The sequence below is a fragment of the Neoarius graeffei genome, chromosome 18, assembly GCF_027579695.1.
Source record: "Neoarius graeffei isolate fNeoGra1 chromosome 18, fNeoGra1.pri, whole genome shotgun sequence".
Lineage (NCBI taxonomy): Eukaryota > Metazoa > Chordata > Actinopteri > Siluriformes > Ariidae > Neoarius > Neoarius graeffei.
In genome coordinates this window covers 32,142,742-32,286,920 of record NC_083586.1, presented here as the reverse complement: position 1 = coordinate 32,286,920, position 144,179 = coordinate 32,142,742, and the positions used below count along the sequence as shown (strand labels likewise).

The 144,179-nt window shown below is 42.5% G+C and overlaps 5 protein-coding genes and 1 non-coding gene across 8 annotated transcripts in view; 4 read left to right on the top strand and 2 right to left on the bottom strand.

Moving 5' to 3' along the window:
* Positions 1-4,524: 4,524 nt before the first annotated feature.
* Positions 4,525-30,612, top strand: LOC132866119 (interferon-induced GTP-binding protein Mx1-like). Of its 3 annotated transcripts, XM_060898703.1 has the most exons (14): positions 4,525-4,546; positions 4,659-4,714; positions 4,831-5,027; positions 7,663-7,800; positions 12,294-12,448; positions 12,539-12,677; positions 16,401-16,599; positions 16,680-16,758; positions 17,371-17,493; positions 17,579-17,711; positions 17,977-18,135; positions 26,570-26,646; positions 26,765-26,983; positions 30,100-30,612. In XM_060898703.1, the coding sequence occupies exons 2-14, from the start codon at positions 4,659-4,661 to the stop codon at positions 30,322-30,324; spliced, it is 1,899 nt and encodes a 632-aa protein (XP_060754686.1). In that variant the 5' UTR covers positions 4,525-4,546; the 3' UTR covers positions 30,325-30,612. The 3 variants fall into 3 exon arrangements, with proteins under 3 accessions (XP_060754686.1, XP_060754687.1, XP_060754688.1); XM_060898704.1 differs by lacking the exon at positions 7,663-7,800; XM_060898705.1 differs by lacking the exons at positions 12,294-12,448; positions 12,539-12,677.
* A 16,196-nt stretch (positions 30,613-46,808) lies between these two features.
* On the top strand, positions 46,809-58,758 carry LOC132866118 (interferon-induced GTP-binding protein Mx1-like). Its single transcript, XM_060898702.1, has 14 exons — positions 46,809-46,841; positions 46,999-47,054; positions 47,171-47,367; positions 47,621-47,758; positions 48,114-48,268; positions 48,359-48,497; positions 48,592-48,790; positions 48,873-48,951; positions 49,581-49,703; positions 49,783-49,915; positions 50,166-50,324; positions 55,561-55,637; positions 56,136-56,354; positions 57,795-58,758. Exons 2-14 carry the CDS (start codon positions 46,999-47,001, stop codon positions 58,017-58,019), a joined length of 1,899 nt encoding a protein of 632 aa, XP_060754685.1. The 5' UTR covers positions 46,809-46,841; the 3' UTR covers positions 58,020-58,758.
* A 2,272-nt stretch (positions 58,759-61,030) lies between these two features.
* On the bottom strand, positions 61,031-83,494 carry rpl24 (ribosomal protein L24). The gene is made up of 6 exons (XM_060898701.1): positions 83,455-83,494; positions 83,253-83,328; positions 81,777-81,887; positions 67,657-67,793; positions 61,546-61,609; positions 61,031-61,154 (listed from the first exon to the last, which is right to left on the bottom strand). The coding sequence occupies exons 1-6, from the start codon at positions 83,457-83,459 to the stop codon at positions 61,074-61,076; spliced, it is 474 nt and encodes a 157-aa protein (XP_060754684.1). The 5' UTR covers positions 83,460-83,494; the 3' UTR covers positions 61,031-61,073.
* LOC132866889 (small nucleolar RNA SNORA17) lies at positions 61,293-61,424 on the bottom strand. Its single transcript, XR_009650653.1, has one exon. It is a non-coding gene; the product is annotated as a small nucleolar RNA SNORA17 (small nucleolar RNA).
* A 170-nt stretch (positions 83,495-83,664) lies between the features above and the next one.
* On the top strand, positions 83,665-128,249 carry cep97 (centrosomal protein 97). The gene is made up of 11 exons (XM_060898700.1): positions 83,665-83,742; positions 84,178-84,320; positions 95,586-95,744; positions 95,830-95,931; positions 96,033-96,146; positions 96,247-96,413; positions 107,405-107,569; positions 109,648-109,796; positions 113,906-114,494; positions 121,133-121,208; positions 125,314-128,249. Exons 1-11 carry the CDS (start codon positions 83,682-83,684, stop codon positions 125,770-125,772), a joined length of 2,184 nt encoding a protein of 727 aa, XP_060754683.1. The 5' UTR covers positions 83,665-83,681; the 3' UTR covers positions 125,773-128,249.
* A 9,313-nt stretch (positions 128,250-137,562) lies between these two features.
* Positions 137,563-144,179, top strand: part of nfkbiz (nuclear factor of kappa light polypeptide gene enhancer in B-cells inhibitor, zeta) — an 8,450-nt gene continuing 1,833 nt past the window's right edge. The window contains exons 1-9 of the mRNA XM_060898699.1: positions 137,563-137,845; positions 139,082-139,188; positions 139,312-139,345; positions 139,448-139,545; positions 139,704-140,098; positions 140,488-140,593; positions 140,776-140,922; positions 143,003-143,066; positions 143,975-144,144. Of these exons, the coding sequence (XP_060754682.1) occupies positions 137,626-137,845; positions 139,082-139,188; positions 139,312-139,345; positions 139,448-139,545; positions 139,704-140,098; positions 140,488-140,593; positions 140,776-140,922; positions 143,003-143,066; positions 143,975-144,144 (1,341 nt within the window). The 5' untranslated portion in view covers positions 137,563-137,625. The remainder of the gene's footprint in view (positions 137,846-139,081; positions 139,189-139,311; positions 139,346-139,447; positions 139,546-139,703; positions 140,099-140,487; positions 140,594-140,775; positions 140,923-143,002; positions 143,067-143,974; positions 144,145-144,179) is intronic.

The following is a 144,179-nucleotide window of genomic DNA, read 5'->3' as shown; positions in this document are numbered from 1 at the left end:
GTGGGGAAATGGGTCAAGAAGTGCGCAGTCAATGTCAATGAATGGTCCCAAACAGAGGACCCTAGTGTGTTGTTTTGCCAAAAGCTTGGGGTCTACAAACCAAGTCATGCTATGTGTGTGTATGTTAAGCACAGCGTAATATTAGCCACTGATGACCAGGGTCCTGGGGACCCCAGCCATAGTGGCCTGTTTGTCTCTGTTTCCACAGGCATAACTCCAGCAGAGGTGCACCCCAAATTGGCGGGAGTTCCAAATTCCGTTTGGGCTAAGGGTAAACATGATGTAGGCCTAATAAAGAATGCTAAACCAGTGGTGATCACCCCCAAATCAGATTTCAGGCCTAGACAGACCCAGTACCCACTCAAACCAGAAGCAATCGCAGATATAAGACTGGTCTTTGATTCATTGCTGAAGGCAGATGTAATTGTCCCTTGCCAGGACTCTCCAGTGCGCACTCCTATTTTCCCAGTTAAGAAGGCAAGAAAACCGTCCCAGCCCGATGAGTGGAGGTTTGTTCAAGATCTGCAAGCAGTCAATGCTGCGGCTGTCCCACGTGCACCTGATGTCCCTAAAGAGCACTCTGCAGACCACACCCACTCTGGGACTGCCTGACCCCAATAAACCATTTTGTTCAAAGTGTAGATGAAAGGAAGGGTTTTTATGACCTCTGTTCTTTTGCAGAAACAAGGGGATAGATTGAGAACTGTAGCCTACTTCTCCAGCAGGCTGAATCCAGTGGTGGCTGGACTTCCTGTTTGCCTGCGTGCAGTTGCTGCAGCTGAAAAGGCGGTAACTGCCTCCAGAAATATTGTGGGGTATTCTAACCTCACCCTTTTGGTCCCACATGCTGTCTCCCTGCTTCTGTTGGAGAAAAAGACGTCACATTTGTCAGCATAGAGATGGTTGAAGTATAACACGGTCATACTTGATATGCCTAACATCATTGTGAAACGTTGTACTGTTCTGAATCCTGCCTCTCTTCTCCCTACAGAGGACGATGGAGAGCCACATGACTGTGTTGCTCTCACTAACGATTTTTGTTCCCCCAGGGCAGATTTAAAGAGCGACCCTTTGGAAAATCCAGACATGATCCTCTATGTGGATGGTTCAGCCTCCAGAGACCCAGAGACGGGAAAGAACAAAGTAAGTTTTGCCATAGTCTCAGATCACGAGGTCCTCAAGGCGTCATGTCTGCCCTCAAACCTGTTGGCGCAGGCCGCAGAGCTCTGTGCCCTTATCGAGGCATGCAAATTGGCTGCAGGGCAATCTGTCAATATTTTTACGGACAGCAAGTATGCATTTGGCATTGTGCATGATTTTGGCACCATTTGGAAACACAGAAATTTTCTCACTAGCACAGGATCTCCCATTGCACATCATAAACTGGTCTCTGAGTTGTTGGATGCTATTCTACTCCCTAGAGCCATTGCTGTGTGTATGTGTGCTGCCCATACTAACAATACTGAATCTTGTGTCTCAAGGAAATGCCAGGGCGGATGCGGCAGCTAAGTGTGCAGCTTCAGCTTCCAGTTCACCCTCTAACCTTGCTTTTCCTCAGGTTTCTACCTCCTGTTTACAGCTAGCAGACCTTAGAGCACTGCCACCCAGGACAAGAGATGAGTCTGGAAACAGGCAGGCTGTATCTTTGCAAACTTAGTCTGGGTTTGTCCCTCGGGCCATCCCTGTCTACCAAATACATGTTCCCTTTCTATGCAAAATTGGCACATGGGCTCACCCATGTGTCAAAAGGGGGGATGGTAGCAGAAGTAACAAAGAGATGGTTCACAAAGGGGTTTTCAAATTATGCTGCGAAATTTTGCAAGCAATGCTTGATATGTGCACAACATAATGCAGGTCAAGCTATCAAACTAACTCAAGCAGCACACCCAATACCAGCTGGTGGCGTTGGTTCAGTGGATGGAAGACTCTGATTCTATCCACCATACCGGTCCTGGGCTTAGTGATTGTGATGCTATGTTTGCTCCCTGTTTTCTGTCAATGTTGTATGTCTGTGTTTCGGAGGCAGCTGACAAATATTGGTTACCAGATGGTGAAAATGGACTCAGACGACTTGCCTGACTGGCCTCCAAACCCACACGAAGACCACAACCCACCGTTCAATGACATCAGCACAGTTGACATGAAATTAGCCCTAACTTAAAACATTTTCATTTGTGGTTGTTTCCTGTTCTATTGTTTCCTGATCTATGTATATAGCTTGCTAGCGTTAACTTAAGATGTCTATGTCTTATAAAAACAGCCTTAGCATTATCCCTGTACACTCAATGAATCTCATTCAATTAAGTCGAATCTCTCTGAGAACTCTTATCACTGAAACTGTGTACAGTTCTTTTCTTTCTTTAGCAATTATTATCCTGTAGGATAAAAAGGGGGGAGAATGTGAGGGAAATTTAGTGGATGAACATTCCTATTCTCTGTGTTTCTGTGTGTTGAGCTCAAGTGGCCTAATATACTGAGAAAGATGTTTTTTCCAATGTTGCAATCACCTTTCTGCGGCCTTGGTGATAAGCAGGGTGCCTGAGTTCTCCATAACTATGCATCCGCCTGCACATACCAGAGCACGCCAGATGCACGCTTTAACAAAGCTTCATAGAAAATCTTGAGCCAATCATGTGAAGATGCAAGCAGTAAGCGAATGCCTTTAGAGTATAATAGATAACAGCCACTAAAACACAACTCAGAGTGCGCGTACTCTCGGCATCATCAGAAGTGGTGTCTTCTTCTATTCTTCTCTTTCCTTTCCTATTTTATATATCTGTTTTATATGATCTACTATAATAAATAACTGAAAAGATGACTGCTAAGTGTTCTGAAGTGTTTATTAGAAATTTCCATTACAGTTGTCGAATGAACTTTGGCCAAATGGCACATCGTAAAATCCTCAGTGTTTCAGAAGTCTGTGTATTACACCTAGATAAGATAAGAAGACCTTTATTATCCCACAATGGGGAAATTTCCTGTTTGCAGCAGCACAATGGATAGCAGCAGAAGAGGACATATCAAGCCACACAAGGAAAATATATATGTTTGACTATACATGTTAGACTTCGCCTTCTCAGAGAGCATTTTGAATGACTCCATTTCTTACCTGTTGGGACACAGCAGCCTACTAGAAATAAGTTTAAATTGTTTATGGAAAATGTCACATACATGGGTTTGCATTGCATCTGGTGAGACTGACATTCAACATGCAGCTTGAATCTTACTACACTTTTAAACTATCAACTTTTAGTAGTCCAATCAACAAGATGATTTAGAGGATAAAAACTATGAACAGTTCCTATCTGGTCCTATATCTGCATGCAACACGGTATATGGCCAAATGGGAAGCTTTGGGTGACTGTGGTCACCTGGAAATAGATCAGGAAAATCATTATACTACCCAAGCTAGTCCTATATGAACACTATTAGGACATGTTGTGCTTTTGGTGATAAATGTCTAACATGATCTAATAGGAGCTTAGACATGACATTTTTTGGAGTAGGGCCAATAGTGTGACCAGGGTGATAAGTATATTTTTGGGCTACTTTTGAGGTACAGATTTCCATAACAGTGGCAGGCCTCTGAGTCACAGTAAGGCCACTTTTGGGTGACTATTCCTGGAGGGGTTTTGATATCATGCTGCAGGAGGTGAATCTGCCTGGACTCTGCAGAGAACACATCCCTAAACTGATCTTCCAGTTCCCTCAGCTCTTGTAGCTGGACAGGTGTTAATTCCTTGCCTTTGTGGACCTGCTCTGGCCTGGTGAAACCTGCAGGGGAGACAGAGAAGACTGAAAGTGTGGGTACTGGTTCAATACAGTGTTTCAACAGTTTAATATGACAGTGTTGGCTAAGTGCTCTCTTACTCAGCTGCTGCAGGTGGTAGTTCACAGGACCTACTCACTCCTGGGGAATTTGAGACCACAGGGTCCATGGCCTGGGTGCCAGAGTCTGTCTCCTGCCTGCATTCTCCACCAGTGTAGCGCCCCTAGTGGCAAAAGGAGTGACACACACATCCTGACAACAGGTGTGAAGTGAAAAATGGGTGGGGTTTTACTTTTTCTCTTTTTCCAAACAGCTAAAAATATATATATATATATATATATATATATATATATATATATATATATATATATATATATATATTATAAAGTGTTATTTTAGTTGTTGATCAATTATGAAACAGATACAATTCTTGGTAGTGGGTCCTGTTGTTTGTATGATTGAGTTACTCATAGTTTTTGAATAAAGCTTTAACAAAAGTTGCCTGAGATTTTCCTGATACTGAGAGAGGTCTATTTAAAACTTGGAAAGTCCAAAATGGACACAAGGGAAAACCCAGACATTCAGATGTTTCACCTTTGGTTTCTTATTCCACAAATGGGAACATTTTTATTATAGTCAATTTTTTTTTTTTACAGTTCTCCAAAGGTGTGGCCTATAGTCTGTGTGTGTGTGTGTGTGTGTGCAAATATAGAGTCACATGGGTCACTTCCAGTTTATTCACATCCTTTGTGAAATCAAGTTGCTGTACACAGCCAGGTAAGAAAAATACCTTAATTTCTATGAGGTGATAGTACTCAAGATTAATATTTCTATTCTAAAAAGCATCAGGAAAACTACAATAGCAACACATATGAAATTTGTTTCTTAGATGATGGAGAGTGAACAAGCTAGTTATGAAAACATTGCTTATGCTGGTGAAAACAGGTCAGTATAAATTTAAGGTTATCAAGCAATCATCAGCTTGTGTGACTGTCATATGTAAAACTTACCTTTTACATATTCACAGTACAGTATTCTCAATGCCTTTTACTTATTCACAGTAAGCCAATGGAAGGGGTCTTCCATAGCCATTTAGAGGAGAGAGTTCGTCCTTATATTGATCTGATTGACTCCTTGAGACTGATTGGTATTGATGAAGATTTGGCTTTGCCAACTATAGCTGTAATTGGAGATCAGAGTTCTGGGAAAAGCTCTGTGTTGGAAGCACTATCTGGAGTGGCATTACCCAGAGGGAGTGGTGGGTTGTTTTCCTATTTCTCTTACAGAATAATAAGTATATTATATTTCATATATTACCAGTTGTTGTTTCAGTTGTTCTGAGTTAAACATTTCAGTTAAAAATTCAAGCCATGACATTCTCACTTCTTTCTTTTGTTTTTTTACACAGAGGTACTGAAGATGAATTTTGTCTGTTTGACATTCATGGGGAAGAAGGAAAACAAAAGCTGATATATAATGTGCTTTTAAAAAACACTAGAATTTGGTGCAGAAGTTTTTTAATTTTCTTTGGGTTTTCTGAAATCAACATAGGATCAAAATTATACAAACAGGGTCAGAAATATACATACAGCACACCTAATATTTGGGTAAAATGGCCCTATGCAAGATTACCTTGACCAAACATTTTTGTTTACCATGAACAAGCATCTGGCAGAATTCTGGTTGGATATTTCATGACTCCTCATGGTAGAATTGGTAGGGTTCAATTTTTTTTTTTTCTTGGCATGGACTCGACTTAAAAGCACGGTATATATATTTTCAATAGGGTTGGAGTCAGGATTTGTTTTAAGCTTAATGTTAGCCTGCTTTATCCTCCACAACCAGCTCTGATGTGTGTTTGGGTTCAATGTCCTGTTCTAACTCCCAAGGCCCAAGTTGCGTTCAAGTTTCTGATGGTTTATGCTGAAGAATTCTGAGGTAGTCCTTCTTCATTACTACATCCACTTTGTGCAATGAACCAGTTCCATTGGCAGCAAAACAGCCAGATGCTGCTACCACCACCACCAGCTGGTACAGTGTCCCTCCGTACATGGTGGTCATTGTGGCCAAACAACTCAATCTGTGTCTCATGTGACCATACAGCTATCCTCCAGAAGGCTTTTTTTCTTTGTCTGTTTAGTCAGCTTTAAACTTTAGTTAAGCTTGAAGGTGTCAATTTTGAAGCAGGGGGTTATTTCTTGGATAGCAGCCTCTTAGTCCATGGTGATTTGAACCATAGACAGTGATCCATCAGCTTCCAGTTCATGGCAGGGCTGTGCCATGGTGGTTCCCAGTTTGGTTCTGACCATCCAAACCAATTTCCTTTCAGCCGAGGGTGACAGTTTGGGTTTTCTTGAAGCAAAGTGGCTTGGCAAAGTGACTACACCTCACAATAACTTGGGTACAATTGCTTGAACTGATCTTGGAATTTGCAGTTGTTTAGAAATGGCTCCAAGAGACATTCCAGAGTTGTCTATATCTGCGAGCTTCTTTCTCAGATCTGCACTGAGCTCCTTGGACTTTCCCATTTTACTGTGTGTTGGTCAATCCAATGAGTGCTGTAAACAAACCCTTTCTATGAAGGCACAGAGAAGCTACCAACTGTAGTCAATCATGATCACTAACAGGAAATTAAGAGACCTCGGCCTTAGCAAGATAAGAGACATTTTGGAAGTTTCAGCACCTCTGAATTAATAATCTAAAGGCCCAGTCACACAGCCAAAACTTACGATTTACGCATGAATTGCGCATAAATTTCGAGTCGTGCGCGATTCATCAGTGCTGTGCATAATTCATGTTTTTTTGACATGGAGCATCAGTAGTTGTCAGTGGATGTTCGACGAATCGGGTTTGTGCGCAATTCCAGGTTTTGAGCTGCTCAAAAATATTGATCACGCACAAGTATGCGCGATTGTGCGCCGTTTAACATAATTCGTGCGTCCTTTGCCGTAGTTCTGACGCGGACAATGCGCGACATATGCGTGGACCGTTAGTGGTTGATCGCAAGAAATTTACCGCTACCGTGCACGTCGATGACTTTTCACTGACGAATAACGCACATATCACGCATGTCTCGCTGTAGTAACACGTACATTTCACTGATATCCACTGATCCAGTGATCCATGCGTGATCCATGCGCGCTCTATGCGTCGTTCATCAGTGCTAGTGTGCGGTTCATGCGTGCTTATACGTGGTTCATATGCAGTTTATGCGTGGAGTGTTCGTCAATAAAAACCAGAAATTGTCCCTCTTTTGACCCTATGCGCTGATGTGCGTGATTTGTAAGTGATTGTAAGTGATTTGTACATAGTTCATGCGCAATTAATCAGTGATTTTCGACCACGCACACCCCCAAAAAATGGTCAATTTCTCCACTGACAATCACGCACAAGCCAACTTTATACGTGATTTATACGTGATTTATGCGTGATCGGCTGTGTGACTGGGCCTTAATTGAGCATATGTAAATTTTTGAGCCTGTATGTAAATTTTGACCCTGTGTTGATTTCAGAAAACCCAAAGAAAATTAAAACTTGTGCACCAAATTCTAGTGTTTTGTTTTATTCAAGATGTATGCTGTATAATCATTCTGCCACAGAAAAAGAACAGTCCAAAGAAATTACTGAAAGCCCAAATAGTGCCATGACATTCATATCCAAGATGACATTCTGTATGTAAACTTCTGACCACAACTGTATATTACCAGTTGTTATGTTTCAGTTGTTCTGAGTTAAACATTTGAGTTAAAAATTCAAGCTACAACATTTCTCACTTTTTTATTTATTTATTTTTTTTTTTTACACAGAGGTACTGGAGATGAAACTTGTCTGTTTGACATTTGGAGAAGTAGGAAAACAAAAGCTGATATATAATGTGCTTTTCTCAACTTCAGGTATTGTGACAAGATGTCCACTGGAGCTAAGGCTGAGGAAGATTAAATGTGGTGTTCAATGGCAAGCCGTAATATCTTACAATGAACAGTTCATTGAGTTTGATGACCCATCACTGGTTGAGGGTTACGTTGAGGCAGGTTGGTAAAATTAGTGAGAATAATAGAATAAAAAGATAAAGATATGCAGATAAAATTCCTTTCTTGTGGTTCTAAAAGAAGAACTGTGCTGTCAGGTTCTACTTTAGAATTTCTATCTAGTGATAATGTGTTTCAACAAAAGTTTGCTCATTAGATTAAAAAATTTCCATTTACCAACAATTTTTACCCTATATCAGGAATCCCTTGATATGAGTAGGATTGTCTACAGAGTTAGTAGGACTGGGTTACTTATGCACCCTACGGTGGCTCATAAGGCCAATACAGGAGGCGCAAGGTCGCTGGCACACTGAACAGATGAATAAGGAAGTGGTTGGAGGAGTTGCCCTTTCACACTCTTTACGATTTTGGCACTTCTCCTCTTGCCTGCATCGTCTGGCAAGTTCAAAGGAGGTAACACCCTCATGGGTCGCTCTTCTCCATCACGAGCGATCCGAGGCAAGCTCTTCCCAGTTGTCTACACTGATGTTACAGGCTTTCAGAGAGGCCTTAAGATTGTCTTTAAAACGCTTCCTCTGAGGGCGGCATAGTGGTGTAGTGGTTAGCGCTGTCACCTCACAGCAAGAAGGTCCGGGTTCGATCCCCGTGGCCGGCAAGGGCCTTTCTGTGCGGAGTTTGCATGTTCTCCCCGTGTCCGTGTGGGTTTCCTCCGGGTGCTCCGGTTTCCCCCACAGTCCAAAGACATGCAGGTTAGGTTAACTGGTGACTCTAAATTGACCGTAGGTGTGAATGTGAGTGTGAATGGTTGTCTGTGTCTATGTGTCAGCCCTGTGATGACCTGGTGACTTGTCCAGGGTGTACCCCGCCTTTCGCCCGTAGTCAGCTGGGATAGGCTCCAGCGTGCCTGCGACCCTGTAGAAGGATAAAGTGGCTAGAGATAATGAGATGAGATGAGACGCTTCCTCTGCCCTCCTATCGATCTTGCTCCAGAGCTGAGCTTGCCATAAAGAATTTGCTTGGGGAGGCACGTGTCATCCATTCTGACGACATGCCCTGTCCAGCGGAGTTGGTTTTGAACTACCATGGCCTCTATGCTTCTGCAGTCAACTTCCTCTAGTACAATATTATTCGTTCGGCATTCCATCCAGCTAATGCCTAGAATGCGGCGCAGACAGCGCTGATGGTACTTTTCAAGGGTTTTTAAATGGCGCCTGTAGGTGGTCCAAGTTTCCAAGTCATAGAGGAGGGATGATAGTACCACGGCTTTATAGATCTTCACCTTGGTTTCGGATTGTATGCCTCTCTCCTCAAATACCCTCTCACGCATTCGTCCAAAGGCATAACTGGCAGCACGAAGGCGATGCTGGATCTCATCATTGATATTTGCTTTGACAGAAAGGAAACTTCCCAGATATGGAAAAGATTCAACATTTCCCAAGACAGACTCACTGATCCTAAAGGAAGGGTGCGCATTCGCTTGACCTGGCGCAGGTTGGAAAAGAATTTCGATCTTTTTCACATTGACTGACAGGCCCAGCCATTGGTATGCTTGCCAAAACGCATTCAGAATAGCCTGGAGGTTCTCCTGCGACGTGGCACAAACGCAGTTGTCGTCAGCGTATTGGAGGTTGATAACGGAAGTTGTGCAGGTCTTGGTTTTTGCTTTCAGCCTTCTTAGATTGAATAGGCCCCCGTCTAGTTGGTAGGTGATTGCTACTCCTTCAGGAAGGTCATCTTTCATTATCTGAAGGATTGTTGATATAAAGATTGAGAAAAGTGTAAGTGCAATCACACAGCCTTGTTTAACACCGGTTCGCACTTCAAAGGGTTCACTACTGGAGCAGTTGTCAAGGACTCTTGCAACCATGCCATCATGGAGAAGTTTGAGAATGGTGATAAATTTCTCAGGACAACCATATTTGGCTAAGTTCCTCCACAGGGCATCATGGTTGACAGAGTCAAAAGCCTTAGATAGGTCGATAAAGGCCATAAAAAGAGGTTGGTGCTGCTCGCAGCATTTTTCTTGAAGTTGCCGAGCCATGAAGATCATATCAGTGGTACCTCTGGAGGCATGAAAGCCACACTGCGACTCCGGAAGGAACGTTTCGGCATGTGGTTGGAGACAGTTCGCCAAGACTCGAGAGATTATTTTGCCTACGATGGCCAGCAGCGAGATGCCATGATAATTTCCGCATTCAGATTTGTCTCCTTTCTTAAAGACTTTGACAATATCAGCGTCTCGTAGGTCTGATGGTAGTTCCTCTCTTTTCCAGATGAGAAGGATAAGCTTGTAGATGCAGCGTTCTAACTCAACCCCTCCATGCTTAAATATCTCAGCAGGTATCCCATCGATGCCTGGAGCTTTGCCGTTTTTCACCTGTGTGATACCAGTTCATATCTCAGTGGGCCTGGGTTCACTCCCGAGCTCCTGGTTTATAGGTAGCTGCTGAATCTTGTCATAAATGGTCTCATCGACAGAGGAGTCGCGGTTCAGAAGCTCTCGGAAGTGTTCCATCCAGCGACGGTTAATGCTTTTAGCATCTTTCAGGAGAGACCTGTTACTATCCTTGACTGCTACTGCGCCACACGTGTTAGGGCCATAGATCACCTTAATGGCATTAAATAAGCTGCGGGTGTCTCCTTTGTCAGCAAGGCTTTGAATCTCATTTGCCTTATTTGCCCACCACTCGTCCTTTAAACGACGACTTCGCCTCTGGACTTCAGCTCTAATGGTATGATAGGTTTTTCTTTTGCTCTCATTCGAGGAATCATGCTGCCAATCAGTAAAAGCTTTCCTCTTTTCAGATATTAGCTCTGTGATTGCTCGGTCATTATCATCAAACCAATCCTGTTGTTTCCGAGACCTATACCCAATGGAATTCTCGCAGCTGGAAATTATCGCTGCCTTAAGGTCTTCCCAATATTTTATGGCATCATCATCATTGCCGACAGCAGAAGTAAGGGTTTGGTGAAGTGATAGTTGAAAAACTTCACATTTCTCTGGATCATCGAGCTTCGCAACATCAAACCTTCGGCGCACCAGCTTTGCCATATTGCGCTTTTTTGGCTGTAGCTTGAGGGACATGGCAACTCGAATGAGTCGATGGTCAGTCCAGCAATCGTCAGCACTTACCATCGCCTTTGTAATTTTGACCTCACTCAGGTCACTCGCACGAACTATGGCATAATCAATTAAATGCCAATGTTTAGAACTAGGATGCTGCCAAGTTGCTTTGAACTTGTTCCTCTGGCAGAATATAGTGTTGATAATGACAAGTTGATGCTCGGCGCACAAGGTAAGTAGCAGCAAGCCATTGGAATTACATTTTCCACCCCGTTTCTGCCGATTGTACCCTTCCAAAGCTTGCTATCCCTGCCGACCCTCGCATTAAAGTCACCAAGGAGAACAATTTGGTCATCTTTATGGGTGTTAGTCAGAATTGAGTCTAAGGTTGAATAGAAGACTTCTTTTGCTTCATCTTCAGCATCTAAAGTAGGGGCATAAGCACAGATGATGAAAGCGTACTGGTTATTGGACAGACGTAAGCGTAAGGTCATAATACATTCATTTATGCCCTGAGGGAGCTTGGTAAGGTGCTCAATCACATCATTTTTGATAGCAAAGCTGACACCATGGAGCCTTGGCTGCCCTTCAGGCCTGCCTTGCCAGAAGAAGGTATAGCCTCCACCAACCTCTTTTAGCTGCCCAGATCCAGCTCTTCTTGTTTCCTGAAGAGCAGTGATGTCAATACCAAAACGGCTTAGTTCCCTGGATACAAGAGCAGTTCTTCTCTCTGAACAGTCAGAGTTTCCAATATCATCTAATAGGGTGCGTATGTTCCATGTTCCAAAATTCATCTTATAGGTTTTTCGACCGCAGTAACGGTGATCCTGCTAGGCACGGTATCCCAGCCAGGGGAGGATGGAACGGACTATTTTTAGGGCACCTTTTCTAGCCCCTTCCCCAACCTGGGGTGAGCAGAGTGGATCCTAAAAAGGGCTGCTCAGTCACAGAGGTCGCTGCCGAACCACTCCCCTGTTCCAGTCCAGGAGTGGAGCAACTGAAACAGACCTCTGCCGCCTATTGTGTCAGTTTGAGACTAAGGACTCCCAGATCTCACAATCCTGTCCCCATTGCCTCTTGCCGATCGCCAAAGGACTTTTCAAAAACTCAGCGGACGCCATGTGCGTGAAGTACTTTATCGTGGGACTGCCGGTGCACAACGGTAGGCACACACTGCTTTACGGAGAGAAGTTTCTGATCCGATGGCAAGGGAACCTAGACAATCGGGGAGCTAAACTCTGACGCAGAAACCCTCTAAGGTGAGGGTGCATATGATGGTCCACCAGCATGGTGGGGGTTTTTTTTCGGGGTTTGCTCCCCTAGATTTTTACCCTAACACTACTATTAGACTATGTGTATAATTATTTTTAACTGTGTAAGAAAACATTTAACAGCCCAAATAATGCCTTATAAAGCTTCAATGAAATGATATGTTTCATTTTTTATAACACTTGTTACATATCTGTAACAGCCCAGAATGAGCTGGCTGGAGAAGGTGTTGGAATTTGTGATGAACTCATCACTCTGGAGATCATGGCTCCTGATGTGTGTGACCTCACACTGATTGATCTCCCTGGGATTGCCCGAGTTCCTGTAAAAGGACAACCTGAAGACATTGGACATCAGGTTAGTATAATCTGTGACTTGACTTATTTTGTTAACCATATTAAGGCCTTTTTATTTAATTGTAATTTTGCTTGTCTTATTATTGTCTAGATCAAAAATCTCATACGGAAATATATAGAGAAGGATCAAACTACAAATTTAGTTGTGGTCCCATGTAATGTTGACATAGCAACAACAGAAGCTCTGAAAATGGCACAGGAAGTGGATCCTGAAGGAAAAAGGACATTGGGTAAAGTGTCAACCAAGCTAATTAACAAAACAGCAACATTATTATTATTATTAGTAGTAGTCGTAGTAGTAGTAGTATTACTACTACTACTACTACTACTACTAATAATAATAATAATAATAATAATAATAATAATAATAATAATATAATTATTATACTCCTACATGGTCTCATTGTTAATTTTTTCAATGAAAATTTTGACAATAAGTATTCGTTGACAACATTTTGTTTTATGACTAAATTGTAACAGCAACATAAATGAAAAAAAATATTTGACAAAATATTTACAGTGAAATCTCTGTTCATTATCCTCTGATGAATAAAGACTAGACGAAATAGCTGGTTCAGTTTGGGCAGACAACCTAACTTACTTCTCAAGGACATTCTTAAATCCAGAAGAAATATCCTTTAGCAAAATCTATTACAGTATGTTACCTTCCCTGTTTTGCTTTCCTGACCATTATTGGGAAGCGAGGGACTCCAGCTCATGAGACTTGCTCACTCAACCGCTCGCATGGCTTTCACAATGCTCATGGATTCTAACAGGCTTATGAGTCAGGACACACACAAACATGGCGTTGGTCCGAACAAAGTAATATCTTTATTTGAAAGTTGTTTTTATCACCATCACAGTGTACAAAATGCCATCTTCACTTGATAACGAGAAAAACAGTAACAGGGTCATGGTTAACTCCACATAATGTCCACATAGCAACAACACCAGTTGCATTTCAAAATAAAAGAAAAATAAACATCTGCCAATACCCCTCCCCTAATAGCCCACCTTAAAGCACATTTTTTACAGGGCACCTTTTCCAAGAATCATGAAACTTCCTGTGAAAATTATGAGTAAAACTTTGACGAAAATTATATTTGAGTCCCACTAACTAAATCTTGATGAAAACAAATAGACTAAAATGTGATATATATATATATATATATATATATATATATATATATATATATATATATATATATATACACACACACACTATATTGCCAAAAGTATTTGCTCACCCATCCAAATTATCGGAATCAGGTGTTCCAATCACTTCCATGGCCACAGGTGTATAAAATCAAGCACCTAGGCATGCAGACAGTTTTTGCAGTTTGGAGCTGGCCCCTTCCTCTTCCAACATGACTGTGCACCAGTGCACAAAGCAAGGTCCATAAAGACATGGATGGCAGAGTCTGGTGTGGATGAACTTGACTGGTCTGCACAGAGTCCTGACCTCAACCCGATAGAACACCTTTGGGATGAATTAGAGCAGAGACTGAGAGCCAGGCCTTCTCGTCCAACATCAGTGTGTGACCTCACAAATGCGCTTCTGGAAGAATGGCCATAAACACACTCCTAAACCTTGTGGACAGGCTTCCCAGAAGAGTTGAAGCTGTTCTAGCTGCAAAGGGTGGACCGACGTCATATTGAACCCTATGGATTAGGAATGGGATGCCACTTAAGCTCATATGTGAGTCAAGGCAGGTGAGCAAATACTTTTGGCAATATAGTGTATATACACTACCTAAAAGCAGAGCTCCTGATGAGAGTATGAGCAAAATATTTGCAAGGACACCAAATCAACCTGAATAAAATAATATCAACAAATAAGCTGAAATAATCCAGTTTCTTTACAAGACTTGAAAGTTAAGCTTGAGTAAGCTTAATTCATTCGCAGGCATCGAGAATTCTCACATTGCAATTTCAAAGGATAAAATGTGATAGCTCACCATTTCGTTGCAACTTTTCCTCAAGCAATTCCAAAATGGTTATGGACTTTTTTCTGCGGTATCTTTGTGATTGTAAGAAAGCAAGATAAAAGACGTATTTTAGTACTAAGCTTATAAGTACGAAAACCAAAAGTAGCAAAAACACTCAAAACTAATTTTGTTAGTGAGCTGGATGCAGGGGCGGCACGGTGGTGTAGTGGTTAGCGCTGTCGCCTCACAGCAAGAAGGTCCGGGTTCGAGCCCCGTGGCCGACGAGGGCCTTTCTGTGCGGAGTTTGCATGTTCTCCCCGTGTCCGCGTGGGTTTCCTCCAGGTGCTCTGGTTTCCCCCACAGTCCAAAGACATGCAGGTTAGGTTAACTGGTGACTCTAAATTGACCGTAGGTGTGAATGTGAGTGTGAATGGGTGTCTATGTGTCAGCCCTGTGATGACCTGGTGACTTGTCCAGGGTGTACCCCGCCTTTCGCCCGTAGTCAGCTGGGACAGGCTCCAGCTTAGCCTGGGCCCGCCCATCCTAAGCGTGACGCAACACGAGGGCCTGTTCCGAGCTTAGTCTGGCCAGGCAGGCTATCTACAGCATTTCCAAGCTCCCGAAAAATCGGGAACCAATCAACTTTGAGCATCTCCAACGGCCCTGGGTAGAGGCGTGTTCAAGGCAGTGATGTAGTAGAACTGCGACCGGAAGCCATAGATTGTTTCCAGAATCTATGCCGGAAGCGCTTCATTCACATCACGAACATGGAGCAGCGGCAAGCCTTTAACACAGCGGTAGATGCTGTATTGAAAGCATTCAACGGGAAGTTCTCATTGAAAATGGAGCAAAGAGCAGCCCAGGAGGTATTTATTGAAAGGAAGGACGTTTTTGCCTTGCTCCCGACTGGCTTCGGTAAGAGTTTAATCTACCAGTTAGCCCCGTCGCGTCGCATACGTCAGAGGAAAGAGTGATGTGATTGGTTTAAGCTTCGTCACAGCCTTTTCTGGCTTCGACCAGTAGCAAACTGAGGCATTTCAGGGAGGCGGGTCAACCACGGGTTCTGGGAAACGGTTTGGCTTAATAGCTTGGCCAGACCAAATGCTCGGAGAGCTTTGAAGTCGCGTTAGCCAGGCTAGCTCCAGCTTGCCTGCAACCCTGTAGAACAGGATAAAGCAACTAGAGATAATGAGATGAGATGAGATATCATCTTGAAAGTATGTGAAGAAAAACTGAAACTGTTGTGAATATTTTCTGTAAAATGTGTTAATAAATCATTTCATATTATTTTTTTAAATGGCAATTAAAAATAAGTGGTGGATAAAAATCCGTCTCATCTCATCTCATTATCTCTAGCCGCTTTATCCTGTTCTACAGGGTCGCAGGCAAGCTGGAGCCTATCCCAGCTGACTATGGGCGAAAGGTGGGGTACACCCTGGACAAGTCGCCAGGTCATCACAGGGCTGACACATAGACACAGACAACCATTCACACTCACATTCACACCTACGGTCAATTTAGAGTCACCAGTTAACCTAACCTGCATGTCTCTGGACTGTGGGGGAAACCGGAGCACCCGGAAGAAACCCACACAGACACGGGGAGAACATGCAAACTCCACACAGAAAGGCCCTCGTCAGCCACGGGGCTCGAACCCAGACCTTCTTGCTGTGAGGCGACAGCACTAACCACTACACCAGCGTGCCGCCAAAAAAAAAAAATCCGTCCATGAAATAAATAAATATTCAAATTTCATAGTCCAGTGGTCAAGTGTATATGAGATATTTTGCCTTGCACTTATGATCAGGTACCCTGTGGTGGTACAAGTACATTGTTCGTACGTACATACATATGGACATCATACAGTCACAAAAGCCATCAAAAATCATCAGTGCATTATTATATTCTCTTAAACATGGAGCTTCGCTCTGCGGGAAGCTCTTGCTATAACGCCAATTTTCATTAATCCACTACAACTAAAAATTTATTTATTTATTCATTTATTTTTAATTTATTTTCTAACAGCTATTCTTACAAAGCCAGACCTTATAGACAAGGGAACAGAGAAGAATGTATTGGACATAGTCCGAAATCAAGTCATTCCCTTAAGCAAAGGATATGTCATTGTTAAATGTCGTGGACAAAAGCAAATTGATGATAAGATCTCTCTGTCGGAGGCCACTCAAGTAGAGAGGGAATTCTTCAGACGTCATGAATACTTCAGGTATAAAGATCTACTGTGTTATTTTTGACATTTGACCAACTTGTGATAACTGAGAATTTACTGTAATTTTTTATTGTCAGCTGCCTGTTGTATGAGGAGAAAGCAACTATTCAGTGTCTTGCCACCAAACTGACTCAAGACCTGGTTGATCACATCAAAGTATGTTTCTATTCTTTTACATATTTTATACTATTATTTATTATTATGTTTCAATGTAAGTAAGAACAGTTTGGCATTATATTCAGAAAATCAGAAAAGGCAGTCAATGAAACTGCCACAGAAAGATTGAGTACTCCAGAGGGATGCTATATGACACATGACAGCTGGTCATTATATTAGATGGTAGGGCTAAAATCTAATATCTATAGCTCGGATTATAGAGTAACAAATTTACCTCATTCATGATCATTACACCCGTGACTGTTCACATATACCATTACATCACTGCTGATGCTGTGTTATGGATGTGTAAGTCAAGCTGTGGAATTGTCTTTTACATGAACATGTGACACTGCATAACTCTGAGCTACAATAGAAATCACTTGTGGAATTTTGTGGGAAAATACAGGCCTAGAATCACTAGAGCTACATGTTGAATGTAATGGGCATACTTGCTAAATGCTGTGTGACCAAATATTAGGTAATTAATTATGGTTTTTCCAATATCTATCTATCTATCTATCTATCTATCTATCTATCTATCTATCTATCTATCTATCTATCTATCTATCTATCTATCTATCTATCTATCTATCTATCTATCTATTTTAGAAATCATTACCTCTGATCTCAGAGGAGGTAAAGAAACATCTGTGGAGCTTGAAAAAAGAGCTGAGTCAGTGTGAAGCTGGCCCACCACTGGACCCACAGAAGAGGAAGACCTTTTTTATTGATGTGTGTAACTTTCTTTCTTTCTTTTTTAATTCAGAACACTATTCCAGTCTGCCTAAATCTAGTTCATGTTTGCTTGTTGTTTCAGACCCTGACGAAATTTAATGATAAGATCAACCGCTTGGCCTCTGGAGAAGTGGTCAACAATGACAACTTGTTTGTACTGCTTCGGTCTGAATTCAAAAACTGGAAAGACCATCTTGACAACACAAAAGAATCATGTGAGTACATAGTTCATATGCAGAAGCCATGCCAAATGATTTTAATAATTTTCAAGGGCCAAGGTATATTTTTTTAAAAAAGCACATTGTTCCTATGGAAAGAACTATGACATAGCAGAACTTGTATTAACATTGGCTAGTATTAGTCTAGAGCAGCTAAAATAAGCCTTGTGGAAACTCCAAGTAAAGAAGGCTTATTTACTGGAACTGATAGAGAAGTTGATTTTTGGTCAAATCTTTTTCTATTGTTTTAAATTCAATACAGATCACAAAATCGTCCAGGATGTGGTGAATGAATATGATCTGAAGCACAGAGGACGAGAGCTTCCTGGTTTCAGTGACTACAAAGTTTTTGAAATGGTGATGCAGAAGCTTGTGGTCCAGCTAACAGGACCAGCCATTAACACACTCAGAGTCATCAGAGGTAAATTTTCAACATTTAAACTTCACAACTTTCATTCTTCAAATTTCAAAAAGTGTCACAGACCAATAGTATAAACAACTCTATTTAAAAGTATTTATATAGGCATCCTTCTATCTTCCAAGATAATGGTAGCACCATAGTAGTAGTCAGTCCTGTTGAAAGCAGTGTCTGGAATGACTCAGCAGTCCAATTCTTGCGTGATCTTTTCCACACAAGTTGCAGATGAACTTTGAGTGCAGACTGGGGACCTGAGTTTGCTGTCTTTGCTGTCTCTGCTTCCTGAATTGTCTTCTTTCCTCTGACTTTTGGTCCAGTTTTTCTTCGCTTCTTTTGAGACCTTCATATATAGTGTGCTGCCAGCATCTGCAGTCATCAGCAAGTAGTTCCCAGTTGTCTGGGTCAATTGTAAGTTTGTAAGTTGTAAGTTTCATATCGCGCTTGCAGACATCTTTGAAGCACAGTGCTAGGCGGTCTACTGGGCGGTGTCCTGTGGCCAGCTCTCCGTATATGATGTCCTTTGGAATGCAGCCGTCCTGCATACAGTACACATGCTGACTTTGTCTCAGCATATAATGCCGAGGATCCATCGTAGGCAATGTGAAAGCTTTCCAGGCAGTTCTCCTGTCTGGCATGAGTAGTCCAAGCTTCGCTGCTGTAAAGCAGGGTACTTAGACTGTATGTCTGGTAAACTTTGATTCTGGTGTTTTAAGGTTAGCTGGTTGTTTTCACACACTCTCTTGCTCAGTTTGGCCTACACTCCTGTGGCTTTCACAATGTGTTTGCCAATTTCTCTGGCAAGAGACAGGTTATTGGTGATGATACAGCCCAGATAAGTGAAGTGATTGGTGACTTCAAGCACTTCATTGTCAGTTCTGATTGATGGTGGTGCAGGGACATCCTGGCCCATGACACTGGTATTCTTGATACTAATAGTTAGCCCAAACTCTTTGCAGGTATGGTCAAACTTGTTGATCAGGACTTGTAGACCCTCTTCCATCTGCAAGGTCAGGGCAATGTCATCAGCAAACAACATTTCTCTGATAAGCACTTTTGTCTTGGCCCTCAATCTAGCCAAGTTAAATAGCCTTTGGTCATTTCGAGTGTGTAAATGCACACCCTGTGATAAGTGTTTGAATGAGAAGTCAAACAACAACAAGAAGATGCTGAACAGAGTTGGTGCAAGTATACAACCTTGTTTTACATCACTCTGGATTGTGAAGGGCTCTGAAATCTTCCATCATAGCTGACTACACCCTGCATGTCTTTGTGAAAAGAGGTGATGATGCTGAGTAACTGTGGAGGGCAGCCAATCTTCTTCAGCAGTTGGAACAGGCCTTTCCTACTCACAAGATCAAATGCCTTTGTGAGGTCGATGAAGGTGATGTATAATGGCATCTGTTGTTCTCAACATTTTTCCTGGAGTTGCCGAACAGAGAAAATCATATCTACTGTGGATCTCTTAGCCCTAAAACCGCACTGAGATTCTGGGTAGATGCGTTCAGCGAAGACTTGGAGACATGTCAAGACCACACGAGCAAAGACTTTGCCAACTATGTTCAGCAGGGAGATACCCCGATAGTTGTTACAATCACTGCGGTCACCCTTGTTTTTGTACAGGGTGACTATTTTTGCATTGCGTATGTCCTGAGGTATCTTGCCTTCTCTCCAACAAAGATGCAAGAGTTCATGAAGTGGTTCCAGTAGGGCTGGTTTTCCACATTTGATAATCTCAGGTGGTATACCATCCTTGCCTGGCACTTTGCCACTGAATAGGGCATCAGTGGCTTTGCTAAGCTCTTCCATGGTGGGTTCTGAGTCCAATTGCTCCAAGACAGGAAGGTCCTCAATGTTATCAAGAGCTTCTTGAGAGACTGAGTTTTCTCTGGAGTAGAGGTCCAGGTAATGTTCAACCCAGTGGTTTTCAAAGTGGGGGCCGCGGCCCCCTGGGGGGCCACCAGGGGCCACTAGGGGGGCCTCAGAAAGTTGGAGGGACGATAACAAAAAAATTGCGAAAAAAATATACTTTTTTAAAATAATTATTATTAAATATATTGTAATTAGTTTTTTAATCATTATTATAAAATATAATTATTAATAATAATACATCATATCGAAATGTTGTTTGCCATGCTCATCTCTCCGATTGCCTGTGATGTTGTGGTTTGCGCCATTTATCAAGCTGCTTTGCTCCTCAAGCTAGTGTATCGCTAGCGCAAAATGGACAGGTTTTTGAAGAAGAGACCGAAGGAACAAACCAACAGCCCTGCTGTGCAGGACACTGCTGCAAAAAAAACTAAGAAGTCCTGGCCAACTAAAATCCGAAAATATGAGGCAGCATACATTAAGTATGGCTTTACAGCCATACAGAAAAATGGCCATGATTGCCCGAAATGCGTCATCTGTCTGGAGACCCTGTCAAAGGAGTGCTTAAAACCTTCGAAACTTCAGCGTCACTTGGTACAAAAACATCCGACAGATGCCGAAAAAACAGTAGATTTCTTCAGACGCAAAGAAGAGCATTTGGTCAGACAATCTGCTGCATTCACCCAGCAAGCTAGTGTCCCCAAGCTGGCCCTGAAGGCATCATTTTTTAGCCTCGTACCACATTGCTCATGCTAAAAAACCTCACTCAATTGGAGAAGATTTGATTTTACCAGCCACCAAAGACATTGTCCGAGAATTGCTTGGTGAGGATGCTGCCAAAAAAATCGATGCTGTCCCACTCTCTGATAACACCTTGAGCTGACGGATTGGTGACATGGCTCAAGATGTATCTGCTCAGCTGTTGGAGCAGGTGAGAGCCAGCGAATACTTCGCACTTCAGCTGGATGAGAGCACAGATTTATCCAATGAGGCCCAACTGCTTGTGTACATCAGATTTATTTCACAGGAAAGATTTGTGGAGGAAATATTATTTTGTAAAGCACTTGAAAGAAGAACTACTGGGAAAGACATTTTTCAAGTTTTGGATGATTACATCGAGTCTAACGGATTGGACTGGACCCGTTGTGTGGGGGTGTGTTCGGATGGAGCCGCGGCAATGACCAGGAAGATCAGTGGAGTGACCGCTCTCATTAAGCAGAAGGCCCCACATGTAGTGGCCACACACTGCATGCTCCATCGCAAGGCACTGATCGCAAAAAGGATGGATAACAAGTTGAATCAGGTACTACAGGAGGTTATACAGTTTATTGTTCAGTGCGAAAATATTTGTGTTGAAAACATGTTAGTTAATAATATTCTTATGCTAAACAAATGTAACAATTATTGACTATTGAATAAAAGTAAGAGAAAACTTTCTAAAAGTTGATGTTTCTTTACATATTTTGTAGCATTGTCTGTGGGTTTGCAAAGGGGGTCCCCAGCCAGAAGCTAATGCTGTTTGGGGGGCCTTGGCATGGAAAAGTTTGGGAACCCCTGGTTCAACCCATCAACCCATTTGCATGTTTCTATCAGTAATCACCTCCCCTGTTTTAGCTTTCAGGGGCACAGTCTTCCTAGTTGTTTTGCCTGTTGCTTGCTTGATACCCTCATGCATGCTCCTGGTGTTACCAGAGTCTGAAGCACACTGGATGTTATCTGCAAGATGAAGCCGTAGATATTTACAGTGACGTGCAGTTTGCTAGGCCTTGTTGTGAGCAGCTTTCAGTGCTTGAATGTTTTGATGACTAGGGACACACTTGTAACTGATCAATGTACTATGCTTGGCATCAATGACAGGTTCTAACACAGATGTTAGCTTCAAACCAGTCATGATTCTTATGGTTTATGTTGCCATACATCTTGACTGCAGTGTTATAGATAGTGTCCTGAAGAGACTTCCATCTACCAAGTGATTGGTTGCTGGTCAAAGACTCCTTAAGTCATTCTATGAACTCCAGATTTTTGTCTGGGTAAGCAGTCCTGCTAATGTTAATTTTCAGCTGACATTTCTTCTTGGAATGGTAGAGTTTCTTTAGCATAAGCTTTGCCTTTGAGACAATCAGAGAGTGGTCAGTGTTGCAATCGGCACTGTGGTATGCTCTGGTGTTGCAGACATTGTTTAGAGGCTCGTGTCTGGTAATAATCAAGTCTAGCTGGTGCCACTGGTTCAACCTAGAGTGTCTCCAAGATGCTTTGTGGCATGCCTTGTTCTGGAAGTAGGTGTTCATAACACATAGGTTGTGATAACATAGCTCCAGGAGCCTCTGGCCATTCTCATTCATTTTCCCAATGTCATGAGGATCTAATGCATTTGGCCAATATTCGTGGTCTGCACCCACCCTTGCATTAAAGTCACCCAGAAAAAAGATATGCTCAGTTGCTGAGATTCTTTTGATGGCGCTGTCTAGATGTTTGTAAAACTGGTCTTTGACTTCAGGTGTGGCTATTAGTGTTGATGTGTAAATACAAGCACGGTTTGCGACACTCTCCTGTGTAAAGAGGCATAGGGTGAGGATTCTCTCATTGCCACCCATTGGAGGTTCAATCATGTGGAGCAAGGTGTTTCTAATGTCAAAACCAACACCATGTTCTCTGGTTTCCTCTGCACTTTTCCTTGCAAGAAGAAAGTATAGTTTGTCTCCCTCTGTGATCTGTTGTCTGGGAGTTGGATCTCTTGTAGAGCTGCAATGTCAATGTGCAGTCTGCACGGCTTGCAATCAATCACTGCAGTCTTGTGGGCATCGTCTATTTTTTGGAGGTCATCTGACAGTCCAGTACATATTGTGTGCACATTCCAGCTTGCAATACGAAGAGCTGGAGTCTTTGTTTTCTTTTGATTTTTGCCTGGTGCATTGTTTTAATGATCTGCTTGTTGAACAAGAGGTTCTAAGCTCCAGACACCCACTGACACACGCAGATTGTGAAGGGTCAACACCTTACTGACTGGGGGCTGCCCAGCTTGAGGCAGGCGGCATTTGACCAATGGGATGTGATCATCCCTCCCACCATTGAAGACAACCCATGGCCTCCGGCTCTTATGCCTCCAGCTCTTTTTTTTTTTCGTTTCTGTTTCCAGTTGAGAGTACGTCATGCGCATTCTGGCTGCCGCTTCTCACCAGAGCTTTTTTTAATTTAATTTTTTTTTTCAATTTTCATTTTATTTATTTATTTTTTCTGTGTGTTTGTGTAGTTTGATGTTTGTGTGAGTGTTTTGTCTGCTGGTTGTGGTGTAGCTCCGGACCCAGTTTTGGGCGTTGGTTCCCTCTAGGCATTGGTTCATTGTGGGTGATGCCTGTGCTCCCAGCTATGGACTTCAGCGAGCTCGCTGCTTATTTAACATTCGTGGTTGTCCAGCGCTCTGTGCTTTAACGCTTGGCGTGATAATCCGAGCGATGTTGCTCGGTGGCGTCGCGGCGGCTGTGCAGGCGGTTTGGGACACACCAGCACTCTGCGTGGCGGAGCTTCTGTGCTCGCTTTGTGGATCCACGGCGTGGTGTTTGAGCTATGTGGCTGACGGCGTCACGGCGGCTGTGCTGGAGATGTGGGACTCGTTTTCATGTGCCTTTTGGTGGGACTGTGGCTGCTACACCACTGGAATTACATCCTGACCCCTACTTGGTGGACTTTTTACTTTTATTTTTTATTATTTCTTCATTTATTTATTTATTATTTTTATTATTATTTTTTTCTTTGTCTATAATTGTAAAGCGTCCTTGGGTTTCTTGAAAGGTGCTATATAAGTTGAACTTATTATTATTATTATTATTATTATTATTATTATTATTATTATTATGCCAATTGAGCATAGACTTATAACCCATACTGCTGTCTTCCATGTTGTGCTTTCACTGATCATGAAACTGAAATGACCTCTCCAGGTTGCAGGCCTGGGCAGGATGTATGGAGGTCTAATGTTGCCCAGTCATCAAGGCCCCCCTCTCGTCCACACCAGCAAGGTCCAATGGAATGCAAGGCATTACCATTGGGGCCAGCTAGGCTGTAGGAGTTGCTGGAAGGAAGTCAAAAATGACAACCCACCACCTTTGGGTCTCCACTCTGGATTTTCTTTCTGGACTTATTTCCATAGCCTTTTCCATGTGGGGATATGGCCACAAGGCAGCGGAGGTTTGAAGTAAGGGCTCCTTCCACTAGATAGACTGCCCTCCCAGGCTAAAGAGCTCTATCTGCCTGAAGCAAATGGTTTTAAGGCGCCAGTAACCCACCTTGTATTTATTTGTATTTATTTAAATTTATTTATTTATCAGCATTTATCTGAAAGATACATGGAACATACAACGCATTAACTATAAAAAAAATCACCTGATAATTCATTACCAAGAAATCATTTTCCCAAATTGTGTTTTTATCATGCAGTGGTTTACATAATTAATATACAGTATATTGCAACAAGAGCTTTCAAGTAGAGGTCTGCGCGGGACAGAATTTTCAGTCCCGCTCCCGCATTGTGCAGTCCCGCTCCCGCCTGCTCCCGCAAAGAATTATGATTTTCAGTCCCGCTCCCGCCCGCACCTGCCATATTTTGTCCCGCTCCCACCCGCAAATCCCGCATGATGCAGACGTTCGCGTTATTTCTCTCACACGAAAAAAAATCACCTGATAATTCATTACCAAGAAATCATTTTCCCAAATTGTGTTTTTATCATGCAGTGGTTTACATAACTAATATACAGTATATTGCAACAAGAGCTTTGAAGTAGAGGTCTGCACGGGACAGAATTTTCAGTCCCGCTCCCGCCTGCTCCCGCATTGTGCAGTCCCGCTCCCGCCTGCTCCCGCAAAGAATTATGATTTTCAGTCCCGCTCCCACCCGCGCCTGCCATATTTTGTCCCGCTCCCGCCCGCAAATCCCGCATGATGCAGACGTTCGCGTTATTTCTCTCACACGAGTACACGAATGAGAACGACTTCCAAATGTCTGATTTCAGGACTCTTGACTTTTTAACGGTAAATGTACCTCTTTTTAAAGCAGCACTTACTTCTGAAGCACTGTGAGCTTCACTAGAGGAGCTCTGCTCTTCTGCCATAATCGGAGATGTCAAACACGGAAGAGCGGAAAGGAATCGGAAACGTACGCAAGATTAGACCACATCCGCAAATTTAGGCATCTTAAAATGTTTTTATTAATGCCAAATAAAATATCCAGCAGAAATTATATATGATAGATATAAATTAATAATTTCTCTCTCATTATCTCTAGCCGCTTTATCCTTCTACAGGGTCGCAGGCAAGCTGGAGCCTATCCCAGCTGACTACGGGCGAAAGGCGGGGTACACCCTGGACAAGTCACCAGGTCATCACAGGGCTGACACATAGACACAGACAACCATTCACACTCACATTCACACCTACGGTCAATTTAGAGTCACCAGTTAACCTAACCTGCATGTCTTTGGACTGTGGGGGAAACTGGAGCACCCGGAGGAAACCCACGCGGACACGGGGAGAACATGCAAACTCCGCACAGAAAGGCCCTTGCCGGCCACGGGGCTCGAACCTGGACCTTCTTACTGTGAGGCGACAGTGCTAACCACTACACCACCATGCCGCCCAAATTAATAATTTATAAATTTTATTTTAAACACGTTTTTAGTTAGCGGGACTGCAGCTTATCACCTCTCCCGCCCGCTCCCGCATTGTACACTCCCCCTCCCGCCCGCGCCCGCAATGAGCTTTCAAAATTTGTCCCTCGCCGCACTGCTTTGCGTCGGGTCCCGCGGGTCCCACGGGACTCCCACGGGACTCCCACGGGAGTCCCACGGGAGTGCAGGGCTCTACTTTCAAGCACAAATTTGGGAATGGGAATATCTGATTTAGATCAAATAACATTTAGAATAGTATCTGTACCTTCACTCATAGAACATATGTAGCCATTTTTGGCATGTACAGAAATATTCATTACTTATGCCGTACATGCAGTGTACTTTTGAATGTCTCTAAACACTGTCTGGGAAGATGACATCAGACCAGATAGTTCTATTTGTAGAAATTCACCACAACAGTGTATTTTACATAGGGAATGAAATACTGGGAAATAATCAACATTAGGATGGTGAGATGTGGCCTGGGACAAAGCAGAGTTACTGTTATCACCACTAGTTAAAACTATTCAGTGAGAGCACAACCAAAGTGAGTGAAGCCATGACTTAATGGTTAGAGAAGCAGGTTTGGGACCAAAAAGTTGCTGGTTTGATTCCCTGGACCAGCAGGAATAGCTGAAGTGCCTCTGAGCAAGGCACCTAACCCCCAGGCTGCTCTGGGTATGTTGTACATTGCCCTGCTTAAGAGTGTCTGCTAAAATGGCATTAATGTAAATTTTATTACTATTATAATACAGCAATTTGCCTCAACAGTTTCTCTTTTTTTCTCTCTCTTTAAGTGAATAAGAAAAAAATGCAGTATGTTTCATAATGCCTTTTAAAGGACACAAGAAAACAAGGCATTGGTGAATGTAGTAATTCTGTGATTGCATACTCTTTATTGTATGTTACAGACACCATTCAGAAACAGTTTTCAGATGTGTCCAAAACCTGTTTCCTCAACTACCCTTTCCTCCAGTTTGTTGCAACAGTAAATATTATTTTTATGTTTTAAAGCATTTGTATCCTTAAAGTGTGATATATTTCGGAAACAGTTTAAGCCAATCATTGTGAAGCTCTGTAATCACATAATTATTATAATATCCCAGAACAAGATAGACAACATTCAGTCAAAACAGGAAGAAAAGGTGGAGCAGAGGATCTTGGAGCAGTTTGAGATGGAGCAACTCGTTTACACTCAAGATGGCATCTACTTCAAGACCTTGAATGAGACTCACTCTACTGACGGACAAAAGGCTTCAGAAGAAAACTTTGCTGGGTTTGACAACAGAAAGAAATATCCTGAAATGCTGCGGGCTTATTACGAGGTGTAGTTAAGTGGTTAATGGACTATATACAGTGGGGCAAAAAAGTATTTAGTCAGTCACCAATTGTGCAAGTTCTCCCACTTAAAAAGATGAGAGAGGCCTGTAATTTTCATCATAGGTATACCTCAACTATGAGAGAGAAAATCACATTGTCTGATTTTTAAAGAATTTATTTGCAAATTATGGTGGAAAATAAGTATTTGGTTAATAACAAAAGTTCATCTCAATACTTTGTTATATACCCTTTGTTGGCAATGACAGAGGTCAAATGTTTTCTGTAAGTCTTCACAAGGTTTTCACACACTGTTGCTGGTATTTTGGCCCATTCCTCCATGCAGATCTCCTCTAGAGCAGTGATGTTTTGGGGCTGTCTCTGGGCAACACGGACTTTCAACTCCCTCCAAAGATTTTCTATGGGGTTGAGATCTGGAGACTGGCTAGGCCACTCCAGGACCTTGAAATGCTTCTTACGAAGCCACTCCTTCGTTGCCCGGGCAGTGTGTTTGGGATCATTGTCATGCTGAAAGACCCAGCTACGTTTCATCTTCAATGCCCTTGCTGATGGAAGGAGGTTTTCACTCAAAATCTCACGATACATGGCCCCATTCATTCTTTCCTTTACACGGATCAGTCGTCCTGGTCCCTTTGCAGAAAATCAGCCCCAAAGCATGATGTTTCCACCCCCATGCTTCACAGTAGGTATGGTGTTCTTTGGATGCAACTCAGCATTCTTTCTCCTCCAAAAACGACAAGTTGAGTTTTTACCAAAAAGTTCTATTTTGGTTTCATCTGACCATATGACATTCTCCCAATCCTCTTCTGGATCATCCAAATGCTCTCTAGCAAACTTCAGACGGGCCTGGACATGTACTGGCTTAAGCAGGGGGACACGTCTGGCACTGCAGGATTTGAGTCCCTGGCGGCGTAGTGTGTTACTGATGGTAGCCTTTATTACTTTGGTCCCAGCTCTCTGCAGGTCATTCACTTGGTCCCCCCGTGTGGTTCTGGGATTTTTGCTCACCGTTCTTGTGATCATTTTGACCCCACGGGGTGAGATCTTGCATGGAGCCCCAGATCGAGGGAGATTATCAGTGGTCTTGTATGTCTTCCATTTTCTAATAATTGCTCCCACAGTTGATTTCTTCACACCAAGCTGCTTACCTATTGCAGATTCAGTCTTCCCAGCCTGGTGCAGGTCTACAATTTTGTTTCTGGTGTCCTTTGACAGCTCTTTGGTCTTGGCCATAGTGGAGTTTGGAGTGTGACTGTTTGAGGTTGTGGACAGGTGTCTTTTATACTGATAACGAGTTCAAACAGGTGCCATTAATACAGGTAACGAGTGGAGGACAGAGGAGCCTCTTAAAGAAGTTGTTACAGGTCTATGAGAGCCAGAAATCTTGCTTGTTTGTAGGTGACCAAATACTTATTTTACCGAGGAATTTACCAATTAATTCATAAAAAATCCTACAATGTGATTTCCTGGATTCTTTCCCCCCATTCTGTCTCTCATAGTTGAAGTGTACCTATGATCAAAATTACAGGCCTCTCTCATCTTGTTAAGTGGGAGAACTTGCACAATTGGTGGCTGACTAAATACTTTTTTGCCCCACTGTACAGCAGTCCAAAAGTACATTTTATTTATGCTTCATTATTATTATTATTATTATTATTATAGTTCAAGAGTAGGAAATGTATAATACATTAATCAAATATGTTGTCTAAAAATTCTAATATTAAGACATTTTTAATTATTACGGTGGTGTAGTGGTTAGCGCTGTCACCTCACAGCAAGAAGGTCCAGGTTTGAGCACCGTGGCCGGCGAGGGCCTTTCTGTGCGGAGTTTGCATGTTCTCCCCGTGTCCGCGTGGGTTTCCTCCGGGTGCTCCGGTTTCCCCCACAGTCCAAAGACATGCAGGTTAGGTTAACTGGTGACTCTAAATTGACCGTAGGTGTGAATGTGAGTGTGAATGGTTGTCTGTGTCTATGGTGGGGTTTACATTAGACCGTATCAGCGGATCATCAGATTAACGTTTTTAAAACGATTAGCGTGCACACAGCAACGCCAATACACGATTCGTGTGCACACAGCAATGCCAATACACGGATACGCTCGGCTCCGCAGGCATCCTGCGCTCCAAATCACTCCGCCCTGAACAGCAAGTGCCCTCTGGAGGATGCGCACTCCGGCCCTGCGCAGCTCACAGAGCACGCGAGTGAAGTGCACAAGCAGTGATTCGGGACTGAGCCGCTGTGTGTGTGATCCTAGTGCATATTGGGCATGCGTGTCACTTACCACTTGCAAGTGGAAGGATGGCAAGCCTAAAGACAATCATAACTACACAATGGGCAGTATTTGCATCAGTATTTGCAGTATTTTCATACTTTTATACTCTTTAATGAAAGGTGATACAAGGCGGAAGTCCGCGCCGTTTTTCAGCAGTCGCGTCACATGACCAACGCCAGCGAATCAGGAAGGTGGATGTCACAGTGACGTTGTCCAATGACGATGCCAGCTAGAGCTCAGCACAGCGTATCCGCGTATTCTCAATGTTTACACAGCACCGGACCAGACACGATCTGGATTGAATACGTGGACCCTGGTGGATTCCCGTTTCCCGGCATTTCCAGGCGTTTTAATGTAAACGGACAGTGCATCCGCGAAGAAAACGAGACAGATACGGTCTAATGTAAACTTGGCCTATGTGTCAGCCCTGTGATGACCTGGCGACTTGTCCAGGGTGTACCCCGCCTTTCGCCCGTAGTCAGCTGGGATAGGCTCCAGCTTGCCTGCGACCCTGTAGAACAGGATAAAGCAGCTACAGATAATGAGATGAGATGAGATGAGATGAGATGAGATGAGATGAGATGAGATGAGATGAGATGTTTTCACAAATAGTTCATGTTAACCTGATTTTGTACTATATTGCTTTCTATCTTCAAATGTAGACTTTTGCCTGAATGTGGTGCTGTGCTAGTAGTACATCATTGTGGGCAACCCTGAGCTACTAAATATTTAATATTTTACAAGTACAAGAGATAAGAAAAATACATATCTATTATACATTTACCTTAAAACCTAGAAACTGTGGTAGAGATTTTTTCCCTTTCCTGACAGATCGTGGTGCAGCGCTTGGCTGACCAGGTGCCCATGCTGATCAGATACTTCATGCTTAAGGAATCTGCTCAGCTGCTGTGCAGTGAAATGCTGGGTTTAATGGATGGTACCAACGTGGCCGATGCCTTGCGAGAAGAATCCGATGTCAGCAGACGCCGCGTTGACATACAGATCCGCATTGACCGTCTTACACTTGCTCAAGAGAAACTCAGCAACTTTGTTTGAATCCAGGGGACCACCACATAGCAGAGTTTTACATCCCTTCTAGTTTAGCACCTGATTTAACCTATCAGCTAATTACCTTTTTCTGAATGTGGTGAATGCTAATCTTTATAGGTTTGTGGCCCTTCATGACTGACATCACTGATCTACACAAACAGCTTTTATAGATCACAGAAGAGGCCTTCATATTAAAGGACATTTTGGTCTGCAGTTCTTTGTTTAAATATACTATATTCTGAATTATTTACATATATGAAGACTTCTTAACTAATGTTTTGTTAAAAAGTGTCATTTTGGCAAAACTTTTATTCTGACATTAAAGACCCAGTAACAAATCTCATTATTAGTTTTGTACTGAAATATTTGAAAATCTTTTTTTTATCCCTAAGAGTAGAAAATTAGTCATGTCTTACCAGCTTCCAGATGCATACACGATTGAGATTTTTTTTCAGATATAAGTGGATATAATTTGTGATTTTTATCATTTACTTTACAATAGATATGCCTATATTTGTACTAATAGAACAAATAATTTTGTTTAAAAGTCATTGCTACACTTTTTTCTTCCTTTTTTTTAAAGAAGCCAAGTATCATGGTGGTTCTGAAAATTTCCAGAAAGAACTCGACAAAATGGTTGAGTGTTCATCAATGTTTTCTGGCTTTTCCTCTTATCTATAATGATATATTTATGTGTAATTTAAGAACTCACATAAAGCACAAACTAATTCAAAATGAATATAATTAAAAGTGATGACTTAGCTGCAGTTTTGCCTGACAGGTATCACTTAATTTAAACAAGTTCAAAACAAAATTTGCTGCTGATATATTTTATTATGGATACATTATAGGTAATACAACCCTAATTCCAAAAAAGTTGTGACAATGTGTAAAATGTAAACATAAACAGAATGCAATGATTTTCAAATCCTTTTGACCAATATTCAATTAAATACAATACAAAGACAATATATTTAATGTTCAAACTTATAAACTTCATTGGGTTTTTTTGTAAATATACTCATCTATGAATTTCATGCTTGCAGCATGTTCCAAAAAAGTTGAGACAGGGGCAACAAAGGACTGGGAATTCTCAAAAATCACCTGTTTGGAACATTCTACAGGTAAACAGGATAACTGGTAATTCGAAAGACTCAGTCAAAAAAATATAGATAGATAGATAGATAGATAGATAGATAGATAGATAGATAGATAGATAGATAGATAGATAGATAATATGTAGCCACTTATCCTGTTCGACAGGGTCACAGGCAAGCTGGAGCCTATCCCAGCTGACTACGGGCAAGACACCCTGGACAATTTGCCAGGTTATCACAGGACTGACACAGAGACAAACAACCATTCACACCTACAGACAATAGAGCCACCAATTAGCCTAATCTGCATGTCTTTGGACTGTGGGGGAAACCAGAGCACCCCCATGCAGACACGGGGAAAACAAGCAAACTCCACACAGGAAAGGCCTTTGCTGGCCACTGGGCTCAAACCCAGGACCCTCTTGCTGTAAGGCAACAGTGCTAACCACTACACCACCGTGCCACCCTATATATATATATATATATATATATATATATATATATATATATATATATATATATATGGAGGCATAATAGTGGAGATCAGGTGATTATGCAATTTATATATATATATTCCTCCTGGTGCTCCTGGTCTGACAGAGCTCAATGATTTAGTCACTGAACTCCAGGGTTCTCTGCTCACATAAAATAAGAGATGTTATAATTCTTCATAAGATAAGTGATTTTCTGCTAAATATGTGAAGGACTTATCTTACTCAGACAAGACCCCATCTTGTCTGGCTCTTGTGGAGGCCCTTGACCATAGATCCAGGCTAACAACAGACAGACAAGCAGATTTCAGTCTGCTCTGCCAAGAATGGCAGTGATACCTATGAATAAAGAAGAACATCTGATAAGAGTTGACCCACATTTTCATGTCACAGTGTATAAACATTGTATTGGTGTTTTAAAACTTGCCTGATATACTCAGCCAGATCTGTGCCTGTTAGCAGGGCAGTATGTTGAGACTTTCTGTTTTTCCAAAAGATAGCTAAAGGAGACATAACAATAATACCCATGTGTTATATTACGTGGTGTATGTTTTGTGTGATGGAAATCAGCTACCTGAAGTGACTGTGGGACCTGAGGAATTCCATCTCCAGTCTTGTGCCCTCAGTCAATGTTCTTACTGATCTCACTCTACAATTATGTTCTTTTCAGAGGAACAACTTTTCTTGCAAAATGTCAGCTTCTGCACCTTCACCTAACAAATTTGACTTTGTTAGAACTCCCATAGAAATAAATAAATAAATAAATAAATAAATAATGAGTAATGAAGAAATTTCCCTTAATAATTTTCATTAAAATGAATTTGAATTTTAGTGATTTAAAAACTATGGTAAACCACAGTATGGTAATTTATCATGTTGCAGCGTGACATGAAAGTGACATTACGCTCATTCATTCTTCTTGTGTATCTGCTTTTTTCTTGTCAGGGTTGTAGTGGAGCTGAAGCCTGGGAACACTGGGAAATTTAGCCAATCCACCTCCTGGTCTGTTTTTGGCAGGTGAGAGGAAACTGGAGAACCTGGAGATGATCCTGTGGAATTAATTGATTTTTTCTTTACTTCCTCGAATGCTTAAAACGTGTTTCATACTCTTGATGCTGATTCTTATTATGAGTCTATTCTGTAACAGGGTGTTCTGACTTCCTGTGTCTCACCAGAAGCGGTTGGAATGTATGTAAGGAAATAGATAAGTAGTACACATTGTCATGTGAAGACCTTTTTTTTTATCATACAATGAGCTAAGCTTCTCTGAATCTGTTATCACATACATCGCCTAAAATATTGTTATATATTGGGTTGACTTTCACACATTTAATGAGACAAGAATGTAGACAAGTTGCATGACAAGGCCAAAACAGAACTCTGACTACACTCTCATTTTTCCATATGAAGATATTTAATATTCAACCTGATAAACTTTACTTTTTTATAAATATACACTCATTTTGAATTTGATGCCTGCAACATGTTCCAAAAAAGTTAGGACAGGGGCAACAAAAAACTGGGAAAGTTGTGGAATGTTCAAAAAACGCCTGTTTGGAACATTCTAGAGGTAAACCAAGTTAATTGGCAATTGGAATAACTCAGTTGTTCACAAGCAAGGATGGGGCAGATATTCTGTGACTGGAAAATCATCACCTTCGCAGTGGTAATGTTATACCACCCATCATGAATTATTGTTCCATAACTACACACCATGCTGTGTTTTATTTCTTACATATAAATTTGTCTAATTACAGTGCAATGCAATAATGAGTACACCCCCCCCCCTGAAAAACGACATTTTTCACAGTATTAAAATGAACACAAACAATATGTCCCAAACAGTTCCTTGATGATGTTTATTGCACTATGTTCTTACATTATAACTCAAGCAGAAAGGTGAAAAGATGCCTTAAATTACATATTTTTCTGTTTCCGTGAAAGTGGGGTGGAGCAAAAGTGAGTACACCCCACAACAAACTCAATTACATCCAGTACATTTAGTACTTTGTATGGCCTCCATTATTTGCAATGACAGCCCCAAGTCTCCTTGGCATGGAGTGCACAAGTTGACAACATTTGGCTACATCAATCTTTTTCCATTCTTCAAGGATGACATCTTTCAGAGCCTGGATGTTGGATGGAGAGTGATGCTCAACCTGCCTCTTCAGTATTCCCCAAAGATGCTCTATAGGGTTCAGATCAGGTGACATACTTGGCCATGGAATCACTTTCACCCTGTTCCTCTTCAGAAAGTCAGCAGTGGCCTTAGATGTGTGTTTTGGGTCATTGTCATGTTGAAAAATGGCACGACGACCAACGGCCCGAAGTGATGGAAGCATCTTAGCTTTCAGTATAGAGCAGTACATTTGAGAATTCATGATGCCATCAATGAAATGCAGTTCTCCAACACCCGCAGCACTCATGCAACCCCACATAAGAACACTACCCCCTCCATGTTTCACTGTGGGCACCATGCATTTTATCTTGTACTCCTCACCCTTGCGACGCCAGACTGTTTTGAAGCCATCAGTTCCAAAAAGATTGATTTTGGTCTCATCACTCCAGAGTATAGAGTCCCAGTAGCCTTCATCCTTTTCAGCATGTGCCCTGGCGAACTCTAGACGGGTTTTTTTGTGACTGGGCTTTAGGAGAGGCTTCCTTCGGGGACGACACCCATGCATGCCATTCCGCTGCACTGTACGGCATATTGTGTCACGTGACACATTCACTCCAATTTCGGTCTCTACTTCCTTAGATACCTGTTGTGCACTTGCATGCCGATTTTCCTCAACTTTTCTCATTACAAGCCGCTCCTGCCTGGGTGTTAATTTTCTTGGCCGGCCTGTACGTCTCTGTACTTTAGCTGCAGTTCCATCTGTCTTGAATTTTTGGATCACTTTTGCAACCATGTTCTTACTGATAAGTAAGGCTTTACTGATCTTCTTGTAGCCCTCACCTCTCTTGTGTAAAGCAATAATCCGCTTTCTCAGATCCAGAGACATTTCCTGGCCATGAGGTGCCATTGCTGACAGCAGGAAATGGGAAAGGGTGGTTTGCTTTAGGTAACAGCCTTTTGTAGCCAACTGCCTAATTAACACCTGTGTAATGACTAATTAGACTCACCTGTGATTAATTGTTTGTTCAGGTCCACATTGGCAGCCTAAAAAGTTGCTTTACTCAGAGCCCTTCAGTGGGGTGTTCTCATTTCTGCACCACACAAATTTCACTAAAACTGAAATAAAAATCATTTAAGTTATATTATTAGCCTTTGTTTTGAGTTCAAAAGCTCAACAGAACCTGTGTTTAACTTAGTCTGGGAACATTTTGGAAATATATCTTTGTGTTCCTTGTCATATTGTGTGAAATGTTACTTTTCAAAGAGGGTGTACTCATTATTGCATTGCACTGTATATGTCTTGATCCTGGCCATTCCTCCTGTTTTTTTCTCCTGAGTTCACGTCTCCTCTGTCAGCTCTCTCTCTCTCTCTCTCGTGTGTGTGTGTGTGTGTGTGTGTGTGTGTGTGTGTGTGTTATCAGTGTGGTGGGCATGGTTTCCCTTTTGTTCTCCTAAACTTCTTGATAATGGCACACCTGAATCTCATCCATGTTAGGTATGAAGACCCCAGCTTTCCTTCCACTCATCGCCAGATCATTGTGTCAGCCCATGGGGTAGATTACAGTCTATTAGTATTGTTTATGCTAAATTTTGTTTTCCATTGCTGTGTCCGTGTACTTATCCTATATTTCCGTGTCTGCAAGGACATGCCACACCTCCGACATTCACTTCAGTCTGCTGCCTACTGATCCCATTCCAGCCAAGCCCCCCCCCCATCACTTGCTTCCCTGCTCTGCCTTGCCTCACCCCCTTTCGACACGCTGCTGGCTCAAATGTTGAATACTGTGATCCCACAGTGGCGACCCAGGTTCTTCCCGGTCACCTTGTCCATCTTGGAGTCCCCAGACCTGTCCTCTGTTCCTATTGTGTATCATGATCAGGAAGAGGTTTTCAGTAAAGAACTCTCTCTCTCTACCCATGCTCTGCCCCTGGACTGGCTTTATGATCATGCTATTGAACTACTCCCCAGAGCATCACTGCCCACCAGCTGGCTTTATAACCCATCCTGAGAGGAAGGCCATGGAAGCATACGTTAACAACTCCCTAGCCATGGGCATAATACACCCCTCTCTGTCCATTTTTGGTGCAGGTTTCTTTTTTTGTGATTATGAAAGACTCCCTTGCTGTGGTCTGTCAAGTCCACATTATGAATTGTTTCTGGAAATCATGTATGTTGTGTCCTCCAGGCTAAACAGGAAAAGGACTATCCAAGTTGTTACTAGCACAAAGTTCAAAAACCAGCTTCTGCAAAAAAAGACTGGAAAAGTTGTGTAATCTTAAAAAAAAACTAATTAGGTTAATTGGTACCAGGTCAGTAACATGATTGAGTATAAAAAGAGCATCCCAGAGAAGCTGAGTCTCTCAGAATTAAAGATAGGGAGGGGTTCACCACTCTGTGAAAGACTGCATGGACAAATAATGCAACAATTTAAGAACAGCATTCCTCAATTTAAAATTGCAAAGAATTTCGGGATCACAATATCTACGATACATAATATCATTAAAAGATTCAGAGAATCTGGAGAAATTTCTGCACACAAGGGACAAAGCCAAAAACCAACATTAGATGCCCATGATCTTGGGCCCACAGGCAAAGCTGCATTAAAAACAGATATGATTCTGTAGTGGAAATTGCTGCATGGGTTCAGGAACACTTCCAAAAACCATCATCTACATTTACAACACCCGGGTCACAAAAAGGGCACAGAGCATCATCAGGGACCAAACACACCCACAACACAGACTATTCACGCTCCTACCATCTGGCAGACGCTACAGGAGTGTGAAAGCAAGGACTACTAGACTGACAAACAGTTTTTACCCCCAGGCCATCAGGCTTTTGAACCAAGGATTATAATCACCATCTACCTCTATATTTCCATCAGGCTTTTGAACCACGGATTATAATCACCATCTACCTCTATATTTCCATCAGGCTTTGAGCCACGGATTATATTAGCAATTTTGCACAAGACATTGCACAGTATATCTAACTCTATGTTTGCACATTGTTTGCCTCTCCTTTTTTTTAAAGACATTGCACAGTATATCTATTTCTATGTTTGCACATTGTTTGTTTGCCTCTTTTTTTAAAATGTTATCTTCATTTTTCACTCTACTTTTATATTTTGCATTCCATATGCACTTTATATTTTATATATATATTGGTAAGCGTAGTTTGGTTGGGCAGTTGCAAAATAAGAATTTCATTACCCAATAATAAACCACTGTGTCTGTTATTGTGTATATGACAAATAAAAATCTTGAATCTTGAATCATCTATGAACACAGTTCATCACTGCATCTACAAACGCAAGTTAAAAACATACATAAACAATATCCAGAAACACTGCCGCCTTCTCTGGACCCAAGCTCTTTTACGATGGACTGATGTGAAGTGGAAAATTGTGCTGTGGTCTGACAAATCGAAATTTGAAATTCTTTTTGGAAATCACAGACACTGCATCATTCTGGTTAAAGAGGAGGGGGAACATCCGACTTATTATTAGTGTACAGTTCAAAAGCATGTGTGATGGTATGGAGGGCATTAGTGCACATGGCATGGGTAGCTTGCACATCTGTGAAGGCACCATTAATGCTGAATGACATATACACGTTTTAGAGCAATATGCTGACATCTAGATGATGTCTTTTTCAGGGAAGGCCTTATTTCAGGAACACAATGCCAAACCACATTCTGTACATATTACAACTGCATGGCTCCATAGTAAAGCAGTCTGAGTGCTAAACTGGCCTGCCTGCAGTCTAGACCTGTCTCTCATTTAAATCACTTGGTGCATTATGACACAAAAAATATCACAAAGAAGGCCCTGAACTGTTGAACAACTGAAATTGTATATCAGGCAAGAATGGGACAAAATTTCAAAACGACAGCAATTGGTCTCCTCAGTTCCCAAACGTTTACAATGTTGTTAAAAGTAGAGGTGATGCAGCATAGTGGTAAACATGTCCCTGTCCCAACTTTTTTTGAAACATGTTGCTGGCATCAATTTCAAACTGGGCATATATTTTCAAAAAACAATAAAAATTTCTCATTTTCAACATTTGATATCACTACCGGGCGGCACGGTGGTGTAGTGGTTAGCGCTGTCGCCTCACAGCAAGAAGGTCCAGGTTCGAGCCCCGTGGCCGGCGAGGGCCTTTCTGTGCGGAGTTTGCATGTTCTCCCCGTGTCCGCGTGGGTTTCCTCCGGGTGCTCCGGTTTCCCCCACAGTCCAAAGACATGCAGGTTGGGTTAACTGGTGACTCTAAATTGATCGTAGGTGTGAATGTGAGTGTGAATGGTTGTCTGTGTCTATGTGTCGGCCCTGTGATGACCTGGCGACTTGTCCAGGGTGTACCCCACCTTTCGCCCGTAGTCAGCTGGGATAGGCTCCAGCTTGCCTGCGACCCTGTAGAAGGATAAAGCAGCTAGAGATAATGAGATGAGATATCACTACCCACCAGCTGGCTTTATAACCCATCCTGAGAGGAAGGCCATGGAAGCATACATTAATGACTCCCTAACCATGGGCATAATATAGCCCTCTCTGTCCTCTTTTGGTGCAGGTTTCTTTTTTTGTGATTATGAAAGACTCCCTTGTATCAATTTCCAAAGTCAGAACACTATTGCTGTCAAAAACAAATACCCTCTGTACCTGCTCAGCTCTGCTTTCGAACAGGGCCACAATCTGCACCAAATTGGACTTAAGTAATACTTACCATCTGGTCAGGATATGGAGGGCAATGAGTGGAAGACCACCTTCAATAGCCCCCAAAGCCACTTCTAGTACCTGGTGATGCCTTTTGGCTTGACCAATGCTTCTGCAGTTTTCCAGACCCTATGTAACAACATCCTCAGTGATTTCCTAAATTGTTTTTTTTTCTATGTGTAGTTGAATGACTTTCTTATCTTCTTCCAGAGTCCCCAAGAGCACACCCTCCATGTGTGGCTGGTATTCCAGGGACTTTTGATGAATAAACTGGATTGGGTTTCCCAAAAGCTTCTTAATGCTAAGAGCATCTTAACTAGGAGAGAGAGCATTCATTGTGCTACATGCTCTACCATTTAATGATGATCTGTGTGCTATGATGCTTTTGGGAAACTCAGGCCTGTTCAGTAAGGCTGAAAAGTGTAGGTTTCACAGTCAACTTCCTGGGGTACATGACTGAAAGTGGGCAAGTGGGAGCAGATCCTGAAAAGATCCAGGTGGTCACAGGGGTCAAAACCCACAACTTTGAAGCAACTTTCATGATTCTTGGGCTTCATCAACTTCAAACATCGTTTCGTTAGGGTCTACAGCTGAGTGGCAGCACCCTTCATGAAATTAATCTCTTCCTTGACCCCTTTCACTTGGAGCCCTGAAACAGATCATGCCTTCCCCCACCTGAAGAGACTTTTCACCTCTGCTCCCATTCTGGCTCCTCCTGACTCTATCCATCAGTTCATTGCAGAGGAATGTTCATCTCTGACACAGGAGTGGGAACAATTCTCTCCCAGCACTCCCTGTCAGACCTTAAGCTCCACACTTGTGCCTAGTTTTCTCACTGGCTCCCCCCCCCCCCCCCCCCCCCCCAACACAACTATGATGTGGGAACAGGGAATTGTTCAAAGTGAAACTCACATTAGAGAAGTGAATCACTGGCTTAAGGAAGCTGAGCAACTCTGTTGTCTGGACCAACCATAAAAACTTGGTGTACATCTAGTCAGCTAAATGGCTGAATTCCCATCAAGCTTATTGAGGCCTGTTCTTTGGACATTTCAGGTTCACCAGCCAAATTCCAAGGATGTTAAACCAGATGCTGTCTCTCACCAGTTCACCCAGTTCACCTCTAATGAGGCCCCATCCCATCCTGTCAATATCCTTCCATTGTCCTCTGCTGTGGCTGTGATTACCTGGGAGATCGTAATGGTAGTCAAGGAAGCCTAATGGGTGCAGCCTGACCCTAGTAATGGTCCTCCTAATCACCTGTCTGTGCTGGACTCAGGCCCTGTCCACACAGCAACAGATTCAGGTGAATCCGATACAATTGTTTATCGTTTCGGCCTAGCGTCCACACGGCACCGGTGTTTTGGGTGCCCCAAAACGCAATCTTTTGAGAACGGGTTCCAGAGTGGAAAGATCTGGCAATGTTGCCGTTGCGAAGTCGTCTGGATGAGTAGAATGGATTTGTTTACGATGACGTCACAACCACATGACTGTGAGTGCTTCACGCCGGGTAGAAGTGTAACGAACTCGATGCGAGTTGTCAACAAATCCTATAACTTGGTTCATGAAACGCGCTTACAAAATATTTGCACTGTGAATATTTATTGTGTAATGGTGCAAAGTGAGAGAGAGAGAGAGAGAGAGAATAGCCCTTAGGGCAGAGTCAATCCTGCCAGCAAAAATAGGGAAAAAAAGGAGCGATCTCACCTCTTCAGATGTTGGTTTAAGTCCTACAATACATTCCTCAAAAAGGGCATAGAAGAACAAATTAATCCATTAACGTGTAGCATTAAATTTATTCCGGACCATTAAAGACGCCGCCTTCCGCGTAGAATCATATGTCATCCTCGCCGCCATATTGGATGGGTCAAAGCGGAGAATAAAGATGCCTCATTCATGTGCTGCGTTTAACTGTACCAACAGGTTTGCCATCCAAACGAGATCACATGGGATTACCTTTCACAGGTGAGACTGGAAAAATACTTTTCATTGTATTTGGTCATTATAATGTAATTTTACGAACAGATTTTTCTGACTTTGTGGCTAATATAAAGTCTCGCGCATAATAGTTTATGCGCATGCGTCCTTACTACTTCTATTGTTCTGGTGTCTCCGAAGGGACCGTCTTACAGCGCTCGTAGAGGTGTGGCATGTGTATTGCATCGTTTTCAGCAAGCGTTGCGTTGCCATATGGACCTGATATTTTACTGATCGTTGCCCATGTGGACGCGATATTTTTTTAAATAACATCTCGTTGCCGTTATGTGGATGTAGCCTCAGTCTGCTCTCAAGTTTTCCAATGGTCCACATCTCCTGCTTCCCTTGCCACCCAAGAGTCAGCCATACCCTGTCCCTCACGAAGTGACATTTCTGGTGGCCCAGTAAGAATGCCAACACTCAAGGATATGTCTCTGCCTGCACTGTGCATGCTCGCAATAAGAACTCCCATTGATCACTCACTGGGCTGCTTTGTTCCCTGCCTGTCTCGAGTTACCCTTGGTCACATGTTGAACTCAATTTTGGAGCAAGTCTAACCCCCTCACAAGGGAACACAGTAATATTCACCTTCATTGACCACCTCCCCAAGATATTTCACTTCATAGCCCTTCCTAACTCCTAACTGCCAGTGAAACCACTGACCACCTGGTTCAAAACACTTTCTAGATCCATGGGATCCCCTCAGACATTGTAACCAACCATGGCCCTCAGCTCATTTCCCAAGTCTGGAGGTTTCTCTGTTGAGCAACTCAGAGCCATGGTGAGCCTGTTGTCCAACTTCCACCCCCAGAATAATGGCCAGAGAGATTGGGACAATGATGACCTGGAAGAAACACTTTAATTCAATTCAATTTTTATTTGTATTGTGCTTTTAATAATAGACATTGTCACAAAGCAGCTTTACATTAAAAAAATTACATTTATAAATTTACCCCGAATGACACCTCCTAGAACTGCCAGCTTATTGTGGTGGAGGGGTTTGTGTGCTTGAATGATCCTAGGAGCTATGTTGTCGGGGGCATTACGCCCCTGTTAGGGTTTCCCAATGCAGACAGGTCCTAGGTGACAGGCCAGACCAAGAGCACTTCACCAAAACCCCTTATGGAAATAAAAAAAAATCAAGGACCATGACGTCGCCCAGTATGGCACAGCCGGGGCCCCACCTTGGAGCCAGGCCCAGGGTTGGGGCTCGTATGCGAGCGCCTGGTGGCCTTTGCCCACGGGGCCCGGCCGGGCTCAGCCCAAAGTGGTGACATGGGCCCGACCTCCTGTGGGTTCACCACCCACAGAGGTAGCTGTAGGGGGCTGGTGCAGTGTGGAGTGGGTGGCAGTCAAAGGCAGGGGCCTCGACGACCTGATCCCCGAACACAGCGGCTAGCTGTTGGGACATGGAATGTCACTTCACTGGGGGGGAAAGAGCCTGAGCTTGTGCGGGAGGTTGAGAGATACCGGCTAGAGATAGTCGGGCTCACCTCCATGCACAGCTTGGGCTCCGGAACCCAGCTCCTCGAGAGGGGCTGGACTCTCCACTTCTCTGGAGTCGCCCACAGTGAGTGGCGGCGGGCTAGTGTGGGCTTGCCTATAGCTCCCCAGCTCAGCCGCCATGTGTTGGAGTTTACCCCAGTGAACGAGAGGGTTGCCTCTCTGCGCCTTCAGGTCGGGGAGAGGGCTCTTGCTGTTGTTTGTGCCTATAGGCCAAATAGCAGTATAGAGTATCCAGCCTTTTTGGAGTCCCTGGGAGAGGTACTGAGAGGTGCTCAGGCTGGGGACTCCATTGTTCTACTGGGGGACTTTAACGCTCACGTGGGTGACGGCAGTGACACCTGGAGGGGCGTGATTGGGAGGAACGGCCTCCCCGATCTGAACCCGAGTGGTGCTTTGTTATTGGACTTCTGTGCTAGTCACGGTTTGTCCATAACAAACACCATGTTCGAGCATGGGGTGTCCATAAGTGCACATGGCACCAGGACACCTTAGGTCAGAGGTCAATGATCGACTTTGTTGTCGTTTCATCTGATCTCTGGCCCTGTGTCTTGGACACTCAGGTGAAGAGAGGGGCTGAGCTGTCAACTGATCACCACCTGGTGGTGTGTTGGATCCGCTGGCAGAGGAGGAAGCCAGACAGACCTGGCAGGCCCAAACGTATGGTGAGGGTCTGCTGGGAACGTCTGGCCGAGCACTCTGTCAGGGAGGTCTTTAACTCCCACCTCCGGGAGAGCTTCTCCCAGCTTCTGAGGGAGGCGGGGAACATTGAGTCTGAGTGGACCATGTTCTCTGCCTCCGTTGTTGACGCGGCTGTTTGGAGCTGTGGCCGCAAGGTCTCCGGTGCCTGTCATGGCAGCAATCCCCGAACCCGGTGGTGGACACCAGAAGTAAGGGATGCTGTCAAGCTGAAGAAGGAGTCCTATTGGGCCATGTTGGCCTCCAGGACTCCTGAGGCAGCTGACGGGTATCGGCAGGCCAGGCGTGCCACAGCTCGGGCAGTTGTGGAGGCAAAATCTTGGAACTGGGAGGAGTTCAGTGAGGCCATGGAGGAGGACTATTGGTTGGCCTTGAGGAAATTCTAGCAAACCGTCCGGTGCCTCAGGAGGGGGAAGCAGTACTCTGCCAACACTGTTTACAGTGCGGGTGGGGAGCTGTTGACCTCAACTGGGGATATTGTCGGGCGGTGGAAGGAATACTTCGAGGATCACCTCAATCCCACCATCACGTCTTCCACCATCACATCTTCCATTGAGGAAGCAGAGGCTGATGATTCAGAGGTGGACTAATCCATTACACAAGCCAAAGTCAGTAAGGTGGTTTGCAAGCTCCTCGGTGGCAAGGCACTGGGGGTGGATGAGATCCTCCCTGAGTATCTCAAGTCTCTGGATGTTGTGGAGCTGTCTTGGCTGGCACGCCTCTGCAACATCGCATGGCAGTTGGGGACAGTGCCTCTGGAGTGGCAGACCGGGGTGGTGGTCCCTCTTTTTAAGAAAGGGGACCAGAGAGTGTGCTCCAATTATAGGGGAATCACACTTCTCAGCCTCCCCGGGAAGGTTTACTCCAGGGTACTGGAGAGGAGAATTCGGCCAATAGTCAAACCTCAGATCCAGGAGGAACAATGTGGTTTTCGTCCTGGTTGTGGAACACTGGACCAGCTCTATACCCTTCATAGGGTGCTCGAGGGTTCATGGGAGTTTGCCCAAGCAGTCCACATGTGCTTTGTGGATCTGGAGAAGGTATTCGACCGTGTCCCTCATAGTATCCTGTGGGGGGTGCTTCAGGAGTATGGGGTTCGGGGCCCTTTGCTAAGGGCTGTCCAGTCCCTGTATGAACGGAGCAGGAGTCTGGTTCACATTGCCGGCAGTAAGTCAGACCTGTTCCCAGTGCATGTTGGACTCCGGCAGGGTTGCCCTTTGTCACCAGTTCTGTTCATAATTTTTATGGACAGAATTTCTAGGTGCAGCCAGGGGCCAGAGGGAATCCTGTTTGGGAACCACAGGATTTCATCTCTGCTTTTTGCAGATGAGGTTGTCCTGTTGGCTTCTTCAAACCAGGACCTTCAGCATGCACTGGGGCGGTTTGCAGTCAAGTGTGAAGCGGCTGGGATGAGAATCAGCACCTCCAAGTCCGAGGCCATGGTTCTCGACTGGAAAAGGGTGGCTTGCCCTCTTCAGGTTGGTGGAGAAGTCCTGCCTCAAGTGGAGGAGTTTAAGTATCTCAGAATCTTGTTCACGAGCGAGGGAAGGATGGAACGTGAGATCAACAGGCGGATTGGTGCAGCCTCCACAGTGATGCGGTCGCTTTACCGGTCCATTGTGGTGAAGAAGGAGCTGAGCCAAAAGGCGAAGCTCTCGATTTACCGGTCAATCTACGTTCCAACTCTCACCTATGGTCATGAGCTTTGGGTAATGACCGAAAGAACAAGATCGCAGATACAAGCAGCCGAAATGAGTTTCCTTCGCAGGGTGGCTGGGCACTCCCTTAGAGATAGGGTGAGAAGCACAGTCACTCGGGAGGAGCTCGGAGTAGAACCGCTGCTCCTCCACATCGAGAGGAATCAGCTGAGGTGGCTCGGGCATCTCTTTTGGATGCCTCCTGGATGCCTCCCTGGGGAGGTGTTCCAGGCATGTCCCCCCAGGAGGAGGCCCCGGGGAAGACCCAGGACATGCTGGAGGGACTATGTCTCTCGGCTGGCCTGGGAACGCCTCGGTGTTCTTCCCGAGGAGCTGGCCGAGGTGTCTGGGGAGAGGGAAGTTTGGGCTTCCATGCTCAGACTGCTGCCTCTGCGACCCGGCCCCGGATAAGCGGAAGAAAATGAGATGAGATGAGATGAATTTACCCCGAATGAGTAAGCCAGAGGTGACAATGGCAAGGAAAAACTCCCTGAGATGACATGATGAAGAAACCTTGAATGACTCAAGGGGGAACTCAAAAGGGCATCATCATCTGGTTTACATTGAATGGTGAAAATAATTTATAATTCCTTTCTATAATTGTGTGCTATATAGTTAAAAACTGCAATTGTGAAATCAGGAAATTCATTATAGTTTTAACATGAAGTCTATTTGGTTGACGTTATTAGCTGTTCACTGATGGAGACTTGAGTGCAAAACTGTTAGTGACAATTGCAGTCTTAAAGCTATTATGGCAATTGTCGTCCTAAGCCATTGTAGCAAAACTGTTGGAATCAAATGCAGTCCAAATCCATCTTCATGGTTTCTAAGGCTACATCCACACGACAACAGCAACAAGATGTTAGTTAAAAATATATCGCGTCCACATGGGCAACGATCAGTAAAATATCAGGTCCATATGGCAACGCAACGCTTGCTGAAAACGATGCAATACACATGCCACACCTCTAGGGGCGCTGTAAGACGGTCCCTTCAGAGACACCAGAACAATAGAAGAAGTAAGGATGCATGCGCATAAACTATTATGCACGAGACTTCATATTAGCCACAAAGTCAGGAAAATCTGTTCGTAAAATTACATTATAATGACCAAATACAATGAAAAGTATTTTTCCAGTCTCACCTGTGAAAGGTAATCCCATGTGATCTTGTTTGGACGGCAAACCTGTTGGTACAGTTAAACGCAGCTAATCTTTATTCTCCGCTTTGACCTATCCAATATGGCGGCGAGGATGACGTATGATTTTACGCGGAAGGCGGCGTCTTTAATGGTCCGGAATAAATTGAATGCTACACGTTGATGGATTAATTTGTTGTTTCTCACCTGTGAAAGGTAATCCCATGTGATCTCGTTTGGACGGTAAACCTGTTGGTACAGTTAAACGCAGCACATGAATCTTTATTCTCCGCTTTGACCTATCCAATATGGCGGCGAGGATGACGTATGATTCTACGCGGAAGGCGGCGTCTTTAATGGTCCGGGATAAATTGAATGCTACACGTTGATGGATTAATTTGCTCTTCTACGCCCTTTTTGAGGAATGTATTGTAGGACTTAAACCAATATCTGAAGAGGTGAGATCGCTCCTTTTTTTCCCCTATTTTTGCTGGCGGGATTGACTCTGCCCTAAGGGCAGAGTCTCTCTCTCTCTCTCTCTCTCTCTCTCTCTCTTTGCACCATTACACAATAAATATTCACAGTGAAAATATTTTGTAAGCGCGTTTCATGAACCAAGTTATAGGATTTGTTGACAACTCGCATCGAGTTCGTTACACTTCTACCCAGCGTGAAGCACTCACAGTCATGTGGTTGTGACGTCATCATAAACAAATCCGTTCTACTCATCCAGACGACTTCACAACGGCAACGTTGCTAGATCTTTCCACTCTGTATCTTTAAGCAGTCCTTATCTTCGCAGCAATGAGTGGTTTCCGAGTGCTGAGAACTACAACCAGAAATAGGATATCAGGATAGATCAAGCAGGTGATTAAAACTTGGAAAGTCCAAAGAGGAAATCTGTAAAACCCGACATTCAGATCTTTTTCACTTTTGGTTTCTTATTTTATTGCCCAAATGTGGGCATTTTAATGACAGTTCTCCATCCATATCCATGTTAGAGGTGTGGCAAATAGGTTCATATAAAGCAACATGAATAGCTTTCATTTTATTCTGAATCACTTTGTGAAATCAAGTTGCTGTACACAGCCAGGTAAGAAAAATATTTCTATTTTTCCTATATTTTATTTATAGAAATAAAATATTTCCTTTATTTCTATTATGTGAGAGAACCAAAAGTTAATTATTCTACTTGCAAAAAGCATTAAAGGAAAGCAACAGTAACTACACATATAGAATTTGTTTGCTAGATGATGGAGAGTGAACAAGGTAATTATGAAGAAATTGCTTATGCTGGTGAAAACAGGTCAGTATAAATTTAATGTCATCAAGCAGTCATCAACTTGTGTGACTGTCAAATGTAAAATTTGCATTTTACGTATTCACAGTACAGTATTCTCAATGCCTTTTACTTATTCACAGTAAGCCAATGGAAGGAGTCTTCCATAACCATTTAGAGGAGAAGGTTCGTCCTTTAATTGATCTGATTGACTCCTTGAGACTAATTGGTATTGAAGAAGATTTGGCTTTGCCAACTATAGCTGTAGTTGGAGATCAGAGTTCTGGAAAAAGCTCTGTGTTGGAAGCACTATCTGGGGTGGCATTACCCAGAGGAAGTGGTGGGTTGTTTTCCTATTTCTCTTATAGAGTAATAAATATATTACATTAGCCTGCAGATATTATCACTTTTTAAATATGAGCTGTTGGGATTTTTTCAGATGTCAGTTCAAGCAAAAAAAAAAAAAATCAAGCAGCAACATTTTCACTTCTTTCTTTTTTACACACAGACACTGTATATGAAATTTGTCTGTTTGACATAAGGAGAAGTAAGAAAACCCAAAGCTGAAGTATAATGTGCTTTGTCGACTTCAGGTATTGTGACAAGATGTCCACTGGAGCTAAAGCTGAGGAAGATTAAATGTGGTGTTCAGTGGCAAGCCGTAATATCTTACAATGAGCAGTTCATTGAGTTTGATGACCCATCACTGGTTGAGGGTTACGTTGAGGCAGGTTGGTAAAATTAGTGAGAATAAGAAAATAAACAGATAAAGACAAACAGATAAAATTCCTTTCTTATGGTTCTGAAAGAACTGTGCTGTCAGGTTCTGCTTTAGAATTTCTATCCAGTGGTAATGTGTTTGAACTTCTCCATTAAGTCTTCTCAATTACATAAAACAAAAATGTCCATTAGCTAAAGATTTTTACCCTCACACTTTCTATGAAGATCATTGTCATAAATCATTAGAACTATGTGTATAATTGTTTATAACTGTGTAAGAAAACATTTAACAGCCCAAATAATGCCTTATAAAGCTTCAATGAAATATGTTTAATTTTTATAACACTTGTTACATATCTGTAACAGCCCAGAATGAGCTGGCTGGAGAAGGTGTTGGAATTTGTGATGAACTCATCACTCTGGAGATCATGGCTCCTGATGTGTGTGACCTCACACTGATTGATCTCCCTGGGATTGCCCGAGTTCCTGTAAAAGGACAACCTGAAGACATTGGACATCAGGTTAGTGTAATCTGTGACTTGATTTATTTTGCTAACCATATTAATGCCTTTTTATTAAATTGTAGTTTTGCTTGTCTTATTGTTGTCTAGATCAAAAATCTCATACGAAAATATATAGAGAAGGATCAAACTATAAATCTGGTTGTGGTCCCATGTAATGTCGACATAGCAACAACAGAAGCTCTGAAAATGGCACAGGAAGTGGATCCTGAAGGGAAAAGGACATTGGGTAAAGTGTCAACCAAGCTAATTAGCAAAACAGCAACATTATTATTATTATTATTATTACTATTATTATACCTTTATTTATTTTATTCTAACAGCTATTCTTACAAAGCCAGACCTTATAGACAAAGGAACAGAGAAGAATGTATTGGAAATAGTCCGAAATCAAGTCATTCCCTTAAGCAAAGGATATGTCATTGTTAAATGCCGTGGCCAAAAGCAAATTAATGATAAGATCTCTCTGTCGGAGGCCACTCAAGTAGAGAGGGAATTCTTCAGACGTCATGAATACTTCAGGTGTAAAGAACTACTTCGTTATTTATGACATTTGACCAACTTGTGATTTACTGGGAATTTACTGTAATTTTTTTATTGCCAGTTGCCTGTTGTATGAGGAGAAAGCAACTATTCAGTGTCTTGCCACCAAACTGACTCAAGACCTGGTTGATCACATCAAAGTATGTTTCTATTCTTTTACATATTTTATACTATTATGTATTATTATGTTTCAATGTAAGTAAGAACAGTTTGGCATTATATTCAGAAAATCAGAAAAGGCAGTCAGTGAAATTGCCACAGAAAGGTTGAGTACTCCAGAGGGATGCTATATGACACAAAAGCAATCCCTGTGACAGCTGGTCATTATATTAGATGGTAGGGCTAAAATCTAATATCTATAGCGAGGATTATAGAGTAACTAATTTACCTCATTCATGTTCATTACATCCGTGACTGTTCACATGTACCATCTAAATCATTGCTGATGATGTGTTATGGACATAAAATTATCAGCCCAAATGGAGTTCAAATATGGGGGGAGGGGGAGTCCATACATGAACATGTGACACTGCATGATTCTACAGTCAGAGCTATAATAAAAATCAGGTTTTTGTGGGGAAAAAATGCAGACCTGGAATCACTAAAGCTCCATGGCAAATGCAAAGGGTTGATTGAGGGCTGTTTGTTGAAGTTTGCGTGACAAAATATGACCTCATTAATTGTGTTTTTTCTGACCTAATTTTGCTGTATGTATGTATGTATGTATGTATGTATGTATTTCATTACCCTTTTTTTTTTTTTTTTTAAGAAATCATTACCTCTGATCTCAGAGGAAATAAAGAAGCAGCTGTGGAGCTTGAGAAAAGAGCTGAGTCAGTGTGAAGCTGGCCCACCACTGGACCCACACAAGAGGAAGATCTTTTTTATTGATGTGTGTAACTTTTTCTTTTTAAATCCAGAGCACTATGCCAATCTGTCTAAATCTTTTTCATGGTTGCTTGTTGTTTCAGACCTTGACTAAATTTAATGATAAGATCAACCGCTTGGCATCTGGAGAAGTGGTCAACAACGACAACTTGTTTGTATTGCTTCGGTTTGAATTCAAACAGTGGAAAGACCATCTTGACAACACAAAGGCATCATGTGAGTACACAATTCATATGCAGAAGCCATGACAAATGATTTTCATAGTTTTCAAGAGCCAAGATACATTTTCTAAAAAAGCACATTGTCCCCATGGAGAGAACTATGGCATAGTGGAACAAGTATTAACATTGGCTAGTATTGGTCTAGAGCAATTAAAATAAGTCTTGTGGAAACTCCAAGTAAAGGAGGCCTATTGATGGGAACTGATGGAGAAGTTGATTTTTGGTCAAATTTAAACCCAATACAGTCCACAAAACGGTCCAGGATGTGGTGAATGAATATGACTTGAAGCACAGAGGACGAGAGCTACCTGGTTTCAGTGACTACAAAGTGTTTGAAATGGTGGTGCAGAAGCTGGTGATCCAGCTAACAGGACCAGCCATTGACACACTCAGAGTCATCAGAGGTAGGTTTCTACCACTAACCTTCACAACTTTCATTCATCAGCTTTCAGTTTCGTACACCAATAGCATAAACAACTCAATTTAAATGTGTTTATTTATTAACATATTTATCAGAAAGGTACATGGAACATACAGTATATCGCCTACAAAAATAAACTGACAATTCATTATCAAGAACAGTCATTTTTCCAAATTAGGGTTTTATCGTACAGTGGCTTACATCCACCTTCCACATCCCCAATCCCTGTGAAGTGCTTCATATTTTGTAATGGTACAGCCTGCAAATAAACTGAATTAAATGGGAAAGTTACTTGTGGGATTACATGTAATTTTTTTAGTTTCCTAATGATGTCAAAATCACAGTTTGACTGTAGATTTTTTTTTTTGAGCCCTGAGTTTATTGCTGTATTTGCATCCTAGTGGAATAACAGAGACTCTCTTTTTTGTTGGAATCTTTTAATTCAGTTACAGTCCACAAGAGGGCGGCACGGTGGTGTAGTGGTTAGCGCTGTCGCCTCACAGCAAGAAGGTCCGGGTTCGAGCCCCGTGGCCGGCGAGGGCCTTTCTGTGCGGAGTTTGCATGTTCTCCCCGTGTCCGCGTGGGTTTCCTCCGGGTGCTCCAGTTTCCCCCACAGTCCAAAGACATGCAGGTTAGGTTAACTGGTGACTCTAAATTGACCGTAGGTGTGAATGTGAGTGTGAATGGTTGTCTGTGTCTATGTGTCAGCCCTGTGATGACCTGGCGACTTGTCCAGGGTGTACCCCGCCTTTCACCCGTAGTCAGCTGGGATAGGCTCCAGCTTGCCTGCAACCCTATAGAAGGATAAAGAGGCTAGAGATAATGAGATGAGATGAGACAGTCCACAAGACAATTTCAGTTCACAGCATTCATTCCGAATTCATTTGGTTTGCTGGGTTACAACTTTTATCAGGGCAGTGATGGCCTGCAGCCCATTATGTTTGATGCCACTGATCTATGCAATCTTTTTCTTCTAAGTTTATATGGCTTCAGATTCCAGTTTACATGGGCCAGGTAATTAGCACTCGACTAATGTACAGTAGATTGGAACAAAAGCTTTCAAGGACAAGGTTGGGAATGGGAATATCTGATTTAGATCAAATAACATTAAGAATATTATCTGTACCATCACACACAGGACATATATTATGTAGAAATGTATAACATATACACAAAGATTCAATAATTATATATGTGCAGTACTTCTGTACAGCTCTAAACATGTGTGGCCAGTTGACATCAGAGCAGATAGTTCTATTTACATAGTTTGACCACAATGATGTATTTGATGTAAGGAATAAAACACTGGGAAATGTTATTATAGGAAAATAATCAATGTTGGCCACCCTTATGGGATTACCACCTTATCGTGGTGGGGTGATTTGAGTGTCCCTATGACCCCTAGAGCTATGCTGGCGGGAGTTGTGAACTCCTGGTAGGGTCACCCAAGCCGGACAGGTCAAAGGGTAGGGGCCTGACGAAGAGTGGTCCCCTGGTCCTCCAGGTTGGGGGTTGGTCATGGGGTTAACTTCCCCACACCATAAAAAAATAGTTAGTTACGGAAACCATAAACCAAGATAATCAAGATATTGGAACACACCGGACCAACAGTGGTGATCACCAGGCTTTAAATGGGTATATGACTGCACGACGCATGATACGACCATCACTCTTGAATCCAAAACGTGTGTGTTTTATTGGAACATGGAATGTTCGAACTATGTACAAAGTAGGAAAAACTGCACAAGTAGAACGTGAGATGAGTAGATACAACATATCTATCCTTGGTGTTAGTGAAAGTAGATGGACAGGAAATGGAATGATTACAACATCATCCAATAATACTATAATCTACTCAGGCAGAGAGGACAACCATCACGCAGAAGGTGTTGCCATAATCATGAATACAGCAGCAAAGAAAAGTTTAATTGGATGGAAACCTATAAATGAAAGAATAATAACAGCACGATTTAACTCTAAACATACAAAGATGACAATTATACAATGTTATGCCCCAACCAATGAAGCAGAAGAAGAAACAAAAGACATATTCTATCAACAACTGCAGAAGATAATCAATGATGTACCAACGCACGATCTACTAATACTAATGGGCGATTTAAATGCGAAGGTAGGGAACAAGAATGAAGGAAGAGAGAAAAATATGGGATCTCACGGATGTGGTGACATGAATGAGAACGGAGTGCTGCTGGCAGATCTCTGTGGAATGAATGATCTTGTAATAGGTGGCACCATCTTTCCACATCATGAAATACACAAGAAAACCTGGATATCACCAAATGGATGGGACAGAAACCAGATCGACCATATTATGATCAATGGTCGGTGGAGACATTCCCTCCACGATGTAATTGTAAGACGAGGTGCAGATGTAGGTAGTGATCACCACCTACTGCTAGCTAAAATTAAACTCCACCTTAGAAAAGCACAAAGAAATGTAAAATCAACTCAAACCCAAAGGTTTAACACAGCACAATTGAAAGATCCGAAGATAAGCAAAAAAATTTAGCCTTGCCCTCAGGAATAAATACCAAGTCCTGGGTGATACTGGAGAAGGTTTGGATGGAGATGTTGAATCTACTTGGAACAGTATTAAAGAGGGATATATCCATGCATGCAAGATTGTATTGGGAAAGAGGAGGAGAAAAGCCAAAACTTGGATAACAGAGGAAACATGGAATCTCACAGACAAGAGAAGGAGTCTCAAGGAGAAGAAACAGAGTGCATGATCTATCAGACTGATTGAAAGGTGCAATCTACAATATATTGAAACCAACAAAGAGACAAAAAGGAGACTACGGCAGGACAAGAGAGCTTATTACGATCAATTGTCAACAGAAGCAGAGAGGGCAGCAAATCAGGGCGAATTGAGTGAAGTTTATAGGATTACAAGAGAACTATCTGGAAGATTTACTATGGACTGTAAACCAGTGAAGGACAAAAACGGTGTGAAAATTATGCAAGAGGAAGAACAACTGAAAAGATGGGCAGAACACTTTATGCAAGTACTAAATAGACCAGAGCCAACAGAAACAACTACCATCAATGAATCCTTTGGAGATACTTTTGACATCAACTGTGACCCACCAACAAAGGAAAAGATAACAGCAGTCATCAACAGATTGAGAAATAACAGGGCGCCTGGAATAGATAACATTACTAGCGAAATGCTGAAAGCAGACATAAAACTCACTACAGACTTACTTTTCCATCTGTTTACTAAGATATGGAACTCAGAAACATTGCCAAGCGACTGGTGCCAGGGTCTCATTGTTAAGTTACCTAAAAAGGGGGATAAAACTATCTGTACAAACTGGCGCGGTATAACACTCCTCTCGGTGCCAAGTAAAGTTTTCTGCAAGATTATCTGTATGAGGCTCATCTCATCTCATCTCATTATCTCTAGCCGCTTTATCCTTCTACAGGGTCGCAGGCAAGCTGGAGCCTATCCCAGCTGACTACGGGCGAAAGGCGGGGTACACCCTGGACAAGTCGCCAGGTCATCACAGGGCTGACACATAGACACAGACAACCATTCACACTCACATTCACACCTACGGTCAATTTAGAGTCACCAGTTAACCTAACCTGCATGTCTTTGGACTGTGGGGGAAACCGGAGCACCCGGAGGAAACCCACGCGGACACGGGGAGAACATGCAAACTCCACACAGAAAGGCCCTCGCCGGCCCCGGGGCTCGAACCCAGGACCTTCTTGCTGTGAGGCGACAGCGCTAACCACTACACCACCGTGCCGCCCCTGTATGAGGCTAGATGGAGCAATTAACAACTTACTTCACAAAGAGCAGGCTGGGTTCAGGCCAGGAACTGGGTGTATTGATCACATATTTACATTGAGGAACATTATGGAACAATCTATTGAATGGAATAGCAAGATTCACTTGAATTTTATAGACTTCGAGAAGGCTTTTGACAGTTTACACAGGGAGACCCTCTGGAAAATCCTTGAATCATATGGTTACCCAGATAAATTCGTAACCACCATTAAATTATTCTATGAAAATTTCTCCTGTAGTGTAATCCACAACAACAAGATGTCAGACTGGTTTAACATCACAAGTGGAGTGCGACAAGGCTGCGTAATGTCACCTATGCTATTCCTTGTTGCTATCGATTGGGTCATGAGGAAAACAATTGGAAACAAACGTAGAGGAATAAGATGGACACTAACATCTATGTTGGAGGATATTGATTTTGCCGATGACATAGCTCTATTGTCAAGTAATAGAAAACATCTACAGGAAAAGACTGATGACCTTGGAAAAGCTGCAGAGTGGGTAGGCCTAAAATTAGCAAGAAGAAGATGAAGACCATGCAACTCACTGATGCACCACCCATAATAACTTTAGAAAATGATGCGCTAGAGGAAGTAGACGAATTTACATACCTTGGCAGTATAATTAGTAAAGACAACGCTACAGAGAAAGACATTACCAACAGACTGCAGAAAGTGAGAACATCTTTTCATCAACTAAATAAAATATGGAGATCTCGTAACATCACAGAGAAGACTAAGCTAAGGATTTATAACAGCAACGTTTTGTCAGTACTCCTTTATGGTGCAGAATGCTGGAGAATTGTACAGAGGGATAGCAAAAGACTGTCAGGGTTTTATTCATCGTGTCTGCGAAAAATCTGTAGCATATACTGGCTTAATAAAATATCGAATCAAGCACTATATGAACGGACAGGTCAATGCGACATCATGACACAAGTTAAAAGGAAAAGATGGAAATGGTTAGGGCATGTGATATGCAAAGATCCAGAGAATATAACAAGACAAACTTTGAAGTGGACACCTAATGACGGAAAGAGGAAAAGAGGAAGACCAAAAGAGACCTGGAGGCGTACCATCGAGAAAGAATTCAAGAGCATCCAAAAGACCTGGGGAGAGATCAAAAAGAAAGGAAAGAACAGAGAAGACTGGATGGTGAGATGTGGCCTGGCACAAAGCAGAGCTACTGTTACCACTGAAGTTAATAAAGTATGTAGTTAATGAAGTAATAAAGTGTTTTATAAATATTATACCACAGCAATTTGCCTCAACAATTTTTTTTCTCTTCAGGTGAATAAGAAAAAAATGTAGCATGTTTTATAATGCCTTTTAAAGCACACAAGAAAACAAGGCATTGGTGAATGTAGTAATTCTCTGATTGTATACTCTGTATTGTATTATAGACACCATTCAGAAACAGTTTTCAGACGTGTCCAAAACCTGCTTCCTCAGCTACCCTTTCCTCCAGTGTGTTGCAACGGTAAAATTTTTTTTTAATGTATTAAAGCATTTGTATCCTGAAGGGGTGGCATGGTGGTGTAGTGGTTATCACTCACAACAAGAAGGTTCTGGGTTTGAGCCCAGCAGCCTGCAAGGGCCTTTCTGTGTGGAGTTTGCATGTTCTCCCCGTGTCTGCGTGGGTTTCCTCCGGGTGCTCCGGTTTCCCCCACAGTTCAAAGACATGCAGGTTAGGTTAATTGGTGGCTCTAAATTGACCATAGGTGTGAATGTGAGTGTGAATGGTTATTTGTCTCTGTGTCAGCCCTGCGATGACCTGGCGACTTGTCCAGGGTGTACCCCACCTCTTGCCCATTGTCAGCTGGGATAGGCTCCAGCTCACCTGCGACCCTGTAGAACAGGATAAGCAGCTACAGATAGATGATTGTTTGATTGATTGATGGTATCCTGAAAGTTTAATATATTTCTGAAACAGTTCAATCCAATCTCTGTAATCACATAATTATAATCAACATCCCAGAACAAGATAGACAACATTCAGTCAAAGCAGGAAGCCAAGGTGGAGCAGAGGATCTTTGAACAGTTCGAGATGGAGCAACTCGTTTACACTCAAGATGGCATCTACTTCAATACCTTGAATGAGACTCACTCTACTGAGGGACAAAAGGCTTCAGAAGACAACTTTGCTGGGTTTGACAGCAGAAACAAATATCCTGAAATGCTGCGGGCTTATTATGAGGTATACTGAAGTAGTTAAGTGGTTAATTAACTATATACACCAGTCCAAAAAAATTTTTTATATTGGATTCATTATTATTATGCTTCAATCTAAGACTGATCTTTTGTCATCAAAATTAATACACAGGAGCGGGTCATAACAAATGGCCAAGGGTCCTGCAGTTTACACTCCTTACTTCATTTACAGTACTCCTCTCAAAATTCTGGCTGTTCCCAAGAGTGCAGTCTTTTGCAGCAACTCAGTTCGAATTTCAACGCCAATCTTTGAGATCCAATGTTGGATCTTTTTTTGTAACCACACCAAGGGCTCCAACAACAATTGGAATAACCTCCACTTTATTCATTTCCCAAATCCACTTTATTTCAAGTTTCAAGGGCTGGTATTTATCTTCCTTCTTGTCCTCCTTCTCTGTCCAGGGATGCAAACGGCGCGCCTTTTGGCGGATGCCGCCTTTTTCACGGCTGAATCGTGCAGATCCGATTTTTTTTGGGGGGGGGGGGGGGTTGGAGTGTCTGAATAATTTCATCAAAGTAAATTCTGTATTAAAATTACTAAATGAGCAAATGCCGTTACAGTCCATGAAACATAGGAAGTATGAGAAGAAAACAGTAAATCAGAAAGCTGCGCACATTTGCGCAGCTTCCGCGCAAATGTGCGCAGCTTTCTGATTTACTGATTGCGCAGCTTCCGCGCAAATGTGCGCAGCTTTCTGATTTACTGTTTTCTTCTCATACTTCCCATGTTTCATGGACTGTAACGGCATTTGCTCATTTAGTAATTTTAATACAGAATTTACTTTGATGAAATTATTCAGACACTCCAACGCCCCCCCTAAAAAAAAATCGGATCTGCACGATTCAGCCGTGAAAAAGGCGGCATCCGCCAAAAGGCGCGCCGTTTGCATCCCTGCTGTAACCCTGTCATCTCCTGGTATTGCAATGTCAATCAAGAGGCAGTTCTTTCTTTCTTTATCTACCAGTATCAGATATGGTCTTCTTACCATGATATTTTCATCACATTGGATACTGAAGTCCCAAAGGAGCTTCACACTTGCATTTTCCAGCACTGCCTTAAGCTTGTGCTTGTACCATCTCTCAGATCTCTCCAGCCTAAACTTCCCACACAATTACCAGTGTACAATACATGCAACATTGTTGTGCCTCCACTTGTACTCCTTCTGTGCCAAAATAGTACATGCACTAACTATGTGGGTCACAGTTTCCCCTGTTGCTCCACACAATCTGGACAATGGAGACTCTCCTGTGTTATTATTATTATTATTCAAATCAAATGTGTTGTCTAAAAATTGTGGTATTAAGATCATTTTAATTATTAAAAATGTTTTACAAGTACAAGAGATAAGAAAAATACATATTTATTATACATTTACCTTAAAACCTGCAAAGTGTTTATATTAGAGATTTTTCCTTCTCCTGACAGATCGTGGTGCAGCGCTTGGCTGACCAGGTGCCCATGCTGATCAGATATTTCATGCTTAAGGAATCTGCTCAGCTGCTGTGCAGGGAGATGCTGGGTTTAATGGATGGTGCCAACGTGGCTGATGCTTTGCGTGAAGAGTCAGATGTCAGCAGACACCGCATTGACATACAGAACCGCACAGACCGTCTTACACTTGCTCAAGAGAAACTCAGCGGCTTTGTTTGAATCCAGGGGATCACCACATAGCAGGGTTTTACATCCTGTCTAATTTAGCACCTGATTTAACCTATCAGCTAACTACCTTTGTCTGAATGTGGTGAATGCTAATCTTTGTAGGTTAGTGGCCCTTCATGACTGACATCACTGATCTACACAAACAGCTTTTATATTTTACAGAAGAGGCCTTTGTCCATTCATCCATCCATTATCTGTACTGCTTATCTGCCAGGGTCTTGGGGGAAGCTGGAGGCAAACCCAACTGAGTTCGGGCAAAAGGCAGGGTACACCCTGGGCAGGTCGCCAATCTATTGCAAGACTAACAGAGACAAACAACCATTCAAACCTATCGCCAATTTAGGGTAGCCAGTTGACCTAATCCACAGCACCTGGAGAAAATCCACACAGGCACAGGAAGAACATGCAAACTCTGCACAGAAGGGCCCCAGTCCCCAATCATGGCTGTTCTGAAAATTATCAGAAAGAACTTGACAAAATAGTTGAGTGTTCAGAAATGTTTTCTGGCTTTTCCTCTTACCTTTAATGATGTACTTATATGACAAATAAGATTTAATTTAGAAGAAAACTGCTATGTGGTCTAGGGTGTACCCCACCTCTTGCCCAATGTTAGCTGGGATTGGCTCCAGCTCACCCGCAATGGATAACACTTATTGAAAATGAATGTACACTGTTCAAAGTGATGACTTAACTGTGTAGGCCTCATTTAATTAAAAAAAAAAATTCAAATCAATAATTGCTGTCTCTATATTTTATTATAGATGGATAATTAAAATATTCTGAACATTCACAATATGCAGCACTGTAATTGAGCAGTTCAAAATGTATGCAATTTGGTTGTTTTTTGGGGGGAGGGCAAATAATAATCCATGTTTTATCTTGTTCATGTCAGGCTTATTAGAATTATATGCACTAGCATCAGACTTCAGAAAGTATGCCATGCTTGATAAAATATACACACAAAAAAAGTGAATTTTGTAGTGGATACTTTCATATAGCCCACAGGTAGATGACCATCAGAAAGTAGGCGTATTCAATAGTCAAGAGAAGACTTTACAAGAGTAAATAGATTTATCACAGGTTTATCATTAGATACAACTCATTGATTAAGCCTCAAACACAGAAAGACCAAAGTAGATCTAAAATGACAGCTAAAAAAATCCCATACAGTTCTGGAACATATTGAGACAATGCTGAACTTGTAGCAGAATGACAGGAAGAGCATTGAGAAGTGAAGGAACTGCTACTGATTTGAAGCATACCACCTCATCTTATGGAGCTATCAATGGAACTGGTTCAGTTGTACTTATTGATGTGACTGCTGACAAAATTAGCGGAATGAATTCTGAAGGGCATAGAGCTACATTATATTATCTGCTCAGATTCAAACCTATTGGACAGCATTTTCACAGGGGTGATGGGCAATGACCCAAAGTATACTTTGAAAGCAACCCAGGACTTTTTAAAGCAAAGAAATGGACTTTCTTGCACTGGCCAGGTCAATCCCCTGACTTGAATCCACTTGAGTATATAATATCCTGCTGAAGGCAAAATGCCCCAAGAACAAGCAAAAACTCAGACATTGACAGCAAATGGTTTGCAACCAAGCACTAGAAATGACCATTTGATTTATGATTTTCACTTGTCTGATTACTTTTGGATCATTAAAAAAGGGAGGGGCCATATAAAAAAGTACTGTAATTCCCACATTGATCACTTCATTTGGATCTAAACATCTTCAAATTAAACATTGAAAGTCTGCATTTTGAACTCGCATGATAATCTCAGCTCCAGTATACTGTGGTAGACAGCCAAAATAACCATGACCATCAACATCCAGATATTGATGTACCTGTCCTGAATATACACTCACTGAGCACTTTATTAAGAGCACTATTCAAATACTGGTCAGAGACTCCCTTTGTTTTCAAAAACACAGTCTTAATTCTTCATGGCATGGACTCCACAAGATGTTGGAAACATTCCTTTGAGATTTGGGTCCATATTAACATCACACAATTCCTGCAGATTTTTCATGCTGCCAAGCTCCTGTTCTACCACATCCCAAAGGTGTTCTATTGGATTGAAATCCAGTGACTGGAAAGGCTACTGAACTCCTGTTCAAGATCCCAGTTTTTGCTTTGTGACATTATGCATTTATCATACGGGAACTATCCACTAGATTGATAAACTGTGTCCATGAAAGGATGCACAAGGTCAGTACCAATCCTCAAAATAGGTTGTGGCATTCAAATAATGCCAGGAAAATTCCCCCACACCATTACACAACCTCCACCAGCCTGGGCTGTTGACAGAAGGCAGGTTGGGTCTATGAATTCATGCTGTTGGCATAAAATTCTGACCCTACCATCAGCGATCAGTATTCTTCAGCAGAAAGTGAGATTCACCAAACCAGATTACTTTTTCCAGTTTTAGTGAGCCTGTACACACCACTACCTCAGCATTCTGTTTATGGTTGACAGAAGATCCCCCCCCCTTTTTCTTTTATTGCACCATTTAGCATAAACTCAAGGTTGTTGTGCAGGAAACTTCTACAGCTGATCTGGAAATCTTCAATCCAGCCTATCTGGCACTAACAATCATGTTATAAAGTCACTGGAGATCACACCCCCAATTCTGATGGTTGATGAACAATACCCAAAGTTAGCCGGTATCAGCATGATTTTATGCCATCATTGCCTGATTAAATAATTGCATGAATGGAGTAGGTGTACAGGTGCTCCTAAAGTGAACATGTACGCAAGATGATCAAATACTTGCTGGAGAGTTTCTTTCTTAATTAGGTTCCTAAAAGTATTACTTGGTTGATGTTTCAAAAAATGTGGATTTAAAAAGAAATTACACCATACTATTATATTCCCCATTCATTTCACTACTTCAGTGGATTCCTTTTACTTCCAGCCTATTAGAACAGAGCATAGTATGTCCTTGTCTTTGCAATCCACCATCAGCAAACAGGAACGACAACTCGGACAAAAATATAGTTTTGTGATATTTTATTAGTACACAAGACACCAGAGAAATTTAACGTTTGCCACCAACACGAGGAGCACTGGCTTTCATGGGCTTAGCAATCTTCTGTTTGGGTGCAGTCTTGGCAGGGGCCTGTGAGAAAAAGAACCAAAATATGGCTTCCAGGTTAAAGTTACACTGTCCCCCAAAAAACTAGCACATTTTATTGTAAGGAAATTGACATGATACAAGCATTCTCTAATCGTAGTTAATCAGCTATGACATTTAAAATTTGTAGGGCTATAGACACTGAGAACCCATCGCCAGAGGCGGGTACTCGGCGTAAACGCCGCCCTTTGTTCTATGCCACCTTATGACACAGAAACGACACAGTGCCGTGCTGCAACGCCTCAAAGGGGCAACCAAAACCCTCATACTTGCCATCTCTAACAAATTTTACTTTTGTGTTTGTATAAACCGTCACCTGACCAAGCTCCATACAACTTCCCACCGAAATATACAATGCAATTCATTATTCCCTTACCTTGGTACTCTGGGTGGACAATTTCTTGGTTGCCTGCTTTGCCTTCTTGGCCTCCTTGGCAGCCCTAAGGGGAAAAAAAAAAAAAAAAAAAAAAAAGAGAAGGGGGACCTCAACAGATGACAACTTCAAGCTTGGTTTGACAATGAAGTCCACAGATCTTAGACTGACAAATGATTACAGCTACAGTTGCAATCAAATATTCAACCCTCTCACCTCAGACATTATAATGTGGATGGAAGACAAATTACAAAAAAAAAACCCAAAAAAAACTACCACATTAAACAAAATGATACATTTGAGTTATTTTAACAGATGTTGACTTCAAAGTTAAGTCCAAATGAAAATGTAAATCTTTTAACACGTGCACTATTATTCAACCCCCAGCTTCAGTAATTTGGGGAGCATCCTTTAGCTTTTATAACTTCTAACAAATGTTTTCGGTAAGTGCTGACAAGCTTCTTACACTCCAATTGGAATCCTTGCCCATTCTTCACGTGAAAGCCTCTAGCTCAGTGATGTTTGTTTGCTTCCATGCTACAACTGCCTTCTTTAAATCCCACCAAAGATTTTCAAATCGGATTTAAATCTGGTGACTGAGAAGGCCACTCCAGGATCTTTCTCAACCAAGCTTTGATTGACTTGGAGGTGTGCTTGGGATCATTGTCTTGCAGGAAAGTCCATTGATCAAGGTTTAATTTGTCAACAGAAGGCATCACGTTCCTCTTTAAAATGGCCTGGTATTTCTGGGAATCCATGATGCCAGGTACACGATCAAGATTGCCAGTTCCTGCCGCAGAAAACAGCCCTACAATGACCCACCTCCATGCTTGACTGTGGGGATGGTATTCTTCTGATCATAAAGCCTGGCCTTTTGCATGCCAGACATACCGCTGGTCCATATGTCCAAACAGTTCCAGTGTGGTTTCATCAGTCCATAGAACTGTCCCCCAAAACTCTGTAGTCTTATCCAAATTTCTCCTGGCATAGTCTAGTCGACTTTTGATGTTCCTTGTGGTCAAGAGCAGGGTGCGTCTTAGAGTCCGGCCATGAAATCCTTGTTTAGGCCATTATTAAAAAAAAAAATGTTCTGTTTCTGGTCCACCGGCCGGGTGAGTGCCGTTTGAAATTTTTTTTTAACGCCGGTTTTTCGACATTTTTTTCGGGTTCGTAAATCTAAAATCGAACTTGACATTTATGCATTCCCAGGGCTTTCCACTAAGGCTCATACTAGCCATCCATGACAAATAAGATGACAATTCCCGTGTGAAATCCTGAGAGCGATGCAGTGCGCGTAGCAGCCGCTATCGCAGGCTATGAGGCTCCGATGCTCTGAGCCTGTGCGTGTTAGAGAGAGAGAGAGAGAGAGAGAGAGAGAGCAGCCCCTCCCCTCTCTGCTCCCTGAGTGGAGCTCGTCACCTTGGTAATGGTGCTCAGGTGCAGGGAAGAGACACAATATGAGAAGCAAAGAGCACTTTTTCTCAGAGTTCCCTCTCCTCGAACAACACTGATTTACACGGAAACGAAAGGAGCTATTCACAAAATTCTTGCACATTGAGTGCTACAAGGCTCTCATGAACACATTGATGTAATTTTTTTTGTCTCTAGTGTAAAAAAATGTGGACAACAGAGCGAGTTGAAAACAAGTGATTTTGTAGTAAAAGCGCTGTCAGGATTATAATGGGAGTCAATTGGGGAGTTCGCCTGTCCTCTTGTTACTTTCAGACTTCTCATTCAAAAACTGTAAATCCTATCGTTTAGGTAGACACATTGTGTGAATCAAGACAAGTGTGACTCCCACCTTTGAGAAAATTGTGTCTGTAGAGTGAAATTTGTGGCTGAAAATAGTTTAAATGAGAAAGTTTGAGCTACTTTTTCAAGCTCTCTACACTAACTTAATGAGCTCCACTGAAGTGTAACGCCATAGACACCCATTATAAAGTCTGAATTTCTCCAGAATTGATCGGGAGTAAACAAAATAAACTCCTGTGCACGCAGTTCCCAGGATTAAATGTATTTTCCACAGACCGTTTATTTATTCACTTTACTCAAAAACAAAGTAAAATGGCAGTAAATCTTTCTTTTCTTGCATATTGCATCATGAGGCGTTCCTGGCTTGTAAATCTCTTATTTTCGGTGCATGACACATTCACGCAACTGAGCATGCTATGTATTAACAACGACAACGGTCTGCAGTGGTGGCTACACAATTAAACACTCAGTGAACATTTCTCCATTTGTGTATGAAAATACACTCCAACGACTCAGTTTGGTCTCATTTACAACCAACGGTGTCTTTTGATGCCAGCACGTAATTGAACGAGAGAAGACTGGTTTACCGGAGACAAAATAAGCATCATCTCTGCTTCTGTTCCCTCCGACACACTACTGCCTCCGCCGAGTGCACGCGCACACCGCATGTCGGGGCCGCGGATGAGTTACTCTCCCTTGATCAACGAAGTCGGCGGGGAATTTGTGGTTATTATCGGTACAAACAGCGCGAATCAGAACTTAAATGAGTGCGGTTCAGTTTGACATTGTCAGTCCGTTAGATAAACATTTAATTTTATTAAAATCGAAAACTAATATTTAGAGCCTGTGGGCTACAAAAATAAGTTATTAAAGTAGCCGGCTGGACTTAATTGTGTAGTCGGCTGTATGGCCGGCAGCCGGCGCTTGTGGAAAGCCCTGCATTCCACGCAGAATATAGAATTGAATCAGCTCTACGCATGCACCGTGCGGCACAAAAAAAATGGCAGCCACCATGAAGGAAGGAGATCTGGAGTTTTCAAACATTTGCTTAAGCGTGAAATCGCAAAATGGTATTCTAGCGAACAACAAAATAGTAAAGATTCAGAAAAAAACAAATCATTCAGTGATCATTTTAATAGTGTAATTTCATCCGAACTAGGCCTAACGGTCGATTTAGAACTACAAAAAGTCGTGTGTCCGACGTTTTAAGTACGTTTGTAAAAGTTTTGCAAATGTTGCAGTCAGCATTTAAAATGCTAAAGTTTTTGTAAAAGTTTCAGTTGATTTAACTGTCATTTTATTAAATGTGTCTGCTTTTGTAATAAAAAAAAAAAAGGACTGAAAGAAAAAGCAAAAACAGCATTGCGATTTCTTATCCATCCATACACACACACACACACACATATATATATATATATATATAAAAATCCCTCCCGACTGAAAATTTTTTTGCTCACCCGGTGGACAGGAAACGGATTTTTTTTTTTTTAAGGATGGCCTTATTCAGTGCACGTCTTATAGTTGCCACTGAAGCACTTGTACCAGCCTTAATCATGTCATCCTGTAGGTGTCTTGCACTCACGTGGGTTTTTCTTAGTTGTCCTGACTAGGTGGCGAAGGGCCCTTGATGAAATTTTGGGCTTTCTTCCACAGCCAGGCAGGTTTGCAGCTGTTCCACAAGTTTTAAACTTCCTTATAACCTGCCCAATGGAGTCCCTTGGAATGTTAAATTTTTTTGGAAATCTCCTTATACCCAAGGCTCTTTAGGTGTGATAAAATAATCTCCTCTCAGCTTTTGTGGAAGCACCTTTGTCTTTCCCATGATTGCAACTGACCTTGAATACTTTCATGGGTGGGGTTTATATATGCATCACAGTGGAAGGACATGAAGGATTATAGGAGTTCCCAAAGGCTTAATTATGCTTCAACTCCACTTTAGGCCATAAAAACTTCGAAAGCTTTAAAAAAAAATAAATAAAATTATATAGGGGTTGAATAATTGTGACATGGCCATCTTAAAATATAAATGTTATGCACAAATACCGTATTTTCTGGACTATAAGCCGCTACTTTTTTCCTAGGTTTTGAACCATGCGGCTTATACAAAGGTGCGGCTATTCTGTGGATTTTTCTTCCACCGCTAGGGGCGCTCTAACCGGAAGTAGAATCAAAAATAAGATAGACGAAAAATCAATGCAAAGAAGAATTAGCAGATCTTTAGCAGATAGAACACGCACGACAAATTACTAACTGGTAATTATTTTCAAATCCAGCGAAGATGATTAAAGTGACTTGTGGTTTCAAACACAGGAGAAATGAAGGTAAATAAATACCGGTTATTTTCTCTTGGTTCTGTTCCGTTTTAATCAGCAAAGTTGCTGCCGTGTTAAAAGGCACTGTTCGGAAAGAATCTGTTCAGGTACATACATGTACATTTACAGTACAAAATCGTTCTGTACATGCAGTAAATATCAAATTTTTCAACATAGATATCTGCGGCTTATAGCCCGGTGCGGCTTGTATATCTTTTTATTTATTTATTTATTTTTAAATATAGAGCGGATGCGGCTTATATACAGGTGTGCTCTATAGTCCAGAAAATACGGTACTACATCAGGCATGCGTGTTGATTTTATGTATCACTCAACTCATAAGTCATCCAAAGCAGAATCTTGCTCTTTGAAAAAACATTAATTGATAAATCCTTAAAATCTTTGGGGGGTTGAATATTTGATTGCAACTGTAGGTACAATAATTCCAGTTCAAAAGCTGTCCAGAATATGGTTGAAGTGACCCCCAACTAATAAGTTAATTTATACAAACCACTATGCACATTACTTTAACTATCAGATGGAATTATCAGGTAATTAACCAAGAGTGTCAGATACAGACCCCTACCCAACTGGCAACCATCATTAATATAGAAGGATATTTAAAGCAATCCACTGAGCATCATCACTTAACCTTCAGCTTTTCACACAAACAAGGTTTGAGAATGTGATAAACATCTCAGGTGATTCTCCAAAAGAATTCATACACCATGTGTGCACATTATTGGCATTTTCCTCCTTTCAGTGGTTACAGGAATAGCCCGAATTCTCTGTGCAACTGGGAAAGTGTCACCTGAAAATATTTTACAAATACATAACTGACCAAGGCCAAGAATTTCCCCCACTCCATGGCAGTAGTGTCCAAGACTTCCCCCTGCCTGCAATTTTCATGCTGTATAGACTGTCATGGAGATTTGGGAGTAATTCACACATTTGCCCTTAAATTGTTTTGAAAGAAAAAGAAATTGAGAATACCATGATATATTTAATACATGACCAGCAAGTGTAATACTTGTGTTTAATTAACAGGAAAAGGTGGCACGTACACAGTACGAAGTCAACATGGAATACAGCACATCTCGCATTAAGCACTAAATAAGCACACGTGTGTATACATCATATATAAATAGACTTACTTTGTCAATCACAGTAGGAAAAACAATAAGATCACAATGGAGGACAATTATTTTATCTAGTGTTTGGTGTATTTGGCAATACAACCTTTTTTTGATTCAGGTTTAAGCATGACGAGACTTAAGAACAAATCTTATGCTCCCAGATCGTGAACTTATAAGTATGAACATGTAACTAATACAATCACAATACAGCATGGCAACACAAATTTCCCAATCTCCATGTGTCTCACACAATTGAAATAACATGGACTGATGCCTTCAGCAGTAACACAAAATTCAGGTTTAAATAAATTTCAATTTTACAACTTCAGGTACACAGCTAGAACTACACTACCAAACAAAGAAATGTTTAGCTTCCAACATCAAGGTGCTAAAACAATTCCCTTCTGGTATTTTAATCGTCTACCATATCTGCCTGGCCAAATAAAACATCCACCATCTTCCATATTTTCCTCAGTATGATAAGCAATATAATCTAGTTAGACAAAGGAAAGGCAGACCACACTGTAGACAGAGAGCTACAAAGTTCAGTAGGACTCACTGCCCAGTTTAGGATTAATCACAGCATGTTAACAGCCAGTTAAAAGTGTCTTTTACAAAAAGCCCCCATTACTTCTCAGGCACAGAAATGAACCAGATCTCAGTTGAAACTCGATATAAAAAGATACAAGATGCAGCGTTTCCTCACATATGTAAAACTTCAGGTGTCCCACTTAAGTAAATTTAATACACATTGCCCAATTTTAAAACCCCAATTTTTAAAAAAAATCCATTTTTTTGGTTGGGGGGGGGGGGGGGGGGGGGGGGGGAGCCTCGTTTACAATTTTGCAGCAACATGAACAGAGCTTGCAACCAGGTCTTCATGTAGACAATTCAGAAAAATAGTAAGCACTGACCTGATGGCCTGTTCTCTCTGAGCCTTGCGCACCTCAGGCTTCTGGTTCCTCTTGGCCAGGATCTCAGCGAGAGAGGCACCAGTGATGGCCCTCTGGAACTTCACAGCACGTCGTGTGCGTTTTTTTGTTACCTCTTCCTGTTAGAGCAAAAGGCAAAATATCAGCAATTACTCAAAATCACTTACAAGCAGACAGTATGGTTAACACACATCATCCCCAGGGTTTTTTTCCACTCCCAAAATCTGAAGACATTGTGTATACACAACATTAACGCTGGTTTTTGACAATTTCAGGTTATTCAGCACACCAAGATCAACAGAATCTTGGCCAAATTCTAGCATGGACCATGCGAATCATGGTTCTCCATGTTAGATATGAAGATTCTATAATGAAAACTGAAAATTAATTTCTGCTTACATCATTAATGCAAACCTTATGCAGAAAATAGGGTCAGATCAACACTCGTTCATCTAGGCAAGCTTGAGGCGATTTTTGTCCGTGAGCATCGTTTGTTTCACATATGCTTACTGTTGGTAACTCGCCAGCGCCCCCTATAACGATCCCACAATTTCCTTGCGCGCTCCACCCGGATGTGACGTGAAGTGGAACTGCTTTAACTGTATCGAGAGCGCCTCGATTCGCTCTCTCATGTTCTGACTACTGGAGTGGTCGGACGGACTGTAGGCACGCTCGCCTACAGTGTTGAGACTAACCGCTATTGTCTGAGAACAGCCTGTTCAAATTAGTTTCGGCCGAACTTTTGAACGACCCGCTAAGTTTCAGCGATATAGTGGTTTCGATTCTAAACCTTTGCAAAGTTTAACTACAGTTAAGTAGTTTTCCACGCTAAGAGGCATTTGCGGACAGCTTCGCTCCTCTCAGCCTTTTTCTCGTCGACGCATCACCGGAGGTTTCTCCTGAAGCACCGTGGGCCAGCTAGGCCTTCATCTCCCTGCTTCGTTAGCCGCGGTTGGACGCAACGCGCCGCTAACCTCCTCTCCTCGGACTGCGACCCTCAGCGCGGACATCGGAGAAAGAACTTCCATCGCATTGAGTAGGCACTTGGGCAAATTTTTAATTTGTAGCTTATTCAGATGGTTGTTAGGGTCATGTTTAAGCTTTGAGCTATTTAGCATACCCGCTCAGACACGGAAGGTGTTTGTTTGTTTTTATTGTTTGTTTGTTTTTATTGTTTGTTTTGGTTCTGTTTTTTTTTCTTTGAACTTGTTAGACAGGGTATCTTGCATGATATCTTTCCTTAACTCCATTGCTAGCTTCCCTATCTGATTAGCAGCGCAGCGACAAGTTTGTTATTTTAAGCTCCGAGGCTAGACCGCTACAAGGCCTAGTTCTCTCCACCCAACACATATACACACTCTCTCACACTCTTTCTCTCTCTCTCTCGCGTTGAGTTCTTTGCCTAGATAGTCTGTTGGAAATTGTTGTTAAGTGCAGTGTTTGGATCCAGCTGTAGCGTGGTCAGATTCTCCTTAGCAACTTATTGCTAGCTGGTAGGCTTGTGTTCTCGACTAGGCCTGCAGGCGCCATTTTTCCGACGCCATTTTGATACCTTCCTCATTGAGTTACCTGTGATACGACACCTAGGCACTGACCGCCATTTTGTTTAAGCATTGCCAGAGTGGCTAGCATTAGCATCTGCCCACAGATACCTACACAAAGCACACATTAGCCACAGAGCTAATCCTTTGTTCTATTTAGCTAACATTCCTTTGTTTTAGCTAACATTCCTTTGTTTTAGCTAACGACAAGCTAGGTCACACACACACACACGCATCGGCTTGCCCTAGCCTCACACACGCGCACACAAGGGATTCTTTTCTTTTTTTTTTTCCTTCTATCTCTTTCTCTCTCTCTTTCCCTCAAATTTATAGTCCAGGTGTAATTGTTCCATTGTTTTGTCTTATTACCTTTGCTGACATTGAATGTATTTTGAGTTTATTATTATTAGTGAGTAGTAGACAAATAAAAGCTAATAAAATTGAATTGCATTTTACTTGTTCCTGTTGTTTATTCACAAGGTCAACTATTTAGAACTCCTTTTTCCTTCAGAATTTAGCTTTTGTATACAACTGGGTTTCCCATCTAATACAGAGCTACCATTAATCTTGAGTGTAACCATTCACGGTGAGTATTAAGATTAATAATTTAAGATTTTATGAGACTGATCTTTATTTATAAATTGATTAATTTAATTATCAATTATTACATAATTTATAATTTAATTAATCCCAATTCAACCTACATTAAAGTGGTGCCCCGTGTGAGGCATAGTTTAATGACCTTGTGAATTTCTCAACAATAACTTGTAAACTGCTGTATACCCAAAATCAACTGCCAAGGTATAACACAGATGACTTTAATGGTGAATCATTAACAGTGTGTTAATCACAGAACTGAAATTCAGCTGCCAACCACAGTTAGCTGATAAACTGGTTTAATTGATTAGTACATTAGAGTAATATCTAATCCAAGTACTTAATTAATATTATTAATAATAGTAATCATTATTGTTAACTAATTATTAATTGAGCTAATTAATACAAGTGAAACATTAGTGAAAACAAAGTAGCTAAGAAACCACATCAATTATTTAGCAACTTGGATTAAATTAAATTCTAACCTAATCAACACCTAGTATTAATTTCCTTTAAGTTAATTAATACATTTCGAACAAAATGTCGCGTTCCCCATCAAGGGAGTCAGAAGGGCCCCTCCTCTCTCTCTTCGACGTTGTAGGCGATTTAGGCCAAGTCCTGGAGGATAGGAGAAATTACTTCTGTGATCTGGACCAAAAGGCTCGCTTTGATGAAATACACATAGCCGTTAGGGAACTTAAGGAGCGTACTATGACTCTCCCAGAAGGGCTACCCAAATTGTTCATGATCTACTATAAGGAAATGGAACGTGTGTATGACCCTCGAACAAGAGAAAAGAACACTAAAACGACAACTGGCCGAAGCTCAAAGGAGAGCAGAAAGCGCGGAGAGTAGCCTCGTGGGCCTGAGAGCCACACAAGATGAACTAAAGCGCGAAATAGAATACCTCAGAGAAGAAGTGACGCAAGCACGTCGCTCAGATGAGGGATCGGCCAAACCCTCCCAAGAACAGAGTTCCGCTCTGGAGGAGGAAGAACCTGCGCTTAGAACGGTAGATCAGACACCGCACTCAAGCTCAACTCGCGTGAAAGTCGCGCGATCGCCACCTCGTGGCGCTGGGAGTTTTTACTTTACTCCCCACTACACCCCCTCGCGCTTCAATATCGCTGCAGCCTCTAGCCCGCAGAAAACGCCGCGCTACGTACCCTCAGACTCCTCTGACGGAGAGGCCGCCTACAAGCCGAAACGCAGACATAGGCGATATGAGAGCAGCTCAAATAGCGAAGACAGCGAGGACCCCTACGGGTCAAAATCAAAACGCCTCGTCGCAGAACGCAAAACTAGGATCCGCCAAATCGACGTCCTTGCGAAAGACATAGAGCGTTTTGAGCCGGAAAATCATAGACACCGAAGCGTTAATGATTATTTCCGGGAAATCGAGCGTAGCCTCCTGGACCTGCCAGAGGCTACGTCGCATGAAAAGGCCAGACTAGTCTGGAAAACTTTAGGTAGTGGCGTACGAGCATTCGTTGAGACCTTACCGCAGTCAGTCCTCGACAACTACAAGAAGATACGCAAGTACTTGAAAGAGGAATACTCGTTGTACGAGGACGAGACTGCTGCGACGATGGGTGCCATTCTGATCAGACAGAAACGAAGCGAACACCCTCGCGAGTACTACCGTCGGCTCCGTGCAGCGTACTTTCAGGGCAGAAGCGAGCCCGGGCTAGAGGAAGATCGCAACTTCAAGTCCCTCTTCCTCCATAACCTTCACCCGTGCATCCGTAACCAAGTAACACTCGCGTGTCGCCAGCGCCCCCATACTATGAGAGAAATGCGTCGCACCGCACAACTAACGTGGGAGACGTTCGTCCGACCCACAGACCGCCACGAGGACGATCCCAGAGTCCTCAGCCTATATGAGCAGGAAGATCAGTCCTTAGGCCTAGAAGGGGGTGAAGCCCCAAACCGCGGGCCCCCTTGGGCGAACCCAAACCCCGGCCACCAGACGTCGAGTCAACCCAAAGGTAACTGGAAAGTTCGACAAGCTGGAGCCAAGGGGGAACAGGGCCCCAACGCCAAAGGGCGGGGGAACCGCAAACCTGGCAGTCACGGCCCTAAATCTCAGAATAGCGGACAGTCAAGGCCCCATCGCAACTCCTCTCGAAGGGAGCGGAGCCCTAAGCTAGCTACCGCTAAACAAGCCAACCAAGAGCCGCTTGGGATGGCAGAACTGAGGGCTGAATTAGCACGGATTAAACAAGCCAACCAAGAGCCGCTTGGGATGGCAGAACTGAGGACCGAATTAGCACGAGTTAAACAACTGCTGAGCAATAAGAACAGGAAGGGTAAGCCGAGCAAGGACAGGGACGAACCGTCAGCATGACTAGGCCGGGACCCATCCCCACCACCACCGCGTGTCTACCTCGTGGGGTGGGGAAAGGACCCCTGCCCAATAGGCAGCGATGAGTTGAAACCACCCCCTCCGTTAGTGAAGCCTGACCCGCAGGATGCACCCCTGACGCAGTTTCTTGGAGATTTGGTTAGGAAAGGCAACGCCAAGCGTATCTATACCCCAGTGGTGGTAGAAGGCAACGTTTCCCTCCAAGCTCTCTTGGATACCGGGTCAGAAATCACCCTGATGTGTTCCAAAGTCTTCGCAGAGGTTTCTGATGCGCGGCGCGCGCAAGGTAGACCCATCAGAACCGAACGTTGTGACGTCAACTTGGTTAGCTTCACCCAGAATCAAGCCCCAGTAACAACCATTGCATGGTTAGAACTCACCTTCCAGGGCATGTCCATCACTCACCCCACTTACATCTGCTCTGTTGGGGTAGAACCGTTCCTCATTGGCCAAGACCTACTAGATAAGCTAGCGCCCCTCATTGACTGTCGTCGTGGGCAACTGTGGGCCCAGGTCGCGTCCCCACAGACCCCAGATCCTCGTCGTCACGATCGAGCCTGTTGCGATGAAGTTAGGGTGGAGGCTACTCCACCGATAGCTGAGTTAGGGCAGGTCCCCGAGAACCTCGAGACCACTCCGCTCCACCCTGAGCCGAGTCAAGACGCACCAAACTCAACCGACACTCCTCTCAACCGCAACGCGCTTGATGGCCACCCGTCTTTCCTTTGCTTTCTTGGCGAATCTGCCCCAACCAGGTACTACCCCTGGATATCTGGCAACATTGCTGTCAACGGCGTCACGGCACCTGGCGTCAGGTTAGCGCTTTGGTCAGAGAAGTCAGCCATCAGCCAAACGTGGTTCGACATAGTGCGTCAGAGCACTCCTTCCCCTGTCTTTGTGCAGAAGAGCCACCGGCTACTGTCAGCCGAACAACCCCAGAGCCCCATCAAAGCCACAGGCGTCTGCGCCGTGTCGCTCGCCATCGGTCAGAGAGAATTCCTTCATTTCTTGAGTGTCGTCCCCGGACTTCCTGACCCACTGGTCATTGGGGCAGACATCTTGGTCAGACTGGGAGCCCAACTGGACCTAGTCAACCGGGTCATCTGGACCCAAGCCGACGCTGCTAAGCACCCGTTCCAAGCTGACCCGGAACAAATGCGGTCAGGACAAACGATTCCCCAAGCCTGCCATGTCACTAGCGAATTTGACATTGTCATTCCCGCTAGGACTGCTGGTTCCCCTCTTAAGCTGGTCATCATGAAAGACCAACAGTTTCGTAGCCCCCAGGCGTTCTTCCAGCCTCTCAGATTCTTCATGGAGCTCGATTTAGCCGTGTGTGGGACTCCGCTGCTTGAAGTGAGTCATCGTTCCGCTTACCTCCTGGTTCAAAACTCCACGCGGGACGCCATCACGATCCCCGCCCGTCGGCCTTTAGGCCTTCTGATAGACCAGGCATTCCATGACTTTGAACTCACCATTCCAGTCATCGGTGAGCTGCCAACGCCGGACACTCACTCCGATCCAGTGGAACCTCCCTGGATCACTCTTCCTTTCCACATGATCCACGTCGAACCTCACGACATGCTTCGCGACGAGCGCATAGTCATGACCAGAACTGACACCCCGAAACACATGCTGGTGTATGCTCTTGCCACGCAATCGAGCAACGACACCCCTGCAACTGAGGTCGTTGATTCAGCTCTAGGTGAACCGTACCCAGGCTTTGAACGAGAAGTTCAACAACAGCTGGTGAAAGCTGACAGCCTGACCACGGACGCCCAGAGACGACAGCTCCGTGAACTGTTCTACGACTTCAAGGCGATCTGGGCGCGAGATTCCAATGACTGCGGAGTCACGGACATCCACACCGTCCGAATCCCAACAGATCCGAACGCTCCACCGACGTTCGTGCGGCAATACAAAATCCCGTTAGCCGCATACGACTCAATACAAGAAACACTGGACACTCTGCTGGAAAAGCAGATCATTCGTGAGTGTAACTCGACTTACAACTCCCCCTTGTGGCCGGTGCTGAAACCGAACGGCAAGTGGCGTCTCACCATTGACTATAGGCAGCTGAACAAGCAAGTGCCCTTGTCAAGATGGCCCATGATCCATCTGGATCAAGAACTTGCCAAGGTGAAGGGTGCAAAGTTCTTCTCCACCGCCGACGTGGCGAGTGGATTCTGGACCATGCGCGTGGATCCAGCTGACCAGCACAAGCTGGCCTTTTCCTTTGGGAACCGCCAGCTAACTTTCAACCGATGTCCGTTCGGCTACGCGAACTCCCCCGCTGAATTCAACATCATCTTGCATAAGGCAATGAGCGATGCCGCAGCTCGTGGCAACTTGATCTATGTCGATGACATCCTCATTAGGTCACAGACTTTTGATGCACACCTCGAAGAGATACGCCATGTTCTGTCCCAGCTGTCCAGAGCAGGAGCGAAGCTCTCTGTCACCAAAGGGCAGTGGTGTCGCACCAAAGTTGAATACGTTGGACTGTGCGTCGGGCCAGATGGCATTGAACCCCAGTCAGGGAGGGTGCGGGCTATCCAAGATATCAAAGCCCCATCCAACGTACCCGAACTCAGGAGCTTCTTAGGGGTCTGCAACTACTCCCGACAGTTCATCGAGGACTACGCGGACATAGCACGACCGCTCACCGAGCTCCTCCGGAAGGATAAACCCTTCCAGTGGAGTGAGCCTCAAGAACTCGCGTTCAAGAGCATGAAGCAGAAGCTCTGCTCTGCTCCCTGCCTCGCGTATCCCGACAAAGACAAACCGTTCTTCTTGGAGGCTAGTTTCTCCACCCACTGCCTGAGCGCTGCACTGTCACAGCAGCATGACAAAGATCGCCGTGTCGTAGCATACGCCAGTCGGCCCCTCAGTGCTGTGGAGTTTAAATTTTCAGACTGCGAAAAAGCCCTGCTGGCCACGGTCTGGGCCGTTGAACACTTTCGCAGTTACATTGGTGGCCAGAAGGCGGTGATAGAGACCAATCATCAACCGGTCTCGTTCTTGAACAGCCAGAGGCTGAGAGAGGGAAGAGTTTCGAACAGTCGCATCGCAGCTTGGATGATGGCACTACAGGGCTACGACGTCGAGGTGAAGTACGCCCAGAACCACAAGATGGCGCTTGGCCGAGGCCTGGCGGAATGCCAGCATTGCGACTGCGAGAATAGTCCGGATCAAACCGAACTAACAACCGTACCTGCTCTCCCCTCCGACCACCACTACTATGACGAGAACGTCTGCAAAGACCTCCCCACCGCTTACATAGATGGATGCTCATTCCATCATGAACGCAAAGTCCAAGCCGGTGTCGGTATCGTATGGGCGAACGGCCCTATACAAGGGAATTACCAACATCGACTCGGGGCTAAGACTAGCCAATATGCGGAGGTAGCAGCCGTGCTCATCGTCCTGCAACAAGCTGCCCGTGAGAACATCAAGCGGTTAGTCCTCTGCTCTGATTCAAATTATGCCAGGCATAGCTTCGTCTCACACTTTCCCTCGTGGAAGGTGCAGGACATGAAAAACGCAAGGGGCAAGGAAGTGAAACACTCCGAACTCTTCCTAGCATGCGATCGACTCATAACCGAACAGGGAATGTGCGTCTATTGGAAGAAGGTGAAGGGACATTCTCAAGTCCCAGGACCTGACAAAGTCGGTAACGATGAGGCAGATGGCCTCGCCAAAGCGGGAGCCGTAGACGGCCCCCTTTGGGAATTCCAGCCGTCATGGCTTCCCGAGACGCCACGCCATAACGTAACCGCGATTACTCGCCGACAGGCTAGAGCAGGTCAAACTGACGCAGTACCCCAAGCAGGAACCGTGCAACTCGGCCGACTGCCCCAGGACGCCGACCTGGTGTCTATGCAGGAAAGGGATCCCGTGATCCACCAAATCCGTAAGTTCCTTGCGGACCCCGTGGCGTCCCCAATTTCCCCACAAGAGTTGCAACAGTCCCGAGACTTAAACCACCTTCACAATCTCAAAAACTGCTTAAAACTCGAGAAAGGACTCCTGGTGTACACACCACGCAACCAGGGACCTCCCCGGTGGGTCGTGCCCACAGATCATAGGGGGGTCATGTTGCAGTACGCTCACGACAGCCCGTGCGGGGGCCATAGGAACGCTCAGGCGACCTACCAGACACTCCAACAGATTGTCTATTGGCCCTTCATGATTCAGGACGTTACCGAGTATGTTAAAGGGTGCTTGATTTGCTGCCAATTCCGACCAGCCCAACCGTTGAACCGCGCCCCACTGCAAAGCAAAGGCATCTCATTCCCCTGGTCTAATCTCCAGATAGACTGGGTCGGACCGGTGCCGAAATCAGCTCGAGGTAATAAGTACCTCCTGACCGTCACTTGCGCGTTCACGAAGTGGGTGGAATGCTTGCCCGCCCCAAACGAAACCGCAGAGACCACCGCTCTCCTTCTTATGAACCATGTGTTCAGCCGTTGGGGCTTGCCCCTATCCATTGATTCCGACCGAGGTACTCATTTCACCGCAGAGGTCATGAGAGTGTTGTGGGAGATGCTCGGAGTCGAGGCAAAATTCCACATCGCGTATCATCCTCAGTCTTCCGGTCAGGTCGAACGCGCCAACCAAACCATCGTGAGCATGCTTCGCAAGTATGTGAGTCACCATGGCAAAGATTGGGACATCAAACTCCCTCTGGTGCTGATGGCCATTCGGTCCACTCCTCACCGCACCACCGGAGTCACCCCGTTCGAAATGATGACTGGCCGTGAAATGGTTCTTCCCTTACACCTCCTCTACCGACCAGAGGACCTAAGCGTTGCCACCGCGTACACTGCACACCAGTACGTCACCGACTTGCAACGCCACTTGCAGGCCACATTTGCGTGGGCCCAGGAACACCTCGAAAAGAGTGCGAAAGGACAGAAAGCTTACTACGACAGAAAGGCGACACACCGTGAGTACGAAGTAGGCGACAGAGTCCTATACTTCAATTTCACCAAACCGGTAGGAGTAGCCACAAAATTCTTACCCCGTTGGTCCGGTCCTTTCGAAATCGTCGGTAAACTGTCCCCCGTCGCCTACCGCATCAAAACTTCGAAGCCCAGCCAGGCGCCTTCGTATAGATGGGTCCATAGCAACCAAATAAAGCTTTTTGAGCAGTCCACACTCCATAGGGGGGTGGACAAACAATAAGTTATAGCCTGCCCAACTTAGTTGCATGCCTCTCAATCCATAAGCGTGCATCTATATGTAACCACCCTCGTTACCACTCAAATCGGAATAACAAACTCCTGTATGTTGCAGAATGGCCCCTCTCTGGATCCTCGGCATCTTCCTAGTCCTGCAGACCACATTGGCCGGTAACATAGTGGAACCAGGTCCGCCGAGTGGCATTGTTCTCCAAGATGCCCCAGGACTGCTCCTCACCAATTGCCGCGTCCATACCCAGCGCGTGTACACCCGCCTCGATCCTTGGGACGTGTACCGTAAGCATTTTAGATCGCCCACACAAACAAACCTCGAAACCGGGCCTGACTCCGAGATTGGGTCCAACATCGAACACGCCAAGCGTACCACAGTTCACATGCTCGAACAGTTACAGAAGTTCATAGTCACTGAGGAGGAACTCAGCGGCAAAACACGCCCTAAACGGTTCCTCGGAGGACTACTTACTGCTGCATCCGCCATTGGCTCTCTGTTCTCAATGGGCCTCTCTGCCGTTAACACCGTTAGCCTAACCGCGGTCAAACGAGAAATGAACATTCTTAAGGAAGAAATGCCAGAAATCCAGGGTAGACTACTAACTCAACAGGAGGAGCTGCAGGGCCTAGGCAAAACCCTGCAGGGAACCATACTAACCGTTAACATGCATTCTACATTAATCAAGAACACAGTACATGCCGTAGACAGGCTAGCAGCCATCATGAGAAGCGAAGTCAAGTACGTCCGAGTAATCCGAGACCTAATGCAGGACCTGATGAGAGAAGTAAGTAGCTCTCTCAGCACCCTGAGTGGAGGTAAAATCCCACCATATTTGATACCCCTCAGCATGGTTGACAGCATACTCCGATCTACTACCACGACTAACGTTTACTCATCACAGATTCATCTGGCTTATAGTCTTGGCAGTGCTATCCCCATTTTTGTGAACCCTCAAAACCTAGAAATAGGCTTCATCCTCAATCTCCCCGTTATTGAACGGCAAAACATATACAGAATCAAATCTGTCCTTAATGTAGGTTTCTGGAACAACGACGTACACGTACGTTTGCAGACACCTTCCACCATAGCCTATCACGATGACAACCCCTCTATCTACCTCGTCCCTAATTTAGACATGTGCACCTCTACCAAAGATATCCACTGGGTCTGCCCCAGCAATCCCTTTATCCGAGACACCACAGACCGTCTCTGTGGATTGACAAAAGTCCCCGAGCAGAAGTGTGCAGGCAAATTGTCTATTAAAGATGAAGGAATAGGAACTAGAGTAGAAAGAGCTGGTAATCGGTGGCTAATCAACACTCCCCAAACTGAGATTCTGGTATCATATGATCAACATAACACTGCCACTAGAATGAAGATCCCTAACGAAACCTCTCTCCTAAGTGTCCCACTAGGAGCCACTGTTCACGTGGGTGACATCACCCTCCATCACCTTAGCGCTGACCAGTATGAGACCGAGATAGAAATGCCCGATGCCTTCCCAGGTCACGAACTTGAGATAAACTCCACCCTCCAAGCACAACTACTGCTGGAAGGGACCAAAACCGTGCAATTCGATCTTAAGCCCACTGGCATCGCTACCACTTTCTTGAATAACCGCGCAAACCCTTCTTCCGATCAAGGATCTTTAATAAGCCGAATTGCGCTGGGATTTCTAGCTAGCGGTTGGGTTATCACAGTCTTCATAGCCATCACTCTACATAGGTACATACTGACACTACACCGCAAACTGGACAAAATGATCTACGCACCTGAGAAATTAGATCGTGGCATTGTCCGATTCTCCATCAGGCCTAAGGCCTCCACTAACTTTCTTGAAGAGTAGGCTTGCTAACATGCTAACTAACCTCTCTTTTCCATTTTCCTTTATGGAGTTTTGATTATTTTTGTTTGCTGTGTGAAATATTGTATGTAGAAGGTAGTTAAGTAGCCATAGTGTAATTGTTTTCATGTCCAAGTGCCTATGCTTTCATGCCCAAGTGCCTATGCATCTTATGGACTGTATGAAATGAATTGAACTGTTGAACTGTGTCTGAAAGACTTTTCACAGAAAGGACCCTTGGAACTACCTCATTGTGGAACTACCTCATTGTGGAACTACCTCATTGTGGATTACTAGGGACCGTGGGTCGCAGACTAAACACCATGTGCCCATAGGGTATCACTCCTTTCAGCGCCTATGGCCAAGGGGGGAATGTTGGTAACTCGCCAGCGCCCCCTATAACGATCCCACAATTTCCTTGCGCGCTCCACCCGGATGTGACGTGAAGTGGAACTGCTTTAACTGTATCGAGAGCGCCTCGATTCGCTCTCTCATGTTCTGACTACTGGAGTGGTCGGACGGACTGTAGGCACGCTCGCCTACAGTGTTGAGACTAACCGCTATTGTCTGAGAACAGCCTGTTCAAATTAGTTTCGGCCGAACTTTTGAACGACCCGCTAAGTTTCAGCGATATAGTGGTTTCGATTCTAAACCTTTGCAAAGTTTAACTACAGTTAAGTAGTTTTCCACGCTAAGAGGCATTTGCGGACAGCTTCGCTCCTCTCAGCCTTTTTCTCGTCGACGCATCACCGGAGGTTTCTCCTGAAGCACCGTGGGCCAGCTAGGCCTTCATCTCCCTGCTTCGTTAGCCGCGGTTGGACGCAACGCGCCGCTAACCTCCTCTCCTCGGACTGCGACCCTCAGCGCGGACATCGGAGAAAGAACTTCCATCGCATTGAGTAGGCACTTGGGCAAATTTTTAATTTGTAGCTTATTCAGATGGTTGTTAGGGTCATGTTTAAGCTTTGAGCTATTTAGCATACCCGCTCAGACACGGAAGGTGTTTGTTTGTTTTTATTGTTTGTTTGTTTGTTTTTATTGTTTGTTTTGGTTCTGTTTTTTTTTCTTTGAACTTGTTAGACAGGGTATCTTGCATGATATCTTTCCTTAACTCCATTGCTAGCTTCCCTATCTGATTAGCAGCGCAGCGACAAGTTTGTTATTTTAAGCTCCGAGGCTAGACCGCTACAAGGCCTAGTTCTCTCCACCCAACACATATACACACTCTCTCACACTCTTTCTCTCTCTCTCTCGCGTTGAGTTCTTTGCCTAGATAGTCTGTTGGAAATTGTTGTTAAGTGCAGTGTTTGGATCCAGCTGTAGCGTGGTCAGATTCTCCTTAGCAACTTATTGCTAGCTGGTAGGCTTGTGTTCTCGACTAGGCCTGCAGGCGCCATTTTTCCGACGCCATTTTGATACCTTCCTCATTGAGTTACCTGTGATACGACACCTAGGCACTGACCGCCATTTTGTTTAAGCATTGCCAGAGTGGCTAGCATTAGCATCTGCCCACAGATACCTACACAAAGCACACATTAGCCACAGAGCTAATCCTTTGTTCTATTTAGCTAACATTCCTTTGTTTTAGCTAACATTCCTTTGTTTTAGCTAACGACAAGCTAGGTCACACACACACGCATCGGCTTGCCCTAGCCTCACACACGCGCACACAAGGGATTCTTTTCTTTTTTTTTTTCCTTCTATCTCTTTCTCTCTCTCTTTCCCTCAAATTTATAGTCCAGGTGTAATTGTTCCATTGTTTTGTCTTATTACCTTTGCTGACATTGAATGTATTTTGAGTTTATTATTATTAGTGAGTAGTAGACAAATAAAAGCTAATAAAATTGAATTGCATTTTACTTGTTCCTGTTGTTTATTCACAAGGTCAACTATTTAGAACTCCTTTTTCCTTCAGAATTTAGCTTTTGTATACAACTGGGTTTCCCATCTAATACAGAGCTACCATTAATCTTGAGTGTAACCATTCACGGTGAGTATTAAGATTAATAATTTAAGATTTTATGAGACTGATCTTTATTTATAAATTGATTAATTTAATTATCAATTATTACATAATTTATAATTTAATTAATCCCAATTCAACCTACACTTACCCATGAGATTGGCATAATCCTATACCATCCTTCTATTTAGACAAGTGTTGTAGCAGCAGCTACACTAAAAACATTAAAAAACACTTCCAACACTGCCAGAACTTTGCCATCAACTGACTGATCACGAGGTCACTAAATGTAATGGCTGCTGGTAAGTACATTACATTATGGGTTCTAAGACCATCAGTCTAAACTCCTGACCAAAGCAGCTTTTCAGGATGTGCAATTTTTGCTGGTGATGGCAAGATCAAGCCAAAAACAAACTGTACAGTGTAAACCCCACTTATTGCAGGTTTAATTACCAAGAAAAAAAAAAAAAGTTAGCATTCCTTAAATGCTTAGCAGCACAAGGAATGTCTCATGGAGATCAACTCAAAAGATCCATAATGCTGAATCTCTCACAGGCACCTGCTAGAAGGGAGGATCAGGACAGAATTTGAACTTACAGACTGGCCCTTCTTGTGTTTGCGCCTGTACAGAACAGTCCAGTTAATCTGCCTGGGGTTCCTTTTGGTCAGGAATGCAGACTCACACTTGCCATTCAGAAACTGGAACACCTAAAGAAGTGGAGTGGAAAGTGAGGAGAAAAGCAACACTGCCAACATTATCGAGAACACACTGACCAGCTTCTCAAACAGAACATGAACACTAGAAGACAGTGGTTCTCAAAGCAGGGCCTGTGTGAAGCATAACCAGAGTTGTCCATGACTATTATTAATAATAGGTTTTGACCCACGTGTACCAAAGGAGGTTGAAATGAAAAAGCATTATCTAGGAACGTAGACCTCTATAGTTTAAGAGATTCTGCCTCACAGATCGATCCAGGAGCAAACAGTCACTGACGCAGCTATTCAGAGATGTTTCTCAATTTATTGAGAAACATACGTGTGTGTGTGTGTGTGTGTGTATATATTTTTTTCACATTCAAGAGTGTGTTGTAGCTATATATGAGATGATTTAACTGATGAAGCCAAGTTATCTATGCATAGTGTAAATGGGTGATGAAGTATTATACCACTGGTTTAGACTACACTAGTGTATGAAAGAAAAAAAAAAAAATGACATTATGTACCATTACATCACCAATCAGGATCAGTGTCTTATGAAAAGACAGACATTACCAGTCAACATAATCATTAAGCAGAGAGCAAAATGTGTGAGCGAAGCTCAATCTCAAGGATTTAACTAACCAAAACAGATGCCAATCGACAAGCCTGTTCCTGTTTCAAGCACGCCAAACATATTTCTATCAAATATCCTTTAAAAAAAAAAAAAAAAAATATATATATATATATATATATATATATATATATATATATATATATATATTTAGGGGTCCAAGCACCAAAGTCAACTCAAACATAGTGTGCCATTCATGGAAATTTCAGTAAGAGAAAGATCTATGGCTCCAAAAATATCATTTAAATGGGGTTTAAAGTTATCTTCATGAAATATACCAAAATACTGAAACTACTACTACACATGAACCTACTACACAGTTTAAGGGATCCAGGGATTTAAAAAAAAAAAGTTTCAGCCCTTGGTATGGAACACAAACAATTTCAGCAAACTATTTGGCTACTAGTCTACACTGATAGTCTAGTAACACAGGCAGGCATTTAAAAGTCAAAATCAAACTTTCTGAACTGAACACAACCACATACCAGACAGTGTTTTCCCCCCTTGTGTATATGAAAGTTTTATTAAAGCCACTGATACAGCTGGAGGTTTTTAATAACTAGCAGGCCGCTGCTAATGCTAACTGTCTACACAATATTACCGAGGGTTTCTTTAAAATAATTCATAACTATACAGCAAACTGACAACTTAAATTCTTCATACACAGACTACCCTTAAGTATAAAAGAAAGAAAGGAGAGTTAAATACACTGTACTGAGAGACATTAATCCAATAGTCTTTACCTTTCCATCGATTCGGGCATATCGCCGGCCATGGCCGGGATAAATTTTATACCCACTGAAACTGCACAACTCAACCCTGTAAGTCAGAAATAATACTTTGTTATTGAAGCAATACACTTCTAATTTATCACACGAGCCTAAGCAGGGACATATTTTATAGATTTTAAGTTAGATGGATACGGATAAATTAGATAACACGTACTTCATGGCGGCGAGTGAGACAGGAAAGAGGAAGTGGAATCGTGGGTATCCGGTTTATAAAGATAGTCGTTTGATGAAAACGCGATATTTTTGCGAATAATAAACGTATCTGAAATCGCACGTTCAATATGAATCTTGAAAAATTGTCGAAAAATTGTTTTTTTCTTTTATTTATATAGCCAATCAAATGAGTGCTCGGTTGCCGTGGCGGTGGCTGAAGCGGGAAGTATGGCGGCGATGGAGGAAGCTAGCGGGTATCAACTTGTCACTCAAATGGCAAAATCAGAAGGTTGGTTTGTGGTATTCCTTTCAGCAGGTCAATATATGAGTCCTGGACTGGTTCTAGTGATAAATCTGTCATAAAATAACACTTTTGGGTGTAATTTTGCGACGAAAATCGCTATCCACCTGTGCTAGTTGTTTATCTCACTGATTAGCCTCTGTTATTGTAAACACTTGTAATGGTAGCTGTTGTACAGTATTCTGTGGTGTTAGTGGTTCATTTGACGTTTAATATACCAGTTAAAAGTTAGTCAGTGCAGCTGGGGACTGAGATTGTCATTTCTATTTAAAACAAATCCGTTTAGGCTTTAAGCTAAAATGTGTTTGTTTGAGTCATCAGTTTTTTAGTTCTGCCTTTCTATTTAGTTCTAATCCTCGTTCTATCCAGAGATCCAGTTGTTCTACCTTTTGACTAAACCTTCCTACTTGTGTTTATGTTAAGGTCCTGGTTTAGTTGATCTTTCAAGTCAAGGCCTTCACAAGCTGGATCCAAACTTCTGTGCATTGGACACTCACACACTCGTCTTAGATCAGAACCATATCATCAAACTGGAACATCTGGAGAAGAATACAGCTGTGAAGCAGGTACACAGAATATTTTAATCCTTGTTTACACACTGGCCACTTTTTGTGTCTTGGATGCAAATTGTATCCTCATCTCATCTCATTATCTCTAGCTGCTTTATCCTTCTACAGGGTCGCAGGCAAGCTGGAGCCTATCCCAGCTGACTACGGGCGAAAGGCGGGGTACACCCTGCACAAGTCGCCAGGTCATCACAGGGCTGACACATATGCCGCTTTTCCACTACAAACGCGGCTGAGCCGTGCCGTGCTGAGTCGAGCTGAGCGGGGCTGTTGGAGTTGCATTTCGACTACAACCGCGCTGAACCGTGCTGGCTGGAAGTGGGTGGACACATTGGGTGGAGTTAGCGAAAGTGGGTGGACGTCATGTGATGTCGTTAAGCAGCGCAAACAGTGACATCAGTGACAGTGGCGGAACAAGTCAGAGCCGGGCCGGGGGCGGGGCAAATGACCGGGCCCTTTATTAAAGCTTATCATAACATCATTTTAGGCTACAAAATGTCCGCAACTGCGGTGTTTACCAATTTCAACACTACCGGGTGCAACTATGTTATTTAGTACATCAAGTCCTTCAAACGAACATGTAACTCAGAAACAAAAAACATTAGGATACTGTACATGGCTCATAATAAAACATCAATAGCCTATACTGCGCACATTATTTGAAGGGCATACGAATGAGCGCTCAGAGGTTGCAACGGTGACAGGAAGAGTCAGAAATAAAAGGAGGGCGGTGCAAACCTCACTGAATGCACTGTGTTTACCAATTTCAACACTACGGGGTGCAACTATGTTATTTTGTACATTAAGTCCTTCAAACGAACATGTAACTCAGAAACAAAAAAACAGGTGACATACTGTACATGGCTCATAATAAAACATCAATAGCCTACTGCGCGCATTATTTGAAGGGCATACGACGAGCCTTGCGCTCCGCGAACTCGTCCACAATGCTCTGTATGTCACTGATTCAGTGAGCTTTTAAGCGGTAGTCTCACGACCCGGATAGTAAACAATAAACATGGAGGACATGGAGTCGTTAGTGTTGCTGGTCTTGGTGCTGTGGCTTGTTGTCACCGACAACGCCAACAGATACTGGCAAGAGCGTATAGATGAGGCGAGGCGCATAAGGCTTCAGAAATTCTCCTAATTCGTAATTCTTCTTCTTCCGGGTTTGCGGTGTTTACAGATCCCAGCGCGCTCGCGGGGCGTGTGTGGGCATGTGAGGACACTCCTCCTCACCAATCAGTGCACAGGGGAGTGTCTCCTCATGCCCCCAACCTCACTCGGCACGGCTTGGCTCGCTTCAGCCCCACTCCAAAACGGTGCGAGTTTTAGGGGCTAAGCAGGGCTGAAACGAGCTGAGTCGTGCTGGTTTTTGGTAGTCGAAACGCGAGCCGTGTCGGGCTGAAGTGAGCTGAAGCGAGCTGAAGTGAGCTGAAAAAGGGTAGTGGAAAAGGGCCAATAGACACAGACAACCATTCACATTCACACCTACGGTCAATTTAGAGTCACCAGTTAACCTAACCTGCATGTCTTTGGACTGTGGGGGAAACCGGAGCACCCGGAGGAAACCCACGCGGACACGGGGAGAACATGCAAACTCCACACAGAAAGGCCCTCGCCGGCCACGGGGCTCGAACCCGGACCTTCTTGCTGTGAGGCGACAGCGCTAACCACTACACCACCGTGCCGCCCAAATTGTATCCTGAAAAAAAAAAAAATGCAACCACATATGTTTACACTTGGAGTCTAAAGGACTGAAATCTGATTACTGCATTGTGCTTTATAATATGTAGATAGATTAGATTAGATAGAACTTTATTGATCTCTTTGGGAGGGTTCCCTCAGGGAAATTAAAAATTCCAGCAGCATCATGTACAACTCCTCTCTGGGGGGGAGAGGTAACAGGAGGACAGAGGACAGGAAGGAGCAGTAGCCTAGCCTAACAATAAGCAATACCGGACAACGTGCAATATAATGTGCAATATCTTTCCTGCTGCTCTCCCCCTTCCTCTCTTCCCCATATCTTATTCTTTTATATTTGTATATGTAAATACTTAATTTATTTTAATTTATCTAGAAGTTTTTCTCTATTTCTTTTCTCTGTTTATCTGTAATGATGCTGCTGGAATCTTAATTTCCCTGAGGGAACCCTCCCAAAGGGATCAGTAAAGTTTTATCAAATCTAATCTCTCTAATCTACAGGATAAACAGAGAATAGAAAATGGAGAAAACTTCTAGATAAATTAAGTATTTACATATACAAATATAAAAAAAATTATGAAAAAAGTCCAGCAGGAGAGGTATTGCACATTTATATTGCACATTGTCCAGTATTGCTTTTTGTCAGGCTAGGCTACTGCTCCTTCCCGTCCTCTGTCCTCCTGTGGAGTTGTACAGTCTGATGGCGTGAGGGACAAAGGAGTTTTTAAGTCTGTTAGTCCTGCACTTGGGAAGGAGCATTCTGTCACTGAACAGGCTCCTCTGGTTGCTGATGACGGTATGCAGAGGGTGACTGGCGTCGTCACCCTCTGTAAATCAGTTCATGCCACTTGATTTCCTGTGTTCCTGGTTTCTAGTTGTTCTGTACAAAAGATGGTTGTAGTAATGACATAGTCAAGAATTAGAAGAAGCCAAGCCAAGAAGCCTTTATTTGTCATACTCAAGCACGCAGTGAAGTTTAACCCATCTGAAGCAGTGAACACGCACGTGAGCAACGAACATACACACATACCCAGAGCAGAGCTATGCTACAGCACCCAGGGAGCGGTTGTGGGTTAGGTGCTCTTGCTCAACGGCACTTCAGCCCAACCTCAGGCTATGACTGCCCCGTGTTAACCTAAGTTAACTTAAAGGTCATAGGCAATGGTCGGAGGTGAAACGTAGAATATCAACTTTATTGTCTAGAAGAACGACCCAAAAAGCGAGTTCAATTTTCCTAGTGTCTAATTTGCACCCTAAAATTGAATAAAAATGTTAAAATATACTGTTTTGCCCAATTTCCGAAGGTTTGTTTACATCTCACTTGTGCGCACTTTCACCGCCAGGGGACCGACGTCGTTTAAGCCAAACAGACTGGGAGCAGCTCTGTGTTTACCTGCGAACCGAGCACACGTGTACGGACTTTGGTCATGAGAGGTTGTGTAAAATGTCTGAAAGCAATAGCGATTTTGAAGTAGGAACTCTCCAAATTAAATATCGAGAGGTGAAACCATATATGTATGAACCTATGGCCGTTGCGAAGCAATCGGTGAATGTGGCTCACTGGTTTGACCGTGCAGCCTCGGAATCGGACAGCGACTCGGCTGACTCTGATCGCGGTGACCCCGGACCTCAACAAGACTCGCACCCAAACGATTTATCCTGGTAGTTATGATAAATTCCTACTTTCGTCGTAATACTAAATAAGAGCCCTTTTGAAGAATAATTAAACCGCCCTCCCTAGTGGATATAGGTAACGATTACTGGACAGTGCACCGGTAGGCCACGTTAGCCTGCCATCCACAGCATTATACTATTTATAGCCTACTCTAAGCGAGGAAATATCCCTTTGTCTCATTTCCACAATGATTGTACAGGATCCCTCAGGATTCTTGACTTGTCAATTGCAAGCAAAAGTAAAAATGTTTATCTCCAATCTTCTCCTTTTTGCTTGAACGTTGCTGCTCCGTTTCTTCTTTGACTGCTTGATTTTGTTTCACACACACAATCCACTCTCTCCGCCTCGTCTCCTTTTCCGGAAAAAAACAACCCTCTGGCTTCACGCACACAATCCACTCTCTCTGCCTTGTCTCCTCTTTCGTAAAAAGCCAACCCACTCACTCCGCCTCTTCTCCTCTTCCGGAAAAAGCCAACCCACTCTCTCCGCCTCTTCTCCCCTCTCGGAAAAACCCAACCCACTCTCTCCGCCTCTTCTCTCGGAAAAAGGTAAAAACTTCTTCCTGAACCCAGGGCTCGACATTAACAGTAGCCCGATTGCCCGGGGCAACCATTCAATAGATTCGGACAACCAGACTCTCACAAATGCTTGCCCGATCGGGCCACTACCCAAATATGTCAACTTGCATGAAAAACGATGTTTATTCATTCATATTATGATGAAATTCCATCACGATTTGCGATTGTTTGACTCGGAAAGACCGCGTCCATGTTATCATTACGGGGTGTTCAACAACTAGCGGAATTCACATTTGCACATCGTGGGCTCGCAATACAGTTTCCCATTGCTAATAATTATCGCGTAGTGCATATTCAGTGTTCTATTGGTATGTCCTTCACTACATGACTAATTACTGCATTACTCGCACGGGGCGCTAGTGTCAATGCTTGTTGATACAGACAGCGTCTGAGAAGGTTGAATAATAAATAAAAAAATAAAATAAACATTAAAGTCACAAACTTTGGCATTATGTCTAGTTTGGAGAAATTTGGTTTTAAAATAAACAAAGACAAGGAAGAGAAGCAAAAGAAAACTCGATCAAGCTCATCAGTGGATTCAAAGAAACTGTATGAGGTGAAAAGGCAAAGAACTGTTATTCCCAGCTGGTATTCAGAGTTTCCTGGATTGTAATTGTGGAATTATAGAATTATGAGCACACAAAAGAAGAAGACAATGCACATTCATGGTGGTTTACACAAAAAGTGGTTAGACACGATATAATTGAACCCAGAAACCAAGGGAACACAAAGAAGGATAAGAAAATCAACAAAATAAGCTTTTAAGAGGCATTAGTAGAGCATGCAGTGTCAGATCACGAAATCCAGGGACGCATGTCTGACCGGGGGCATTTTGAGTTATTGACAGATTCAGAAAGTACAGTTTCTAAGCTTTCCAATGATGCCTTCCATGTGGAGATCTGACAATATTTGAAGAATGTGTGGCCTTTTGAAAGTGCATACCTCTTAAAACAGGAAAGGGAGAAAATCGCCCTCAAAGTTTTCCTTCTCAGCTACTCTGGGTGCAGGGCGGGCACATAATGCTGCTCATTTGCATGACATTAAGGAAAGCCCTACCCCCTACTAGCTAGCACGATGCTACTTTCATGTAAACAAAGATCACCACGTCAATTTTCCTTCCATGCAAAGTATGCCCAACACAATTATGAAGTACAAAAATAAGTCCTAAAGTATACTTTAACGTTTTGTGGTTGAAAAATTACTCACACCGTAAGAAAGAAAGATAGCACGATGATGACACAACTAACACAACGCTAGTTTCATGTAACCAAACCACAACACTCTCCGTTACATGCAAAAATAACTCCACAACCTTAGATTAATAAACTTACCCCATCAGAAAGAGAAACGTCGCCTTGCATACATCAATGCCTCCGATGGAATATGTAGTCCTAGAACACTTCCTTTTGGTTGGGTTTTTTTGCTAGAAATGGTTATCTCCGATGTAACTACCGTGCGTCTGTTTGCTTCGCGGTGTTTCAGCTCCTCTGCGCTCTGTTTAGCTTGCTCATTCCATAGTGAAATTACATGCCTGTATGCAGCTTAAGTAGCCACGAGCTCAGCTTGTATCATACAGATGATTGGCGAAAAAAAAACAAAAGACTTAAATCGTCACGTGAATGGCCCGTATGGTAATTTGCCCACACCCCCCAGCAGGCTACAGTCCTGACAAAAACGAGACAATTTGCAACAAAAAATGTATGCTTTTCCAACAAAACAATCTATTATCTGAAATACTGATTGCATTCTTCAAGAGCTCAACTTGCACGTTATGGAAAAAAAACGAAAATCACAAATTTCGAAAAAAAAAATGCTTCTTTTGCGATTTTTCTCGGATTCGTTTCGGCCGACATGTGTCCCTGGATTCCATGAAGTGTCTCAGATGTGTTTGTGGCATATTCAAAGGAAAAAAGTATGTAATATTTGGGCAACCATGTTCTGAGTTCGGGCAACCAGATTTCTACAAATGGTTGCCCGAATGGGCAACCATGTCTCAAAGTTAACGCAGAGCCCTGGAACCGGTCCTGTTGTTACAGTTCACTGCACAACAATAAGGCATGGTTTTTCTTTGGAAATTCCTGAACGCACGTCTGCACTCAAGCCAAACGGCAATGCAAATAAATGGAAGTGGACTCAACTCAAGTGGTTTGTTTGGCTTAAATGACGTCATGTGCTGAGTGGTCACGAAAATAGCCGAACAGAAATTCGCCGCGATCCGTGCTAACTTATTTTAATTATTACTTATTAACAATACTTCTTGGGACCAGAAGAAAATTACAGAGAGTTTAACATATAAATAGAGATGCACCGATACCACATTTGTGAAAACCGATTCGAGTATGAGTACTATCATTTCAGTACTTGCCGATACCGAGTACTACCGATACTGTTGATGTTATTAAAATATAATTTTTCAAAAATTGCAGCATTTGAATATTTAATAGGCCTACTTTATCTATTTCCCGTGAATGTTGTTTTCTAACTGGAGTGATCATGCACACGGGTTCACATTGACGATCTCCGCTGCTCCAGAAGCGCAGAGTAGCCTTGAGTCCACGTCACACAGCCAGACAGCGCCTCTTCACGGTAGCGCTTATCTTTTGCAACATTGTTACAATAATGTTGCAAAACCTAAGCGCTGCTGCGCTAGGCCTACATAACAATGTTGCAAAAGAAGCGCTACCGTGAAATGAAGAGGCGCTGTCTGCTGGCAGTGTAACGTGGACTACAAGGCTATCTGCGCTTCCGTGTGCAACCTCTCTCGATTGTCGCGCAACATTCACTCCCAGAAAACTACACTCATTGCAAACAGCCTACACAAAGAATTAAATATTTAGCTGCTGCAATTTCTGAAAAAGGCTGCTATTTATTTGGATTAGATTACAATGTCCAACTTTCGAAGTCAAGAAAGACTTGCACTCTTGCAACATGTAAGACCGATTGTTGATGAAGGGAGGAGAGAGCAGTGAGTTACCACATGCAGCGTGATCATTTCACTCCGCTGGTCACTTAGGCAGCTGGGCCATAGAAGGTTCACGCTGCATGCTGCACCAGGGGCGTCACTAGACCCAAGACCATACTGGGGCACAAAAGGGGCACAGGAAATGTATGCGAGCGCGCGAGCTAAAAATTTTGCACTATATTTATATTTATATTTTTTATATAATATATATTACATTTTATGTAATATATATTATATTTTATGTAATATATATTTATATATTGATATTTATATTTAGAAACGGCCTGCTTAAAACTAGTCACTAGAGCTGTAAAACTCAAAATGATTACGAGGACACTGAATCCAGGTCAATCATTTAATAATAACAGTATGAATATTTGCAACATTTGTGATAATAGCAATGTAATACTTATACTGTTGGTAATATTGTAAAAGAACATATTAACATACAATACAACACCGCCGAGTTTTTAAACTCAACCAAGAGTACTTAATGGCCAACAGTATTCACACTTGATACCTTTTAAATCACCAAACATATCTTTGTAAGCACACGCATTTTCAGCATTGAACATCTCTAAACACAATCCAAAAGCCTCTAAAAGCACCACTGTGTGTGTGTGTGTGTGTGTGTGTGTTACAAAAATGACAGTGGAATTACTGTCTACTAACCTGTAAACAGTTGAAAAACACGGAGAGATGGTTTCCCCTGCTCTGAATTTCATTGCATCTGAGGGCTGCTGGAGTCTGCGGTCCCCATAGCAACCAAGATGTTACTCATGTCACGCGCACACTTTTTTCACATTGCTTAGTGTGCGCGAGGCCAGCCAAAACTACCAATGTAAAAGCATTGTAGATGGTCTTCTTCGCGCATCGGTTAGCCTACCCCACGTTATGAATTAATTAAATTGCAGCTATTCCCAAGTTTAAAATTCAGAGCGTTTCGTCACTGGATTTTTTTTACTGGGGCACTACAGATCTATACTGGGGCACGTGCCCCAGTAAAATACCCCTGGCAACGCCGATGTGCTGCACGCTACACGCGTGTAAAGAAAAGTGGACAAACGTAGCATGACTTGCTCTGGGCCATAGAACGGCGTTCACGTTGCACGCTGCACGCTGCACACTTCACGCGTGAAGCGAGAAATGAACATGCACACTTTTTTTTCTAGGCGTGAAGATGGAAATTCCAGTCAATGCATGCGGTCACTGCCGCGCCAGCCAATCAGAACGGGTCTAGGGAGATAACTCTATGCTTTCAGGGGAAAACTTCAGAAAAAATATAATTGAATGGTATAATTGAAAAATAGTTCTTCATCGGGATTGTCAAGCAGATTATAGAATGTTCGGTGAAATTCACCACGGGTTTCTCTCAGAAGGAAGTGTTCTCGGCTCCAAATTCTGTTCCTTTTTCTCTTCCTCTGTCTCAGTAAAAGCAGAATGAGGCAATCGTCGTCATCCGAAGAGTCCATATTGTTGGTTACTCGGTCAAAGTAGAACAGACGCAACACGTGAACATCCAAGCATGAAGTTTAATGGCCCAAGGGTCCGGTTCTTCACGTGAACGTGTAGCGTGCAGCATGCAGCGTGCAGCGTGAACCTTCTATGGCCCAGCTGCCTTACCCCCTCTATCATCGGCCTTCCGCAACATTGCAGTCTTGGTTGACTTAAGGGTTGTTCTGGTGGTGCGCTTAAACTACTCCAATTACATTTAGCAACAAGACAAGGGCGTGAAAGGGAGGAGCAGTGACCATCGCAACATCACAGAGAGCGCACAAGATAACAGTGGCGGCCGGCGACAATGTATTATTTAATTTCCATCGCCAGTAATGCAGACTAAAATATGCCCCCCCTCCCTCCTCTCATGTGCATGTGCGCACATCCTGCTGTGTGCTGCAGGAGAGTTGAATGCCTCGAGCACGCTCTTGTTCAGTCGCAGAACTTGTTAGGCAGACGCTCTTGCTGTCCATTCGCAACATCGCGTCCCGTGCTCGTGGAGCTCCATACCTGTAGATGGGACGTCAATTTCCTTAGTCTTAGCGTTGCCCTCAACTGAAACAAGTTGGAAAACTCAATCAGCCATTTCTTAAAGCTCTCTCTCTCACTCTTCACTCTTAAACTCTCCCGGTTGGACTCGTACTTAAAAACTCTGCCGGTTGGATTCACCTATACAAAAATCCGATTTTCATTTGTTTGTTAGTGAGTAGCCTGTCCTACAAAACCCTTACCTAGGCGAATAGCCAACATTAAAAAAGGACAACGTTGGGGATCTTAGCGTAGGCCGATCTGCGTATGGCAGCGAAAGGGAGTGCAGTGTGGAGAGATGTTTAAAATGACAGTGTTGGGGAAAGATGTTGTGACGGCACTGTTTCATGACTACGCAAACACATCTTCGTCATGGAAAAATGGGTTGTTGTCGAACAATTTTTTTTGTCTTCTGACGAAATTAGCCTACGCTCAATGCTTGAGATTTACAATTTTTTTCCTGGGAGAGGCTTTTTTTCCTCAAACGGACGCTGGCAAAAGGCGCTTCATGGAACACTATCGGCGCATGGTATAGCCTATCATATTATGCTCAAGCCTGAGCTCAACAATGCTTCAGTTTTTTTTTCTCTCTCGAATGGAACAAAAAGCGCTGCGGGGAACATTGGTATCGGCGCATGGGATCGGCAACTGTTTGACAAGTACGAGTATGAGTATATTAGTGGAGTATCGGGGCCGATGCCGATGCCAGTATCGGTATCGGTGCATGCTTACATATAAAGTTTCAAATGTGCATAAAATTAAAACTGTTTCCTATGAGCTTTAACTGGAAACCCACGGAGACAGGGGGAGAACATGCAAACTCCACACAGAAAGGCCCCTGTCAGCTACTGGGCTCAAACCCAGAACCTTCTTGCTGTGAGGCAACAGTGCTAACCACTACACCACCGTGCCGCCCAGGACGTGTAGTTTCAGGCCGGAAATATGCCGCCCAGGATGTGTAAATATGTTAAAAGAAATATTGGAAATGTATTAAATAAGATCACTGTGAGTAGCTGAAGCCGTGGTGGATCAGGTTTTGCTATTTTAAGACTTGATCAACCATCAATTGATCTTACTATATTAGTAGCATTAATATGCATAGAAAATAAAATACCTTTATGACAGATGTAATGAAAAATGTCAAAATAACATGCTATTAATGGAGGAAATGACATCTTACCTGATAACACCAGATCTGCTTTTGTTTTCTCTTCCTGCCCTTAATTGATGAAATATGGAGAGATTGTAATTGTGATGTTTTGTTGACCTTTTATTGAATATTGATTTATTGCAATTACTGCACAAACATATATTTTACGTAAATATAGCTGTGCTGTATGTGTGTACAACCCACGAATATGCATTTGGAACACTTTTTTAAAAATTATTTCAGGGGTGGTTGACAAAATATGGATAGGTCACGGACTACAGATTATGGAAATATAAATAAAAAGGATACAAAATACAGAGTCGTTACGGATTTTAATACAGATGCATCACGGATGCTAGTAATTCACGGGTTGGTCACGGATATTACGGACTTCATACGGATGACGGATCACGGATGGACGTCACAAAGATTGTCTCCACAGTGACGTTATCTGCCGATGGTAGCTACCTGATGGAGGTAGAAGTGCCAGATAAAGTCGAGCCAATACTAACTAATCAGCAGACAAGTATTTCGATAAGAGACGTGGAACATCTAATAATATACAGAGAACACAACTCTGAAATGCCATTTTTGCCAAAAGGGGTGAAGTTTACGTATTTCATCCAAAGACTGATGTAGAAAGTAGGGATTGGGTAGCAGATGGTCACAGGTAAATTATAATAATAATAATTAAAAAAAGGATACAAAATACGGAATGGTTACGGATTTTAATACAGATGCATCGCGGATGCTAGTAATTTACGGATTGGTCACGGACGTTTCAGTATATTTCCGATTGGTTACGGCTTTCATACAGTTTGGATTGTTTCATTTCATAATGTTTGGATTGCTGAAGTTCATAATTAAGATATCTTACCTGCATTTACATGTTTATTAACTTACTATTGATATTTCACAGAAAATATCGCATATCCGTGAATAAAAGGTCCATGCTTTGTATTATATTTTTTATTTTACGTGAATCTGTATTCCATGACTCATCTGTATTTTGTAAATGGTGTATTTCAGGGAGGGGTCAAACCCCAGATCCTCCCGTGTATACCTCTGGGTTGCAGCATTACATATCATGGTTTTGCAATTTTTTTGATGCTACACAGTTTTCTTTCCTTCTTCATGAACAACTGCGTTTTCAATTTCTCCTCTTGAACAGCTGTCTGTTGCCTGTAATCGGCTAGTTCGCATGATGGGTGTGTCGAAACTTACACAACTGAGGGTCTTGAACCTCCCTAACAATAGCATTGGCTACATCGAAGGACTGAAAGACCTGGTGCATCTTGAGTGGCTAAACTTAGCAGGAAACAACATCAAGGTACACATAGTAAGAGCCATTCTATGAGAAAGCAGTCTAGTGTCTGTGTTTGGTCTCAGAGCTCCAGGATTTTATATTCTTTCAGGTCGTAGAGCAGTTGAACAACTGTGTAACGCTGCAGCATCTGGATCTGTCTGACAACAACATTTCTCACACAGGTGACCTTTCAAAGCTCTCTGCCTTAAAGGTGAGTGTCAATATTTGTTGGCTAAACAGTACAAAAGTGATGTGCCAGATTATATAGCATTTAAAACTTAATGTGTTAACGGAGTGTTTCATTTTTCCTAGACACTTCTTCTCCACGGCAACATTATCACAAGTCTGCGTACTTCCCCCGCCCACTTTCCTCTGAACCTCACTGTTCTCTCTTTGGCTGAAAATGAAATCCGGGACCTCACTGAGGTAGTCATGAAGCTGTTCATTTGTATTAACTCCTAGATTTTGTAGAAGTGTATTCAGATCTATGCATTACCCATGGTTACTTTGAAAATATCTCGTTCAGGTGTCCTACTTGGCACCTCTCCACAACCTTGAGCAGCTGTCCATCATGAACAACCCGTGTGTGATGGCGACACCGTCGTTGCCTGGATGTGATTATCGTCCGTATGTTGTGAGCTGGTGCCTCAATTTGAAGGTGCTTGACGGATATGTGGTGTCACAAAAGGAAGGGTGAGTAATTTATTTATTTATTTAATAGAAAGGATGTTAAAGGGGAACTGAAGTCATGTTAAAACTTGCTTTATTTCTTAACGTGCTATTCAATTACGTTTTTGGTTTTATTAACCTTATATTGTGACCTTGTATCGGCATATTATATTACACTTCTCAGCCTTTTTGGTTTTTAGCCATGTTGAATGTAGTTCGTTTGGTCCACGGCAGGCGTCGCTTATCCGCACGATCTTCACAAGACTTGTGCGAGACTTCAAATGTGAAGTGTCAGCGCCACCAATTTGAAAACTGTTTACACAATGGCCAGCTCACCATATCATTCCAATTTAGATTAATTTCAAGATTTGCCAGCTTCATCAGTGATGGAGTGTCAGTCCTGCGCGCTGTAGCGCGTGCACCTGAAGGTGTGCCGAGTGGACTCCAGCACGCGTGCCGTGAACAAGGCACACCTGAGCTCAATTAAGGAACTATGTGTTTGCCTATTGAAGGACTGTGCTGATGCATTTGCATCGCGAAGTATTACAATACGCATTACTGAGCCTTTCTACCCGTTGTCTTGATTTCCTGTTTCACAATCCTTGTACCGGGGCGGCACGGTGGTGTAGTGGTTAGTGCTGTCGCCTCACAGCAAGAAGGTCCTGGGTTCGAGCCCCGGGGCCGGCGAGGGCCTTTCTGTGCGGAGTTTGCATGTTCTCCCCGTGTCCGCGTGGGTTTCCTCCGGGTGCTCCGGTTTCCCCCACAGTCCAAAGACATGCAGGTTAGGTTAACTGGTGACTCTAAATTGACCGTAGGTGTGAATGTGAGTGTGAATGGTTGTCTGTGTCTATGTGTCAGCCCTGTGATGACCTGGCGACTTGTCCAGGGTGTACCCCGCCTTTCGCCCGTAGTCAGCTGGGATAGGCTCCAGCTTGCCTGCGACCCTGTAGAAGGATAAAGCGGCTAGAGATAATGAGATGAGACAATCCTTGTACCTGTTTCTCGTTGTCGGTTAGCCTTTGATGTACTGTTTGCGCCTCGACCGACCCTTTTGCCTGTATTCTCATTTTTGATCTCGCCTGTTGTTATGGATTGTTTGCCTGTGTATATATTGTCTCACTGTATGTGTGTGTGTATATATTCTGCACTTTATTACACTGTATACTTCTGCACGTACATCCGCCTCCCTCACGTACATGGCATGGAGGTTATTCCATACGACTTCGAACCAACGTGGAGTAGAGAATAGTTGGAAAGACGACAGGATAAGGACGAGTCCATCGCGCTGGCATTTACGTCATTACTGTCGCACAATTAAAACGTGTCAGATCAGGCGGCTGGTGGGTTTTCAAAATAATAAGCACATGCATGTATTTTTGTGATAAATACATATTATACTGAGCGCATTTCCCACATAATCCTCACTAAGGTTTCGGACAGCACTGCAAAATGGCATCCACACTATATAGTGCCCTATATAGTGAGTAGGGAGTGATTTCAGACACAGGGAAAACTTCCGGCTTGATTACGTCAGCATTCGAAGGAGGGTGCGTGCGTCTTTTGACAATGTTGGCAGATGTCGGTCACTTTGATTTCCGCTGTACGTTTTACTTCCGTCCTACGATGTCTCGCACAGGTCTCAGCGAATCTCATTTATGGCCATTGCTTTGACATATGGACTGATGTATTACAGAGCATATTTCAAACACTCATAACTTGCAATAGCAGTGGCAGAATAGCTGTCAGAAATGCATTCCTACATTTTGTAAAATCTCATCTCATTATCTCTAGCCGCTTTATCCTGTTCTACAGGGTCGCAGGCAAGCTGGAGCCTATCCCAGCTGACTACGGGCGAAAGGCGGGGTACACCCTGGACAAGTCGCCAGGTCATCACAGGGCTGACACATAGACACAGACAACCATTCACACTCACATTCACACCTACGGTCAATTTAGAGTCACCAGTTAACCTAACCTGCATGTCTTTGGACTGTGGGGGAAACCGGAGCACCCGGAGGAAACCCACGCGGACACGGGGAGAACGTGCAAACTCCGCACAGAAAGGCCCTCGCCGGCCACGGGGCTCGAACCCGGACCTTCTTACTGTGAGGCGACAGCGCTAACCACTACACCACCATGCCGCCCCATTTTGTAAAATGAGAAATAGAATTTTGATAAATTTTCCTTCAGTTCCTCTTTAAAATCTGATCATTGTGTGGAATTAAAAGGATTTTTTTTTTTCCCCTGAGAAATTCTCAAAACAGTCCTTACAATTAGTAATTGATCTTCCAGAGTGTCGAGTATTTATGAGCTAATGAAATTCTTGGCTTAAGCCTCTTCCATTGGCATGTCGGTTTATTTTCACTTTGGCTAACACTAGTGATGGCAGAAACAGAACATTTGAGAAATTGAAACATCAGAATCAGTTGATTCAGAAAAAGAATCAATTGTTTGGAATGTTCGAAACGTCTCACCACAGTGACATCTGGTGTTCAAATAAATACCCTTGTCATTTTTTTTAAAAATACATAGTTTAATAAACAGTAGAACGTTCTAGAGGGCAGCACAATGTTTTAGTGGTTAGCACTGTCGCCTCACAGCAAGAAGGTTCTGGGTTCAAGCCCAGTGGCCGACGAGGGTCTTTCTGTGTGGAGTTTGCATGTTCTCCCCGTGTCTGAGTGGGTTTCCTCCAGGTTCCTCCCACAATCCAAAGACATGCAGGTTAGGCTAATTGGCTACTCTAATGCCGCTTTTCCAGTACAAACGCGGCTGAGCCGTGCCGTGCCGAGTCGAGCTGAGCGGGGCTGTTGGAGTTGCATTTCGACTACAACCGCGCTGAACCGTGCTGGCTGGAAGTGGGTGGACACATTGGGTGGAGTTAGCGAAAGTGGGTGGACGTCAGGTGATGTCGTTAAGCAGCGCAAACAGTGACATCAGTGACAGTGGCGGAATAAGTCAGAGCCGGGCCGGGGGCGGGGCAAATGACCGGGCATTTTATTAAAGCTTATCATAACATCATTTTAGGCTACAAAATGTCCGCAACTGCGGTGTTTACCAATTTCAACACTACCGGGTGCAACTATGTTATTTAGTACATCAAGTCCTTCAAACGAACATGTAACTCAGAAACAAAAAACATTAGGATACTGTACATGGCTCATAATAAAACATCAATAGCCTATACTGCGCACATTATTTGAAGGGCATACGAATGAGCGCTCAGAGGTTGCAACGGTGACAGGAAGAGTCAGAAATAAAAGGAGGGCGGTGCAAACCTCACTGAATGCACTGTGTTTACCAATTTCAACACTACGGGGTGCAACTATGTTATTTTGTACATTAAGTCCTTCAAACGAACATGTAACTCAGAAACAAAAAAAACATTCGGCGACATACTGTACATGGCTCATAATAAAACATCAATAGCCTACTGCACGCATTATTTGAAGGGCATACGACGAGCCTTGCGCTCCGCGAACTCATCCACGATGCTCTGTATGTCACTGATTCAGTGATCTTTTCAGCGGTAGTCTCACGACCCGAATAGTAAACAATAAACATGGAGGACATGGAGTCGTTAGTGTTGCTGGTCTCGGTGCTGTGGCTTGTTGTCACCGACAACGCCAACAGATACTGGCAAGAGCGTATAGATGAGGCGAGGCGCATAAGGCTTCAGAAATTCTCGTAATTCGTAATTCTCCTTCTTCCGGATTTGCGGTGTTTACAGATCCCAGCGCGCTCGCGGGGCGTGTGTGGGCATGTGAGGACACTCCTCCTCACCAATCAGTGCACAGGGGAGTGTCTGCTCACGCCCCCAACCTCAGTCGGCACGGTTTGGCTCGCTTCAGCCCCACTCCAAAACGGTGCGAGTTTTAGGGGCTAAGCAGGGCTGAAACGAGCTGAGTCGTGCTGGTTTTTGGTAGTCGAAACGCGAGCCGTGCCGGGCTGAAGTGAGCTGAAGCGAGCTGAAGCGAGCTGAAAAAGGGTAGTGGAAAAGGGCCATAAATTGCCCATAGGTGTGAATGGTTGTTTCCCAAGCCCAGAAATGTGAGGGTTGCAGCAGGAAGGGCATCCAGCATAAAACTATACTGCACATGGGCCTCGACCTGGCAATAGTGCTGGACAAGGAGGAAGATGAATAAACAATGGAACGTTCTCTTGTTTCTTTGTATACATGCATTTGTTAATTTAACTTTGTGTTGGTTAATAGTATGATTTGTATGGAAGAATATTTTATTTTCATCTGTCAGTATTTGTTCAGAGTGCTGATGTAAAGATTGGGGAATAATTATGTTACATTACATGACAGGCATTTAGAAGACACTCTTATCCAGAGCGACATACAGAATGCCCAGAGCAGCCTGGGGGGAGCAATTTGGGGTTAGGTGCCTTGCAGCCATTCCTGCTGGTCTAGGGAATCGAACCAGTGACCTTTTGGTCCCACAGCTGCTTCTCTAATCATTAGGCCATGGCTTCCCCAACTAACACTTAATTTGTGTTATTTGATTTCCTAAATAAATTCTACTAGCCCTGTGATGACCTGGCGACTTGTCCAGGGTGTACCCCGCCTTTCGCCCGTAGTCAGCTGGGATAGGCTCCAGCTTGCCTGCGACCCTGTAGAAGGATAAAGCGGCTACAGATAATGAGATGAGATGAGATAAATTCTACTTAACAGTGCGAGGACTGAAACAGTTTCTCCTCTTACTTCGAATCTCTCCTGCTTTGGAGAATATTCTCTCGCAAAGCAGAGAGGTTGCTGGAATGGACAGATGTGTATTTGTCAGCTGGAACAGATGAGGGAATTTAGCAGGGATAAAATTAGCTCATGTTTAAAGTCTTTAAATTTCTGTAAAGCTGCTTTGTGACAATGTCTGTTCTTAAAAGCGCTATAAAAATAAACTTGAAACTTGGCAGTGTGTTGGGTCCAGTAATCTAGGGGGTCATCTCCTCTGGGTATTCCAAAATCGAAGTCAGCAAGTCATGCAGAAAGTCAAACGGGAACAGACAGAGTACTGTAGATCAGGCAGGGTCAAAGTCAAAACAGAAACTGGTTGGTACACGAAAACAGATGACTGCAATAATACGGCAACAAGACCAAAACCTCACACCATAAGGCCAGCTTTTTCCCCACTGCAGCTGGCCTCATCAATAAGGTCAGAGACCCCCATTGACTCCAACCTCACACTTCAATCTGTAACATTATTGCACTTTGTCTCTGAACTGCAATTTTGCAGTATTTTGTATCCTTTTTTTTTTTTAATTATTATTATAATTTACCGGGCGGCACGGTGGTGTAGTGGTTAGCGCTGTCGCCTCACAGCAAGAAGGTTCTGGGTTCGAGCCCACGAGGGCCTTTCTGTGCGGAGTTTGCATGTTCTCCCCGTGTCCGCGTGGGTTTCCTCCGGGTGCTCCGGTTTCCCCCACAGTCCAAAGACATGCAGGTTAGGTTAACTGGTGACTCTAAATTGACCATAGGTGTGAGTGTGAATGGTTGTCTGTGTCTATGTGTCAGCCCTGTGATGACCTGGCGACTTGTCCAGGGTGTACCCTGCCTTTCGCCCGTAGTCAGCTGGGATAGGCTCCAGCTTGCCTGCGACCCTGTAGAACAGGATAAAGCGGCTAGAGATGATGAGATGAGATGAAAATAAGGCAATAAATGTACAGGTAGATGGTGTTGATATTGAAAGAGTTTCTAATAATAAATTTCTTGGGGTAATAATAGATGATAGAATTACTTGGAAATCACATATAAAATACATACTAATTAAACTATCAAGAAGCATATCTGTGTTGAGTATAGCTAAGCACGTCCTGAACTATAATTCACTCCACATTCTTTACTGTTCCCTGGTTTTACCGTACCTAAATTACTGCTCAGTGGTGTGGGGAAATACGTATAAATGTTCACTTCATGCAATAACTATACTACAGAAAAGAGCTATAAGAATAATTCATAGTGCTGGTTACCGAGATCATACTAATTCACTGTTCTTAAATTCAAAATGTTTAAAATTCAGGGATATTATAGAATATAAAACTGCCTTAATAATGTACAAAGTAAGGAATTATAAAGTACCAAGGAATATCCAAGAAATGTTCTCAGATAGAGAGGGGCTATAATTTTAGGAGGAAATTGAAATTTAAAATTCGCAGTGCTAGGACAACGTTAAAAATGTTCAGTATCTCTATTTGTGGAGTAAAGCTATGGAACAGTTTGAATGTGGAGCTCATGAAATGTACAACTATAAACCAGTTCAAAAAAAGGTATAAGGAACAGATCTTTATGAGGTATAGGGACGAGGAATTACAATAACATTCTACTGGTAATACAAGTGTGTATATATACTGTGTGTGTGTGTTTTTATATATATATATATATATATATATATATATATATATATATATATATATATATATATATACACGCGTGTGTGTTTTTTTATATATATATATATATATATATATATATATAATACATACGCGTGTGTTTTTTATATATATATATATATATATATATATATATATATATATATATATATATATATATATATATATAATACATACGTGTGTGTGTATATTTGTATATAATATCTCATCTCATTATCTCTAGCCGCTTTATCCTGTTCTACAGGGTCGCAGGCAAGCTGGAGCCTATCCCAGCTGACTACGGGCGAAAGGCGGGGTACACCCTGGACAAGTCGCCAGGTCATCACAGGGCTGACACATAGACACAGACAACCATTCACATTCACACCTACACTCAATTTAGAGTCACCAGTTAACCTAACCTGCATGTCTTTGGACTGTGGGGGAAACCGGAGCACCCGGAGGAAACCCACGCGGACACGGGGAGAACATGCAAACTCCACACAGAAAGGCCCTCGCCGGCCACGGGGCTCAAACCCGGACCTTCTTGCTGTGAGGCGACAGCGCTAACCACTACACCACCGTGCCGCCCTTGTGTATATAATATACATAATTATATTATGGGTGTCTGTGTATGTATGGATGTGTATATGTATGTACGTGTTGTATGTGTCTATATATATATGGATAACATAAGCATCTGTATATATGATTTGGTTTGGTCGATATTATACCATGTTGGTATGTTTTCTTTTTTGTTTGTTGCTTTTGTTTTCTTTTGTATATATAATTTATTATGGCAGAAAGTGAAGTTTGATTAGCGGTGGTATAGAGGGTTAGGATTTGATAAGTTATTTACTTCTTCCTAATCCTTTCCGAACATCATTATGTTACTGCCTTGTGGCTACGCTATTCTGTTTGTTTATGACGATGTTTTGGTTATTGCATTTTTTTTTTTTTTTTTTTTTTTTTAAATCTTCTTTACTGTTGGGAATAAAGCAAGCAATCAATCAATAAAAACTCATATAAGCACGGGGGAGAACATGCAAACTCCATACAGAAAGGCCCCCGTCAGCCACTGAACTCCAACCCAGAACCTTCTTGCTGTGAGGCGACAGTGCTAACCACTACACCACCATGCCGCCCCGTTCAAATCTATAGAATTCTATTTGTATAGCTATTTTCGCAATAGATATTGTCACAAAGCAGCTTTGCAAAAATTAAGATATAAATTTGGATCCCTAATCAGCAAGCAAGATACTGATAAGGAGATCACCCTGAGACAACATGAAGGAGGAACCTAGAGAGGAACCAGACTCCAGACAGCCCATCCTCTTCTGAGTGACACCAGATAGTGTGATTTAGGAAATATTGTAATGTACAGGTGTAGAAGAGTAAATGGTACTGTGTTGAAAAGATGTCCAATATGAACATATTGTGAATATGTCCCAGGATGTCCAGCTCTCTCACCTCTTCATCTATACATACTGCTCAAATCCATGGGCTAGTTAGTAATCCACTAGACGATGATGTTGTTGGTGACAGCATTAGCATGAATGTTGAAGCTTTGACTTTCATTGTAATACTGCCAACAATGGCACCATGCTTGTCATCTCGTAGATTACTAAAGGTAGACTGACTTTCCGATTTTTTTTTTTCAGGTTTAGGTCATAAAAAGAATTTTCCCTGACACTCAATTATTTTTGTTTAGTGGACCGAAAGCTACTGAATTCAAATCACAGACTTCCAATTTTATTAGGCTTTTTAAAATAGAACAGTTAATGTATTTCGGGCCACATGGCCCTAAATTCTCTGCTATTATTTCTTGCTTCACCATGACCCAATTCAAGATACTACGTCATGCATCATGTGGTGGGCTTTCCCCATTCACACAAGGCATTGTGGAATACAAATTTGAAACAGGAAAGGAAAATGGAGGACACGAATGAAACGTGAAAGACCGACTACAGCAGAGGTGGGCAAACTACGGCCCGCGGGCCACATCCGGCCCGTTGGCGTTTTTAATCCGGCCCGCGGAAGACAATCATATAAACGCGATTGAGCAGATCTATAAACTATAAGCGTCAGTGTTATCATGTAGACAGGTGTTCTAGAGATCCGTCTTTCCAGTCAGTCGTATTCACGCGAGATTACATTTGCAGAGTGGTGCAGCGCGTGCCATGGAAGTCATTCTGGTGCCTGTGCCACTGATTATCTCGAGAACACAGGATAAAGCTTTACAATGAGTGGTCCTAAAAAAAGAAAAGTGGACAGCGAGTGCAGGGTGTTCAATAAAGAATGGACAACTAAATATTTTTTGCTGAAGTCCGATCAAAGGCTGTATGCCTTATTTGCAAAGAAACCGTTGCAGTTTTAAAGGAATATAACATCAAACAGCACTTTTCCTCCAAGCATGCTAATTATGCTAACAACCAGTCAGCGCAAGCACGGATGAATACAGCTCAGCGGTTGCTGAGTGAATGTGAGTATTAACTCATTTATGTCCCTGTCTGCTATTACAGGTGTATTATGAGCAGCTGACCTTGCTTCTGCTTATATCTGTTCCTGGACTTTTGCCTGTGGAGGTTATTCTGATCTATGAGTGGCCTTTTGGAATATGAAAACCTGTTTGGAACCTGTGTTTTGATTTTTTGAGGACTGGAAATATTTCAGTGAGTGACTTTGAACCTGAAAACCAGTTTGGAGTTTTTTGCTTTCTTGAGCCGTTTTGTTTGATTTTGTGGGCTGGATGGATCCAGTGCCAAACCACTGAACTGCAAACATGTTGGCATGGGGTGGTACCCAAACTGTTGAACTGCTAACATTTTGGAATGGTGTGGTGCCTCTCCTACTAGTGGTGGTTGGTTGTACTGGCAGGCTGGAAGTGGATGGTTAAAAAAAAAAAAACACTCAGGTGTAAATCTACGAGTTCAGTGAAATGTACAAAAATGATATGTACTGATACGTAATTTAGTTCAATTTAATGATATGCAATTTAGTTGTATGTATAAAATGATGATACAAATATACAAATACACTGGCATCCTACTCATCCTGGCAGCTCAAAGATGTAATTTAAGAATTAAGTGTGCTACTTTTCTTACTGTCACGTGTGTGTGTGTGTGTGTGTGTGTGTGTGTGTGTGTGTGTGTGTGTGTGTGTGTGTGTTACTTTTCTGGATGGATCCAGTGCCAAGCTATTGAACTGCAAGCATTTTTCTGCTCTGCCTTTGTTGACTGAGAACTAAAATAAATGTCAATCTGATCTGCATTTGGGTCTCTGTCAGTGAAGGCCTTACAATAACACTAAAGCTTTTCCGGTTTATGTTCGATATGTATGAATTTGGTGTTGGCCCGGCCCGCCTGGCAAATTTCAAAAGTCAATGTGGCCCCTGAGCCAAAAAGTTTGCCCACCCCTGGACTACAGTAACGGAAAGCGAGAAGAAAAGACATTATGTTGCGAAGGAAAGGAAATGCAGGACCAAACTAATAAATATCGGTGGTCAGCGAGCACCTCGGTGTGATCAGCTGTTCGTTTAGCATCAGAATGATGTAACTGTCAATGCACGGTCAAAGGTAAACCTGCGCATGCGCACACCGGACTTCCTCTGTCTGCTTGCCTGCGTGAAGCAAGTGATTTCATGCACACTATTTGCTAGGGAATCCCCTCAAATTAAATAATTTCCCAGCCATGGAATGGCCTGGGTTTTTTTTTTTTTTTTTTAGATATTACAGAAATACATATATTACAGTGACCAAATTTCAGAGGGAACTAAATTTCACCAGTTTTATGAAATGGAAAGGCCGTCTACTTCAACTAGCCAGGCAAAGTTTCCGATATAACTCAGTGCAACTGCATCATATAACTGCATGACTTTCTGGAACTTTGAGTCCAACATTTGCTGCCTCCACTACTTATGTATTGGATTTCTCGTTATTGTGACATGGGGTGGCACGGTGGTGTAGTGGTTAGCATTGTTGCCTCGCAGCAACAAGGTTCTGGGTTCAAGCCCAGCAGCTGACGAGGGCCTTTCTGTGTGGAGTTTTCATGTTCTCCCCGTGTCTCTGGGTGCTCCAGTTCCCCCGCAGTCCAAAGACATGCAGTTAGGCTAATTGGTGGCTTTAAATTGACTGTAGGTGTGAATGGTTTTGTTTCTGTGTTAGCCCTGCAATGATCTGGTGACTTGCCCAGGATGTACCCCACCTCTCGCCCATAGTCAGCTGGGATAGGCTCCAGCTTGCCCGCAACCCTGCTCAGGATAAGCAGTTACGGATAATGGATAGATTATTGACATTGAATTTTTCTGGAAAATGATGACTAAGAAAAGAAGTTCCGACAGTGAAACTTGGCCATTATCCTTTGTGTGAGATTATTGAACTTTATTCTCCTATTAAACATTATTGTAACTGCTCTACTAATGCCCACAGGGACATCACCAACCAACTAATGTGCACTAGAACCTCCTAAGCAACATGACGACAGATATTTCAATATAAACTCATTTAATGTTTTCTATGTGGAATTTTCCTTTAATCTAAAGATTACTTTTAGTCCAAATACACCATACCAATTTTTTAAAGCTGTACAATTAGGCCTATGTTGTTGTAAGAGGCTATGAATTAACTTATTTGACTTCTTTATAACTCCAGGCTTAAAGCAGAGTGGTTGTACAGCCAGGGCAAAGGCCGTACGTTTCGCCCTGGACAACACGTACAGCTAGTTCAATACCTGGCTTCCACATGTCCCTTGATCTCCTCGTCCTCACTGCAGTCAGCTGAGGATGCCAAGCTGGAGAGGATCCTCAGCAAACAGAGGTACCACACTGATTAGAGACAGACTTATTTCAACTTTTAATTCACAATATATCCAAATTCCAGTTGGTCAGGGGTTTGTATACAGCAGGTTGACAGTCTGGGAGATTCCAGGAATTGCTGTAATGACCATTAGAAGCTTTTGATTGGCCAATTGTAATGATTAGGAGTTAATTGGGAGCACATCTGTGTACAACTTTTCACCCTTGATACAATGGAAAAGCAACTCCACCAAGACCTAAGAAAAAAATGGTGGACCTCCACAAGTCCAGTTCCTCCTTAGGAGCAATTTCTAAACAGTCACTGCTTTTTCAGGACAGAGGCATAAATTAATTCCCAGGGTGAACAGACTTTGGTCAGGATGGTTCAGCTGAACTCCAAAACAGCAATAAAGGAACTGGTGAAGGAGTTTGAGGCATCAGGTACCAAAGTATGTACAACCACCATTAAAACACACCTATATCGCCATGGCCCGAAAGTCTGCGTACAACGAAGAAGCCCCAATTCTTCGACCAGTTTAAAAAGGCCAGACTAAATTTTTGCAGGTGAGCTGTGAAGAATGAGGGCATCAGCATCACGTTGTGGGAGTGTTTTGCTGGAAAAGGAACTGGTGCTGAAACACCACCTCAAGACATTAGCCAGAAAATTAAAACTTTGTCGTAACTGGGTCTTCCAGCAAGATAGTGATCCTAAGCATACCTCCAAAGTTGTAACAGACTGATAACAAAGTGAAAATACTGCAGTGGCCATCACAAAGCCCTGACCTGAGTCCCATAGACACTTTGGGAACTGAACTGAAAAAGTGTGTCTGAGAAAGGAAGCCCACGAACTTGACTGAGTTGCACGTCTTCTGTCAGGAGGAATGGATAAGAATATGGAAGGCTTCCCCAAGCATTTGATTCAAGTTAAGCAATTAAATGAGCTGTGCCAAAAAATACTAAGAATATGTAAGTAAGCTTTTGACCCACTGAAAATCTAATATAGTTAATGAAAACTGATATAAATATGTGGCAGGGCTTTGAACCGGTTCAAGGAACGAAAACGAAAACCGGGAACTTTTTCTATTTCACATGGAACAGAAACGAAACCAGAAACTTTATTATTTTTTATGTTCCGGAACAGAAACGCTTATTAAAAATAATGGTAACCGGTTAATACCGGTTTTTATTTCGTTCCTCAAAGTTTCCGTAGCCTACAAATAAAAAAGTCATTCTTCTCCTGCGCAAGTTTCTATGACCCGCTGGGGTTCACTTCCTGTGTGACGTTCGCTGACTGAATGGAGAGAGCGGGAGGGTGGACTACTATCACGTCTCCACATCTTAAATAAGAGGTAAATATTGCAGTCTATCGTTATTCGAAAACGTCAATTTCAAACACGATATCAGTATATTTGTCCACGTTAATGAGAGGCTCGGGAACATTAAATGACGTTAACCTCTGTTAGCCTATCAATGCATAGGGCCTGACTAGCCTTTGGTAACACACTAAACGAATTATCTTTCATTTTTGGCACTTTTTCTGTTTGTGTAGATGGGAAGACATACTGAGAATCCAAATCGCCAACATTTGAAATAATAATTGTTCTGAATTATTTCTTGTCTTATTTAATGAAGGTTGTAATAGAATTAGCCTACATTTGGCTTAAGCTGGATGAGACAGAGACATAATTTTATAGCCATTTGTTAAACAGCTGACAGGGAACGTAATTAACCGTTCCGGGAACGAAATTTTTTTGTTCTAACCGGTTCGGGAACGTCTATTTAATGGTGGAACCCAAAACCAGAAACGTTAAAATTCCGTTTCTGTTCGGAACGAACCAATAGGAAAAAAATTCTGGTTCAAAGCCCTGATATGTGGTAACATGGAATATGTGCAGTTGTGAAAAATTGAGTTTCACCATCTTCAGGTGGATGTAAACTTAATCCAACTGTAATAATTGCATAATCAAGAACATTTTAGCTGATTGGTTGGTCGTGATGCCTTACTAGTTTTCGCCATTTTGTAGTTTCTGATTATTCTCCTTCAGGTTTTTAATACTCTACGTTTAAAACAATACTCTCCCTCCCCATGTGTTCATGCAGGCAGCACCAGAAACAGCTGCTCCAGGAAGGTCAGTGTGATTCCACAAGTCCTCTTCACCCGACTCAGGTGGAGATGGATCAGCACTGGACTGATCCAGCCCAAAAAGGAGTGGCCATAACCCAGGTTCTTGATGTCATCAGTGAGCCAGGTTACTACAGTCTCATTTTTAATACATACCAGCAGTGTTAAATGTAGATCTTGAAGAGAACTGTATAGTTTGGGATTTACTGTATCCTGTTCAACATACCATTACAACTCCGTGTCTCATAATTAACCATTAAGTGTGATTAAGGAATGTTTTAAAGGTTTTGAATCTATTCACTGCACAGCATACGTGTGACTACCACAAACAGTAAAGTTGATGTTTCTTTGTAGTGAGATAAGCATGGCACACACATTTACTCAACTCATAATGACAAGAATTGACAATTACGATATAATGAATTTTATTAATAAACAAATATATACACTGTCAGACTATAGGCTTGTAACGATTCACCCAATTCACAGTTTGATTTGATTTACAATATTGGATTTTATTACCAAAAAAAGTAACCATTTATTTTCCTATACTTTATCAACTTAAATATTAAAAAAGTCAGAGTCCTTCCCATGCCAGGACCCAGTCTTCCCAGGCAGTCTCCCGTCCCAGTACTAACCAGGTCCTTGGGCACATTGGGCGGTGCTGATCTCCGCTTCTATGGCCCTCGGCCTCTCGGCTCTTGCATAGCTAGGGTTACAGTGGGGGGCTAGTCCTCTGGTAACCGTGAGAGTTTGACTCCCCACTCGCATTTGTATTGCAGTGTGCCTTGCTAGATGGCAGTAGGTACTATTTTTATGATGGTCTTTGGTATGACCCAACCGCGAGTAAAACTTGCGATCTCCTGGTTGAGAGGTGGACATGCTAACAACTAGGCCAGCTCACGGAACTTAAATATTACTTTTGGTAAATTAAAAAAAAAAAAAAACTTTTGTTTCATTTTCTTCATAACTAACAATAGTTATTTTTCCACATACGTAAAAGTAGGAGTAAATACCTGACTAACAAAAATTTATTTAAAATGTAGAGTTAATAACAAAATGGGCCTTTTCTTAATCAACTTTTAACAACATTTCTACTACCTCAATTTGCTTCCCTTTAGCTTTCAGCAGTCTGTACAAAGAGAGCTCTGATTTCTTGTTAAATCTATTTGTACTGTCAATCGCACAACAGCTCTTTCCCATTTTAGATCTGTTTTTGTGTGTTTTCGCAGTATTAGAGCTGTGTTACTTCCCCCTATGGTGAAGTCTCTTGCATTCACTCTGTTGTATGTCATTGTGCCCTCTCCTGTCTAAACAACACAATTACTGCAAGGAAAAACTAAGAGATTATGCAGCCTGATAATAATCGCGGTTCAGTTTTTTTTATTTCATCAATTTGAATCTCCATATTTGTATCGCAATATATCCTTGCATGATATATAACACAGACTATCAGAGAATTAAAAAGTGCGATATAGTAAAAGCCTGATGAATAATGTAAGTATCCACATGTGAGCATACTAATATGACTGCACTGGTAACACAAAAATGTGTTCCTTGGGAAACAGTAGTGTCCTTTTTGAAAGGGCACATTAAAGGAGATATGCAGAACCTTTATTTTTAAATATGTTTCTGAGTGGATAGTATCTCCATCCTTCACTCTTGTATGCTGCATAAATGGGAATAAAAAATATATATTTTTGAGAGTTAAAATCGACCGTAAAGTTGGCATTCGAGCTGCCCCACTGAGCCAGCCAGCCCTGAGTGCATGACGTCACAGCAGGAACCGGTTTTAAAGCCGAGGCCTTTGACAGCTATAGATCAAAGCCAGACTCGGCAGGCGAGAGCGGTTGCAATGGCTTCTTCGTTTGGATTTATTGGAGATTCTCGGATTCCTCAGATAGTAATACATCTGACTGTGATAGACCTGAAATTGGAGTGTGTGTACATGCTACTGCTCTACACATAGAACCGTATCCGTTCGAACCATCAGAAAGTGAATCCAATAGTAACATGTCTGTAACGGAGGCCCCCATCTTACGAAATAAAGTCAGAGAACAAAGCCGTCTAGAGAATTGGATGGAATTGAACTGACAGTCTCATGTGACTCTCATTAAAACAGGATAGGCGTTATAACTTATGCACCATACATGTACATGCATGCATTTTCACTGATAAAACATAAAAGGCTCATTAAATAATCAGATGAACTGAGACAATCACATTCTGAAGCAAATTAAATAACCTTATACCGGTAACTTAAACACATAATACAAGTTACATGTATTAATCTAAATGCAGGTAAACAACGAGTGTTGTGATGTAACCAAATGAGAGTCACATCTTACCCGTCTGTGTTCTTGCTTCTTGAAGGCCGATCTTGTGGCTGATTTGTTTTGAAACAATCTGACTTTTCAGTTCTTCATTCATTCGCGTCTTCCACATAAGGGCGAGATATTGCTGCTGAGGCAAGCATAGACAGCGGGGGGGAACATATCCAACAGAGAAATCTGACGACTGGTCCACTCGTTCTCCATTTTCTCCATACTAAGTACTCCGCCATTACTGCTCGGGCCACACTCCGGGAGAACTGGTGCGACTGAACTTTCTTTCCTTGTAGTTTTCTTTTCCTTTAATTGTTGGTCCTGCACCCTCTTTCAATACGGGCTTATAGCCAACACTCCTAAACAGATCAGAGGTCTCGTATGAGTCTTCAGTAAAATGTGCAGAGCAGAGGAGAGACCACTTCATAGGCGCCCAATGTGCCCGTGAATTTGTCACAAAACGTGTCCAAATCTTTGCAGTTTGAACATTCTTGGGCCATGAATGCAACATAAATCCACCTTATGTCATGTTGCTGCACCCGACAGCAACACATCTACGTGGCATGGTGATAAATTGGCTCAAAATGGAGGATCGGAGTTGCAGTCAGCTCTGTATTTTAGTATAGCGGAAATGGCGATGAGACCGATAGACTTCCTGCTGTGACATCACAGATGTCAAGGTCATTCACTCAGACCACTACCTATATTAGGGTTATGACTGTGAAAGTGTTTTCAAAATTTCTACTTTCCTGATGTTGCATTTGGTGAACTTTTTACTCATATATTACTTTTTTGAAGTTATTTTTATTGGGTCATGCAAAAACCTCCTGCACCCAACATCACCTCACTTTTGATAAATACATGTATATTAAATAAATAAATCATGATTATAAAATAAATTCATTGAAAGATGTGTAAAGTACTTTTATATAACAATAAATTGCTATTAATTAACAATTATAATTATTATTACAACAATTGTTAAGCAATTTATTGTTATATAAAAGTACTTTACACATCTTTCAATGAATTTATTTTATAATCATGATTAATTTATTTAATATACATGTATTTATCAAAAGTGAGGTGATGTTTGGTGCGGGAGGTTTTTGCATGACCCAATAAAAATAACTTCAAAAAAGTAATATATGAGTAAAAGTTCACCAAATGCAACATCAGGAAAGTAGAAATTTTGAAGACACTTTCATAGTCATAACCCTAACCTATATGAATCATTTTAATCGTAAAAATTACTATATTAGATTTATTGTTAACACTTAAAATTATTCCTGTGCCATTCTTGAAGTCTCAAGGCATGTATAAACAAAAAGTGAGGCCATGGTTCTGCATATCTCCTTTAAGGTGATTTTACACTTGATGGTTTTTGACCCAATTTTGGTATTGCTTGGTTGTACAAAAATCACATGCCTTAAAATAATTCTTTGGTTATGAGTGAAGATTGGCCATCTTAGAACACATAATGTGACCACTTAGTAGATGGATCAGAAGTCCTGGCAGTGTTAATTTTTTATTTATTTATTTATTTATTTTTTAAATCTAAATCTGCTAGAATTTTCGTGTTTGCAATGTCGCTACCTCTGAAACAGATTTTCTGTTGTTTTATTTTTTTATCAGTACAGGAAAATTATTGCTTGTAGTAAAGCACACAGATTGAAAGCCACAAATATTAATTTTTCTGATGGACAACACTAAGCTTTGCTGTGCTTTATAATTAAATACAGTAAACTGTGCCAAATTGGTGATCACCACTTCTTATTTCATTTATCACTAACCCAGTTAAGGACCATTGAAAAGGAGGTACATAGAAAATAAATGCAAGACAAAACCGTACAATGTCTTTCACTTAAATCTGTCCTCTACACTCTTTCTTTTTGTACATTGCTGATGACAGAAACTTCTGAACCAGTTGTCCATGTGAATACGTGGATGACCAGTGCATCTTCAGCATACGTCCTAAATCCTGTTAACACGCCTTCTTGTGGCGAGAACAGTCTAGTTCTTGAAGACATACAGACAGATGAAGAAAAGCTCCACGGCAGCCTGCTCTCCTCAGACTTCGCCTTCCTCCCTGGGAACTCCGTTGTCCGTTCACCATCGCTCCCTGACAGTGAAGACGAAGAGCTTGACGAGCCTGATTCCTTGGCTCCTCCAAATCCAGCCCAGTCTCATCTTCTCAATCAAAATCACTTGCAGACAAACACTACAGAACATGAAGAGGAAGGAATGCACTTGCAAACTGATAAAATGGTTCACTTGGAAGTCGACAAGGCTGCAAATGCCACAGAGGCAGGTACTGAACTGAGAAAACCAAGTGCTAAGGTGGCCGAGTGCCATCTAGATGTAGCAGCTGTGAAGATTCAGGCCTGGTGGAGGGGACACTGGACTCGACAGCAGCACCCACAGGCCAAAGAGGTGCGCTGTGAGATCCGCCTACGCAGATTACAGGAACACATCATCTACCTGACAACAGAGCTGGAGAGGTAGAAAACTATAACTGTTTGTAGATTTCATTTTGCTTATACCAAGCACTGCTGAGTTCTTGAATCTGATTGATTAGAAGGTGCTCTGATAGCAGTTCCAACTGCTCACAGGTTTGCAATAATGCTCTTGACCAAGTTTGGACACCAGATCATCACATCCATATGTGTTCCTACCCCAAACGGTTTCCACAAAGTTTTAAGTGCATAATTATATAGGATGTCTTTGATTGCTGTAGCATTACAATTTCCCTTCACTGGAACTAAAGGTACCGAATTGATACGTTGACTGTGCGCCAGGCCTTCTCACTTGATATCAGTGCCCAGCCTCACTAATGCTCTTGTGGCTGAATGGGCACAGATTCAGCCACAAGAGCATTAGAGCATTAGCCACAAGAGCATTAGGCACTTTGGATTCCTTTGGAATCCAAAGTGCCTCCAAACATCTGCCTTAAAGTGCGGCGGCGTCTCTAGGTTTACGTTAACAGCCATGCTTGCTTGTTTTTTTTCCTCACTGCAACCGCCGGGGAAAAAAGAGAAGATGAAGAGTGCCTTGCAGTGAGGGAGCGGCACAGCGACACCTTGCGGAGCGGAGGTGCGGAAGTCGTACTGGATTTACAACCCGTCTGAAACATGATTTATTATTTGAAAAAATATCGATATTCAAATTTTGAGTATCGATATTGAATCAGAAGACAAAGTATCGCGATATATCGCCGTATCGATATTTTTGCACACCTCTATTGCGTATTCACTTGAATGTTCGATTCGAATGTTGTAAATTCTACGGAGTGATTTACGACCGCTTTACGATAGTATAAACCTTGTGCTGATCATGGCTGATGCTGACAGCATGGCTTCCAAGCCATCAACTCAACTCTATGTAAGCATAACATGTGGTAAACAAAAATCTTTTCATTGTCTCACCAACCAAAACGTGGGCGATTTCGTCTCTCAAGTGTTGAAGATAAACAATGAAAAGGTCAAAACGATCTTTGGTTCACAGAGAGAAGGTAGCGATTTAACCAGGGCCATGCTGAACATGCCTGCAGTAACGTTAGTTAGAGATTTTGGCTGTAGGTATCTGACTGTAGAATTAGAAGAGGAAGGTGCCGGAGAGAGTCCTATCGAACCGAGTATCACGAAGGTATCAGCTCTCGATGCGCTAATAAGAGCTCAATGGTCATATGACCACACACCTTCAGAGAAGTAAGTACTGGAGTACTAGTCCAGTTTTATATTAGAACACACGCACGCACACAGATATATACATACACACAAACGTGTTGTGTGCCTACTTAGGATTTGCACATTCTTAAGAATTGTCATTGGGAATGCCAGGCTAGCACTAGGATTTCAAATTGATTAACCACATTACAGTAAATCAAAAGAAGAAATATATTTTTGGCTAATTTGCATTATATTTTTCAAGATTTTCTTTAAGTGGCTGATGGCTAGCGATAGCCTCATGAGCATATGTATGGTACTTGTACGGGTATAAATTGATGGTGTATAGAAAAATAGTTCTGATATATGTGGATCAATGTTTTTGAGATCAGACAAGTACATGTATCTGTGGTACAAAATATATCTTGCTGTGTGATTTTAAGAAATGTTGAAACTGATTTTTTGAGGGTGTTTGTTTAAAAAATATAAATATACTATTCATGATAAATACTGATATGTAGGAAAACAGAAATTGGACAATATGGCCAGGTAGGTTTATTTTTTCTTGTATTGGTGATGGTAGCATTTCTATTTTGTGCTGGTAGCATGCAAGCTTGCCTGTAGATAGAATGAACTGATGATTTTGATTTTTTTTTTATTTCCATATACAACCCCGATTCCAAAAAAGTTGGGACAAAGTACAAATTGTAAATAAAAATGGAATGCAATGATGTGGAAGTTTCAAAATTCCATATTTTATTCAGAATAGAACATAGATGACATATCAAATGTTTAAACTGAGAAAATGTATCATTTAAAGAGAAAAATTAGGTGATTTTAAATTTCATGACAACAACACCTCTCAAAAAAGTTGGGACAAGGCCATGTTTACCACTGTGAGACATCCCCTTTTCTCTTTACAACAGTCTGTAAACGTCTGGGGACTGAGGAGACAAGTTGCTCAAGTTTAGGGATAGGAATGTTAACCCATTCTTGTCTAATGTAGGATTCTGGTTGCTCAACTGTCTTGGGTCTTTTTTGTCGTATCTTCCGTTTTATGATACGCCAAATGTTTTCTATGGGTGAAAGATCTGGACTGCAGGCTGGCCAGTTCAGTACCCGGACCCTTCTTCTACGCAGCCATGATGCTGTAATTGATGCAGTATGTGGTTTGGCATTGTCATGTTGGAAAATGCAAGGTCTTCCCTGAAAGAGACATCGTCTGGATGGGAGCATATGTTGCTCTAGAACCTGGATATACCTTTCAGCATTGATGGTGTCTTTCCAGATGTGTAAGCTGCCCATGCCACACGTACTAATGCAACCCCATACCATCAGAGATGCAGGCTTCTGAACTGAGCACTGATAACAACTTGGGTTGTCCTTCTCCTCTTTAGTCTGAATGGCACGGCGTCCCTGATTTCCATAAAGAACTTCAAATTTTGATTCGTCTGACCACAGAACAGTTTTCCACTTTGCCACAGTCCATTTTAAATGAGCCTTGGCCCAGAGAAGACGTCTGCGCTTCTGGATCATGTTTAGATACGGCTTCTTCTTTGAACTATAGAGTTTTAGCTGGCAACGGTGGATGGCGCGGTGAATTGTGTTCACAAGTAATGTTCTCTGGAAATATTCCTGAGCCCGTTTTGTGATTTCCACTACAGAAGCATGCCTGTATGTGATGCAGTGCCGTCTAAGGGCCCAAAGATCATGGGCACCCAGTATGGTTTTCCGGCCTTGACCCTTACGTACAGAGATTCTTCCAGATTCTCTGAATCTTTTGATGATATTATGCACTGTAGATGATGATATGTTCAAACTCTTTGCAATTTTACACTGTCGAACTCCTTTCTGATATTGCTCCACTATTTGTCGGCGCAGAATTAGGGGGATTGGTGGTCCTCTTCCCATCTTTACTTCCGAGACCCGCTGCCACTCCAAGATGCTCTTTTTATACCCAGTCATGTTAATGACCTATTGCCAATTGACCTAATGAGTTGCAATTTGGTCCTCCAGCTGTTCCTTTTTTATACCTTTAACTTTTCCAGCCTCTTATTGCCCCTGTCCCAACTTTTTTGAGATGTGTTGCTGTCATGAAATTTCAAATGAGCCAATATTTGGCATGAAATTTCAAAATGTCTCACTTTCGACATTTGATATGTTGTCTATGTTCTATAGTGAATACAATATCAGTTTTTGAGATTTGTAAATTATTGCATTCCGTTTTTATTTACAATTTGTACTTTGTCCCAACTTTTTTGGAATCAGGGTTGTAGAATTATGTGAACACACATTTTATTCATACAAATACATCTGATATAATGATAGGTTTGGGGCGACACGGTGGTGTAGTGGTTAGCGCTGTCGCCTCACAGCAAGAAGGTCCGGGTTTGAGCCCCGTGGCCGGCGAGGGCCTTTCTGTGCGGAGTTTGCATGTTCTCCCCGTGTCCGCGTGGGTTTGTTCCGGTTGTCCCCACAGTCCAAAGACATGCAGGTTAGGTTAACTGGTGACTCTAAATTGACCGTAGGTGTGAATGTGAATGGTTGTCTGTGTCTATGTGTCAGCCCTGTGATGACCTGGCGACTTGTCCAGGGTGTACCCCGCCTTTCGCCTGTAGTCAGCTGGGATAGACTCCAGCTCGCCTGCGACCCTGTAGAATGAGATGAGATAATGATAGGGCCATAAATGATAATAGGAGATCTATAAGGGAGTCTCTTGAATTTAAATTATTTCATCATCTTAAGCTGACATTGAAATTTTGCCATGCAAAAAAAAAAAGAAAAAATAGACAAGGACACTTATTTTTATTTCGACTGACATTATCAGAAATATGTTGAAAAAATCCGTGAACCTAAAAATAAAAAAAAATGGGTAGCCTAAGGTGTCAAAATAATTTTGTCATATCATGTATATTATTGCATTGTATTATACCAAGTACTTGTGCAGGCACTTGTCTGATTTGCATGAACAAATTTTGTAGGTTGTAAATGTTATGAGAGAAACTTAGTGAGAGATGCAAAAACAAAAGGTGATAGGGAGTTACTTTTTATAGCTGCTGTGAGATAAGAGAATGAGTGATGATAGGAACTACAGTAATTGGTTCCTATTACCAAGTAACAGTGGTGACCCGTGACTATTAAAGCTGGGACTTCAGCTCAGCTAAAATTCAGCCAGACACACCAAAAAAGCAACAGGGCAAAGGATTTTGCAAGGGATTAGCAGCAGGCTGTCAGGTAGCTCTGCTGTATGTAGCTGTCGATGTTGATTTTAAAAGTAACTAAGTAAATTACATAGGGGAAATTAATATTTTAGTATTAGTGAAAAATACTGTGGCGAGCGTGTGTGAAAGAAGAGTCTGGAGACAGAAATCTAAGGCTACATCCACACGACAACGGCAACGAGATTTTTTTTTTTTTAAATATCGCGTCCACATGGGCAACGGATCAGTAAAATATCAGGTACATATGGCAACGCTTGCTGAAAACGATGCAATACACATGCCACACCTCTACGTGCGCTGTAAGACGGTCCCATCGGAGACACCAGAACAATAGAAGAAGTAGGACACATGCGCATAAACCCCTTCTTCTGTCGCATCAGCCACATAAAGTTTTGATTATTAATCAGTAGTGTAAAATAGTATCTATTGGCTAAGACACTTATTTATATTTCATATTAAAACGTCTATGTAAATTAATACATAGAAAGCCTGGCCAGGCGCTGAACGTTCTTCTGCCTTCACTTTAAGAGAAATTCAGGGCGAGCATGAGCCTAGGTTCTTCCCTGTCACTGTCACACACACACACACACACACACACACACACACACACACACACACACACACACACCTTCTTACTCCCTATCCTATGGATATAGTCCCTTTAAATCACGTGCTCGTTTTTTGAATGGAGACGCGGAAAGAGGAATGAACGGGGGTAGATGGAAGCCGGTACGCCAACATTCTGATATCCTCCAGAATTCTTTAATGGTCCGGAATAAATTGAATGCTACACGTTGATGGATTACTTTGTTCTTCTACGCCCTTTTTGAGGAATGTATTGTCGGACTTAAACCAACATCTGAAGAGGTGAGATCGCTCCTTTTTTTTCCCTATTTTTGCTGGCGGGATTGTTTTTGTTTTCGGAAAGCGCACGGGCGGTGCACAGTTTTGGTTATACTGCTTCCGCAGTGTTTGGACTAAAGACTCTGCCCTAAGGACTATTCTCTCTCTCTCTCTCTCTCTCTCTCTCTCTCTCTCTCTCTCTCTCTCTCACTTTGCACCATTACACAATAAATATTCACAGTGAAAATATTTTGTAAGCGCGTTTCATGAACCAAGTTATAGGATTTGTTGACAACTCACATCGAGTTCGTTACACTTCTACCCGGCGTGAAGCACTCAGTCATGTGGTTGTGATGTCATCGTAAACAAATCCGTTCTACTCATCCAGACGATTTTGCAACGCCGCCGTTGCCAGATTTTTCCACTCTGGAACCCGTTCTCAAAAGATTTCGTTTTGGGGCACCCAAAACGCCGGTGCCATGTGGACGCCAGGCCGAAACGATAAACAATTTTATCAGATTCACCTGACTCCGTTGCCGTGTGGACAGGGCCTTAGTTTCTCGGTTGTTAACCTGTGTTACTTGCTCTCAATAGCACTGGCTTGACGGCTTTATTAGCATTCGCTAATACTACTGATGAACACTACACCGGCTGGAAGGTTACTTCACTGCTGCTGCGCTGACGGCGCCAACTCGCAGTTAAGCTCGCATTGGCCTTTGAGAAGGCCTAAGGTGATAAATTTTTGGTCCCTTGCACTATAAATCAAAATCTGACTGGTTAATTCATCTGGCACGTCCTCCATAAACATACACTGCCATGGCCTTCTGTCCTGGCAATGAAGTCCTAACCAGTGAGTGAGCAGCTCTAAACTCTTAGCTTAAAGACAACAAACAAAAAAATCTCATTGGATAACTCGATTTTACTGTTTTCAGGACAGTAACCCTTTCATTTCTGAAGCAAATTTGATAGTAAATGAGGCCAAATTATAAGAGAATAATTATAATGAAAGTATGAAAGAAATTAAATAATATTTGAAATGCTGATATGTTTGGGCCTTCTCTGAAGGCCTAGAAGGTCCTGACGGTTCCCCTCTGCCAAGTAACAAGTACATTCTACAACATTAAACATCACTGTAAATGCTTAACAAGTATGATGTATCAGTTTGTAATGGATAAAAAAAAAAGTTAGCACTGGCGACAGTGTGTTGCTGAGTTAGAAGAATAAAACTTCAGGAAGTGCTGGTAAAGTAATCAAATTTGGGGTTGTAATAGTAACTCTGCTTTTGGCCATATCAGAGCACCTCCTCTGTGATTGATTGTTTTTCTATGACAGTACACCCTGTCATGTTTCATAACTTATTAAACCTGTATCTCAAAAACTTGTTCTGCATTTCTGTACATTTCTCTGTAGGGTGCAGAAACAACAGCAGGAGGAAAAGTTGCAGAGGATGATCCAGGAAGAAGCTGTGAAGTTCCTGTGGAAGCAGGTTAGCTTTTACTTCTGCTTTGTCACACTTTTGCACACACGCATGCACTGCAACCCCGCTATAACAAACTCTTTTACTACAAGCTTTCGCATATAACAAACTAAATGTGTGTCCCCTGTCTTTAATGACAATGAGTCGGAGCCTGGAAAAAAAAAACATCACTGAGCCATGTGCTCCTCTTCCCACCAGAGACAAACAATAAGTAATCAATAATTAAGTCCACAGTCAAGTTAATATGTGTTAATGCAATAAAACTAAGGCTTAACAAGCCTTGCTTAGGTGTCAATCACGTCAAAAAAAATCTCATAAATGGACTTTTATGAGCTAAAAGCAGTTTTACTCAAGTCTTTACTCTGTAAGCACTGCTGTCATGGCTACTCATAAACATAAGATACTCTCCATCTGTCAGAAAATGCAGGCGATGGACGGATGTAATCGTTGGAAGAGGTTTATTTAAAAACATGCTGGCAAATAGATCCAAATCAGTTATCAAAAACTGGAGTTGAGAAACAGGCAATGGTCAAGTAAGGCACAGACAAAGGGCAAAATACAAATCAGAGTCAGAAAACAGAATATCAACACCGTGCTACAAAAAGCTTGGTAACATGAGACACAAAGTACAGAGTGTAAACTTTGCAAAGTCTGTGTGTAGTGAGAGTCCTTATAAGCTTGCTGTGATTACACTCTAATCTGGAACAGGTGCATGGTAATTGGTCCAAATGGTGCTGTGTGTGCATGTGAGTAGCAGTTCGAGGCGTGCCACTGCACGTGAACATGTTAGTAAAAGCTAATTTTAGTGTTAGTAAAAACTAATTTTAATGGAACTGTATGGAAATTTAGTCCACCGTACAGTTTAGTCACTCTGAGAATACATTTATTGTAAACATGCCTCTTACTGTGGTAACATATGGTAGCCTCTAGAGTGTGATTTTTCTAGTGGTGTAAACCTCTGGCTTTCACACAATACAATACGATGTTGGCTGTCCAGGCAAAGATTCAGTATTTGATGATGTTGCTGAATCTGGTACAATAAGATTTGGTAGCCTTTAATTGATGAACTGTATGATTTAACTTGGTTCAGATGCCTAGTAATTGGTTCCTATTACCAAGTAACCGCAAGTCGGCGCCGTCAGTGCAGCAGCAGTGAAGTAACCTTCCAGCCGGTGTAGTGTTCATCGGTAGTGTTGGCGAATGCTAATAAAGCAGTAAGTCTACCCTCATTTGTGGATGACCTCGAGAAGGACTATTTTAATTATCAGTTAAAAGGAAATCGCCTTACTAGCCCATTTGCGCACATGATCACTGTGATTCGGCTGTAGATAATCACAGCTGTGCCAACATCCGGTATAACCGCGTGACTGTTCATGCTATTTTTGTTTTTCTGCAAAAGTTCTATAAACATGATATATGAATATTGACTGTTACATTTCAGGCACAAGCTTGATGTTCTGTTTATTTGTGCTCTGCTAGTGAAAATGGATCCTGAAGAAGCCACACTTACTTTAGTCTGTTGGTTAGCTGGCTAGCTAGTTTACATTGATTTGTACATTTACCCTTAAAGGTGCTTTTAATATAATTGGCATCCCTTCTTTCTTTTCATCTTCAACTAATGGGCTTTCATGTTTTAAGTCAAAAGTTAGATTCCTAAAAAGTATTATGTGCCATGTCTTCTGATGTCACTAACTCTATTATAATAACTGTTTCAAACTAGGAAGTGGAATTTTACGTGGAGGAAACAGTTACTAATATCCAGGAACTGACATTTCGGATGCAGTATGGCCAAATATTTTGTATATTTGTTGACTCAATGAAAAAAATTCCCAAAGAAGCTACAGATGGAAAGAGTATTGCATCTTGTCGTACAAATTACAGATTGACTGTGAGGCTGTAGTAAGTGTAGTAATAGTTTCAGTATAATTTAACTTTTGCCAGAATTGGAATTTTTATCCCCCGCTGGCCGAAAGGCCCGAAGGGGGATTGTGTCGTGGTGATTTCTGTGTGAAATCACCTCCTCTCAATTTTTGGAGGAATTTCACGAAACTTGACAGGATTCTTTGTGATATATTGGTAGTATGCATATTGTAATTTCATTAAATTGAGTCACATTTTACCAGAGTTACAGCCCTTGATTAACAAAATTATAATTTAACAATTTCATGAGTGTTTTTCTTCTGAAATCAACTCCTCTCACAATTTGTGGAGGAATTTCACCAAACTTGGCAAAAGGCATTGTTATATGTTGCTAGTACGCATGTTGTAATTTTGTTCAATTCGGTCGCATTTTACCAGAGTTACAGCCCTTGATTAACAACCTTGTACTTTCACAATTTCATGAAGGTGTGCTCGGCTTCTGACATCAACTCCTTTCTCAATTTTTGGACAAATTTCTCGAAGCTTGGCAAAAGGTCTTGTTATATGACGGTAATGCGCATACTGCGAGTGAAAATTTTACCAGAGTTTTGACCCTTGATCAAATAACTTGTACTTTGACAATTTCATGAGGGTGTACGTTCTTCTGAAATCAACTCCTCTCACAATTTGTGGAGGAATTTCACCAAACTTGGCAAAAGCCTTTGTTATATGACCGTTATATGCATATTGAAATTTCATTTAATTTGGATAAATTTTCCCAGAGTTATGCCCTCGATTATTAACAAACTTGTACTCTGGCAATTTCATCAAGGTGTGCTTGCTTTCTGAAATCAACTTCCCTCACAATTTTTATTATCCCCCGCTGGCCAAAAGGCCCGAAGGGGGATTATGTCGTGGCGATGTCCGTCTGTCCCGGGAAGGGTACTCACCTTCTGAAATCAACTCCTCTCACAATTTTTGGAGGAATTTCATGAAACTTGACAGAATTCTTTGTTATATGTCAATAATATGCATATTGCAATTTCGTTCAATTCAGTCGCATTTTACCAGAGTTATGGCATAGTTACCAGCAAGGTGCTCTCGGAGCACTCTCGTATGTATTGAATACAGAAAGAGTGATGCACACAGTGAAATGTACTAGTGCTGTTATACTAAATATCAGCATTGTTGGAATGCTGGTTTTTCAGTCAAATTAGTGAACCAGGAATAACTATACTCAGCAAAAATAAAAACTTGACACTCATTATTTTTCAAATAGTGTTTAAAAACTTTTCTTGAAAGAGTTCTTGTTGTGATTATGGTTAAATGCATTGTCAAGGGCATTACGTCACACATTCATTCTACTGGTCGGGCCTACGTAGCACGTGCGAGAGCACTGCACGCTAAAATCACGTTTACAAGTGACGTGACCTATTGATACACGTGCAGTTGATCTCAGGGTAGCAGAGTAGAGTGTCATCTCAGAAAAACAAGGTTTTATGGTTAATTATTCATTAATTTGCAATGCCACGACTGTCAAACATTCAGCGTGAACGTGCCATTGGCATGCTGAATACGGGAACATCCGTCACTGACGTTGCGAGGGTAATGGGATGCAGTCGACAGACCATCCATAATCTCCAGACACGTCTCCATCAAACTGGCACCACAGGAACCACTGGAACCCTCCACAGAACTTGCAGGAGCTTGGTGCCATGTTGGTACAAATATGGCGGCGCATTCCCCAAGCTGTGTTCAGACGCATCATCCAATCCATGAGGAGACGTTGTATCGCAGTTGTGAACACCCATGGAGGACACACCCGATATTGACATGATTTCATTAAGTTGTGACTCACAGTTTTTGATCATGGACATTGTCGTCGCATTTCCGATGGAACCGGTTCGATGACAAACATGATCTGTATGCTATAGCATCTTTAATGACAAGATAATTGAATACAATCGTTATTTCAAACCTATTTTCCAAAATGTTCAAATTATTGACTTTGAAACGAGTGTAAAGTTTTTATTTTTGTTGAGTTTATTATATCATCAATCTGTCAGTCAATTCAGTCACTATTTTAAATCGCTGCATCAATCCAAATCATCTGTTTGTAACACTCTTAGTGATTTCCTAAGCTGAATACTAAAAAAAGACCTTAAGGTTTACTGTTACCTTTTAACTGAATTGTTGCCTTCAAGATAAGGAAAAACATTAGCACAAATAATAATTCTTTCTCTCCTCATTGTAGCTTCAGGCCATGATGGAGTGGCAGTGTTCAGTGAAGGAGCAGCTCAGCTCTTTATCCCCTTCACAGAGCATCGCTGCTGGTCCCATTCCTGCCAGCCCTAAAATCACAATTCTCCCTATGCGAAGTGAGGTCTCGATCCCTGAATCAGGCTTTCATTCTCCTGGTGAACAGCAGGGGGCACTGGAAGACAGTATGAGCAGCACAGCTACGGGTGGCTCCCTTGAAACAGTGCGGACTTTGCGACCTACAAGTTCACCGGGGACAGGAGCACATGGGGACAGTCAGGATGGCAGCTTGCTTGAGCAGTACCTGTCCTCTGTGCAGCACCAGGAAGAGGAGGAGGAAGATGGAGAAGGGTGCACTTCACTGTTGTCTCCAGTTCACAATTCGGAGGCATCTTCCTGTCCTGATGGAGTGAATGAAAGACAAGAAAACAGTCTGTTGAAGAAAGAGTTGTGAAAAAAGTAATCTACTCTTAGAGTGGTCATTTTTCTCAACATAAAAGGCCTCTATTTGCTTTTAATTCATTATTGGCATTTATGGGGAAGTGCTAAGTATTGGATTCTGGCATTAGCTCTGGATACATCGGAATCTATGTTCTCAAAGTATTTGAAGATGTACTTGGAGAAAATAAACCACAACACACTTTTTCTAAAGTATCCTGGATCTCACCTGTACTTTTACACTAACCAAAACCAGCGTTACTGAGTAATACATATTAGAGCTTGAATTGGATATTAAAATGTATTTTTGTACAGACTATTTAATTTTCCCACTTATTCTGTGTTAAATTGTTTATTTTTGTAGGCATGAAATAAAAATATCAGTGAAATAATAGGTTTTTGTAGGTTTTTCAAACGAAGCATGACTCGCTGACACTTAGCAAAGCTATATGCACTTTAACAGGAACTGGTTCTTGATTCTAAGATTCCTGTTCTTGGCTGACAGGAGTGGAACCTCGTGTGTTCTTCTGCTGTTGCATGCTGAGATGCTTTTCTGCCCACCATGGTTGTAAAGAGTGATTATATAAGTTACTATATACATCCTGGCAGCTCGAACTAATCTGCGGTGGGTTTCCCAAAAACCTCTTAATGCTAAGAGCATCTTGGCTAGAAGAGAGAGTGTTCATTGTGATGCTCGCTCTACTGTTTAACGATTATCTTTGTGCTACGATGCTTTTGGGAAACCCACCCCTGACCATTTTCCTCTGAGCTCTCTTATCAACAAGGCGTTTGTTTCCACCCACAGAACTGTCACTCACTCAATGTTTTTTTTTTTTTTCCACACCATTCTGTGTAAACTCTACAGACTGTTGTGTGTGAAATCCCCAGGAGATCAGTGGTTTCTAAAATACTCAAACCAGTCCATCTGGCTCTATCCAACACCCGTGATGCAGTGAAAGAAAGTCACACTTTGAGATCACAATTTTTCCCATTCTGATGTTTGACGTGAACGTTAACTGAAGCTCTTGATTTTGTATCTGCATGACTGTATGCATTGTGCTGCTGTCAAGGGATTGGCTGATTTAGAGAACTGCATAAAATGGGCGGTGTAAGTGGTTAGCGCTGTCGCCTCACAGCAAGAAGGTCCGGGTTCGAGCCCCGTGGCCGGCGAGGGCCTTTCTGTGCGGAGTTTGCATGTTCTCCCCGTGTCTGCGTGGGTTTCCTCCGGGTGCTCCGGTTTCCCCCACAGTCCAAAGACATGCAGGTTAGGTTAATATGGGACGGCCTTGGGCTGAGGTGCCGTTGAGCGAGGCACCTAACTCCCAACTGCTCCCCGGGCGCTGTTAGCATGGCTGCCCACTGCTCTGGGTAATGTGTGAGTGCTCATTGCTCACGTGTGTGTGCGCGCGCGCGTGTGTTCACTGCTTCAGAGGAGTTAAATGCAGAGAGGAAATTTCACAAGTGTGTGATGAATAAAGGTGTGCTTTCTTTAAAACGGCAGCTGGATGGGTGTACCTAATAAAGTGGCCGGTGAGTGTATTGTAGTGCATACGGTGTCTCGTGAAAATGTCCTTTGAAGTATTTTATAATGATAGTTTTGCCATATTGCCCATGCCAACCAACAATATAGGATCAGATTTACTGACTTGCCCTGTGATGACCTGGCGACTTGTCCAGGGTGTACCCCGCCTTTCGCCCGTAGTCAGCTGGGATAGGCTCCAGCTTGCCTGCGACCCTGTAGAAGGATAAAGCGGCTAGAGATAATGAGATGAGATGAGATTTACTGACTTATATCAATGGCTAACTAAAAACAGGTCCTAGATAATTTTCCCTGATTTTAAATGACCTTTTAAAGCAGTGTTTTTCAAGTCCAGGCCAAGGGACAGCCTGTGTTCAGAACGGAGAAATCACCTTAATGTGCTTATAGGATTCTCAGGTCTGGTTTTGAAAATCACCACCTTAGAGTAGACCGTTACATTTACGTATTTTCAGCTGTTTGAAATTATTAGATGTGTACTCTTGATTGACACCAAGAAATTTGTTTGAATGTCTTTTGGTTGTAGGATTTCTTTCGAAATGCCATTTAGTGCAGACATTATTAATCTCTCTTCTCTAACCAACAAGTGTACATACACATGCAAATAATATAACGGCTTCAAAACCGTCATTCGCAATGTTGTGTCAGGCTTCTGTGGTTTATTTATGGGAATGACCAATTGTGCACTTATTTGCCCTCTGCAGAGCTCCTCCTTCTTTTCCTACATGTTCCAAGCCTAACACTGACATTGTTTTTTTGTTTCTGCAGGCATACTGAATAATGGCATTTGAAATGCCTTTGCTGTAAATGTTTGTGTAAATTAGGCTTACTACAGTTTATCATCTGTAAGTTTTTCATGTGCCACTTGAAATCACTTTTTCTCTTTATTTTACATTATTTATTTTCTAGTCATGTTTTATAAATGTCCTTTTGAGAATAAAATATGTTGAAAAGTATTATGTTTGAACACATTTTTTTGCTATATACTGTACAACCCCAAATCAGAAAAATGTGAAACGGTATGTTGAAATTGAGATCTCATCTCATATCATCTCATTATCTCTAGCCGCTTTATCCTGTTCTACAGGGTCGCAGGCAAGCTGGAGCCTATCCCAGCTGATTACGGGCGAAAGACGGGGTCAAGGACAAGTCGCCAGGTCATCACAGGGCTGACACATAGACAACCATTCGCACTCACATTCACACCTACGCTCAATTTAGAGTCACCAGTTAACCTAACCTGCATGTCTTTGGACTGTGGGGGAAACCGGAGCACCCGGAGGAAACCCACACAGACACAGGGAGAACATGCAAACTCCGCACAGAAAGGCCCTCGCCGGCCACGGCGCTCGAACCTGGACCTTCTTGCTGTGAGGCGACAGCGCTAACCACTACACCACCGTGCCGCCCTTAAATTGAGATTAAAACTGAATGATTTGTCAATTTTTGACCTGCGTTGCACTCAAAACACTACAACAGGACATTATTTGATGTTTTACCTCATGAATATTATTGTTTCTGCAAAATAAATACGTTTCAAAGAAGGTTGGCATGGGAAAGCATTTACCACTTTGTAATGTTGCTGTTCCTTTTCACAACACTTAAAAAATGTTTAGGGACTGAAGACACCAAGTGATGAAGCCTTTCATTTGTTATTATTTTATCCCATTCTTCCTGTAAACAGATCATAAGGTGTGTAACAGTATGGGGGCATTGTTGTCATTTTTTTTGTTTCAAAATTCTCCACACATTCTCTACTGGGGACAGAGGGGACAGGCACCCCCTTCTTCCACAGCCATGCCTTTGTAATGTGTGCAGAATGTGGTTTTGCATTTTCTTGTTGAAATATCCCTGGAAAAGATGTTGTCTTCTTGGCAGCGGGTGTTGCTCCAAAATCTCAGTGTACTTTTCTGCATTAATGCTGCCATCACAGAAATGTAAGTTACCTTTGCCAAGGGCATTGACACAACCCCATACCATGACAGACCCTGGCTTTTGGACTTGTTGCTAGTAACAGACTTGATGATCCGTTTCGTTTTTGGTCTGGAGCACACAGCATCCATTTCTTCCAAAAAAAAAAGCTGAAATACTGATTTGTCTGACCACAATACACATTTCCACTATGTGATGGTCCATCCCAGATGTCATCCTTCTGGCTTCTGGACACAGTTAACATAAGGCTTCCTTTTTGCACACTAAAGTTTTATAACTGCCATTTGTGGCTGTAACTGTGTATTGTAGTACTTGACAAAGGTTTGCCAAAGTAATCCCAAGCCCACGTGGTTATATCAGCTATAAATGAATGACAGTTCTTGATGCAGTGCCATCTGAGGGATCGGAGATCACAGGTGTTCAACTTAGGCTTGTGTCCTTGCCCTTTATGTAACAAAATTCATTCAGATTCCTTAAATCATTTAATGATATTATGTACCATAGAGGCTGAAATATCCAAATCCTTTTCTATCTTTCTTCTAGGAACATTGTTTTTAAACATTTCAATCATTTTCTCATGCATTTGTTGACAAACTGGAGATCCTCGGCCCATCTTTCCTCCTCAAAGATTAGGCCTTTCCTGGATACTGATTTTGTACCAAATCATGATTACAATCACCTGTTGACATCACCTGTTTAAAATCACATCATTATTTAATTGTTTTACCTCATTACTAGCCCTAAATTGCCCCCGTCCTGACTTTTTTTTGGAATGCGTGGCAGGACTGAAACACAGGAATGGATGAATATTAACAAATGAAACGAAGCTGACCAGAAAAAACATGAAATATCTTGGGTTCATACGGTCTGCAATGAAATACAAGTGAAAGTAAATTTGCAAATCACCACTTTCTTTTTTTATTTGCATTGTCCATACCATCCCAACTTTTTCTGAGTTGAGGTTGTACATAGATTTCACAGTTTTGCTATGGAGCGCGCACAGAAGAATAGCTAGTCATTAAGTCCTAAAATACACTACATAGTTCTGTCAAATTATACAAGCATGCTGGGGTGGCACGGTTGCCTCACAGCAAGAAGGTTCTGGGTTCGAGCTCAGTGGCCGGCGGGGGCCTTTTTGTGTGGAGTTTGCATGTTGTCTGTGTGGGTTTCCTCCGGGTGCTCCGGTTTCCCCCACAGTCCCAAGACATGCGGTTAAGTTAATATGGGATGGCCTTGTGCTGAGGTGCCCTTGAGCGTGGCACCTAACTCCCAACTGCTCCCCGGGTGCTGTTAGCATGGCCGCCCACTGCTCTGGGTATGTGTATGTGTGTGTGTGTGTGCTCATTGCTCATGTGTGTGTTCACGGCTTCAGATAGGTTAAATGCAGAGAGGAAATTTCACAAGTGTGTGATGAATAAAGTTGTGCTTTCTTTCTTTCTTTCTGAACAGGTTACCCAGAATACATTCTACTGTTTGTAAGTTAGAGTTAGTCGAATCCTATTTTTTTAAACAGATACAGTTACTCTTAATTTTCATCAACATGTTACAAACATGTTTTCAGCATGTTACAAAACGTTGATGAAGCCAACTGCTTTTATTAACCTGGAAAAATGCTTTTCTGAGGGTTACACAGTTAATTTACAGAAGTAAGCTGAGGTTATTCCAATGACTCCTACAAAAAAAGTCCTACAATTAGAAACTGAAGTACTCTTTTTTTTTTCTGTTTACTCTTTGTGTGCCATAAATAATTAAGGAATTTTGGTTTCCTAAAGAGATTACATTTTGAATCTTCTCTGACAAACACTTTCACTTTCGTTAAGAGTTCCCCTACAGGACCAAAGCAAAGATCTCAAGTACCTTTTATTTTTTGTTCACATGAATTTGATTTCTATAGTGCTTTTAACAATAGTCATTGCCACAAAGCAGCTTTACTGAAATAAACGGCTATAGTGGCAAGAAAAAAGTTCCTGAAATGACATACAGGTTCTTGACAGGAGCCAAACTCAAAATGGAACCCATACATTTCTGTGTGGCACCGGATAGTGAGATTATCAAATCATCCCAGTATCTGGGTGTGGTGGAGTAAAGGTAAACAGTAGTATGTGTGTTGAAAGGATGTGAACAAAAGGACAATCTTTATGATTATAAGAGCAGCTCTTAGGTACAGGTCAACAGTATCGACATATTATCTACTGGAAGCAAGAATGAGACAAGAACATAGGCCGATCGTTTCTAAGAATGTATCAACTAAATATTTCAGCGAAATATTTTGCCCCTGCCTTCTTCCTCCTATAGTATGTGTCATTCAGGCCAGCTGTATTTTGTAAATTAAGCGCATCATTTGTCAGACAGGGCATATTAAAATTGCAGAATGCAAATATTGTTTGTGTGAAAAATGTGAGTGTAAATGTAAGTCCTTGAGGTATTAACAATTAATCGTGTTGACAATATCTTCTACATTAAATTAACCTGTTGTTACCGAAACCCAGGGAAGTCCCATGCTGAAGAGCTGATGTATACTTCAGGGCAAGTATTGTGATGTCATTTCTGCTCAGTTCAGTTATGTGTTTCAGTCAAGATGAACATCCTTATACAGAAATGAAACCCACCATATTCAGATGAACCTATACTTTTCTTTCTCAATTTCACCTGTGGTTATGATTTAGTGAAAAACCAAACCATTAACTAGCGTTGTAGTACTTGAAACCGGTCTCAAGACCACTTTTTGAAGGTCTCGGTCTTGTTTTGGTCTCAGACATGGAGGACTTGGGATTTTATTTCAAGACCACAGCTGAGGGATTTCAGTAAATTGCCTGTGCATTGTCCGATTTATTTGTTCACATCGATACTTGGATATAAAATTTCCTGCTTTAAATGTGACCAACAATGTGACTCACTGTTAATTTGAAATTTTTCTTTCTGTTAATGGTTGTCATCCCTCCCCCCGCCCTCCTTCACACACACTGGCCTGGTCCTGGTCTTGACTTGGTCTTGTCTTGGTCTGTATATACTTTGTTCTTGATCATGATTTGGTCTTGGTTTAGGTGGTCTTGACTACAACACTACAATTAACATCAAAACAAAATGCAAGTGATAATTGGTGGTAGTTCTTTAAAGATTCAGTAGCCTATATAACACAATAATAACACAATTTCCTTATTAAATATTCATCTCATCTCATCTCATTATCTCTAGCCGCTTTATCCTGTTCTACAGGGTCGCAGGCAAGCTGGAGCCTATCCCAGCTGACTACGGGCGAAAGGCGGGGTACACCCTGGACAAGTCGCCAGGTCATCACAGGGCTGACACAGACAACCATTCACACTCACATTCACACCTACGGTCAATTTATGCCGCTTTTCCACTACCAACGCGGCTGAGTCGGGCTGAGCCGTGCCGTGCTGAGTCAGGCTGAGTCGAGCTGAGCGGGGCTGTTGGAGTTGCATTTCGACTACAACCGCGCTGAACCGTGCTGGCTGGAAGTGGGTGGACACATTGGGTGGAGTTAGCGAAAGTGGGTGGACGTCACGTGATGTCGTTAAGCGGCGCAAACAGTGACATCAGTGATCTTTTAAGCGGTAGTCTCACGACCCGGAGAGTAAACAATAAACATGGAGGACATGGAGTCGTTAGTGTTGTTGGTCTTGGTGCTGTGGCTTGTTGTCACCGACAACGCCAACAGATACTGGCAAGAGCGTATAGATGAGGCGAGGCGCATAAGGCTTCAGAAATTCTCGTAATTCGTAATTCTTCTTCTTCCGGGTTTACAGTGTTGACAGATCTCAGCGTGCTCGCGGGGTGTGTGTGGGCATGTGAGGACACTCCTCCTCACCAATCAGTGCACAGGGGAGTGTCTGCTCACGCCCCCAGCCTCACTCAGCTCGGTTTGGCTTGCTTCAGCCCCACTCCAAAACCGTGCGAGTTTTGGGTGCTAAGCAGGGCTGAAGCGAGCTGAGTCGTGCTGTTTTGAGATAGTCGAAACGCGAGCCGTGTCGGGCCGAAGTGAGCTGAAAAAGGGTAGTGGAAAAGGGCCATTAGAGTCACCAGTTAACCTAACCTGCATGTCTTTGGACTGTGGGGGAAACCAGAGCACCCGGAGGAAACCCACGCGGACACGGGGAGAACATGCAAACTCCGCACAGAAAGGCCCTCGCCGGCCACGGGGCTCGAACCCGGACCTTCTTGCTGTGAGGCGACAGCACTAACCACTACACCACCGTGCCGCCCCCCTTATTAAATATTATATTTTAAAAAATATACAGTAGGCCTACCAGTCAAGTTTGGACACCCCTACTTATTCATAGGTTTTTCTGTATTTTGGCTATTTTCTACATTGTAGAACAATACTGAAGACATCAAAACTATAAAATAACATATGGAACATATATGGGATTATGTGGTAAACAAAAAAGTGTTTTTAAAAAAAACTAAATATCTCATCTCATTATCTCTAGCTGCTTTATCCTGTTCTACAGGGTCGCAGGCAAGCTGGAGCCTATCCCAGCTGACTACGGGCGAAAGGCGGGGTACACCCTGGACAAGTCGCCAGGTCATCACAGGGCTGACACATAGACACAGACAACCATTCACACTCACATTCACACCTACGGTCAATTTAGAGTCACCAGTTAACCTAACCTGCATGTCTTTGGACTGTGGGGGAAACCGGAGCACCCGGAGGAAACCCACGCGGACACGGGGAGAACATGCAAACTCCACACAGAAAGGCCCTCGCCGGCCCCGGGGCTCGAACCCAGGACCTTCTTGCTGTGAGGCGACAGCGCTAACCACTACACCACCGTGCCGCCAAAACTAAATATGTTTCATATTTTAGATTCTTCAAAGTAGCCACCATTTACCTTGATGACGCTTTACACACTTTCGGCATAATCTTAACCAGCTTCATGAGGAAGTCGCCTGGAATGCTTTTCATTTAACAGGTGTGTCTTGTTAAAAGGTAATTAGTGCAATTTTTTTCTTTCTTAATGCGTCTGAGATCAAACAGTAAATAGTAAATAATAAAAATACAATAAATAACCCTATTCCGCAACTGGAGTAATCCATATTATGTCAAGAACCGCTCAACTAAGTAAAGAGATACAACACTCATCATTAAGACATGAAGTGACTTTTAATTAATAAAAATAAAGTAAAAACACTGAATTAGAAGGTGTGTCTAAACTTTTGACTGGTACTGTATGTTTAAATAGTCTAGATATATACTAAATGAAATGGCTTAATATAGACTGACAATGGATTAATAGCCTATTGGAGACAAAGTAGCCTATAACTTTCCAGCAGCATAACCAGTTTGAACAATTGTCCAAAACATTCATTCATTCTCTATACCGCTTATCCTAGTGAGGGTCACGGGTGAGCTGGAGCTAATCCCAGCTGATACTGGATGAGAGGCAGGGTAAACCCTGGACAGGTCGCCAGTCTATCACAGAGACAGAAAACAGCCATTCACACTCATATTCACACCGATGGACAATTTAGGAATAGCCACTTAACCTAATTCACAGGACTTTGGACTGTGGGAGGAAACTGGAGCACCCGGAGGAAACCCACACAGGCACAAGGAGAACATGCAAACTCCACACAGAAAGGCCCCAGGCGACCAGCAGGTTCAAACACAGAACCTTCTTGCCGTGAGACGACAGTGCTAACTGTGCAGCCCTGTCTGAAATAATTATATTATAATGATGATTTTAGACTATACCAGAGAAAGCCCAAGACAATGCACCAGAGATTACATTACAGGCATTTAGCAGACGTTCTTATCCAGAGCGACGTACAACATACCCAGAACAGCCTGGGGAGCAGTTTGTGGTTAGGTACCTTGCTCAAGAGCACTTCAGCCATTCTTGCTGGTCTAGGGAATCAATCCAGCAACCTTTTGGTCCCAAAGCTGCTTCTCTAACCATTAGGAGATGATTGGTGAAGACAGATGCAGCAACGACCACCAAAGACATATACAAATCTAAAATGACATCTTTCAATTTAATTGATTCATTGTTCCCTGTGATGACCTGGCAACTTGTCCAGGGTGTACCCCGCCTTTCGCCCGTAGTCAGCTGGGATAGGCTCCAGCTTGCCTGCGACCCTGTAGAACAGGATAAAGCGGCTAGAGATAATGAGATGAGATGATTCATTGTTGGGCGGCACGGTGGTGTAGTGGTTAGCGCTGTCGCCTCACAGCAAGAAGGTCCAGGTTCGAGCCCCGTGGCCGGCGAGGGCCTTTCTGTGTGGAGTTTGCATGTTCTCCCTGTGTCCACATGGGTTTCCTCCGGGTGCTCCGGTTTCCCCCACAGTCCAAAGACATGCAGGTTAGGTTAACTGGTGACTCTAAATTGACCGTAGGTGTGAATGTGAGTGTGAATGGTTGTCTGTGTCTATGTGTCAGCCCTGTGATGACCTGGTGACTTGTCCAGGGTGTACCCTGCCTCTCGCCCATAGTCAGCTGGGATAGGCTCCAGCTTGCCTGCGACCCTGTAGAACAAGATAAAGCGGCTCGAGATAATGAGATGAGATGATTCATTGTTAATTTAAGAGTGTCATTTATATGGAGATTAAGATGGAGTGTTGGTACAGCTGATTTCTTCACCATGACCTTATAGAGTTGTTATTTTGGTGGGACTTACAGAATGATTATGAAATTCCTTCTTCTTCAAATCTATTTGTTTGTTTGTTTGCTTGTTTACGGCTCGTCATGTCTTAACCCTTATTATCTTTAAGAACAAAAAGGCCATTTTATCTCAAGTGGAAAACCAACAGATTTAAAAATACTTTTATTACTACTTCATGCCTCAAAAGGAACTAGTTTTGTTTTTTTTGTGTCAGTTTTGATATTGGGGCGGCACGGTGGTGTAGTGGTTAGCGCTGTCGCCTCACAGCAAGAAGGTCCTGGGTTCGAGCCCCGTGGCCGGCGAGGGCCTTTCTGTGCGAAGTTTGCATGTTCTCCCCATGTCCGCGTGGGTTTCCTCCAGGTGCTCCGGTTTCCCCCACAGTCCAAAGACATGCAGGTTAGGTTAACTGGTGACTCTAAATTGACCGTAGGTGTGAATGGTTGTCTGTGTGTGTCAGCCCTGTGATGACCTGGCGACTTGTCCAGGGTGTACCCCGCCTTTCGCCCGTAGTCAGCTGGGATAGGCTCCAGCTTGCCTGCGACCCTGTAGAAGGATAAAGCGGCTACAGATAATGAGATGAGATGAGTTTTGGTATTGCATTCGAATTCTAAATATGGTGATATATTTGAATTCTGCACGGTGGTGTCGTGGTTAGCGCTGTCGCCTCACAGCAAGAAGGTCCGGGTTCGAGCCCCGTGGCCGGCGAAAGCCTTTCTGTGTGGAGTTTGCATGTTCTCCCCGTGTCCGCGTGGGTTTCCTCCAGGTGCTCCAGTTTCCCCCACAGTCCAAAGACATGCAGGTTAGGTTAACTGGTGACTCTAAATTGACCGTAGGTGTGAATGTGAGTGTGAATGGTTGTCTGTGTCTATGTGTCAGCCCTGTGATGACCTGGCGACTTGTCTAGGGTGTACCCCGCCTTTCGCCCGTAGTCAGCTGGGATAGGCTCCAGCTTGCCTGCGACCCTGTAGAACAGGATAAAGCGGCTAGAGATAATGAGATGAGATGAGATTTCTTATTGGGCGGCACAGTGGTGCAAGTGGTTAGCACAGTCGCCTCATAGCAAGAAGGTTCTGGGTTCGAGCCCAGCAGCCGGCGGGGGCCTTTCTGTGCGGAGTTTGCATGTTCTCCCCCTGTCTGCGTGGGTTTCTTCCGGGTGCTCCGGTTTCCCCCAAAGACATGCAGGTTAGGTTAATATGGGACGGCCTTGAGCGAAGCACCTAACTGCTAACACTGTTAGCGTGGCTGCCCACTGCTCTGGGTATGTGTGTGTGTTCACTGCTTCAGATGGGTTAAATGCAGAGAGGAATTTCACAAGTGTGTGAAGTGAAGCTTTCTTTCTTTGTTAATTTTAATGGATGAATATGTAATTCAGCCTTGTGCTGCGATTTACTTGTCAATAAACTTAAACTTTAAACTTAAACTCTATCCTACTGAGTAACTGATGACCAGCTCAGCAGAGCGCTATTATGAAAGCGCATGATGTTTTGGGGACTGTTCCAAATGCTCTCTTATACACTTGAGCCCTCGATCACTCAGCCGCACATCATTGGTTCGTTCCCAAAGTGTGGACTTGGAGGAGGACCTCAAGGTTTAAGATGCCATTTGGGACAGGGCCATTAGCCGAAATCCGGCGCTTCGTGTTACACCATTGGTTCTGAGGGCGGGACATGAGAACCTCGGGGTCTCTATAAAAGCACTGCGGTCCAAAAATCCCGAACTATTTCTGCACTCGGGCTGCTGGAGAGAGAGACAGACAGACAGACTGAACGCCATGGTTATTGACCGAGTTTGCGAGGGTTATTCGGGGTTTGTGGACATGAACACGGACGTCATGACGAGTCCGGTGAACCTGTGGTCGTTTTACGGATGCTCTTCTCCCGGGACGGAACCGGGACACGGGTCTCCATGGAAACCGAGCGGAGAGTGTGAGGAGAGCGGAAGTACCGCGGGGAGTCCGGAGCGCCCTGATAGCAGCTTCACTGGCGTCAACGGTAAGCTGGGAATTAGAGACATCATGGCCCTGTCCCAAGCGGGCCCCACAGGGGCCCCAAAGGGGCTCTGTTCTATATATAGATACATTACATATGAGCTACTGAGTAAATACTGGCCTCTACACCCTCAGCAGCACACTGTTCTACCAGAACTGAGCCATTTGTACATTATTTTAGTTGTAATCGTTATGTTTAGGATTACATAAGGACCAAAAATATCCATTAATGATATCCATGACAGTCAAGATTATTATTATTATTATTATTATTATTATTATTATTATTGTTGTTGTTGTTGTTGTTGTAGTTATTATTGTTATTGCTATTATTGTTGTTGTTGTTATTATTATTATTATTATTGTTGTTGTTGTTGTTGTTGTTATTATTGTAGTATACTAATAATAATAATAGAATGGGATTGCTGTAGAAGATGGCGCTCTTAGGGACAGCCAGAATTTTGAGAAATGTATAGGAAATGTGATGGTAGAAGATTTGAGAGGAGAGGAGAGTCATTTGTTATGACTCGCTTTCTTTCAAGAAAAACAGCACAGCACCTGCTTGCAAATAATAATAATAATAATAATAATAATAATAATAATAACTAGACAGGGACACTCTAACGCGTGCAAACCCCGCCTTTTCCCTATTAAAATACATTGGGCGAAAATTTCGAAGTTCTGCCATGACCTTGACCTTTGACCTTTGACCTCCAAAATTTAATGGTTTCCTTCCTGGGTGATTGGCAACACATGTACAAAATTTGGTCCAAATCGATCCATTGGTTCTTGAGATATCTTGCAGACACACAGACAGACAGACAGACAGACAGATACACACACACACACACACACACACAGACTGACGCAGGTGAAAATAATAACCCCTCCGACTACTGTCGGCGGGGTTAATAATAATAATAATAGAATGGGATTGCTGTAGAAGACGGCGCTCTTAGGGACAGCCAGAATTTTGAGAAATGTATAGGAAATGTGATGGTAGAAGATTTGAGAGGAGAGGAGAGTCATTTGTTATAACTCGCTTTCTTTCAAGAAAAACAGCACAGCACTTGCTTGCAAATAATTATAATAATAATATAGCTTTATTTTGTGATTTTTTTTTTTAAACGCAACATAGACTAAAATATGTATTTTCTAGCACAGAGGAAAAAATATATTTCAGCTACTTATGAGTGTTTGTTTGTTTGTTTGTTTGTTTGTTTGTTTGTTTGTTTTAAAGTTGAAGCTCAGGATGGTTCACAGCAGCTGAGTCCCCAGTACCAGGGTGTGCGTGTGAAAAAAACAGTCAAAGAGCTCATTATGCAGAAACGTCACAGCGAAGTCCAGGTAAGAACTTAATTCTTGGTTCTAAAATTCACCCAGGATGTTTTATCTCGTTTGTCAGTTGTATATATTTCTTTTGAAAAACAGCGTTCGTCTTCGGAAATGAATTGTTCTGCTTCGTTACAGGTGCAGCCAAATCAGAATGAAGTTGAATTCCCAGGTAATTTTTATGAGAAAAAGAACTAATATTTATGACGAGCCAAAGAAAAATGATAATGACTTATGGTGACTGTGATTTATTTATTTATTTATTTATTTTTAGCCATAACTACTTTGCTTCAGAATGGAAAAAGAGCCGCTGAGAGTCCTTCGCCTCATTGTGTCACTAAAAGACCCGCTACAGAATACAACAACATCCTGGTAATCATCTCAACCTGATTACCTTTAAACACTACTCATCCTAATATAATGGCGCATGTCAAAACATTAATTTCATTTAACAACTTATGTTTTTGTGAGATCTGAAAATGATATAACTGTTTATTGTCTGTAATGTAGTGTTTTGCTGTTTGTCCTAGTCTGCATATCTTTCAACTGAGGACATCCTGAAAGAGCAAAACATCTGTGAGGGACTTGGTGACATCTTCAGCAACACTGGGCTGTTGATTGAGTCGGTGAAGGTGCAGGACAGTCCGATATCAATCTGCCCTCTACCTCAAGCCACACAAGAAACACTACCTAGCGTCTACGCTACCACATCTAGCCCACTTTATAGCAACTGCCAAACTGCTCAGGTTACAGAGAGCCCATACACATCTCCATTCCAGAGCCTAAGCCCACAGAATGGATTTGGACCCTGTGGGACTACTGCTCCTCCGATGTCCTTTTTCCAGTGGCAGATCCAACAAGAGGAGGAGAAAGTGGCTGGTTTGAGCCCCCTGGATCTCATTATGAAAGATGGAGATGGAGATACGTAAGTTGTGGAGTTCAAGTTTGAGGGCAGAACTGAAAATCTGGGGAGTGAAAAAATGTATATGTATAATTTCAAACTAGATTATGTATTTTAAGTAATATCAGTTGGAATGAGCCTAGAGGGGGAAATATTATTACTGACCCAATATCAATATCTACAAAAATCTGCAAAGTATGTCTAGGTGAGGTGGATATATGTCAATTTTATGAGCTTTTTTTTTTTAACATAAGAGTTAACATTTTTTTGGTAACCGACTCCGTTTGAAACGCTACCAAACACAACCAAGCATTCTTGTGTGTGTCCAAAAGAAATGAGAACTAATTTACCAAACAAAGTTTTGTGAGTCAGTGTTTGTTTGCTGATATTTGACAGTCCTGTTCGTTTGGTAGATTCCTTCACATTGCAGTGGCCCAGGGTAGACGAGCCCTGGCTTACGTGCTTGCCAGAAAAATGTATGATATTGGTATGATCGACGTCAAAGAGCATAACAACCAGGTATGTATTCAGTTTCGCATAAATCCCTCCTAGTATGAGAAGTGTGATTGTAAAGGCATCATCAAAATGCCAATCCTTCCCACACCTTATTTTGTCTGACGTAAATGCAGGTTAAACAGGAAAAGGGCTTGGTCAGGTCTGATGCTAATATTTTATTATTATTATTATTTTTTTTTCTCCAGAGTGCATTCCAAGTAAGTGTGGCAGCCAACCAACATCTCATTGCACAAGACCTCCTTTCACTGGGAGCCTTAGTAAACACTGTGGACAGCTGGGGCCGCTCCCCCCTTCACGTGTGTGCGGAAAAGGGACACACTCTGATTCTGCAGGTACGCTCTGTCCCACCCTAAGTGTGGATCCCATCCACCCTTTATAATAAGCGAGTCATGATTTTAGCTGAGTCATTTTCTTAAAACATTTCTTCACTCGTTTCAGTTTAGTGTGAACACCCACAGATACGCCCTTAACACTATAACACACGTAGATGTTTTTGGCTAAAACCAGTACAAAGTTTATTTTCAAATAAGTTACCTGGCAAACCTTGAATAAATTCACCTCATCAAAAATGACTTAATCAAACAAGACCAAACAAACGTACAAACTTTCTCAAGTGTCTCTGACAACATGATCAACATCTCTGTTTGAAAACATACAGACAGGTATTACAGACACGCCACATAATCTAAGTCTGAAAAATAAATTAATGAACAAACAGGGTCTTATGGAACAAAGAAAAGTGTGTAATTGTTGATATGGTACTGTTTTCTGTAAGAAGATGTTTAACATTTATGGAAACATTCATGTCAATCTGGAGTTCTCCCTCTTTCATGTCATATCTCATCTCATTATCTGTAGCCGCTTTATCCTGTTCTACAGGGTCGCAGGCAAGCTGGAGCCTATCCCAGCTGACTACGGGCGAAAGGCGGGGTACACCCTGGACAAGTCGCCAGGTCATCACAGGGCTGACACATAGACACAGACAACCATTCACACTCACATTCACACCTACCGTCAATTTAGTCACCAGTTAACCTAACCTGCATGTCTTTGGACTGTGGGGGAAACCGGAGCACCCGGAGGAAACCCACGCAGACACGGGGAGAACATGCAAACTCCACACAGAAAGGCCCTCGCCGGCCATGGGGCTCGAACCCGGACCTTCTTGCTGTGAGGCGACAGTGCTAACCACTACACCACTGTGCCGCCCACATGTCATATGTGAATGATTTTTATTTTCAGTCATAAACACGAAAACACTCAGCACTATATTTTCATATACCGGTAGATACTATCTAAAAATATACTCACTATATTTAAATAAAAAAATGTTAGCTTAGATTCTGGCCCTACTTTGTGCTGTTTTAAATTCAGTAACATGACAAGCTGTGCTTTTTTTTTTTTTTCATTTCAAGAGAGGAAAAAAAGAGAAGCTGATGAACATTTTTTTAAATAGTTGCTATGATGTAAGCGATAACAGGAAGTAACTTGTTTCACAAACTTTCCACAACATTCATTAACCGATAAGAAAATGTGACGCTGGTAATCTGTAGTGGACTCACACACTTTGAGATGTGCGGTCATTAATCCATAACGTTTTGAAGGATTGAACCGCATTCTGACATGCAGCATTTTTATGACGCATTAAGTTTAACGAAGCATTTGATAATTACAGTTTACTTTCTGCCCCTCTGAGCTATTATATTTCATGTAGCCCGGTACTTCTTCCTGTTATCTTCAGGCATAAACTGGGTAGAAAGTCCAACACCAAAACACACTAAAAGTGTCAGCTTAGAAATATAGCTTCGACTGGTCCACCTGAAACATTTTACATAAACACAGTAAAGTTTTACCAACTTGCCTGAAGCAGCTTGAACTAATTAAACTATTAATAAATTCATCTCTAATCATTAAAATTTTATTTTTGTCTTGGCCTTGTCAGAATTCACTTTTTTTTTTTCTCCACCCATGAGTGGTTGAGAGGTAGCTTGAATTGTTGTTACCAGAAGGAAGTTGTTTAACCTTGTGTTTATTTCCTTAAACAAGCAGAAGAAAAAGCAGTCCAAAATTCCCCTGATCCTGCAAAACCGGTTGCAGAACACCTCTCTCTTTTTTTTATTTTTTTTTTATTTTTATTTTTTTTATGAAGCTCATGTACAGACAAACATCTCCACAGTGCTGTCAACCATTAACTGAACTTGGTACAGAGACATGATCGTAATCCTTAATGCTTCGTTTGTTTGCAAAAAAAAAAAAAAACAGCAGTGGGAGTTTTCCTGTGCAAGGTGCCAAGTAAATACTAAGCTGCCCTGTTAATCTGCCTTGATTTTGCCTACAACACAGCTTATGTAACTTATCATAGTTACCAAAACAAATTTTTTAAATAATCCATTAATTTGTATGTCCATGCAGGCTATCCATAAAGCTATGCAGAATAATGGCCTGAAGGTGAACATCGAGGCAGTTAATTATGACGGTGAGTATCACTTTTTCCCCTTTGACACAATCATAATTGGGGAAAAAAAAATGTTTGTGTATAAAGCCGATGAACATGGCGAGCTAGAACTAACTACCTCCTTGAGCATTATGAAATAAAATTTACTATGAATTCTACGATGACAATTATTCTATCCACATTCACTGGATATGAGCAATCGTGTGCTCTGATTGGCTACTCTACTACTAGGCTATCAGCTCATATACCGTGAGTAGAGAAAAACAAAATGGCGGAGCGTGTTGCTGAACCAACCAAGGACAAAATAAACTCTACTTGAAAACAAAATGCAAAAAAGCAAAAAAAAAATGTATTTGATGGTAAGAACGTATCTTTTTTTTTTTTTTCAAGAATTATTATTATTGCATTTTTCACAAATTGCTCCTGTCATTTCAGCCGATTTGTTTACATTCTAAGCGGAAATGATTTTGTCGGACGTTTTGTATAAAGTTTTTATTCATCGAATTTGCAAAAAATAAAAATGCTCTGTTTCTCAAAATCCAGTGAATGAGGATGGAATAAAACAGTTATTCAACTCAATCTCGTCGTACATGACTTATAGCCAACTCGGCGCTACGTGTCTCGTCAGCTATCAGCTCATATACGACTCAATTTCATGGAATAACTGTTAAATATATCATATATCTACTTATGAGCATATTAATTTCAGACCTTTCGATTATCTTACATTTGTATTTCCATAATAGTCTTCACAATACAATGCAGCATGTTTTGAAATGTTGATGATGATGATAATAATATAATAATGATTGTGATACAATTTCCAAGATAGACATTATGTCCTTTATAGACTCAAATCTACATTCAATTTTCATTCTTATTCACTCTCAGTATGCAAGTCTTCATTTTTTTTTTCTCCTCTGTTTTAGGTCTTACTGCTCTACACATAGCTGTCCTGACCCACAATGCAGTGGTGCAGGATCTGAGCCGTATGGCGTCACCTCAGTCTCCGCAAGCGGCAACTCTGATGCAGAAGAGGAAGCTGCTTGGTGAATGTATCAACACTCTTCTGTTTATGGGGGCCTCTTATAGTACAAAGGTAAGTGCTGCCATTTTAGTGCTATGTTATAGTGG

Coding starts and splice junctions, on each gene's coding strand:
- LOC132866119 (XM_060898703.1), top strand. CDS start 4,659: ATGATGGAGAGTGAACAAGCTAGTTATGAAAACATTGCTTATGCTGGT. Junction 7,801..12,293: donor TGAGGGTTACGTTGAGGCAG/GTTGGTAAAATT, acceptor TATCTGTAACAG/CCCAGAATGAGCTGGCTGGA. Junction 26,647..26,764: donor TCCTCCAGTTTGTTGCAACA/GTAAATATTATT, acceptor ATAATATCCCAG/AACAAGATAGACAACATTCA.
- LOC132866118 (XM_060898702.1), top strand. CDS start 46,999: ATGATGGAGAGTGAACAAGGTAATTATGAAGAAATTGCTTATGCTGGT. Junction 47,368..47,620: donor GGCATTACCCAGAGGAAGTG/GTGGGTTGTTTT, acceptor TGTCGACTTCAG/GTATTGTGACAAGATGTCCA. Junction 50,325..55,560: donor CACACTCAGAGTCATCAGAG/GTAGGTTTCTAC, acceptor ATTGTATTATAG/ACACCATTCAGAAACAGTTT.
- rpl24 (XM_060898701.1), bottom strand. Junction 81,888..83,252: donor ATGCCCGAATCGATGGAAAG/GTAAAGACTATT, acceptor CCACTTCTTTAG/GTGTTCCAGTTTCTGAATGG. Junction 61,610..67,656: donor CAGAGAGAACAGGCCATCAG/GTCAGTGCTTAC, acceptor TTTTCCCCTTAG/GGCTGCCAAGGAGGCCAAGA.
- cep97 (XM_060898700.1), top strand. CDS start 83,682: ATGGCGGCGATGGAGGAAGCTAGCGGGTATCAACTTGTCACTCAAATG. Junction 95,745..95,829: donor TAGCAGGAAACAACATCAAG/GTACACATAGTA, acceptor ATATTCTTTCAG/GTCGTAGAGCAGTTGAACAA. Junction 96,147..96,246: donor AAATCCGGGACCTCACTGAG/GTAGTCATGAAG, acceptor TATCTCGTTCAG/GTGTCCTACTTGGCACCTCT.